General features: G+C 43.7%; 2 protein-coding genes across 7 annotated transcripts; one reads left to right on the top strand and one right to left on the bottom strand.

Annotated features, from left to right (window-relative positions):
* Positions 1-73,289: 73,289 nt before the first annotated feature.
* Positions 73,290-76,576, bottom strand: LOC146761695 (uncharacterized). Its single transcript, XM_085539354.1, has 2 exons — positions 76,198-76,576; positions 73,290-76,040 (listed from the first exon to the last, which is right to left on the bottom strand). Exons 1-2 carry the CDS (start codon positions 76,516-76,518, stop codon positions 75,891-75,893), a joined length of 471 nt encoding a protein of 156 aa, XP_085395480.1. The 5' UTR covers positions 76,519-76,576; the 3' UTR covers positions 73,290-75,890.
* ZHX2 (zinc fingers and homeoboxes 2) lies at positions 76,074-138,650 on the top strand. Of its 6 annotated transcripts, none has more exons than XM_085539353.1 (4): positions 76,074-76,207; positions 104,050-104,115; positions 129,305-131,953; positions 137,252-138,650. In XM_085539353.1, the coding sequence occupies exon 3, from the start codon at positions 129,460-129,462 to the stop codon at positions 131,947-131,949; it is 2,490 nt and encodes an 829-aa protein (XP_085395479.1). In that variant the 5' UTR covers positions 76,074-76,207; positions 104,050-104,115; positions 129,305-129,459; the 3' UTR covers positions 131,950-131,953; positions 137,252-138,650. The 6 variants fall into 6 exon arrangements, with proteins under 6 accessions (XP_085395479.1, XP_085395477.1, XP_085395475.1 ...); XM_085539351.1 differs by lacking the exon at positions 76,074-76,207 and adding an exon at positions 76,405-76,518; XM_085539349.1 differs by lacking the exon at positions 76,074-76,207 and adding an exon at positions 76,468-76,868.
* The last annotated feature ends 5,529 nt before the right edge of the window (positions 138,651-144,179 follow it).

Here is a 144,179-nt window from a genome sequence, read left to right as displayed (position 1 = left end):
CTCTGCTCTCATGAGAACTCACCTGGAGTATTTTGTCCAATTCTCAGACCTCCAACATAAGAAGGACATGCAGCTGTCATATAAGGTCTAGAGGAGGGCCACAAAGATGATTAGAGGGCTAGAGCATCTCCCCTACAGGGACAGGCAAAGAGTGCTTGTCTACCCTTGTAAAGAGTTGGCTCCCTTTCTGGAGTTTCTAGGCTCCCCTTTGGTACTGGAAGGCTGTTATGGGGTCATCCTGCAGTCTTCTCTCCTCCAGGTTGAGCAAGCCCAGCTCCCTCAGCCTATCTCTGTCGGGGAGGTGCTCCAGCCCTCTGATCATCTCTGTGGTCCTCCTCTGGACCCACTCTAATGGCTCCCTCTGCTTGGACTTGGAGCCCCAGACCCGGGTGCAGTACTCCATATGGGGCCTCAAGAAAGCAGAGAAGAGAAGGACAATCATTTCCTTCCCCTGCTGGCTGCTCCTTTTCTGATGCAGCCCAGGGTACAGTTGGCCTGGGCTGCAAGCTCACACTGCTGATTTGTGTTCTGCTTTTCATCCATTAGGACTCCCAAGTTCCTCTCCACAGGGCTGCTCTCACTGAGTTCTTCTCCCACTCTGTACTTGTATCTAAGATTGCCCCAGCTCAAGTGCAACACCTTGCACTTTATTTATCTATTTCTACTCCAAGTAGATCTCTTTAGTTCAGCTCTAGTTATTCTGGTTTTGGCCATGAACCAAGAGTCTCCCTCAAGTGGCTCTTTGTACTGTAATAAGAGCTGTGCTTGTATGCTGTTTGGAAGAAACATTTGAGGCTCACTTATTAAGGCTGAGTACGGTATTCAAGGTTAGGTAAGAAGCACTTTCACAGTCATCAGTTCAATAAAAAAGTAATTCATCTGTAATTGAAACAGCATCTAAATGCTTCTCCAGGCAGAGTACCCTCACAGAATATCCTGGGAATATCCTGGGAATAAAAGATGAAAAATACCCAGCACCTACTGTACTGTTTTTGACTGTTCTTCTCATCCTTCTCACCTGCTTGTTCTCATGCACCAGCCTTTGAATTTTCAGGGTGACACATGAGATAGGAAAAATGATTGGACTGGACCTGGAATTATAAGGAGAGGAATCAATGTCCAGGGCCAGGCAGAAATAGAGGAGTCATGTATGAGGCCAGACACAGCCTAAGATCATGTGAAATGTCCTTCTGGGTCCTCCTCTTTTAACACTCTGCTTGCACCAGCAGTAGTAGGGGATGCTGCTTAGGAAAGTCCTAGACACTTTCTGCAGGCCACTGGCCTTGTATCCTAACAAAGTCCAGCATTACTGGATTAGGGACAGTGTCACACACAACTCCATCTAGAGACACCTAGATTGGAAAATCCTTTAAGTTTGCCAAGACCAATCATCAACCAGACCCACTGAATTTCATCACTAAACCATGAGCTTTAGTGCCAAGTACATCTCTTACATATCTCCAGGGATAGGAACTCCATCAGTTCCCTGTCCAGTCCATTCGAATGTCTGAACACCTTATCCATGAATAAATTCTTCCTAATATCCAAACTAAACCTGCCCTGAACACAGCATGAAACCATTTTCTCACATCTTCACTCGTCATCTGAAAGTGACTCCTTGTTGCAACCTCCTTACAGGAAGTTGTGAAGGGTGATGAGCTCTCCCCTGAGTATCCTCTTCTGCAGACTGAACAATCCCAATTCCCTCAGCCTTTCCTCAGTCTTGTTTTTTCATCCCTTCACCAGCTTCATTGCTCTTCATTGCTCTTGCTCAAAAGAACTCGTCTAAGCCTTTTTTGTGTTTGCAGACACTACGTGCTCTCCTCAGCAAGCATGTTTCAGAAGTTCATCACACATCATTTACTAGTTCCTTCCTTATATTTGTTCCAAGTGGTAGATCAGAAGAATCACACACCAGAAACATTTATTTCTCTTCACTGACTCGGAAGGGCACTTGAACACATCATTGAGATGATTAAAGACAGTGAGTCAGAGTCCATTTCTTAAAGGGATTTATTAAGTTCGTGATTTCATAAGATAACATTTTTAATTGTTTCTCTTGTACTAGAAATTATAATTAAAAAACAAAATTGACATTCTTACATATGTATAAATAGATCTAACTAGGGAAACAAGGTTATATACAGATGAATTGATACTACATTGAGCTGTCTCTGCCATGCTAGTTCCACTTTTTTAGTCTGGCTGTGACCTCCTGCCTAACCTATAATGGTATAGGCCCATCCTGATGGTCCATCCCTAGCACTGCTCCAGCTACAGGGCAAGTCAGTCCATCTGGGTGAACATCCAAAGAGCTGTCTGGGCCTCAAAGTGATCTTTCTGCACTTAGAATAGTGGGAGCTCACTGCCAGAGCAAGGAGATGTGAGCGTAGATGCATCTCACCACAGAAGTGACCACACAGCAACACAACATCTGCGTCCAGGATGTTCCTAGGAGGCAATTGGCCACTTCTTCAGTAGGTAAAGTTCTCAAAGTATCTAAGCAATACACCCAGGTTTCTAGGGAATCTGTAGGGCTCACAGGCTCATGAACTGCAAAAGCAACAAGAATTGGTACATAGGAGGAGATAAATATGCTGCAGAATAGTATCCCAGACAACAGAAAGGTTGATGTAAATGAGCATCTAGAGTGAAGCAATCAGATTACTATTTTTCATGCAGTTTTGCTTCAACTAATTTGTTGCCTTCCTTTTATCCAAGTAGACTGCAGTCAGAGCTCTTTGGAAGAGGACCAGAAAGTTCATTTTGAGTGCCAGGAAATGAACCAACCAGTTCAAATGTTCATTTTTATAAACATTCCTGTTCATAGTGAGATCTACCTCTGAAATATCCAGCTGTCAGTCACATAGTTTGATCTGCCACATTCAATGCCCAAAGCCTAGTGCTAGATTTTGCTATGAATTGCAGATACTTTACTCTTGTCTGATGCATAAGAAAACTTAAAAGGAAAAGCAGTATATGGTGGCAGTGAGAGGTCACTTTTGTTGTGACTGGGTGCTCTACAAAGCCTTGAGTCCAGGTAGCCTGCATTTGGTGTGTGCTTTTGGAGTTCTGTTGTCACCAGTTCAAAGTATTTTCCCTGAAGTAGAGGGTACAAGGTACAAACACCTCAACACCAAACCATTATAGATGACATCAGGCCCTTATAGAGTCGCTGATTTCCCTGTCATTCACTGGAAGGCTGCATCAGCAATTATATCTGCAGAAATCATTAATAAGGAAGCAAATCTGAGCACTGCCTCCTCCTAACCCATGAGGGATGGTGTTGTAAGTGGGTGGAAGGTCCGTGGCATACATAATAAATGCACTCTTTAGAGTAGCTGCAGAGTGGGATTTACTTTCAGCCATTCAAGAGAAGTGCATCTCTGGAGACATTATTACCAGCTCTCAGGTCCAGGACATTGTCCCTCTGAAGCAATATATCTATCAGAAGAACAACACACTGCTTTTGTCCTTGACATGAGAGGTATTTAGGACCAACAGCCTAATTCTCCTTTGCTGCTGTTCTGGTTCACGGTGTCATTAGTATTTATGGGCTTATGGCATTGCAGCACACAGGTTTCCTAGGGAACATGATACTTGTAGCAACTTCCTCCCAATTTTATTACACCTCCGACCCAATAAACCTTACTCCCCTTTTTCTATCTGACATGTTTCTTCAAAAGGATGCTTGTGGGGATTTTTAAAGTCTTTCATGCCAATTCATAGCCCAGCTCTTGCCAATTTTCTGTCCATTTGCTTTTTAAACATAAGAAATCAGAGTAGGGCATTTGTCCTACACATTTTTCCTCTCTGCATTTCTATTATACCTTACATAAGATATTTGTTACTCATCCTTCTGGAAAATCAGGGACATTTGCAAAAATCAGTTGGAGCTACAAGAATCTGTGTCCAGAAGATTGTTAGCACATCATGACACTTCAATCCAAACCTGTGGTTCCCATCTACTAGTCCAGAAGCCTCAATTAAATATCCAGAGATTCTTGTATATTCTGTTTGCACAAGCCTCAGAGGACACGTGGGTGATCCAACATATAATATTTTCTCTACAAGCATTTGACTGCACTTCAGTTCCTCTTTTTGCATTTTGACTCCATAAATCTTATCTACTCCACTCCAAAATGGTTCTTGACACTTTTGCTTATTCTGAATAGCGCTTTCTCTCATCTAAATTAATGGCTTTGCTTGAGTAAGCTCAGTATGAAGTGAGAGAAGAGGGAGAAGATGCCTTCCAGCTTTTAAGCTTAGGCTTCAAATCAAATAAAAGCCATAAATACTGAAGATTTGAACTGTCCCACTTTTCTCCCTACCTCGCCTCAAAAAAAAAAGGCAGATTCCTACAGTCTGAAGAGGAGTTTCCCTTTAACCTCTTAATGGACTGTATCCTGAGGTCTGTCAGTAGCGTCACACACACATCTCCATTATCCACAACAAAAGATCAAGCAGAGAATGAGGGAGAGAATTGATTTCCTACAAAAGTCAATGTTATCTGGAGCACTGAAGTGGAGCAGGGCACTTTAGGATAAACGCTTAATGCTTTATCTGCTCACATAAATACTTTCAGATAAAATAAATTGGATTTAAATAACATCCTAGCTGTGACGCAGACTGACAAAGGTCGGGGAATGTCCAAGATAAGGCCATATCCTTTGCCCCAGGGAAAAAAAAAAAAGGGACACAGAGAAAAGACCCTGTCCATGTTAAGGCTGATCCATCAGCTTCATCTATGAGCTGTTCATTACCCTCTGAGCCCTGTGTCCAGATCTACAAGAACATGTGAAGGTAGGAGGAACATTTACCCTTGAAGAAACAAGTTACGAAAGACTCACATTTTGATTCAATAGCATTTTCCTGAAGATCAGTTCTGCCTTTGAAGTCAGTTACCTAGTTAACAGTTCAGCATAACCTAGCAGCTTCTTCAGAGAGGTCTGCTGGATGTAGACCTTACAAAGCATGCTCTCCATCTCTGTGTTTTGACAAAGGGATGGGCTCTTAATCTTTAAGTTTTATTCTGGCATCATTATTGCATTTCTCTGCCCTCTGCTTATTACACCAAGTTGTTTCTGTGTCAGTCCAGCTCCTGTTGGCAAACAGGAAACATACAGAGGGTATTGGCTGAAGGTTGTGAAATTCTGCAAGCCTTGATCTCACAGAACAAGAAAGGAAAGCTCAAAAGATGTAGTGGGTATAAATATCATTAAAAACATGAGTGTAAAGAGAAGTTTGATTACTCCAGAATGCTTTTACAAACAAATCCCAAGGTTGCAGACTGCCAGTGGTAGGATATGTTAGTTTGTACACAGTGGTATATGCACATTAAAATAATTCAGTAGCAACAGAGATCAGACTTAGATATGATCTTAAGCTGTTTTCGGTAGTTCCCACAGGTTGTTTCTGTCAATTCCTGGGGCAAAGACTGATTCAGAAGAATGCATGAGCACATGCTTAACTCTTAGCAGGTGTCTGGTCCTGTTGAAGTGTATATGACTAAATTGCTTTAATGAATTGGAACTTCAGTAGCTGTACAAAGTAAATGTGGAACACCAGTAAGTGAGCACTGTAGCAAACAAAGGCTGAAACTACCCAGACAACTTGTCAGACTTCTTGAAAAATATCATTAAAGGCATAAACTGTAACACTGCAAGATAAATGCTGTATTTCTATGACTACATCCTGATTCTGTCAAGATCAACATGAAAAATGGACATCGATAAAAACTAAAATTGCAATGAAGGCATTGAGATAAATAGTGATTGTATGGTATCTCAACACTGTGATTATTGACTCAAACTTACCACAATTTCACAGAATTAACAAAGGTTCCACTCAAATGATTTTAAACTAAATACATTCATGATTTGTCTTTTTACCAATGGGAAAGAATTAGGACAATTCACAAAGGTAACATTCCTTGTAAATGTTAATTTTTCCTGCAACAAGAAAATAAATAAAATCCTTGCATAACAAATGCATTATGGGCAGCCCAGGTTCTCATTGTTGGCATCCTAAGGTAATGACCATGAAGATACCAAAAGATATGGATGAAGTACAAATTTTAGATACTAGTCTAAATAATGTTAACACTCATGAATGTCAAGGGATCAGTTGACTAAAGGTTGCTGAAAAAAAGGCCTTCAGTCACACTGTTATTTACCAAAAGAGGAAAACTGAAAGGAGATAGACAAATTTATGGACAACAGATCCATGAAGTAGTACTAAAAGGTCCATCATCGCTGGAGAAGTCCTAGACTAGAATGGCCATTGTTATTAACAATACAGTGATTTTATGTTATCATTTGTGTCTATCACAGTTAATTAAGCTTAGCAAAATAATTCCATGATGTCTAAACCTCTGTCTCCAAAAGTCTACATTTTTCCTAGTAGTGAAAAAGACAGTAGTATGCATGCACACACCACGACATCTGAAATCTCATGAACTTTTCGACTTGTGGAGCCCCAGCAGAACCCCTGTAGTGATACACACCCTTTCCAAATTTCACACAGCTAGGCCATTTTCAATACGCATATCTTGTTTTGCCATTATCTTTTTCAGACCTCTCCAGTTTCAAGTCCACAGGCTTCCAGGTATCCACATGCTTCAGTTTGGAAAACAGACCTATAGCACATTTTCATTTGGCCTCTGCATTTTAGGAGAATGAGATTCAAAATCTGACCCACAGAATAAATTTCAGTCCAAAAGTAAACCATCTGAACTGAGACATCTGAATAAATTCCTAATCATGAGCTAATCATCTCACTGTTCACTAGAAATCTGGGAATCAATTCAGTTGCCTCAAAGTTGGGTTTTACTGTTTTTAGAGATGCCTATGTCTGGGTCCATGTCACCACTAGCTCAGAGTATGATCATCTTAGTAAAGATAGTCACTCTCCAGGTACCTGTCTCTTTCTATTTACCCAATGGACAACTGATACACAGCGAAAGACATCCTAATTTATTTTTGCACCTTCCTGCTTACTCGTTAGATTATAGACCAGTGGGGAAGAAACTTGACAAACCACAACAACAGTTTTTGTTTCTAGTCTGTTTTCAGCTGCAGAAATATTACCTTTGAAAAGCAAGAGTTTTCTGGCAAACAGAATGAATATTGCACACTATACTCCATCGCCCTTAAAACAGGCCATAGTTTCTGACAGTCTCTGTATCTGCTCCTTCGTGGCATTGTTCCATGGGAAGAGAAACAGAGTGAAGATTGATCTTGTGAGGCTCCAAATGCAAGAGTGTTTGTAGAAAAGGAGCAGTTGCTTATTATGACTTTCCTGATCTGACAAAGAAGAGCACATGGTCAGGACAAGAGAATTCTAGCCAGGCAATAAATATGGAGTGAAAAAACACATTAATACAGTCACTTACCACACACAATGTCACATAAATCATGTGGAATACCATTCTCTCAGGCTGAACTTTAACTGAGGGTGGCAAGTTTAACTTTCTAGTCATTAAGACTGTTTGCATGTCTAAGAGCCTGTTAAGAGCCGAGATGAGAAGTTGACCTCCTTTCTATACAGATCCCTGTGAAGGGCAGCAACAACCATATTTTTACCCAGTGCTGGGAAGAGGGTTTCAGACAGGATGGATACACATAAATGTAGAGTTCTCATTTGGATGCTATGCCTTTTTTTTTAGATTGCTTTCTTCCCATACAGTAATTTATGTAGGTTGAAAATAAGTATTTATTCTTTTTGTATATGGAAACATAGCAGCAAGACTCTGCAGACACTGCTTGTTTCTGCCCTTAGAAGGAAGTAAGAGCCAGTTGGGTTAGGAAAGCAAGAAAGATCCCCTTGCTGACGCTTGGTGCTTATTGCAGCCATAAAGGAGGAATGTGTACATTCAGATGTCTACTCTGCAATTTCATAGCATTATCCTCTGACTTGCCTTCTGATTATGGCTACAGTCAAAATCCTTATTCCTTCCACAGTTACAATTATTTTCTGTTTCAATTTCCCCATTCCCTTTTATTTATTTATTTATTTTTAAACAAGCGAGCCCTCCTGCACACTCTTTCTTAGTACAGAGAAAAGAGCTGTTGAAACCTCCTTTTTACTGATCACTCCAATGAAGCTGCATGCCTGCTCTGTAAAACACACCACTGGGGAGAATCAACACTTTCTGATGGGAGAAAGTACCCTTAAGAATAAAAACAAAAAGGTGTTCCTACTAGGGTCTATGAGCCATGAGTTCACTCTCACAGGTATATCTGTGATATACAGATAAAACGGAAGGTCCTAAAGCTTCTGCTTGTTCTAAAAGAATTAACCTTCCCTCCTTTGCAGCTAAGTCCTACCAGGCTACCAACACCATCTGCCACATCCAGTTTCACTTCTGACTTCTTGAAAGTGAGATTTGTCCCAGTTTGTTAAAAAAAAAAAAAAAAAAAAAAAAGCCACTTGGAATGAAAGAAGTTCTTTATTATATTCAGTGCAAGGATAAAACCCAGAGAAACTCTAGTACCATAAACAAGATAAGATTAAACTTGGTTTATTTACCCCAAGTTGAAGGGAAGAGGAGAGCAAAAGGAGCTCAAACACTTCATTCTGGCTTGCACCTCTCTGTATTCACTGTGAGACCTTATTTATACCTAATCTGAATTTCTGGTAAGCAAAAGAAACATACTGATAAAAGTACAAAAAGACACTCTCTAGCCTTTCCCATTCAGAATTGTGCAGCCTCTGCCTTCCACTGCTCTTCATCTCCAACCTGCATCCATGCAATTGCTATTCACATTTCAAAGTATAATCCTGCTCCTTTTCCACACAAGCAATGCTGTGGTGAATTATTATTCCACAAATAAATGAGATTTCCAGGAATATGTCATTAAAAAATCATAGTAACTATATTATGGTGCAAGCACAGTACCATGCTATTTACAGACAGACCATAATCCTCATTCAGAATCATTATGGTTTATCATATCAATAGAGCTTTTAAGCCCTGGAAATGGACAGACCACAATAGTTCCCCCAGAGCCAGCCTATAGTACCGCAGAAAGTAACTGTTACATGGGGACAGCTTTGGCCCACATATTCATAAATGCTGACTTAGGGTTGTTTTTTTTTCTTTGGTTGTTTTTTTTTGTTTGTTTGTTTGTTTGCTTTGTTATTATTATTATTATTATGAAAGGAAGTCATTGAAAAAATATATAAGTACCCTTGTGAAAGTATAACTGCTGTATTTCTATAAACATTACCTCACTGCACTAACCTACATAAAGGAATAATGGAATTTCAGCCTCAGAAAATCCAAGGGATATCTTCTTGTAGTTCTTTTGCATAGGTATCCAAATTACACCCAAACACAAACTGTGATTTAATCCCTTGCAAGTCAGAAGTTTGGGTGTCGGTTTTGATGCTTCTCAAAGTTTTGAGCAAAAATGTTATAAAGTGGTTTTGTTTTCTTTTTTTATTCTAAAGATATGACAGCAGCCTTAAATCAGCAAGGTAGAAGTGCTCCAACATTCAATCACTGTAGAAGTGCATTTGATGGCTTTAATGCTACGTACACTGTAAAAATCCAGTTGATCTGGTTGAAAGTGGTAAGTCATTGCTCTATTAAGATATGTGGAACGGTAAACTAATTGCACAGATCATAGATTTTAGTAATGACAATGACCTCTTACTGCCACAACTCAGCAAAAAGTAAACTATACTGATTTAGTTTGTGCTCAAAGCTACACATATATTCACATTTGCAAGCATGAGATCTTAGGGTTAAGATTCACCATTGTAATTATTCCCTTGGTAGCAAAGAGTTTAAGACTTCTGTTTTCCCTGGGAATGCCATAGTAGCATGTCTTTGACCACCTATGAAACAAACATTGAGTGTCACTCCACCCTAGCACTTCTAAGTTCCTGCTATCTCCTAGTTATTTTTCTACATTCTGGGTGTCTACCATCTCTGTGACTTTGTCGGGAGAATGTAATTTGGTGAGGGTCACTGGCAAGGCTTTGGTTTGCAAAGAAAATATCTGACTGCAGACAGTACCATGGATAAAGATTATAACATCCAGAAGAGTTAAGAGAATATGAAGTATTTGCTGTTTATTTCTCATGCACTTGTTTTAGGGTGCTTGAAGAAGCCAGCAATGCCCAGGTTTAAAACAAACCTAAAGAGAACCTTTCCCCTGGCACATAAGCACAACGTGGGATTTCTACCAGAGAATGCTGTATGAACTCCAGACATGAACCAATTTTCTCAAAATACCTCCACCAAAATTCCTGGAGATATCCGTGAGTGCTAAAAACCATCCTCGGCTTGGTGTTGGAAGCCCAAATTGCTGGCCATGAGAAGTGGGGAGGGTAAGCTATGGAAAAAATGATGTAAACAAGCAGTCAGTGATGTAGTTTTCTCTGCTGCAGCAGTTGCTTCAATAATCAAAGGGTGGTGGGAGAAGTGTGCTCCATTTTATTTTAAATCCTTTCGCTACCTGTGAACACTCAATTCTTTACACTCAAGCTATGGTTGGTAAGCAAAGGTAAAATTCCAGTTACTTTGTTTTTAAGTCTTTTAAGAGAATATTCTCTTTGCAGCTTTTGAAATCCATTAAAAAATTAAATTTATCTTCAGTAAAACAACTTTTTATACCAACACTGTAGTAAGCTTATTACTATTTGTGTATAATTTTCTTCCAAAGGTATTAGAAAGAAAATGTTCCTTTTTTAAGCTATTTTTACTAGAAGAGACACATTTTATTACGTTTATTAGGCTTATAACTTATAATTATCTATATGGAAAAGAGCCTGCCTTTGAGACACTTATTCATCGTGAATTTTTTTCTTCCCCAACATATATCTTGGTTCAGTAATGGTTTTCACACCAGTTAACTCACTGTCAGCATTCATTTTCATGCTTTCATTTGTTTAGTTATCATGTGCTTCCCATTTTTTGAAATATGATCAATGAGCAAAATGTATTACTTTCATAGTACAGCATACATCATCTGAACCGCAAAAATATAAAACTATCACTGGCCAAGATCTCAGACAGATTCTACAGCTAAACCAAAATCTCTGCTCTAGACAATACGAGGCTGTTGGAAACTTTCAACCCAGAATAAAACATCATTTAGATTCACATCTAATTATAACAACCTGGGCTTAAAACGCAAATGTAGTGTCTCTTCTGCACCTTCACTGTGCAGAGTCAATGGCAAAACTCTTACTGCCTCAAGCAGTAAGATCATCTCAATAGTGGAATTAACAAAGATAGTTAGGAAAAATAAATGTAAAAAGGAAGAAAGGAATGAATGAATCATGATTTATTTTCTTTTTTTGAGTGAAAGACAAAATTTCTGTGCCTGTTTTTGTTAAAGGAAAAACCTGCTTTCTGGATAGGAATGCTTAAATGAGTCTTACCCCTCAACACTCCGGAAAAAAAGTATTTCCAAATCCTTTTGATTTTTTTGCAGACTTTTAACACATAGGCACTTTTGTAGTTAATCCACAAATAGCAGCTATGTTAATAACATGCTGCTTTCTTTTTCCTTGTTTCCTTTGAGCTTTTGAAGATCCCCTTGGCATTTATTATCACTATACTTAAGTATAGACACTTAAAGTTCCCCAAAACAAGCTGTGTAGGTATAAGCATATTAACATGGATACCACCATGCTGACACTGATTTTGTTAGTCAGATTAGCTACACAGCTGCAGGGAAAGCAAAAGTACTTCTGGTCCCAGGCAAAGTCTCAGCTACACTTATTTGTGAATTCCTGGTGCCCACATTTATTTCAGTCCATAACCCCATGTTCAGGACGTAAGTTGATTGCTCCATTCTCTTTCCTAGTTTCTCAGTCTTTATGCTACATAACATAAGTAGATTTTACTCATTCTTCTAAGAAACCCACAGTGTATATGGAAAATACACATCATTTTCCAATATGAGAATGTCCCAGCACACAAGCCAAGAAATGTACATCTTGAAGCCTTAACGGATTAGATCTGTTTTGGCAGTTACTGTAAATACAAAGGAATTCCACAGAATTTATAACCACAGTGCAGTTTAACAAGCCTTCAGGTTAATATCATATTCCCTCCCTTCAGTTCAGACTGTGTGATCCTTTCAAGAGAGATGAATTATCTATAAAATTCTGTAGGAAAAAAAATTAAGATTATTCATGAACCACATGGTAAATATTGCCTTACTAACTATCTTTAGTGCAACTTCATTGCACCCAAGCATATACGTGCATTCCCACACATCCAAAGATACCTGGGAAAATACTTTCTCTTAAGTGAGAAAATTGCTTCATCACAAAATGTGCAGCGTGGGAAGAACAAGTCTCTATCCATGACCATGGTGTTCATCGTGCTGGAACACTGCTGAAAACTGAGCTGGAATGTTCGTAAGATATCAACAGAAACTACTTTATCATTTGAGATTTAAAAGCTTTCTTACCAATACATTGATTTTGCTAATAATTTTCACACACCGGATGCTGAGGTCAAGGAGAACCTATTTGACCTAAAAATCACAGTGATAAATTCTGGAAGACACGGGGGAAAGAAGAAGAGACTGTGCCTGCAAACACAACATGGAAAGTAGGTTGATTTCAGCAGAATAATAACCACAGCTGGCAGTATATCAGAGCTTTACTGCCCTGACTAGAGAAATTACCTCCCATTGAGAAAGGTGAACACCTGCTGAAGCCCTTTAAAGTTCCCCTCCTGTAAACCCACCACGCATTCAGTGCTACAGCAGTAATGGCACTGCAATAGTTTGAAATAAAAAATACAGCACGTGACAAAAGAATGAGGCCTAATGATAATCAGACCAGATTAGAGTCCAATATTCCACAGGGAAAATCCACTTTCACACATGCTATTGGAATAGGCAGTCATGTCAAGAGTGTGTTTGCAGCAAATTTTGAAGATGTCTATTATTTTCCCCAAGTACTGCAGTGTGGAGCTCCTCTAGCCCTGAGATGCCCAGTAATTATAACATTTTCTTTCCACGTTTTCTAGTTAGACTTTTTAAACGTTTCTTTTTGGCGTGGTGTTTTAATTCCAGCAGTGGTCTAATTTTGGGGGGGGAAAGATACTAAAGTACTCTTAGGTTAATTATATAATTAATTTCCTCTAGTACTAAAATCATCTTGGCATAGCAATGAGAATTGAAAATAAAGCTGATATTTAAGAATTACTGATGTCAAATTTCAGACACTCAGACGTTTTGGTCAGTAGCAAGATTATCACGTAGGGGCTCTGTTGTTAATGACATCTGAACAAAACCTTTAGACCAAGGCAGAGTTATTTGAGAAAGCACATTCTTTAGCATACATGCACTCAAGAAATTTGTTTTAAAGGAAAAATAATTTAAAATTAAAAATAGCTTTAGGATATTGAGTTCCTTTGCAATTTGCAAATATTGATAGATAGCCATATTGATTGAAGTTTGGTCAAAACAGTTTGGTAATATAATTATTCTCCTTTTTCCAGGTAAATTGCATATGGGAAAAAAGTAATTGAGAAAACTTCATATTGGAAGGAAAAGGGGGAATATGGCAAGTCAGGAAATTGCAAGCTTTCAAGTTGAAAGCACAGCTTTATTTTTGCCTTCTGGTGTCTACCTCTAATAAAATAGCTTAGATTTTAGATCTTTCTCTGTTAAACATTAACTGATGAAGAATGGAATTATAAGATTTTGTATACTGAACTTCTTGCTGATACAAAGATCACTGAGATTAGTAAAGCTTGTTAATTTACTTCTTAACTTACTACTTAGAATACTAACAGATGACAATAACCAGTTCTAATTCAACTTAAAAGATCAGAAAATGTGATTTTAAATTATTATTTTTTTTTAACTTGAATTAACCAATAATTTCCCCAGGATGACATTGATTCTTCTATTTAAATAAATGGACTTGCTTCATGTAAACAAAGGCTCTTGTGAGGCACTTCCTCAGTGAGATTTGACCAGATTTCATGAACAACTCTGATATGAATATCTATTTCCTCTTTGAGGAAAATATGAGAAAAATGTTATTAGAACACAAGATGTGTTTCAAAATTCACCTAATGTACCTCATTCAAATGCTCTGGGTGAGCCCTCCAGCCATTGGAACCTCAAAATTATACAGGCAATTTTGGGCCATAAGTTTCCCTTTAGACAGTGCTTTTAACTAAATCTCTTGAGTCTGCTGGCTCAAGATCTGTAAGAAAACTTCCTCTTCTGCATCATGCAGGTTATGCCTGTTTGTAGGAATGGAACAGCCTCAGCCTTCTCTCCTCTCTCTTTTCCTTCTCTTTCTGAGGTCAACCGTACTGCTCCCATTGGGTTCCCTTGGCCCCGGTCATTGATCACGCCTGTGATGTTGTGCAGCACCTCTGGAGGAAAAGGGGTTATGCAGAGGTTATCTGTGAAGGCAGATTATTTGGTGACTTCTTTTCAATCCTACTCACTATAGAAGAGGTTGGATTATCTGACGGCTGGGTCATCTACTGTGCCATAGGACTGATCCACACACTGGTGATGTTAAGGAGCTTTGATTTCCTATCTGATAGCAGTAGCCCTTGAAAATACTTTCATCCACCTCACTCTTAATTCACTCGTTATCTTGTGCCAGTGCTGCATCTTCATTGCTTGTACAGTGCCTGTCTTGAAACAGTGCCAGATTTGAAAACAGGGAGGGTAGAAACTGAGCCATGAGTGTTCAAGGGAGATGAGCAAAGGAAAAAAATCCCTGCTCCCCCAGATTCCTTTTTGGAGCAGATGAAATAACCAAAAGTTGGAGCAACAGTGAAGCAGGCAGTATTCTCTTGGTAAATCCCTACGTCCCCAGCACTGTGAGCTGTCATTATAAGGGAGTCAAATCTGCACTGAACCATGATAGCTCCCAAGGACCGTGTGAACAATTTGCATAGATTTTGAGATGCAGCATCTTCTAATTAAAGTGACCTTATTTAGCCTTCAGTCACTTTTGAAGTTCCCAGAGAAGAAGAAGTCTCCTCTCCGAGAGAAGCACTGCAGATACCATAACTAATGCGCCTCTAAAATAACGTTGTTTCTTCTCTCTTGTGATGACTGTGTTGGATGCCTGGTGGGGCCTCTGCAGCCTAGATTTCTAAAGAAAACTGAGTGTTTATCTTTGAGCCAAGTGAGGAGGGATCAATGCAGTTACTTTTTCAGTACTGCTGGTAAGGCATTTCAGCCATGGTGTAGATGCCTGAGTACATAGAAACAGGGTACCAGTCAGCATGCCCCATTCTCACCCTCAATGCCTGTCACCAGGAGCCTAAGGGATGCTTCATGCAGCTTTCATGTACACACAGAGACACACATACACATACATAGACAGACATACACACATACATGCACACCCCGCTGAGCTGTTTGTACAGGAGAACTCTCCCTCTGCATGCTCTCCACAGGGACCTCCTGCTACGCTGGAGCAGCCCATCACTGATCACCTCCATGCCTTGTCTGGAGGCCTCTCACCATCTGGACCACCTGTGAGAAAATGTTTTCTTAAAGAGGAGAAGATTAAGGAACGGGGATTTACACCTCAGTCCCCAAGGTAATTACCAGATGGCAAATGGCTTGTTTTCACTTGATGATTCAGAGCAACTGAACCAGGCCTACTGAAGCAGCTTGAATTTCACCTCCAACCAAGTTTGTTGCTTTACAACCCAAAGGGTTTGCTTCCTACTCTTCAGATAATGATTTTAAGGCAGAGCTCACATTCAAAGCAGAACACTGGTGCTGGGCGGGTGGACTGCTGCATGCTGCGACCCCAGTCCTACTGCTTCTCACACGGCGTTAACTCTTTGCTTGCCAATGATGCGTCTCACACAGAGCTTGTTGGTGGGGATCTGCTCATCTGAGAGATCAAAGAAAAAGTTGGCTATCTCTTCCAGAAGTTAGCAAAAAGACTGTAAAAATGAGGATTGCCATCAGTCTTTCATTTTAAACTTTATGCGCCAATAAGAACGATGAAATTGAAGTGGTTGCCTTTTGAGGAATTTAAGCTTTTCAAAAATAGCAGTAGAAGAAGCATTACTAATAGTGAGTATCAATGAAACAAGAAGTAACAGAACACATTCCATGAAAAATTGTAGCCAGTGCTTTATTTCCTCTTAAAAAAAAAGGAGTGAAACATCTAATTAAACCTAATATGAATGTTCTATTTAAGGCCTTCTTGTAAATGTAAGTCCCTTCCCCTAAATTAAAGTAACACGACATTCAACTGTCATCTTCCAAAATGCTAAGCCAACTAAACTACAGATTTTATGTCTAATTTGGCATTTATTCTGTTCCTAAATCTTCTGCTAACTTTCTGTATGTTAGCTGGAATATACAGTACAGTTTGTATGGTTTGTTATTGGTTTCTTTTCATTTCATAATGTCTATAGAAAGAGTTTTCTGAAATGAATAACAAATGCAAGCAATCACCAAAGAGAATGCCAAGTAGTACTGGGACCTTCTCTAGTTTTGCTTTACAGAGTTTCATTATGGGCCTGCTGTAGCAATTGCCATAGCAGTTTAGTCATTTGTCTTATGGCCTTTTCTCATTCACTGCCCTGCCTCATAGCTATGGGAAAAAAAAATAAAAAATAAAAGAGATTATATTCGAAGTTTCTTCCTTAACCCTGCCATGCAGGACTTATTTTCTCCCTTTGATGTATTTTGTTTCTATCGGTTTAGATGTTTCCGTTTATATCCTTTTGAATTCCAGGATTTCAGATTCCTTATTTCCATGTGCTGGAGGGGTCATATTACCCTATCTTCTGCCTTGGAAGCTTATTCCCAGATCAAGAGAAACATTTTCAGTTGAATTAAAATCTTGCCTTTTCAAAGTATTTTCAACTGCCAACTTCAAAGCACAGCTCTGCCTATGGAATGATGATTGATAATCAACTCTAAGGTTCTAAATTCAAAAATTAATGGAGAAAGACCATTTACTTTCTGCACTGACCCTGAAACAAGCTTTTCTTTTCATTATATGGTCAACCATAAACCAAAGCACTGAGAAAAAAAGCAAAGTTGTCTGTTAACTGGTGCCCAGATAAAAGTAACCTAAGGAGCTGGCAGCTTCAGAGTAGAGAGCTGGGTCAGTAGAGAGCTCTGCAGAGCACTATTCATTCCTCCCAGGGCATGGGACACATCATCCTCTTGAGATGTCTGCCAAACAAGGTTGTGCTAAGTACCTACCACTTAGGTGGTGACATTTACATGGGATGTGTCTCACTATATATGCAGTTGCATTGAAAATAATAGATTTTTATTATGCTGTGCCTTTTTACATTTTCCAGTCAAATGCAAGACTGGTGCTAATCAATACCTCTCCTGTTTCATTTACACCTTAAGTGGACATACGTGAAAGTAGAGTACGTGTTACAGTACAATACTTCAATATTACCCATCACAAGTTAAGTGGGCACCATACAACTGATTGTGTTGATATGCTGACCAGGTGTTGGTACTGATGGACTTCTACTTTAGGCACAAGTTTGATTACACTGAGTTTGTCAATGCATGTGAGAAAATCTGAGCAATAGAACCTGCTCCAAGTGTATCTGATGAAAAATGTGACACTGCATCTAGTTTCAGTTGGTATCATGTTGCACCGTGATTAGTGAAGTAAAAAAAAAAGGAGCTTGGTCCATGCTCTGTGGATTGCAACTGTCTACTTCTTAGGCATCAAAATCTACATTCATCCAATCTAAAACAATGGACAAACTATTTTTTGTCTTTACATACAGTAGCACAGCACAGTTTGCATCCATATGTCTACACTAGTATTTCACTTAAAAAAAAAAAAAAGAGAAATTAATCTGAAATCCCTTTTAGAAAGAGTTCCTGACCTATTCCTGAACCATGCTGGGACCCCATCTGGGAGAATATTCTCTGGCATGGGCCAATACCATGCTAACAAGGAAGCCAACAATTACACAATGTAGGCTATTGTAGGACAGTGCTCACCCTATGCTCGAGTCTTGTTTAGTTTAGTTACTGATAGCCAAAATAGCCAGAATATAAGGCAAGGATTTTCCCTGAAATTAAAGGCTGGAAAATTCAACTCAGCCTCTGCTGATAGACTACATTACTAGCAAGATCTTTAGCATACCCTAGCAACGGGCACTAGAAAGGCTGTTGAAACTCAGGAGTAACAGGAGCAGCACATGCTGGTTGGGAAAGAGCAAGCAGTGCTAAAACATATCTCTCCTTCCTGACTCTGCTTGCCCAGATCTGCCTAGTCCCAAGTTCAGTGAAGAAAAATCCCTCCACAGCATGTGCTCTGGGAAGACACACCAAGCTTGTCAGCCATCAAAGAGCATACTTCAGGCTCCTCACAGCCCAGACCAAGGAGTGAATTTTCTTTTTTTTCACTCCATTCTTGTCAAACAAATATGCCCTTGCATCTGCATAAAGTCCATGCAGGACACCATGGAGTTACATACTGTGATGTGGAAATGCTCCTAACATTGACTGATGCCAATGCAAGGTCACAGTCAAAATGAACCAGTGGAACAGAGTAACAGGCAATAGAAACCCTCCTAGCTTAGTAGATAAAGATACAAGATTTTATGCTTGGCAGCTGATGGGACAAAGTCAGGACTGGTAGATATGATGTTTATGTAGTGATAATGGAAATGATACACAGGACTTTCCCTTTGTTTTCATTCTTTTAAGGCAAAGGGTGGGACAGCAATGTCAAATACAGTTTTCATTGTTTCAACGCCTCTGGCAAGTCCCTGTTATTATACATGTGCTGCTTATTTAGGTGTGAAAAGTAATTCCCAAAGATGCACACTGTGAAAGAAACTGAAGTTTAGAAGGCAGCATCTTCTCTTGGCAATGGAAAACATCAGTGTTCATTCTGCATTTGAAGAAAGTTCTGTAATGAGCATTGTGCTTGCTAATGGCAAGCACTCTGGAGGTTTTCAAGAGCCAGGGATTACACCGATATCCAAAAAAATAATCACATGCCATATTTTTTGAAAAGAAAATTGACATGATAAACAGCAGGAGTAATTTATCTCCTCCTGTATGCATGGATGATTCTCCTTCTCCAGCTCAGAGGAAAGCTGAAATTCAGGATCTGGAATTAATCTTCTCCCTGCCCGAAATCTCTGCTGTTTGTGTATCAGTTCTTATTAGAAATCAGACCTTCATAACCAGCTTTTACCATGTTGCAACATTGTTCAATATTTTTATCTAATTTAGGCAACAATTATTTTAGACTGATTTATGCTATGACATCATCATCTATTCTCCTTAATAACTTTTGAATCCCTAAGTCAAATTGCACAGGAGTGAAGATGTCTCAAACCTTTACATTCCTACAGTATTTTGGAATAGACAGACTTGCCTATTGAAACCATCTTCTATGAAAAAGGCATCATTATAAGATCTGGCCAAAGACAACCTACTTCTACACATACTCTCAAAACAAATGTCCTTAAGGAAATGTGGCTACTCTCACCGTGCCACTGGTGGTATTGCTTTGTGGATAATGAAATCTAGGCAGGTATACATTAGAGGCAGATACCTAACTCAGCTTGGTGAGACAGTAATAAAGTGAATCAGATACTCAGCCTGCATGGCACATCCACGACAGCATAATTTGAAACTTGCTGTTAGAAAATCACAGAGATCAGTCTGAGATTTATATTACTGTGTCAGGTGACAATAACAGTTGATTGACTGAAGTGCTTAGAGCAGAAGAGCATGAGAGTTGCCTCTTCAGTAGCCCATAGAATAACAGAGGCTATGTCCTCCATCCTATGAACTACCTCTGACTAACCAGTCACCTTGTTAAAGAATCACCACTGGAGTTAGAACTCAGATTTCTTCACATGGTGGATGGGCAGGAAACTGCCTGAAATAAGACATGCCAGGACTATTACCTATGGCTCAAAGACAGCACTGCATTGTAAATAGCTCCACTGATCAGGTAGAGGGTTGCTGCTGACAGATGTGTTTAGTAGTAGTGTCTAAAGGTGGCAAAAATTCTCCACTTATGAGGACTTTGGGTAATGATTAATCTCCACTAAATGAAAATCAGGTTGCCTCAGGTGTTTAAGTGCTGCTGCATCTTATGGTCACTGGAGCTTTCTCAGACTGTGGAAATTCATTTCTGTTGATAGAATAAATTGTCAAAACAGTACTAAAAACCATGATTTTGATTACCATTGTAAATTCACTGTTCTAAAATAATCTTGCATTTCTGGAGTGAAATATCCACACACAAGACCATCAACAGGGCACAGCAGCCAAACAGCATTGCTGAAGTCAGAAGTTCAGAGCTCATTGCAGACTACTACTCAATACCACTGCCCCCAGCAAGAAATATTTCATGACTGAGGTACAAAAATCAAAGGCAAAGATGTATTTCAAGCTTTATTCCTGCAGCCATTAGTTACAGAACCTGACCAGTCTGGACCAATAATAGCCTAAAGGTCTTTGATAGGCTTTGACTTTAAACTTCATTATGAAATTCAGATTGCAAGGAGAGTCTTTGAATTTCCAGAGGATTAAATCCAGGAGGAACCTAGCTATATGCAATGTACTGAAAGCACTCTGTGTACACAGGGAAAGCTGAGCCCTGTGTATTTCTATTTGTGATGTAAAAATACAGTTCAGCATAAACACTAACATACAATTTACAGTGCAGTTTCTATGACCTGAGTTTCGGTTACCTGAAACATCTTTTATATTTCCCCCCCCAAAAAACAGGATCATTTTCTCTGCTGCCTATTAAGTAATCTGAAAGTATCTCATCTGTTTTTAAACAGATATATATCTGAATTCATATCAGCTCCTTTTAGAGATCAGATTTGTATGAAACGCACCACATCCTACTTATCATCAGTTCATATACTGAAAATGCAGGGCAAGTTAATGATGATAATGAATCTCAGGCAAGTTTTGTGTTTGCGCTTTCTTCTCCCCAGATGGCTCACCCAGCCCTAAACCTCGCAAATACATAATACCATTCCTTAGAGTAAACATTTTGTAACTCAATTTTCTTCCCCCAAGCAAGCAAGCAGATGAATGGCCTTGGTGGATTACTCTGTAACAGAAACACTCATAAGAGGTCTGTGATAAGCAAGCCAATGGAAATGGAGTAGTGCACTGTTTAAAATCATCTAAACATTTTCTCTTAACATGAAACATTTTAAAATGTGTAGCTCAGTGTTTGATGAAACACAGTACCCTGTTGTCTGTAGCCCAGTTCTAGCCCCTTCTTTAAATGTAATCTTTTATCAAAGTCACATATGTTTTCAATAAATTCACATGTGGATGCAGTTACACCAGGAAAACTGATTCACAAGTACTTTAGAGGCTCCTCTATCTTTCAGGCCCACCTAAGTTTCTTTCAATTTTTTAAAATATTTTTCTAGTAAGTGTACGGAGGGAAATAATCAGTTTTGCTTGCTTACAACACAGCCTCCCTCCTCTGAATCATAAGTACAGCATTGTTCAAAGGAACAGCTGGTACTAACTCTGAAAGTTTAAGTGTTCCCCTCCAAACAAAAAACTCTGTTGAGTCTGTTAGTCATCATCTCCCACAGGTATTGATTCAAGGCTACAGTTCTGCCTATTTCTACCATGTCTAAAAAGATTACTTCCAAGGTTTTTAGAAAGGAGCATTTTCATGCACAAGCAAACATACAACTGTTTCTTTCTTGTCTGCTAATCTACATGATTCTTGTAACTTTTTTATTTATTTATTTATTTATTTTAAACCGCAAGAAGGGCAATCATGCTTTAATAGCAGTAATGGAGCACTATGAAGTGGTTTCTGCAGCAATGGATTTGCAAAGATAGTTTTGCCCTCAGGAGCTTAAACTACATTAACACATAACTTTGCTGTAAATCCCACTCCGTTCTGCCAGCTTTTTCTACCAGGAAAGACAAATTCAGGGGTAGGGTCTTTTTAAAGTATATTTTCAGAACTGAACTCCTATTGCACCAGAGTTTCAAAGCAAGCTTAATACAGGTCACGTTCTCATTTCCAGGAATCTAATTTTATTGCTCCCTCCAAGCCATGCTAGATACAGGAGCTCTAAAAAGCACTTAAGCCACTTCAGGGACTGTGCTTAGATTGTGCAGTCAGCTGAACTCCTGCTAACAACAAAATAGGAAACTTCTAATTTCTTTCACTGTTTTTTAGGACATCTCCTTGGCAGCAAATGTTTGAATATAAGCAATTTGCCTTCACTAGTATCAGACCCTGTTTTCTCCTGGGCTGTGTAGATGTTTCCCAAGACTCCTTTCAAGCAAGCAAAGTAGTTTATGCATATCCCACATAACCATCCTATGTGGGATGGTGGTTTGATCCTAGACACCAAAGTAAACTATTTCCTCCAATTCAGTACAAGAACCTCCAACATTAGAAGAAGTCAGGGAGAAAGTGGGGATTCAGGCACTGGACTTCTGTGGCAAGAATATAATACGACCAACATCCTTAATCTGTAGCTAAAAAGCAAAAACTATAAGGATCAAGGAGTTTCAGGAAAAGATTTTGAGTTTCAATTACCCTGCTGCAGAGAATTTCCTAGAGAAAGTGGAAATAGAGTTACTGCTGGAAGATACAGGAAAGCTAGAGGTGCCCAGATCTTTTCAGTCAGAGATCTGTATTTGTAGACTCTATTTGGACTTGAAAAACAAGTATTCTTAAATTGCTGTCTGGCAATTTAAGACTATAAAATAACAGACAAATTGAGAGAGGTTGCAAAAGTTCATTTGCCACATGGTCTGTGGATCAGCCAGCCCTTTTCTTCTAGATGAGGAGACCTCTTTGTTGCTATGAGACCAAATGGCACACAACAAGGTATTTCATGCCATGGAGTGAGGACATGCACTGCCTGGCCATACTGTTGGGCAACTTATGGGTGTGGCAGCAAGATATCACTCAGCCCAACAGCTGGAGAAAGGTTATCTCTGAACACTGCTTTTTCCTGACTGACCTGCAGCCTGTGCAAAACCCATGTGTAGCTTCAAACACCATGCTGACCAGTGCAGAGGAATAAAGTGTGAATGTCCTTCCAAAGAAATGACTATCTGAACTCCACATCGTCCCCTCAGTGACTTGTCAGACTTGGGAATCATTGTAATTCAAGTCTGGATCATGGTGAGCATATAAGCATGGTGACTCTTAAGTGAAAGAAAATAGGTGTAAACCTTTAAAAGGCTGAACACCCTGAGACAGATCCAGGAAAATGTTTAAAAACATGTTTAAATTTTATTCATGTTGAATCAATGGGACAAAATATGTCATGTAAGTTAAAGCATGGACATCATAGCACAGTGTTTAGACCTTAGATGATCAGAATTTGCAAAGAAAGGCTTTTCTCATAAAGTTACAGATGTACAGAGTAAGAAACAGGAGAAGTACAGTATGGAATAAGCAGAATAAAAATCATAGAATCATAACACTGTAGAATCATGGAATTGAGTTGAATGGACTTTTGAAGGTCATCTAGTCCATCTCCACTGCAATGAGCAAGGACAGTACCTCCAGAATAAGATCAATGGACACATAAACTGCTCTGCTCCCACAAGGCTGGTGCCAAAGAGGGCTGTCAGCCCATCACCTTCACCAGAAGTTCGTGCTGCACAACAACTAGCCATGAACCCAGGAATTCAGCTTCCCAAAATTGCATGTAGAGAATGCAGATGCTTAGGACTCCTGGTCCTAAATGAGCCTAGCAATTACAGTAAATGTAAAATAACTTCAAACTAATATACTTGACAATATCACATCCTGTAATATAGTTCTGATTCTGTTGTCCAAGGATTTGCCTAAGAGAAAATAATAACATTTTAATATGTGTTTTTCTTAAAATATACCTACTCAAACTAGTCTGACTGAATCTGTCCTTAGTAGAGGATATTTGTATGAATAAATGGATGTAGAACTCTTTTACAAAATTAATCAGCAGACAACTTCCACTCCTTGGAGGAAAATTTTGTTGGACATTTTAGGGGCATTTATTCATCTGATCTTTTAAGAAAGACAGAGACAAAATCTCTCTGGATGCCCTCATCTGTGGTTGCACATAACCTATTTTCTCTTACTCCAAGAAAGTCCTACTCTGTTCAAAAGCAAAGGTTCTATACAATTATGTTTATGACATGAAATCCAGAAGTTAATGTTTCATTCTGCCTAGTACAATTGAAAAATAGTAAGTTAAATCTAACAGTAACCTTGAGATCTATTTGAAACCATCTACCCAGGTTGTCTTTCAAAAACCAGTGTCAGAATACAAATTTGTTTTACTTGAAATTTAAATGATTTATTATCAGTGAAGTTATTTAGTGCAGCACATCTTCACAATGTTTCCTTACAGCCATACTCAACCTACTAATTATTCCACAGTGTTCCAAGGGAATCAGAAATCTCATAGATGTAGATGGAGATTAAAAAAAAAGCAACAGCAGGGTTTCAGTGGAACTGCTGTGGTTTTATACTGAAATAACAAAGCAGAATCTGGTCTGGAGAACTAAATTCCCATGGAAATCTTCATGACAAATTCAGGAGGGGTATAGGTTACATGGTAAGTATAGGCTGATCAGAAATTGTAGAAGTGCTGAAGTAGTGGTAAGCAGGATCTTGGACTACTTTATCCCCCAGTGACTGCAAAAATAAAGGGGGTGGGGGATAATGAACATACTAAGGAACAGAGAGTAGAAACTGAAATGAGAAATGAAGAGAAAGCAAGTCATTCTGCTCTCTTGGCTGAATTCCCTCTTATTCTACAGATGAGGAGCTACTGACTTAGTTACAGAGACTCTTTCTCATTCCACACTACTCAGCAGTGATGGTGGTACATGAAGGGAAACTGCTGCCTAGCATGGAGTAAAAACAGTTTCACTGTCTTCATGTTCTGTTACTCTCCACATATTCGAAGCAATCAGAGGGTAGGACTTCTGACAGGGAATACAGATGCAAGAAAAAGATCATCCTTCATGGCAAAAAAATAAAGGTATCTTAAGTAAACCTTCATCAAGGGCAATACTTCCAAAAATGCATCAAAATGTGAGCATGTCTACTTGTAAAAGAAGATCAGAAAGACAGAAAACTGGAAGAATATTGTGTGGTCTCACCAGTAATTCATTTCTTAAGGGGAAAGTCGGGACAACTCCCCCTCCTTCCCTTCTTAGTCTCCACAATGTCCGGTTCTCTGGTTTAAAATTCAGTTCAGGACCTTCCCAGACAGGGAATATGATTTCCTCCCTCCATTATAGATTTCTCTGGTTTGCATTATCATTCAATAAATATATTGCAAAATGTTATTTGCCTCTGTTCACTGCTTTTGGGTTGTTGGAGTGATCTTAAAGGCATCACAAATTAAATTACCAGATTCCACTCTGAACACATCAGGGTACATTTGGGGAGAGAAAAATCAAGCAACACCACTGCATCTGGTGCTCAGTGTTTCTATGTTCCAGTAACACACTGTGCTAATACCCTTCTGGAAAAGCATCAGTGAGGAAGAATTTGCCCAATTAACTGTAATGACCAACTTTGTTCTCATAGTCTCGCAGTCAACATGATGCTTGAGGGATTTTAATGTATGCAGACATGTTTTTGATTAGGTGATCTTCATTTTTAGCAGGAACTTCCTAAGTCAGTCTTGGTAAATGATCAGAACCTGGAATGAAATCTAAGAACTGTATGTATTACTTGTGTACAAAATCAGTCCTGACTTTCAAGCAGGTATACTGCAAAAAAAATGGATAGGCTTATATAGGAATGGATTTTTCAGGTTAACCATACAAGCAAATAAAAGACTAATCAAGTATTGTCAGTAGGCACTCAGGAGCATCACTGGGGAATCTCAAACAGTGCAATGAATAAACCCATTCTATTGAGACACTTTGGATGTTGCATCATCTACTAAACAACCAAAAAAAAAAAGTGTCCTACCATAACGTTGCTTTTCTGGGTTTGTGTTTTCTCCACCATGCAGACATGCAGGGATGAGTCCCATGTGAACTCATGGAGATGCTCCAGACAGGGATGAAAGCAGCAAAAGTGCATGAGAGAAAACCTTTCCGTGCAAGAGATGACAGGGACAGAGTCAGGCAGCCACACCCTGAGGCTCTTTCACCCACATGCTGTTCATTGCTACACAGAGAACACCAGAGCCAAGACAGACAGCATCGCACAAAGGTGTCAAAATGGTCCTTCAGCCTGGAGGTCTCCCTGTGGACAGCATCTCTACAAAGATCTCTCTCCTTGAATCCGCTACACAGAGTTGTTGACTGATGTGTCCTCCTGACTGTAGAGCACAGAAACACAAATCAGAACCGTTCCATGGTTGACATGGCACCAGCAAACAACTAGCAGTGAAAACTGATGCAAATTCCTGGGTAGTAGAGCACAATCCAAAGCAAATAACCATCTGTGACCCTGAGGGGAACTCTACAATTTCACCCAATTTTCATACAACTCATCTCATCAGTGGTGTAGGAGAGGGAATCACAGCAACTGTTTTCTGCTGTGCTCCCATGTCAGCTTCTTCCCTTAGCAAAACATGGCAATACAAGGCCAAGCAGAACATGCATCACAGGGAGATCATTTCAGCAGACTGTTAACCACAGTACTGGCTTCAGAATTAGCATATCGAAGGGTTTCAATTGACAACTGCAAATACTAAATAAGATGATGTCTTCAGAACTGGCTGGAGCAGGAGGAAAATGCTCCAGAGAAAAAAATGGAAACGTCTAAGGGTGATAATTTATCCTCTGGTCTACAAAAAAAAGATGTTTTGGAAAAACCAAATGAACAAAAAAGCCATTTCAGCCAACAAAGTGAAGGTTTGCCAGAGATATCTCTCTGCCTGTTGATGTGGGGGCTTATTTCTGACAAGGCACACTGACACCGCTCAAAGGTTTTATTGAGGCCTGATGTTTATCCTCACATAGCACTGGGGTTCTTCTCCTAGAGCCAGCACCAAAAATATAAGCTGCATAAAATACAAAGAGGCTAGCAGGATTTTATTCTGCTATGTTCGGTTATATTTGATTATTTCTGAAAATTCATTCAAAATACAACTGATAAGATCTTCTATCTGTTTTATCTGATTGTTTTATTACAACACTCCAGCAATATTCCTCCATTGCTTCCCCATCAAATACAAGTTTTCCCTCCTTGCTTTGAAAGTCCTCTGAAACACAGTCCCATCTTTTTAATCCAATCTATTAATGTCAGTTCCAACTCTGTCTCCACCAATGGCAACAGCCCAGACACTCTCTTCTCCAGGAAGCTCTTTATAGCAGTGCTGTACTAACATTTAGATGAATGTTTAGATGTTCAGACCAACTAATGCTAAAGGCTCTACTTCTGTGCAAGGGCAGTAAAAAGTACTTCATGACCACACAACTACATATTTTTCTAAATCTTCCACCCTGACATCAACAAGCAGAAAAAATTTTCAATCAAAATGTACAATGCAACCCCCAGAGTCCTACACCATTATCCCTCCAGCATGTACCCAGCAGTTTTAAACCTGGTGAATGAATGTGTAGAGTCGCAGGAAAGAACTGCTGTTACAAGAAGTGAGAATTTTGTATATCCCATTAGACATATGTACATTGTGTTCAAGAAATGTTTGGATGTTGTGTTTGAGGGATATGATTTATCTGGGAAGTATTGGTGATGGTTGGACTGGATGATCTTCTAAGTCTTTTCCAACCTTGATAATTCTGTGATTCTGTGAAATGTACCAATCTGTGTCTCACACAGGACAGATAATCTGCTTGATTAAGCTAGACTAGAAAGCCTAGGTAGATGGTATTTCACAGCACCAGCACAAATGAACATGCTTGACAAAGGTCTTAATGCACCATCAAAGTACTTAGGATTATAGACTTAGAGGAGAAATCGTGTTGGAAGGGACCATAGCTGGTCTCAAATCCAGCATTTTGCTCAAAGCAGGGACAGCCATGAGACCAGACAAGGCTGCTCAGAGCTTAGGTCTTGAAAAAAACCTCTCAGGATGGAGATGGCACAACTTCTCTGGGCAACCTGCTCTCTTGTATAACTGTCCTCCCAGAGAAAATAATTTTCCCCTTTTCAAGTCAGAATCTTACTGTTTCCATTTCAGACTTAATATTACAAAATTATGCAGGGCTTCTCACTCACCTTTGCCTTCAGTACTTAAGAGCTACATATTTTGATACTACACCAGCAACTGTAGTACTGTCTTGGGGAACAACTAATTTACATTCAGAGACATTCTATAACCAAATATGGCATCTTGCATCTCAGTGTCCTTTACAGTAAAACAGACCCCCCATGCTCTTAAATATATATCACACAACCCTGCCTTAACTGGCGGTTTCGTCCTTGGTAAATTCTGGAATCTGTTTAACCACAAACAGAAAATACAGAAAAAAATAGTTTAGGAGAAGACATGGGAAGTACTGCAGGAATTTGGCTTGTCTTTCTATGGCGATGTTTCTCTGTGAAGATCCTTCGTCAGCACTTCTTTCAGAAAAGCCTTTGTTCTTCTGCAGCTGAAGACACCTAAATAGTAAAGCTCAGCAACTCACAAAGATTTTAGTCAGAACTTGGTTTCTCAGTCTGATCAAGAAGAAGAAAAAATGTTTTTAGTGACTGAAATCCAGATTTAGACACCTCATACAAAGTTTCTGCAATTCAGAAATGCCTTTTTCTCCATTTTTAGTTCTGTACACCATTACATATTACTTCACTAAACTCAACAGGCACTACCCAGCAAAGCAGGGCTGCTACCCACCAGCTCAAGGTGCCCAGGGCACCAACTTGGCCCTGAATGTCTCCAGGAATGGGGTATCCTTCTCTGGGCAAACAATTTGAGTGCCTTACCACCCTCTGAATAATTTCCACTTAATATCTAACCTAATTTTTTTATCTTTTAGTTTGAAGCCATTATCCCTTTTCTGATCACCATCTACCAAAGTAAAAAAATAAGTCTCTCTCTCTCCTGTTTATAAGCTCCCTCAAGTACTGGAAGGCTTCAGTAAGGACTCCTGGAGCCTTCTCTTCTCCAAGCTAAGCAAACCCAGTTCCCCCAGTCTTTCTTCATAAGAGAGATGTTCCAGCTCTCTGGCCATCTTCATGGCCCTCCTCTGGACATGATTCAACACTTTCATTGTGCAAGAACGATGAAGATCACAAATCTTCATCACTTCAAAAACACACACACCATAGACAGAACAACTTTTGTCAGAACAAACAAGTTTTAATCTGGTAATGACCCATCAGAAGCAATGATTGCTCTTTGTTCATCTGCACAACATGTTCAGATGCTTGCCTTGTAAACACAGTCTTGAAATGTTTGCTAAATTATTTGTCTCCACCTCTGCTAAAAGAGAAGAATAGAGACACCAAATGGTAAACAAGTCTCAAGCTCTGGTTCACCTCCACAATATATTTGAATTAGGAACATCAGATACGATGATGTATTTTTTTCTAGGATTGTTCAGTTGCATGGATTATAGTTCATATTTTCTGGAAGCTATTCAGCTGCAACTGAGCACTCTGTAAACAAGAACAGATGCTCTGTAACTAGTCAGTACCATTCTCTGCTACACCGAGCTAGTGTGCTACAAAGGAATATTAGTGCAGTGCTTTGGGTTGGGCTTTTTTGCCTTTTAATGGACAGTATATCATAATGAAGAAAAGTGAGCAAAAGAAAAGAATCAACAACAGCTTTCAGCATTGAGACAGTGAACTAGTCTGGTGACAGGATTTGCCTAGAGGCCCTGGATATTTTATTTTGACATTCCAGGTTAATTTCTGTTGTTGTTTTATCTGTCTTCAGTACGATTTGCAGCACTCACAAAATAACACAGTAACATCAGAGAGCTATCTTTCAGGAATTAACCTGGATTCCACACCAAACCCATCAACATCGCTACATCAGCTGTGGGTGAGAATCTTCACCCATTGCCTGGATGTCCCTGGCCAACCTTCAGAAGGATGAGCCATCATTTAAGACAACAGTAGAGGAAAATGCAAGTTCTCCCTCAACTCTTGTGCTTAGCAGATGAGACATACCTAGGCTACCTCAAAGAGTTTTGACCCTCCTGCCACCACTGAAACAGTGTGAAATGTTTGCAAAACTCTCTGCCAAAGTTCTCCAAATACCTAAAGGACAAATATCCACGAGACTGCTGTTGTAAATAGCCAGAAGGGGAAAAAAAAAAAACACAGTTATTTGGGGTTCTTCTCCACTGGTCAAAGCAAAACTGCAAACAGGTTTTTACGACATTAAGAAGACAGTGATAATAATAGATGGACAGTCTGAATCGAGCACAAAGAGGAAAGTGATATTTACTAACAGGATTTTACACCAGTTCAGCAGTGACCCTCAAGCAATCATTTTTCCTCTGACTGACTTCATGGAAGTCCTGAGCAGCTTTAGCTCCCCTGCCATCACAGGTTTGTGATCATGAGAACAACCTGCAAATAGCTGAATCCAGTGGCAAAGAGAGCGTAGAGTGCCAGCGCGGTGTTTTCCAAATCTTTGTTTTTCAAGGCAGATTTTCACAAGATAGAAATAGACCATTCAGAGTATGTAAACAGTTGATACTTCAGTTTAAAAACACTGAGGGTCTTACCTATCTCCTTAAGGTATTTTTTTCCCTCTTCTTTACTTGTTATTTACTGGTGTTTCACAAATAGAAGAGCTCCTTAGTGACAAAGTTAAATCTTGCCATTAGAAACACAGAATACAATTCAGTAGGCAAAAATCTAAGACTGTTAATACCCCATGAGTGAAAGTTTAGCCGTCAATTAAAGAAATACTTCCTTTCTTTTGAATGTTGGAGAGTAGAATTAATGCCACAACCCAATTGCTATGGTACAATGTAATAACAAAATTATGAAGCTGAGAAAATCCTAAAACTTATTTTGCTTGGCATCCAGCCTGACAGTTTTCAAAACTGTGCAATGCATAAGTATGTTTCCCATTAAAAAATTATTTTTAAGCTTCATTCATTCAAGATGCAGGAAGAGACAGTTCATTGGCTTATCCATTTCATCTGAACATCACTTGATTTTTTTGCTTGACTGAACTCACATTACAGTCTTCCTAAGTAGCTGCAAAGCCCATATACAAGTGATATCTCCATACTTGTAGCAGACAGCAATGAATTACAAATCTGTCAGGTCTCACACTCTGAACTTAGGACTCACACAGTCTCCCCTCTGCAGCTGGGCTTTCTTCTTGGACATTCCCTGTGCATCACAGCAAGGTGGCCCTGTCAATGAACTGCAGCTCCATTCCATCGAAAACAAATGGAGAGATTCCGGTCCAAATGAAAACATTTGAAGACAAAGTCATAGAATCATTAAGGCTGAAAAAGACCACTAAAATCATCTAGCCCCAAATCTTCAGGCACTACTCCAGAATGGCATTTGTCTCCTGTAGAACTGTTTTTTATAGATCCACCCAAATGTCTTGAGTACTCAAGAGCATCTCACAAGATCTGAAACTGAGCCTTTTACTTCACCTTGACTGAGTTCAAGGGTCAGACCTTTTCAGCTGCAGAAAGAAATCCAACTCTCAGCTAGCAGTGACTATTTTCCTCACAGTAAAATGAGTCATTATACCCAATAGGCAACATATATGCATAGTATATAAATTAAAAAAAAAAAAAATTAAAATTAAATTCAAATAGAAGATGGGCTTGTGCTATATGCTAGTCACATTCTGAGCTAGTTCAAAATTTAAAAGACTTCAAGATTAAGGGCTCTATGGGTCTTGGATGCTGATTCCCTGTCTTGGGAAGATGGCATCTTTTCAAAAACTACAAATCAGACTTAGGCTCATAATACTGCTAAAACTGTGGGAATATTGGAATAGAAGGATTGAGTCAGGACTGTATCCAAGTATTAGAAAAATATTTGAAATCAAATTCCTAAATAGAAAAGTCTGTTCAATGAGGTACATGGAAGAAGAGTAATCATAAATCATCTACTGTATTTGAAATAGTTCATTTTTCTCTTCTTATTTTTTCAAAAGTTGCTCAGTTTATCTCCATTTTAGATTCTGTGTGGTCCTATTGTGAACTGTGAGCAAAGCTGATTGTGATACTTGTACTGATACTAATGATTCTAGTGCATCCATTTATACTGTATCTTATTTTCATTGCCACACAGACCCCAACACTGATTAAACCAACCACAGAGAAGTTGTACAAGAATTAATTATCAAAGACTAACTGGGAAGCGGGTTATGGGGAGCAGGTGGGATCAGGGCAGGCTGAGACATCAGACCACAGATATGAGTAAGATCGTGCCTCATGAGGTGAACCAGGGCTATGCACATCCCTTGAATGTCCAAACAAAGCCATATGGAAAGGGAAGATCTCAGTGGAATCCGTGTCCAGGAGGGGTGGGACTGTGACCAAGCTGGAAACCAGCATCCTACTGCATCTGTGGGACAGGGACTGATGGCCCCAAGCTAGTTTGAAATGAAACCCCAAGGCCAAGGACAGAAGTGGAAGGACATGCCAAATGAGCCTGGTGAGGCACAGTATGGGCTGTTAGCACCCTTGTTTGTAAGTTCTTGTAGCCTTGAACTTCATAATCTTAATAATACATCAAGAGCCTCAGGTATGATTCAGCTAAAGAGTAAGACACAAGTTTAGGTTCCTGCAGGTATTCATCATATCAGGAGGTTCAGTTCCCATTGAAGTCACTGGAGATACAGATCTTATATCCTTTGGATCCTAAGGAATCTATTAAGATGCCCAGCCAGTACCCATAAAGTTCGCCTGAAGAATAAGACAGATGAATGCAGACAGGTTAAGACGCCTGAATGCAGGTGCAGGGTCTCAAATACCACCATCATCATCCAAGATCTAGATCTCAATTCAGCTGCTAAACACAAGGCTCGTGTGACAAGGAAGGTATCCTGTACATCTGAGACATCTCCAAGTGCTGATAGGTGTGACATAGGACCAATAGTGGACAAGCAGATGGAGGTGCAGAGCATTAGCAGGAAGTATTAGGTACCTCCCAGGAGCTGTGTATAGACACAAGAAAAAATGTCCTTATAACATGATCAGTGGAATAATTCAGTTCAGTGGGCAGTGAATGCCTAACTTAACTTGAGTGTATGTGTATCAGTTTTCATGGAGGGTAATGGTTGTTGGAACCCTTGCAAGCCAAAATGAGGAGACACCTGAGCTCAGGTGAACAAGCGAAACATTGCAGAAAGTGTTAAATGAAAGAAAAAAACTGCATGGCCCTTTCTGTTGATGGAGAGATGTTCTGTCATGGAGAAGAGTGGAAGTCAGAAGAGATTCAGTGTGCAGGAGGACGTGTTAAGATGGGTAGGAACAAAACACATCATGCTGGCTGAGGGGGACAAACTTCAGGGAATATCCAAAGCATTTTAGAGGTGGCAGCCAGAAAAATCCTGGAGCTGGTAGGAAGGCATTAAAGTTCTGGCAACAGACGTATAGATTGCTCTTTCTTCCTTTTCTACCACTCCCATGGATTTTACCCAATAAATCTTAGCGGGGGGTTACTGACTGCTCAGTACATAACCACAGTCATGAAGGGTGTTTTGGTGTCTTTCATTAACTCATTTAAGAGAGCAGTGCTCTCTGAGCATATTATACAACCGCAGAATGGTAGATGATGCTCACCAGCAGTTCTTTTTTTGTTTCCCTCCTGGTTTGGATTTATTTAGCTTAATTAATATTCAGCCTGAGGAACTCACTTTCCATTTAGTCAGATGAATGAAGCAGAATTCAGAGCAAAGAGTGCTTTCCACATGTAACCAATAGTCAGTTTTCAAATGTATACACCCTGCTACACCAGGTAGGACTCATGGATCAGTAATGGGAGAGTGAAATACTACCAGTTCTAAGCCCATTGCAAGTGCTGCATGGTCACAGGCCGCAAACTGTTCTTAGGAAAGAAGGATGTTCTAAGGAAAATCAGGGAACTCAACCTCAGTTTCTAGCTCTGCTGCACCATGGTGAGAAGTGTGTTATGGTTCCTCAGTTTTCTAGCACTTTGATTCATGTTCTCTTCACCTGCACATGACCATACGCTGAAGTGCACTGCCAAACTTGCTATATATTACATTTAACTGGTATAGCAAAAGAAGAGTCATGGGCACCCACAGTAAGGGGATTTCAGTGTACCACAAGGCTGGAGGCAGGGACGGTAATGACAGACTACTCATATCAAAAATGTTAGATATCAAATATTTTATTTTACCTAGAGTTGGAAAAGATCTTGATGACTCCAAGTGCCACAGCACCTAAGGATTAGGAAGCTGTCCCCAGCTGAGTGACTTGCATCATCAAAGCTGGGATCCGGACATCACTGGAGAGAATCAGCCATCCCAAAAGGCAATGTCTTTGCATTGCAAAAGGCAATGCAAAGTCTAGTTATCTGGAGATAGGCATCAGGAAATGCTAGCTCTATCTAAACAGAGCACCAGTGTCTTAGTCCTGATGCCTTGCCTGTTCTAGGGTCACCAACATGGATGCTATCAGAATCCATGGCACTGACTGGACCAGTCTTGCTTTTCTGACACCACTGGAAACACCAGAAAGTTCTCCCAGTATTATCTTCTACCCTTTTGTAGCCCATTGCCCAAGGACTAGGAAAAAACTATTTTAAGGTTTTTTTCCAAGCAGCAGAAAGACTTTAGGCCCAGTATCCTACCTCCTGGCAAGCAACCAGCCAATTCTGACACCAGCAGCAGGGCCACTTCTTCCTTCCATGAAAATCTTGGTTCAGCATCACATAGGAGCTCAGCACCTGGGCAAGAATCCAACCTTTCAGGGTGGTATTTGACTGCAATAAACATTAGGCCTCACTTTCTTTTTCTGAAATCCCTTGACTTGCTCCCTTCACACTTTCCAAATTCTGCAGCTAATGAGGCTGGGACCCTACAGACAATAGCCTCAGTCCCACATCATCTCGATTAACATTTTTCACCCTTTGCACTGCCTATAATGAAGATCCTGTGAAAGAAATAATATATGTTTGGATATAATCATTTTTCTGCTCACTCTCCCTATGCCAGAATGGATTAGTTCTCCTTTATTATGGATCCTTTGTCAACCAGCCCAGGGAACTATAGCTTTATTACTGTGAGCTGAAATGATTATGTCTATCTTAACAAGAGAAAACATGGCTTTAATTTTATAACAGATGATCTTGAGGACTTCAAGCTTGCTCTGTCGCTGCAGTTGGCCATAACAGTCAAACTGACTAGTTTTATTGCAAATTTAAATTACAAAAATCTCATTAAGTTCTGAGCATTCACTATGTAAGACACATGTATCACACAGCCTGTTCACATTTTTATGGTATAGGCTGCTTCCTTATACACACCTGGCTTTGCACAAGAGCTGAAGTGCCAGCCTGACCATGTGGAATGAAGGTTTCTGTATGACAGCACCCAGTGCTCGAGGTGAGGCCATGCAGCATAAAGTAGAGTGGGACAGTAGTTCCTCCCCTTGATCAGCCAGCAGTGCTGGGCCCCATGCACCCCAGTGTCCAGTTGACATTTTTGGCTGCCAAGGCATGCTGCTGACTCCTGACTCACATTCAACTTGCTCTCAAGCAGAACTCCCAGATCTCCTTTTAGTTGTGCTGTTTTGCTGGTGGTTATTCAGAATTCTCCAGGCCCACCTGGCTTCCAGATACCAGCGAGCTTCAAGCAGGAACATAGTGCAAAACAGAGTGTTTCTTGTCTAGGACCCACTCAAGTCCACATCACACGACTTACAGTCACTGATGGCTCCATCCCAAGGAGTGACAAAGCTGAGTGCCTGTTTCATCTTAATCAACTCCCACTGACTAGCTTTAACTACTTCTTATGAACTGGTCTTATAGCTCTCCAGTTGTATTTTTCCTGCCAAGATTGTTCATTTAAATGTTTTTCATTTAAGTGTCTCAGGAGCATAGTTCATATGACTCCATATAAATCTTGAAATTTACAGCTTGTCTAAGTTATACACAAGATGGTCAGGAAATTATGCCTAATGGATGACTGTCAGCAGCAGATTATGAGAGAAATGTACAGGACAGGTAACAATAAGGCAAGAGAGAAAAACAGAGATCTGTGGGAAAGCAAAAGGAGTAGTGTGTCCAGTCACAGGCTGGCATTTATACCAGCTTAATCACATCAACTGGTGGTGCTCTTCTTACAGCATTTTTCTATTGGCAAGAGCAATTGTTATTATGCTGATAACAGCCTAAAAATATTAGACTTTGCTACTGGAACTTAGGAAAACTGAACAAAGCAAAAAAAATACCTTTTTTATTGTTAGAGTCTACTTCTAAATCCAAAGTTGACTAAATCACCATCCCACCAGTATTCCCTCCACCAGCAGCTGTGTGAAAGTGCCTCCTTCCCACAGAGAGGTCCAGTGCTTAACTTCAGCCTGAGTTTGCTCATGAGTGAAGACAACATGGCAGGTGAAGATAGGCACAGCGGATCCATGCCTGATAAGCACATAAATGTGCTTAGGCTTTCCTCCCTCTCTTTCTCCCAGTCCCAGGGTCAGCACCTTTCTCTTTCATTGCGGTTTTCAACTGATTTAAGTTCTCTGTCTTACCCAGGCAGACAGTAAGGAGGTTTGGTTTTAATAATGTGGCTGACAGGCAGAACAGATCTCCGAAAACCTATTTCTGGCAGCTCTCGATGCCCTCCCCTTTTAACCCTGATAAGAGGTGAGTGTAAGAGAAGTTGCTGGGTTGCAAAGTTCTTGGTGTAGCATGAGATGAAAACTACCAGCAACGAAAGAGTGAGAAAGAAAGATATGAGCCTGGAAATTCAGAAAAGCAAATCAAGAGGGTCACAATAAACCATCAGGGAAAATGTTCAGTGCTTAAAATCCAGCTGCCTGCTCCTCTCCCATCACGCTTGCTTAGATGCCTGGTCACTAAACCCATCTACCTTGGAGTGCTTTGGTCCCAGCCTCCAGCAAAAATAACTGTTTCAAAGCAGGATCATATGCTGAAGGAAAACCCTTGGCAATCCTGCTGGACCAGGTCAGAGAGTCACAGATTTCTGCAGCCAAATTGGTCATGTAGCATGGACAGTGGTAAAGATTTGTTCCTCCATTAAGCACTTCTGAAACAAGAAGATGTCTCAGGTTCAGTTTCAGTTAAGCTTGTGGGAGCATATGGTTATGCCACAGTTACGTGTTTAGTTATTCCCACTTCTTAATATAGATTCTGTCTCTTCTTCCTCCAGTACTTGCTTCAGATTTGATCTTCCAGGCAGGACATTTATTCAGCTGACTTGGAGCTAAACAGCTGTGAATTGAAGTTAAAGTAGACTTTTTAAGTGTTGTGGAGAAAGTTTATGTGAGAGGAGGAAAGGTTTATCCTGTGTTTTTCCACTACAACACCCCAAAACCATCAGCTACCATCCTTTTGCCTTCAGCCCTTCTTTCTTTTGCTTTTCTTTTCAGAGGTCTAGGACTGAAGATCCAGGTCTCCCCCCCTCTACACTTTTAATGGGTTTTGAGCACTCAGTGAGGAGCAGCAGTTTTTTCCATCCTTTACCTGAAATGGAAACCATGCTCTGCCATCATATGGCAGGAAAAAAAAGCAGTGTCTATTCAGGGACACATCACAGAGAGGTCACTGCTAAAACTGACATAGAAACTGAAATATTCACTACTGACAAAAGACAACTGTCTGGCTAATGGTTAAAACTTTGTCTTTGGCTTGCAGCTTATTTAAGTTAATAAAGTCTGAGGTGCTCAAGTCTTGCAAACTTGTTCTGAAATAGGCACTCTAGGTCTTGGTTTGAAGTATCTACATATTTCTACCTCAGGCTCAAAGAAAGGTGAATCCAGTCCTTAGCATAAATATTAGGAGGGAGAAAACACTGCCTTTCATGCAGTGCTTATGTCCTTGACCCCCCGCACACATTTTCCTAGCTGTTAGAGTTTTATTTGCATTTGGGTCCCTCTAGTGGAAAAAGGAAGAAGCCCAAAAACAGCTGTAAACTTTGTGTGTGAATTGCTTTGTCTCAGAACTGCACAGTTTGCAACTGGTGGGATTTCTGTGCATTTGGATGTGCTGGGATGGAGCAGCACCACCATGTAGTAGTACAGACTGAGAGACAGTTCTGCAGTCTTAGGATCCTAGTGGACACCAGCTGAACATGGATTAGCAGTGCCTCCTTTTCAACCCAATAATGAGCCATATTAGCAAAAGCGAAGCCAGTGGGTCAGGGGAAGGAATTTTCCTCTCAATCCAGCAATAGTGCAGCCACTGTTTCTGCAAAATTGTGTCCAGTTTTGGGTTCCCAGACACAATGCAGACATTGACAGACTGTAGTGAGTCTCACACTACATCATAAGGGTGGTCAAGGATTAGAGCACATATTGTGGGAGGAAATACGAATGATCTGGGCTTGATCACCTTGAAGAAGAGACGGCTCAGGGGAGATCTTGCTGCCATCTACAACTATCTAATGGGAAGGCTTAGTGAAGATGAAGTCCATCTTTTCTCAGAGAGGAATGGTAAAAAGATGCAAGTGATATTATAAAAGTTACAAGGAAAAAGATTTCATCTTGAGCATGGTTTGGCACTGAAGAAAATACCCAGAGAGGGTGGGGAATCTTCAGCACCGAAGATGTATGAGACTTGACCAGAGGCCCAGAGCCACATGCTTTGATTTCCAAGCTGATTCCGATTTGAGCCAGGGGCAGGTCCAGATGAAATCCAAAGGTTCCAAGCAACACGAATTATTCAGTTTTACATCTCTCACCTATGATGTGAGATTCCTAGCTGGAATAATCCATCTAGACCCTGGTCTTGGTGAAGAGAACTTTGCAAAGTAGCAGCAGCTATTTGAGAAATTAGACAAAAAGACTGATCCAACATACGAAATCACATAGCAGAGCCAGCATCAGAAGAAAAACTGTCCATCTACATTCATCCCACTGAACCTCAGGTACCTGCAGTAGGAATATGACCATTAAGTCCTGACACGCACTGAGTCAGCTTCTACCTCCTTATCACTGAAGAAGGATGCTAAAACACTGGGATTAATATGACATATTCTCATCAGCAACTCAGAAGCTTTGGTGAACACTTCTTACATGCTTCAAATAAAGACATGCTAGTATCTGGAGATGACATGAGAGGACTTCAGTGGGTAGAAGAGGCAGTTAATTTTTCACATTTCAGAGTGAAGAAATGGTTAAGTTCATTTGAAAAACAAATTGCTAGCAAGCCTGTTTGCCACACTAATTGTTTCCATGTTTTTTGAGTTGTTATTTCTGGTTTTGTTGGTTGTTGCATTGTTTTTCTTTTTTTGCTAGTTGTTTCTTCATTCTTCTGGAGCTTTTTCTGACTACATGATGTTATTAGGAATTACAGGCTTGTTTTATTTTCACTGAAATGAATGAAGAACTCTCACTGATTTCTCTGCTGCCATACTGAGAATTTTATGGCCTGCTGCCAGCAGGCTTCCACAGCAGTCAGCCCAAAGGATTCAGCAAACCCTTCTCCAGATAAATGTGTTGGCTGTCCACACAGATGGCTGCATGGGTATTTCCTTTCTTAGACAAAGGCTGAGCTTTGTGCCATCCCCTCATCTCACATGTGACTGAATGCTCGCTATAAAACCTTTCAACAAACGTTCAGCCAGTCCCAGTGGAAAAGTTGCAGGTCCAAAGGTTAAAAGCTGGCAGAGCTGAGAGTTCAAAACAGCATTAAATGTGAAGGCCCAGGAACAAAACACTTAGAGGTACCTTTATACCAAGGGCTTCCTGATCTCCATAATTATCAATAGTAGAAATGCCAACCATGATAGGAGATTCAAAAGCTGATCAAAACAGAGGGACCAGCCTCCTCAGTAATGCCCTCACCCATGTGGATATCTGGGTTTCCATCAAGTGGGACTCAGGGAAGAGGGGAAAGCACTGGGAGAATGAAGGTAGGACTAAGCCTGCAGAAGCTTTCTAGAGCAGAAGTATAGAGCAGCTTCAGTGGACCTCTTCCATCCTTCTCTACCCTGACTCCTAGGGTGTGACAAAGGAAGAGGAAATCACCAAGATAAGAGAAATCTAAGAAAGAAAAGGAACAAAACACAGAAGTGGGCCATTAGGGAAATGGATGCTAGGCTTTGCTTAAGCAAATCTGTTGCAAATCACTTTCCTAGATAGAGATGCTGGTGCACCTTGAACACAGCTTCCCCATCCAAAGAATCTGGATTTAAATCTCATTTTGCCGTCTAAGAGGTTGCCATAAGGCTCTGATCCTTTCAGCTCCATGATAAGGGGTGGAGTGCAGCATACAGGCCTTGCTGGTAACCGTGTGTATCATTGGTATCGAATGCTTTTACAAGCTGCAGTTAAAAAGAGAGGCACAATTGCATGATGTCAGTATCTCTAATTTCTTGGCAGTTATACATCCATTGAGTCCATGTCCATGTAAGCTGTATGCCTTCATGCTTACCTCCTGCTTACAATTACATACTTCCCATCACTATGATAGCTTTACAGCCATCTGATCACTTACTCACAATACACAGCACCAGATACCAGCTGCCCTAGCCTCTACCTCATAGCCTTCTGCAGGCAAATTTCCCATTCCACTGCCAGCTCTATTGTTTGGAATTACACCCTGGGCTCGCAGCCCACAAGGACAGCTTTGCATCCTCACTGCAGAACCTTCACAGCCCACGGTTTTGCTGTCTGGAAGCATCAGTCCATTCCTCAACCTCTTCTGCCTGTCTCTGTGGGATCTCCTTGGTGGTTACTCCACTTTTGTCCAGAACAGTGAGTGATGCAGTGTGACCCAGCAGCCTCTGCTCCTCATAGGAGACTTCTCCTTCCATAGAATCACAGAGTACCCTGAGCTGGAAGGAACACATAAAGATCACCGAATCCAATTCCTGGATCCTGTATCATAATAGAGACCAAAGTTTGAGCCCAGAAGAGCTCAAATGGTTGAAAAAGTAGTAGTAATGTAAATCTGCTCAAAATTAATCCAGAATTTGTGCTTTCATCACATTTTACTACAATTCTTGGGGAAAAAAATTGTAGACATGTCACAGTGTTAAGATCACTCTACCATGAAGTTTTAGGTGCTTGCTCCCAATAGGAGAACTCAAGTTTCACATCAAAACATTTCTTAGAAAACTTTGATATCAGCAAAGAAATATTTTTCTCCAGAATTTGGCCTGCAATTGGCTGAAATTTTCTTCCAAAATTCACTGTACAAAGCAGCAGGAGAACTGATGGGTTTCAGTTGCAGGATTTTAAGCTTTGGGGAGATTCAAGTGAGGAAAAAATAGGTCTTATGGAGGAAACATGTTTGGCAATTCAGGCACTGCAATTGCTACCAGCTCCACCTATAACGTGTTCAAATTAATGTAGACCACGTTGTCTGTAGTAAAACGTAGATTAGAGAGCTCAAGTGTTTCCACTGTTATTTGCACTGATCCTTGCCATGATCCTCTTTATTCATCTATGAATAAAAACATCAAGCCTAAGCATTTCTGGCACTTCATATAAAACTTCCCTTTTCTCCCACATGTTAACATGGAGATTCGCAGGCAACCAGCCAAGCAGACCGAAGAAGCTAAATTCACTGTATAAATAATTCAGGATCAAAACCACTGGTGGTAAATCTGGAAAGTCACCATCTGACCTACCATATGTGGTTACTATGGAAATAACTTTCTCCTTTAGCTTAATGTACTCAGTAGTGGGAACCATTTCCCAATGATTCACATGAATCTCTGGCATGTGCTCCACTGCTAAGCACCAGAAGAAAGCTGCTTGTTGCAGTGATATTATAATACCTTGACAAGATTAGAGGGCTGGGAACTTCTACAACTGGCTCTGAGATATCCACAGATGAAGTTAAAATGCATGTCAGCAAATGCATATCAGAAGAGGGTTTGGCACCAAGTCTTGCTATATGGTCATGTCAAATATCCCCAAGATGCTTATAAACCTGTATCTTGCAATGAACAGGCACAGCTCACTTCCAACCCAGAGATGAGACTCACAGCCACCTGCCTGTGAGATGTGCTTTCATTTGAATCTCAAGGAATCATTTGTCAGTGAAAGATTAAGCACAGTTCAATGATTCAAGAACTCTGGACTTCTTACCTGTCCTTGCTACCACCACACTCTCTGAGGGAGTCATTTCACTTGTTAATACCTGTAAAATGAAAATGCTTACCTGCATATATCTGTGAATTCTTCTCAGTGTTTGAACAGTTCAGATGGACTGGTGACTGTAGCATCAGTCAGGAAGAAAATAAAACAATCTTAGGATTAGATTTTTGGAGGTATGGGATAAAGGGAAGAAGGGTCAGGTACTGGTGTCCTCAGGAGTGCTGGAATCCACCAGGCCTGGAGGGCCAGAGGGCAGATCTTTGTCCCTGGGTTGGCAGGTGGAAAGCAGAGACACTTCCAGAGAGTTCAGGTCTCAGCTCCTCCAGTCTCTCTCAACACAACATACAGTATTCCTAGTCTTTGATGGAATCCACAAGTCTGCAGTCAAAGAGTGCAAACCTGGAGAGTCCCTTGGCATTTGGCTCTTCAGTCATTCCTGACTCACGCTGACTCCTTGCTTCTCTCCACATCATTTCCTCTTTTCATCATGAAGCAAGAATGCAGAGTTTCAAACTGATACAAAGTCAAGCAAACAAAAAGCTTAAGGAAGATTCTTCATTGACAAATTTGGAACAACAGTGAGCTCAGCACTTTGGTGTGATTTAAGTTACAGTATTACTCCAGTCTGATTGTTTGCTATCTACAGACATGAGAAAGCCATCATTTGAGATAGCTGTCTCACACCAGTACCTACAAACACAATGGAGATCACATACACTCAGACATGATACAGATTGTGACATAAAGATGCTTTCATCATTTTGTTGATAAAATTTGACAGTATATGTAAAACTATCAATGGGACAGTGAAATGTAATTGTCATCCAGGTATGAGCATCCCACTGTTGAAGTATCACAAATTTCAGTGCCTCTGGCAGAGTTCATTAACGATCCACAGACCCAAGAAAGGGTTTTCAGCTTAGCTTCTCGGAGCACTGAAATGCTCAGCTGCACAGCTGCTGTACAGGCAAAACTCCAAATGATAAGTGTGAAACACACAGTGTGGCTCCCAGGAGAAAAATCGGTGGTGGAAATCCACAGTTTGTACACAGCAATGGACTAGGTGGGCTTACCCTACTGTGGACAGTGAACTCCAGATGAAAAGTTTCTGAGAGCTGTAACTCAGTCAAGGCTCTGTGCAGCCCTTGAAGGTCCTGATTCCTCTCTAATCCAATATCCTCTGTTCATATTTTATTTGTTCGGATACGTGAACTGTGTCCCAAATGGGGAGCAATACTGCCTTTTACATTTACTGGGAGACTTAAGCATTGTTCAAAATCTTTCACGTCCAGATGTGATGAAGTGTAGTGTTCTTGATTCCTGAATTCAAAGTCTCTTTCGTGAAGAGCTTAGTCATGACAGAGGTGAAAAAGCCTTCAAATGGACCAGTTCTACCACAGCTCTGCAACACAAAGACCATCAGCCTACATATTTATACCCTATTACCTGAAGAACTGTGCACCTTCCTAACTCAGGCAAATTGATCTTGATCATATCTGTTAAAACAATATCAACATACATCAAGAAGTAACAAAAAGCTCCTCATTGTAGATGTTAGCAACATGAAAAATCTTTTGATTTGGTCTCATCTCAGTGTTGCCCTTTCCCATGGTGCCACATGTAGTTCAGTTTCTTGGTTTTTTTTGGGCAGATGATGTGCCCACACCAGCATTTACTAAGTGACAGCAAAGACACCATATGCTACCAACACCTCTTGGGCACTGCTCTGGATATAACAGACAATGCAGAGCTCACCTAGTCCAGAAGGAGTGTTGAAGGCAGCAGACCATGGAAAGGGCTCTTTGTCTCCATCTTGACCTCCACCTCCATTCCTGAAGCAGGTGGGCTGCTCAGCTCACACAGAATAGCACAGGGTAAGGACAGCCCCAGGCTGCTGGCAGTACCCTGGGGATGATGTCCCCACACCTTCACATGTGGGGCAGCTGCAGGTGAGAAAGAGCTAAGAGCTACCTGCACCCTGTGCGACCATATCAGTCTGACCATTTGCATTAAATGATTGCATTCTGCAGTGGGTGGGGGACAGTACGCAGTTGGAGGCAAATTCCTGTCATAAGGTCTGCCACTTTCACATCTCTGTTCTGTTTGACTGCAAGGCACATGAGTTCTTTGTGAATTATGGAGTGGGATGGCACAGAACTTCCTGGGCCAGGCAATCTCTGTCAGAACTTTGGGTGCTACAGACCTATCAGGAAGGCAGATAGACCTCTTGTAAGAAAGTAATGACCCTGAAACCTTTCATTACCTGGCAATCACATATGATTAGGCTACATCTCCTTACCTTCTTCGCTTTCATGTGAGAACTACTCAGTTGTTTAATTCTGAAAATGATGGATGGTCTTTAAATGGGCAAAGAATCTCAATTTCCTCAGGTGCAATTAATATTACCTGGTCTAAGCAGACCTATGCTGCATATCTGAGAGCTCTGCACTTAATCCTCTCCTTTCCTCTAGCATACTAAGATTCAAAAGCCACTTCAGCAATGTAAGACACAGCTGAGCATTTTTGCACCATGATTTATGGCGTCCGAACTAAGTACTTTAGAAGAGGAAAATCCTGAACTCACAGCTGTTGATGGGTAATCAGTCTGTATGGTTGTGTCCAGCCATTTCTAAGGGGATGCACAAGAACTTGCATTACTAGGACAGCCTCACAAATAGTCCAGCAAAAGGTTATTTAGTTTTGTGTAAAAAAAAATTCAAGTTTCATCCAAAAACTTTCAAGTTTCATCTGCTTAGAAAAGAAATGTCTTTGGCCCTCAACCCAATTTGCAAATAAAAAATATCATGGCCTTTAGCTGTCAGGAACCAAAGAAATCATTGTTTCACTTTTGCATTGTTTTGTTTGTTTTTCAAGAAAAACAGGATTTTTCCACATCAGTTTCTATTTTGACAATGAAGTGATTTGTTTTAAAGCAGCGTTTCCAGAGGAATACTCCAACTGGTTTTAGCTGTCTGCATTTTTGTCCAATAAAGAAAATGTCAAGGCAAGAAGCAAGAACTGCAGAGCCACAAAGATGAGAGATCAAGAATGCATTTTATTTGGCTGATTCCAAAAACCTGTTCCTCAATAAACAGCAGTTCTTAGTTCACGTTAATCTACAGATCCCAAGTCACATTTCACAGAGAAGCCTTTGTCCTTGAAATAAAAAATCACTTCTTTCACTTGCTTTCCAGAAAAAGGATGTACATACACTTCACATGCAAAATTATTTCTAGCCACCCACACTTCAGTTAACTTCAGTAACCACATATTCCAATTTCCATAACCCATTTTCTTCCCTACTCTTTCTCCTCAGTGAACTGTCAAATCCTTCATTGCACTGCAACCTCCTTTTCCGTATAATTTCCTTTCAAGAAACTCATCTATTTTCAGGTGATATCAGATAAATAATCATTGCCAAAATTGATCACCGAAGCTGAAGTCTGAGCCTGCTACTTCTCCATTCCATATCGTCACATACACACACAAGCACAGACATGAAGAATATTAGAAAAACTCTGGCACTGAAGTAACTCAAAGGACTTACCATTTGGGATTTTACTTTCTCTTAAGGTTATGAACATTAACACTGTTAATAGTTGCATACTTTCCTCTCCCAGTTTCAGCCCACCCAAAGCACTGTGTCCACCAGAGTACTGACTGAGTTCAGCCAGGTGACTTAAGTCCCCACTTACCCATCTCCAAGACCCATGCTGGCTTCTGAATGCCATGTGAGGTACCCAGCACCAAACCCCACACATGGAGTGATGCAGGCTGAACATCATTTATCACACATAGGATCTCACTGAAAAGACACGGCATACTCTACAAGAAACTAAATTATTCATTTTCTTATTTAACTTTTCTATCTCCATTTTTCAATCTAAATGAAGTTGCTATAAAATCTCTAATCCACTGTAGCCATATACATCTATTCAGTGAATTACAGCATGGAATAGAAGGATAAGAATTTCCAGAAGCACAAATGGAAAGAAAGGGCCCAACCCTTGTGACAGCAGAACTCCATTTAAAGTAGGTTCCTGCTTTAACCTAAGTCTGCTACCGTTCCTTGCTCACCAGGTACTGTTTTGGTAAGCCCATCCCAGATCTGCCTGGACAATCAGTCTAAGGGTACACTTCTGGTAACAGCTGATTGGCAAGTTTTATTCACAGTGGTTTGTTTGTTTCTTTTTTTTGGGGGGGGGGGAGGGGGTGGGGGGGGGGAGAAGACCTGTTTTTGTCATAATTCATGCATTTTCAGAAATACAATAGCATCTGCCCTAGGAAAGAAATGAATGGCATATTGTGAAGATCACATACTCTATTTTCCCCTTTTTGAGCAGCAGTTTTGATTTTTCTTTCTCCTAAACTTTAAAAACAAAAATCAGTATCCAAAATTATAGAAGATGGAAATCAGGACCAAACATTTTGTCTCATTTATCTGCCTTCCTGGAATTTCACTTATTGGGAAAGGGCAGTCTTTTTCTTTCCAGTTGGGAATGGAAAATCGGACTTTCCTTGAAATAGAAGATCTGGTCCACACCCACACTATTTGCCATCAGATGTGCTTACAAGCACTAGGAAAGGATTTTCAAATAATCAAAACCATACCCAACTAGCCCAAAGCTTCATCAGTGCTGCACAGAGGAAATAGCACTGATACATGTGATGAGGCTGAATCCCACAGTGCAGCACACTGTCCCAAACAGTGGGTCTGCCCTGGCATCTTCCTTCATTAGAACACTCTCCCATTTAAAAAAAAAAAAAAAAGAAAGAAAGAAAGAAAGAAAAAAAAGAAAAGAAAAAAAAAAAAGATCAGAAAGTAATGCTTCACTTCCACAGGCATCAAAAAGTTGATCACATCTGATCACATCTTACAGAAGGAGATAACAGTGTTTGGAAAGGGTCAGACCTTTGAGGTTTGAATCAGAGCTCTGAAGAATCCCTCAGAGCAGAGTAGCTGGATCGTCTCCAGATCAGATCATTTCTCCTTTTATGTGACAGAACTCTGGCACGTTACAGAACGATTCACTTCCAAAATTCAGAAACCTGAAAGCGTAGTTACTACAGCAATCACAGAAACTTTTAAATTAGATGGCATCAAAGGTTGGATCCACATTACAGTTAAATTAATAGGTACAAATAGACTTTGGATCGAGCACCCAGTGCCAGACTCTGAGGTCTCAGTCTTCCCCTTACTCAGTCAGTCAGGGGTTGTCCTATTAGGGCACGCACCAGGAATTTTTTTCCACCCCCTAATAATTACAAGGAAGAGAGAAATTCTCCACTGTGACAAAATTAATGAGTACGCAGGGAACTGAGTGTTGTTACCACACCCAAAACAAATGAATCATGGGAGAACACTTTGAAGAACGTCATGTTTTACAAAATAAGATTCCCACATATTTTTTGAGGTGTTTCAGGAGAAGAAAAGCGCCCATGATGTCACCCAGGCCTGCCGTTTACTTCAGCTGGGACACACACCACCAACTATTCCCGGAGCGCTGATATAATTTTGGCTGTGTCACTCTTGCTATGTCAGCTGTGCTGCTGCAAAAGCAGCTCTCGTGTCATTCCAGCTGGGCTGTCACTGTCTTTCAAATTCCTCATCGTGTGTGACGCTACAAATGAACAAGTCAGGAAGGTACTCACTGTAAATAATATTTTACTTGTACATATGGGTAGAATCATAGTATCGGAGAGTGGCTTATGTCGGAAGGGACCTCCAAGGTCATCCAGTTCCAGCCCCCTGCCATGAGCAGGGCTGCCAACCACCAGACCACGCTGCCCACCAGCAGACCGTGCCGCCCATGGCCCCATCCATCCTGGCCTTTAACACCTCCAGGGATGGGGCAACCACAGCTGCTTTGAGCAGCTGTTCCAGTGCCTCACCACCCTCTGATAGGATTAATAAAGTTAGGATTGATTATGCTTCATGATGCTTTAATACTGTTAGCAGTTGTCACAGGACCCCATCTGGGGCTAACAAAATTAAATAACAGCCTGAGTTAGATGAGGTTTTGCAGACTGATGTTAGCCAAATGTGTAAGTGCTTGCCTGCTCCAGGTATCCACTGAATGGCTCCATGGATAAAGGCCTCCAAATAGATACTTTGCCTGAGAGAATGGCTTCTGTTCCTGCTGAACACTCCACTGCTTCAATTTGAATCAGGCCAAACAGGGCCTCTTGTCATGTAATGGACATAGAAATTCTCATATTTGCCAACTCCTTTAAGCAGCAGTTCTCCCCTGGTAGCTCCAGTAGATGGAGCAGCTCCTGTCCAAGCTCCACTCCCTAGGCTCCCGCTGCAGCAATTCACAGAATCATGGAATAATTAAGGCTGGAAAAGATCTCTAAGATCATCTAGTCCAACAATCAACCCATCACCACCATGCCCATTAACCACATCCCTCAGGACCACATCCACATGCTTCTTGAATACATCTAGGGACAGTGACCTCTCTGGACAGCTTGTTCCAGTGCCTCACCACTCTTTCTGAGAATAATTTTCTCTTAATATCCAGGCTGAATCTCCCCTGGTACAACTTATAGCCATTACCTCTTGTCCCATAAATGTTACCTGGAAGAAGAGGCTGACCCCCACCTTGCTACACCCTCCTTTCGGGGAGCTGTAGAAGCTCCCCTAGGCTTCCTCTTCTCAGGCTGTATTTCCCACAAACCATCTGACGTCATTTAGCTCTTCAGTGAGTGAAATGCAGCTGGGGTGCAAATCTTATAGAGGGGACCCCAAGACCCCATCACAGCAGCTCACTTTGAATCCTAACACTGATACAGGGCTCAGTGCAGCCAGCCAGGAAGTAAGCCAGGACCTGCAGTTCCATCTCCATGCCATGATTCAGGCACAGCCCTCGGGCCTGACCTTCAACTTCCTTAGACTCCAGAACATGGTTATTTAATGGCAGATTTTGAATTCCCATGCTTCCATTGAGCAAATCTTGGTGTCCACTTTCACAGCCCAAAGCAATACTATGTAATTCAAGTATGCTTTGCCTTTTTTTCTTCTTTTTTCCCCCTAAATAAATGAATTAGAGGGGCAAATCCAAGCTTGAACCAAGGCTAGAGTCACAGATGATGAAGTGAGGCAGGGTGTCCTGGTTGAAGGAGGAAGATCGGTCTTGGTCCTACAAGAATGTTATTGATATCAATGACTGCTAAGCTCAAGGAGGGAAGGCTTAGACTAGATGTCAGAGGGAAGTTCTTTACAAAGAGAGCGGTGAGGTGCTGGCAGAAGCTCAGAGAGGCTGTGGATGCTCCATCTCTGGAGGTGTTCAAGACCAGGTTGGATGCAGCCCTGGGCAACCTGGTCAAGTAGCACATCTGGAGGTTGGTGTCCTGGCCTGTGGCAGGGGGGTTGGAAGTTGATGATCCTTAGGCTCCCTTCCAACCCAAGCTATTCTATGACTCTATGATTCTGTGATGGTTGAATCCTTCTGCAGTCAGGGATTTCTCTGCTATTACACTGGAAGGACAGTGGCTTTTACTCTGGATAATTTTGAGAATATCTTCCTTGTCCTAGAATTTAGCAGGTGAAAACTCATGTGCTTGTGAAGACTTGCAGAAGGTCTCTTGAGGTCACAAACAGTCCCACTAATGTAACCTGCTTTTGAATTCATCCTGGATGAAGATCTTGACTTTTGTTCTTTACAAATACTTAAGGAAGTTCTTTCATAGGAGTAAATCAGAGCATCTCACTGTTTCCTGAGGAGGATTAGTAAGATCACCCCTTTTTTAATCATTCTAAGATTTTAGGGCAAGGAAAATTATTGTAAATGAGACAGAGAGAGATCCATCATCCCTTCAGCACTGAGCATGTTTCTCTGTACACTGTAATTTTAGCTTTGGAAATTCCAGCAATGTCAATCAGAGCAAACTGAGAGTCCCAAAGAATAATGAAATGAAATGAAATGAAATGAAATGAAATGAAATGAAATGAAATGAAATGAAATACACATTGCTGCATCTAGCACAACTTAGGAATGATTTAAACACTAACATGGAATTTTTACAAAACCCCGAGGAAGTTTTATATTCTGTAGAGTCAGCAAACCAGGACTAACCGTCCCTCCCTCCCTCTGCAGAAATTCATTAAGAACTATAAACACCTACAGTAAACCCAAGGCTTGTGAATACTTCTTTAAATGCATGTGCTGGAGGATTCTTGATATAAATCCCAGGGTACACTCTGTATTATTATATTTTATTATACTACTTAAATAAGCTTTAAAATATATACCAAGGAGTAGGTAAACTGACTTCCATAGTAGCTGTAATACAGTAACAAGAGTCTACAGGAGGGAAAACCTTTGTTGGAAAAGGGTCTTACATTGTTGTATGTTTCAATTATTAAAATTGAAATTTTAATAATAATAATAACTAAAATATTATTTTAAATATTTTAATATTATTTAAATATTATTTTAAAATATATTATTATAATTATTTTAGCTTCCATTTTATGTGTTGGATGAAAAACTACTCTCTGAAAATGATTCACTGAGTTTCTAGGAGTTTTAAGAAAAAAATCTAGGCTCTTTTATAGAGATGGATAGCTGAAATAATAGCCACCTCCAACCTAAACATGACCTCCATTTCTCCTCATCACTGCTGCAGCCCATTGAATATGCCTGGAGATACCCACATCCAGGTGGGATGCCTGTGGTGATGCTATATCCTCAGAGGCAGGAAAGTCCACAGGCAAAGTTCAGACCATGAGGTCAATGCATTTTCAGTCTCAGGACATGATTGCTGCCAGCTCCCTGTCTGCTCAGTGTTAATTGATGACACTGAACTCAGTGGATATGCTCACTTATTCAGTTACATTCTGCTTATTCACAGCTCCATTAAATACCGCATGCTTAGATCCTTATTTTGGAAGCCAAAAAAATATCACCAAGATGGTGTAATGATTGCCTAAGTGTAAGACAAAGGAGAAACTGGTACAAAAAGAAGAATTAGAGAAGTGCACTGTACTGCTAGTAAAAGCTGAACACTGTAAAAAATCAAGAAACTGTGAACTACTGGGCATAAAATGAAAGGCAATATAATATTTAAGTCACTTATTGAGTCAAATTGAGGCTGTGATGGGACTTAGACTGTATTGGCATTCATTGGTCTACCGGTCTGAGGGCTCCTGCAGCACAGCATACCCCATTTCAAAGAAATATCACAGCATAAATACCCTCATGCAGACTGCACAGAGATGCTCTTCCAGAGAGGTTTTAGGAACCCACCAGGCACCAGACTGAAACAGAAGCAATCCTGCCTACAAGGACTCCCAGCTAATCTTGATCTGACTTATTTGTGGCAATTCCCCAGTAGAGGCATCTCCATGATCTCCTGGAGCAGCCCACTTCTCCCAGTAGAGCATCCCACCCACACCAGCGGCACTGTGAAGATGTTGAGTATTAATGCCAGCATCTATTTATTTAGCAGGTTTGTTGAGAACAGAGAATAAGAGTTAATTTACTAACTTGATCTGTTGCTTCCATCTCACTGGTGCTTGTTGCATCAGAGTGCCTTTCTCATAGGAGCCAAGTGGGTGTTTCTCTCCTAACCCATAGAGTATCCCAAAGTACCCAGACGATCATTCAACTCCATGCAAAGTGCTGTGAACCAAACACAAATGGTCTGGGGCTTTGAGATCTGTTCTATGCCAATCAAAGAGATGAACACAGTACAGGCCTGCATGGAAGTTACATATTTATGCTAACCTATTATTGTCACACATAAAGGAGTGTAGTGGGCTGGCCAGAAATTTTCCTTGAGTTGCTGTCCTGGATCAGAGTAGAAATCGATATATCTCACACCCTTGTTATTTTGTTTGTTTGGCTGTTGTTGTTATTGGTTTTTTTGGGGGGTTTTTTTGGTGTGTTTTTTTTTTTTTTTTTTTTGGTAACCCAACAAGTACCATGTGTATCAGAAGAAAGCTTTTCAAATATCACACAATACAGTACAGATCACAATATAGTGCAGTTACAGATACAGATTGAGCTAAGCCCTGCATTAGATTTCAGTGTTAAATCTAATCTTTAGAGACTGGTTTATCCCAAAAGAGCAAGATAAACTGCAAAATCTTAGAGCAAAAATAAGTGTTTAAGTAGCTTTAAACTAATTTAGAAATAAATTTGGTGGTGATGGACACAGGCAGCATTAGCAGGAGATAGGTGAGCTCCATCTGTCTCATCTTAGATCCTGATCCAAAGGAAAGTTTGCATTCCTAACTGGCCTGGATGTAAGGAAATCTTTGTTAAATCAATGGGATCTCAGAATCCTAATAGAAGCCAGGCACACCTCTTCTAGCTTTCTTCCCTCTACACCAGCTCAACAGTCTTGCATCCAACTTCAGCCAGACTTGGATGAATCCTGATCTCCTGCTCCGGAAAATATTTGCATTTGACTGACAGATGTACTAATCCATTGCAGTCAGGCAAGTTTCAATTCTGTATGATCACAGAATCACAGAACGGCTGAGGCTAGGGGGGACCTCTGGGGTTTATCTGGTCCAACATTCTGCTTAAGCAGGGTTACACTGGGTATAGTCCATCCTCTTGGCTGAGACCCCTTACAAGTAACAAATATGTTAGCTATTTGTGTATATCTTTGTATGGAAGAGCTTCCAATGTATCCTAAGAGGAAATCTATGTTGTTGCTGCAATATGGTTAATTCCAGATCTTCATCTTAGAAAGGGCAAATAATCAAAGAGTAGCAATTCCAAGTTCTCTTGTGAGTAGCCACAAGAGAATGACTGCAGCCATCTGTCCTGTGAAATAGGTATGTCAGAAATGCCATGTCATATTGAGCTTCACTAGCAAGCAATTTCCCGAATAAGATCCATGATGACATCTCATTTATAGATGTCCCTGAATGCTAACCAATGTTAAAGATTGGAAATTAGAGATACATAAGTTTTGGGGTGAAACTCAGTTCCAGATTCAGAGGGAGAAGCTTAGGCATCCACATGTGTACTAGGAATGTAGATTCACATTGCAGTCATTTTCAGGACTTGGTTTTGTTGGACAAATATAATTGTCTAATGATGTTTGATATGTTCTGGGAGATCCAAAAGATCCACACAGAGCTGGATAATACGGCACTGGACCAAGATAAGCTTAGTTCTTCCCTGAGCAGCGTCAGAGATCAAGAGTGATCTCCTGAACAGATATCCTAAAGCACCTTGGGCCATGCTGCTACTGACTTAGTCATCTAACGCAGGCATTTAGTGCCTGCAATGTCTGTGGAGTGCTCCAGTGGAGCAATGTCTGGGTCCAGCTATGGCTCCAGGAAGGTCTCTTTGAGGTCCTATACCTCATCTGCCAGCCCCACACAGTTATGTCAAATGCACTACAGCATCTCAAATGGCACTCGGTGTGTCAGAAGGGGCACAGCTGATATCCCTTAATAGTTAATGGAGAGAATGTAGTTCACGTTATTTAGACAGCTTCTTTGTCATTACATGAATCATATTATGGATGCGACTATTGCTATTCAGTGAGCATGCAGAGACTCCAAATGCTGAACACAGATAATGGTGTTACTGTTACAGACACCTTCATCTGATGAGGTGAGAAACGCCCCAAGGAAGATAGTTCCTCATGTTACAGGGTTTTTCCTGGAGGATGTTATTCCTCCTGTATCAAACAAAAAACAAAAACACCAAAAAGTCATTTTAGCCTGGCTGATGTACACTTTAATATCCTTAATCATAAGAAAGTTGTAAATAACTTTTGTTCAGCAGGATGCATTCCCGTCGGTAAAGAATACAACATCCCATTTCAGAAATGGAAGTCTTCATATTTTTCATAAAATCTGAATTCACTAAATTAAATTACAAGCAAAGGCGAAAGAGTCGAAGTTATTTGATACAATAAACTGCAGAAATAGATTAAGGGATGAACATAAATAGAATTATGTGCTTCTCTGCAGCATTTACCAATGAATATTCTATCCAATCAAAGTGAATATATGCTTGGTAGAATCAAGGAAAAATTGATGGGATGGATAATTATTGAATGGAACAGGTAGTGACGTCTCATCACTAAGGTCATCAAAATGGGCATTCCAAAGTTGAATGAAAGCCTGTAAATGAATAATTTAGGACATTTTAAAATGTGATATTCCAGGAAGGCAAGCTACCACAGGTACCTAACACACATTGCAAGACCCAAGTGGGAAGTGTTCCAAGAGGAGCAGCGAATCAGTCATTAAGAGTATCACAAAAGAAGCTCACACTTTCCATTATTTACTTATGTCAGTTTGATGTGGGCCTCTGTATACTGAGAATGTTTGAGTTTATGTAATCCTGGGAGATGAGAGATAACCACTGAGAAGGAAGGCTGGTTAACCATTGTTTAAGTTTAATGTTAGTTTTACAGAGCAGAAATACAACAAAAAATAGAGATTTGTTTTTAATTTCTAATCAAGGAAGATGCAGACACTCTTTTTGCACCAGATTAGGCCAAATTTTATATCTGATTACAATCAACAAGTTTGACTCCTACATAGAATATGAGAGTAGCAAAAGGTTTCTTAATATATGCAAACTCTCTGCTTTATGTCATTTTCCTATAGCAAAAGCAGATGAATTTTGTCCCTGCTAGCACATGAGAGAGACATCACAGGAATCAAGAAATTTTGTAATGTCTGGTTGTTATTTTTGGTTTCAGGTGGGCTTTATACTTACTGGAGAACCCCAAAGTCTGATAAATATCAAGTATCTACCCTTGAGTTGTGTTAAAATATTAGGCAGAGAGAGAGATTTTAAATCACTTCAACAAGCTCTATCAGGAATTCTGCCTAAGATTCCAAGCAGCAAATGCACAACCAGTTGCCACAGTTCAGCTGAGGGGCAGTTTCCAGGATGTGACTGATTCCATTAGCTGAAAAGTAATAGGACCCTGCTGAAAAGAGCACTGTGATTATGGTGGACACCATCTGAGTAAGAACAGGCAGTCATAAAAACTCATGTTCTGGTAGCAGTAAGAAGGCACTGTATAGCTTCAATTTTATCAGCAAATTGGCTTCCTTAGGACAAAGTATCTAGAGACAGCTTGAAATTATGCCTTTGAAAGGGAAAAGTAACTTTAGAGTCATAGAATCATAGGATCATAGAATCATAGGGTGACCTGGGTTGAAAAGGACTAGATGATCATCTAGTTTCAGCTTCTCCACCCCCTCCCCATATGCAAGGCCACCAAACACTAAACCAGGAGCCTTAGATATGTATTATGAAGACAGGGACAATTAAACACTGTTCTTGCCTTGTTCACACCTGCAAAGTGCTCACAGAAATACACTTCAGTGTTTCTTAAGTGAAATGCCTCCCCATGCACATTAAAGCACAGACTTCTCCTGTGGCTGCTACAAGAGCGGAGAGTAAAGAAAGCCTCCAATGATCAAGAAACCTTACACTGCATACACCTGGCTGTTCTGATTTGCTCTTCCCTGCTTTGCTCCTCAAACAGGAGCACAAAGGGAGGCAGAATTGTATATGCAGAGCACCATTCAAAACTGCACAGTCTGCCCTGATTGTTTTGTAGATCTACAAGGTTTAAGGTTTCGGGTAGCGATAAAAACACAGCTGATCCAACCTGCAGTGTTGCAGAAGAGCAATTGCAGAATTGCTATTCCTGCAATTGTGATAGCTCTTCATCCCTGCATTCTGTGATAGCTCTTGCTTTCTTTTTATGGTTTAAATTTTATGGTTTAAATTAAAAAAGAAAAAAGAAAAAGAAAAAGAAAAAGAAAAAAAAGAGGGAAAGAGAGATCAGCAAAGTACAGATAGTGGAGCGTAGTGAATGCTCTATTCTTAATCTCCCCAATGTGTTTGAGAAAGTAAACGAAAGCCAAGTAAAGGGAATGGTACACAAAGGACCATATTTTCTAAGTGCAGCTCTTAAGATGTCACCCATTACAAGTCCCATGCACATTAGAGCCATTTGTGTCACATTTGCACTTGCAGATTGAAGGCCTCTTGTGCAATAACTGTATGTTTTACACCAGTAGAGCATTGACACCTCAGGCCAAAGTGGTCCTTTGAAACAGAGGCAGCTCTGCAGAAGTAGATCCCACTGTTTACCAAACATGTTCCTCTTGATGTGTTTGAGATGCTTTTCCATGCATTAAAAAAGCAATTCATGCATACACAGTACAAGACGGGCTACAGTGGGGAGGTGGGGAAAAGTAGGACCACAGTCCTAATGCAAAACTCTTGCTGCTGCTTCACAAGTTGTTGCAAATGAATTACCACCATTTACCACATAGGATATTACAGTAAAATTGTTCTGATTTCAGGAACCTTTGGTACATCAGGCTGCAATTCAAGTCATTGCATGGGTGGCTGAGCCACCTCTGCAAAAGTGGAGAAGGAACCTTTGTGAATATTTGAAAACAAAGCAGGACACAGAAGTGCAACTGCCAGGTTGGCCCTATCCCAAAATGCCACGGGGAAACATCTTCCTGCACAAATGCACATTTCAAATGCTGGAAATGACTGAGGGGAAAAAAAATAAATAAAAAAATCTGAGATTCATACTGACACAAACAAGAGAAAATAAATAACAACTATGAACAGAGTTGCCAGGTCTGTACATACCCCATATGGCAAAAGGCATAGCCTGTCTGAATTACAGGAATGAGTGCCCAGAATATGGATGATTTTAGTAGAAAACTCAGAATACAGAAAGAATAATCTTGGCCATATTTTGCCCATTAAGCTCCATGAAGTGCTTTGGGATACGGAAATGAGTGAGAGAATCCCTGGCCAGATTCCACTTTGGCTTCTATCTAATGCAGCCAACTTCACAGATAATTCTTGTACACCCCTCGCTCCAACAGAGCATTAACTAAATAACTTTAAGTACATAATTATCCCCCCTCCATTTAGGTATTTAACACACACTCAAGTTTTGCTGGAGCAGAGCCCCTAGCAAGTAAGAGTAAGCATGGATACAGCAGTAGCCAACAAAACAAATACCTAACTTTCTGCCACGGAGTCTCTTCAGGTGAAGTACTCTTGTCCTTGGTGGGCAAGAGTGGAATTTACTCAGACTTTGCCAGCCTCTCAGTCACAGCAATGGGATCCAGTTCACCCAATAGCAGATCCTCTGAGTGCAGGAGCTGACATCTTATCATCATCTTAAATTCCCTTTGTAAGAATCTGAGAGAAAAAATGTGCCCTTTAACTGTTTGTCATATGATGTCTTTAGAGGTCTACCTGGTGGAGGGCAGAATACATCCTATAACCTATTGAGTAGTAGAGTACTCAGTTAAGTATATTGATACCAATCTGGGATATACATGACCTTAAGGGAATTAATCTTCTTATCTACTTGCAGAAGGCAGAGGTTTTTCTCCCAGACTTTTTCTGGGGAAGTGAGACCCAGAAATGAGGGTCAGTGGGAAACCTTGACCTGACCCAGCAAAACTGTGGCTGTCTCACCACTTTCTGGGGAACAAGGAGAGCAAAAATCCCTACTTCTCATCAAAAGTTGATCTGAAAATCAACAGAAGGCAGCAAGTTGTCTCCTGAATGGGTACTAATCCTTCTTCTGGATGTGCAAAGCAAATGCTCCATGAGATGGCTGCCAGATGACAGCAATGCCTGGGAGCTATCTATCTCCACCCCCTTGGACTGCCCATCCAGAACTGAGGTGGAAACATTATCTCCTCTCTCCTCCTTCCCCTGCCCTTGGCCCAAAGAATGCTTTTTCCAGTTCTATCTGACAGGGAAATGAGAAGTGATGTCAGTGTGTGCCACAGTTCTGCTTTTCAGAGTCCAAATCCTGAGTAGATGGGATAACCCTGTGTATATAACTTACATGGGAGATGAGAAGGACAACCCAGAGGCACTGAGTTACTGATGGTGATATGTGTCACTCTTAAGGACACCCACAACCCAAACAGCCCCTGAGAGAAGACAGCAAACCATTCACAGCCCCATTAACTGGAGGGGAACCAGCCCAGCTCAGTGCCGGTGTCCTGGAAGAGGATGCAAAAATCAGCCAAGAAAAGAAGTGTTCACCCATTATTTTCCTATATCACAGAGACTACCTTTGTGATCATCAGGGCTGCAGGCTGAAGATGGGTGAGCCAAATGAGCTTGGGTGGCAAATTGGTTGAAGGAGGTACCCCCGTGAGAAGCACCTGACAGTTCTAACTAGATCTTATCTTTAGTGCTGGCGGTACTGTGATTGCAGTTCACCAGAGTTCCTGCTTTGAGGTGAGTTTATCTCCTCTGACTCTTATGCTGTTTATTTTCTATCAAAGTTGTTTTATTCTCAGCTGGTTTAAATTACTTAGAGGTTCTATCTCAGGAGCAAATTAGGTGCCCCATGGCACAGCAGTGATGTTCCCATTGTAAAAGCTGCAGTGCAACTGTCTAAGGCAGAGAGCCCCACTGCTCTCCTTATTTTTATGGCTGGAGAGCTGAGGTCCATACAGATAAGCTAGCCAGTGTCCTGTGTGACATCTGTAGCAGGAGCAGGGATACAGCTCATTCATCTTGAGCATTATCCTCACAGCATCCTTAAGCAAGGACTGCCACTCATTTGTTTTTTATCTACCTTGCAAGATCTGCAGTGTCTGGTGAAAGAGATGAATCTCCAAGTGCTAGCTGCAATACTAAATTGGGATGCATTGCAGGTATGGTGCTTTATTCGAGAGTGGATGTGGCTATGCTGTGTCCAACAAAATCTCTCTCAGCTTGCTTGTAAGATCCTTTGTCAAGCCATGCTGGGTTTGGATGAGACCTAGGTCAGAGGCTATGGAGATGCTGTCCATGACGTCTCTGTAGCTCATGTAGGGAAGAAGCCAACTGTGTTTTCCACAGAATTCACTCCTCATCCCAAGTAGTTGTGAACAGAGGTGATGAAATGCTTCTGGAAAGTGAGCACTCTTCTGATGACTTCCAGCTTCCTCCCCGGTGAGCAGAGAGGCCCTTATCAAACATCAAGACCACAGGTGAACAGCTGCCATGAGAGGAAACCGCACAAGTTATGAGGTTTGTTTTTAATTCTTTCCCCAAACTCAGCTCCATATGTTGCTACATTTTTCCAGCCTCTGCAGAATGATTCATGTGGCATGTTGCCTAACATTGCACAAAGTGTGCCCATACGAGGTCTCACCAGTGCGTGGGAAGAGCTCTGCATAAGGCCAGTCCTACCTCTCCAAGGACAGGCAGGACTTGCGCTGCTGCCCATACTACTACTGCTGCCCTTGCTCCAGTTAAACATGGAGACCGTGCACAGCCTGGGTATTTCTCAGCATGCAGAGTCTCAGGACAAAACCTGCCTGAAGTTCCTGTCCTTTCTGCAGTGCTGTTTCTGCTGTTGCCTCTAGCTGAGGGAAGGCACTGTAAATCCAGGAGCTAACTCTGTCCTCTTGGCCGTAAATATCTTGCAGATAATCTTCTAGTATCTTCAGCCAAGCACCCTACGTGATGTTCCCACCTAGACCTTTGTCTGAGATTTGAAGAGCAACAGAATACAAACAGTATCTTCTATCTGGAAACATAATTGCAAACTCTCCATTGATTTTGTGCCAAGAAAAGATGCACCGTAAAACTCAAGCAGGCTATTAATGAGAAAGACATTAGCAATAAAACCCATATAACTCTGCATATAAAGATGAGTGATCATTATGAGAGCAGGAGACAGAGATGCAAATGTTACGTGTTGTTTACTTGAGGTGGTTTTGCTAATATTTGGAGCTCTACTGTAGTAATTCTTCACATGAAAACAACAAGGCTCTGCTGCACAATTGGACCATCTTGGATGTCATATGTCCTTATTCACAGAACACAAGTCATTTCTGAAGGGAATATTTGGGACTCAGTTGCTCTGGACTGGGCTCAATTGTTTTTGCAGCAGCATGACATGAGTGTATGTTAAAGGTATGTCAGCTCCAAGGGATGCAAATAAACTTCGTAAATTGGATCCACACTGACACCACATCCTTAGGGGTTGGAGAGTGAGCATTACAAAGCTGGCTAAAATTGTACTGAAGTTAAAATGTGCCTGATGCAGTAAAAGTCTGCATCTGGCGGTGAGATGTCTGACACAGAGACAAGGTGGACAAGGAAAGGGCAGAGGAAAGCGTACACCTTGACTTCCATGAGGCCTTTAATGTAGTCTCCCATGGCGCTCTTATCATCAGATTGGTGCAATGAGGGCTGGATAAGAGGATGATAAAATGGATGGAAAACTGTCTGTGGTGGTGTCCCTCAGGGACCAGCCCTGGGACCAGAACTGCTTCATGTCTCCTCTAATAACCAGCAGGATGGGACTTGAATCTGCAGGCTTGAAGATACCAAATCAGGGAGTGGATGAGACACTGGAGGGCAGGCTGCTGTTCTGTGGGACCTGGAGAGGTTGGAAAATGGAGTGGCCAACTCTGGGACTTGCAGGTGAATGGCTCTTCCTCAGATTGTGGGTTCTCACTTGATCCCCAAAGATGCTGTGAACAAACAACCCTCACCCAAAATCTTAGCTGTCTCATGTGTCAAAGCCCTTCCCATCCAAGCACAACATTGCTGATCTTACATCCAGGGCTTTGAGAGTCTGAATATCTTTGAATATCTCAAACTGAGCCTCTTGGCCTGAGTCCCTTTGGTTTCAATTAGCAGGTTCAAGAAGAAATAGTCAAATAAAGTCTATCAATTAATTACTAATTAATTTTAAAAAGAAAGATTTTCCCCCAGAATGCAACCCTCAAATAAGGGTGAATTTCTGTTCTACGTGGGTTGGCAACCCTGAACCTGACTATTTTCTTCCTCACCCTTTGAGTACAAGTTTGCATGAAAATGGCAGCTTCTAACCCACATTCTATCAGTGATAGTGAAGTTTCCCACACCATACCCAAGTGTGAGAGATCATCTCCTGCTAAGAATATGGGGGAGCTGGGGTACAAAACCAGGACTAGGAGGGGAGAAGGCAAAGTCACCCTCTTTACCCTCCCCAAAACACAACATTCATTTTTCTTCCACAGTGCTGAGTTCTCAAATAAACTACTTGTTTAAGGCAACAAGCTGAGGCATTTACAGTGATGCCATTCATAACACAACAGTTAAGCATCTGTTGCTTTTTATAGTATAATCTTTATTCTAGACTAAGGGAAAAAGAAAAAATCTCTAAGCAAATTTGGGTGAAGAGCTCTGACCCCAGAGCCCAGAGGCAGCAGATCCCTCTTTCTACTAACTCAGATTTGTCCTCACCACACCACACATTGTTTGCACAACCATTTGTAATTTTGAGAGTCCTGTAAGGCAGTCAGACACAAAGGAAGCCCTCACTACATGTCAGTTTTTCTTCCTCACTTTAGACAATTTAGGCCACATGCTAATGGACACATTGAGGCAACAGCCTCCAGTCTAATCCAAGGTTTTCCAAACTTTCTGGACTATCTGGCAGTCAGGCTGCTTCATTTACTCCAATCTATAGCTTGTACTGCCATGGACCTTTCTTATCTCAGCTTTCAATAGGAAGTGGTACAAACTGCTGTGGTTCTGCAGGTTAAAGATGGACCCAGGTACAGTCTAATAACTAGGTGCTATAAACTAAACTCTGTGGAAATCCATAACCCTCAAAAGCCCCACATGTCTGTCATGATCTCCTGCCCACTGTACATGAAGAAGCTCTGGGCAGGTAATAGTTGTAAGAGCCACCCAACACATTGCTCAATTAGTCTGTGTCAATAATTAGGGGCTGAAGTTCAGTGACCTTAAAGATCCTTTCCAATCTAAGCCATTCTATGACTCTAAGCAAAGAACTATCAGAGATCTCCAACAAGTGCCCTCACCAGACACACCATGTAATCCAGAACATCAGCTATCAAGATCTGCTTTGATAACAGTTTAGTAAATGTCCATAACTCATCACTTCTCCTAACAAGCAGGACCTGTGTAGCTCCCAGCTCCAAGGCAAAGTGGCACAGCAGTTCCAGATGCTGGCAGTCCAGGACAGAACCTGGCTTGTCTACAGTCTGTACTTTATAGAGAAGAAATTCAGGTTGCAAAAGGCTAAGTGTAATTTGCCCCCTAAAAATATGGAGCAAGGTTATTTTCTAAATGCATTTCTCCAAGGTCCTTATCTTCACTGCCGAGCTGCAAAGGAAGCTGCAAAACCACTAGCATGGAACAGCTCTATCCCCCTTTACCACCACCACAGCAACATGTCCATAAAAAGAGTGTTATCATTTAGTAAGCAGTTTTTCCTTAACCAATTAAAAACACCTTTTGGCAAGATCTATCTACAAAACCAGATATTTTTAACTGCTTCCTGGAGAGAGATGCTCAAGCTATAATGTGACCCGAAGTTTTACAGAAGTTTAAACAACAAAAGCATCCACTGCCCAACATCAAGCAGCAAAAGACAGCCGGGTTGGCCATTGCCTCAGGCCAAAGTTTCCCCTTTGGCAGCAGAGCAGCTCAGACAATACTATGGGAAAGACACACTGAAAAGTTCAAGACAAAGTTCAGCTATTTTGGAGTTGTTAATGTTAAAAAAAATAGCACTGTAATATAGGAAAAATTCCAGGAGACTTTCTCACATGCATTCATCACTCAAAAAAGCTGCTTATTCAAACTTTCCATCCTGTTTATAATTATAACAGCACCTTGGAACCCCAATAAGGAGAGCCAGGCTGCAGCGGGCACGTTGCACGCGTATGATAAAGAAGACAGTCTGTTCTCTGCGTGTTGACAATGAAGCAGATAACAGAAATAAATAGAACAGTTTCAGAAGGACAAGCAGCAAGGAAAGCGTCTGGCAAAATTATAATACCTTGAGTAAGCTGCGAACACACGGAGATTGCTTTCTAACTGGTATTCTTTCAAAATGCAAACTGTACTGCTTGTCTTCAAGTGGACAGAACAGTATCACCAAATCCTTCAGTACATTCAGCACAAGCCTGACAGCTACCGATTAGCCCAGCCATTAACTGAACAGCTCAGGGAAATAAAAACAGCCAGAGCATCACGATCCTCAGCACTGCCATGCTGATTAATGTCGTTCCGTAAATTACCACTGGGCCACCTGCACCAGTCTGCTTCCCTGCTGTTTAAAGTTTCTTTGCCGTGTTTCAGTTCCAATAGAAAAGTCTTCCAATAATGATTTTAGAATTTTAAGAAATAAATCTTCTTTCTTCAGAAAGGTGCGGGAGGCCCTTCTAGCTTACAAGTAACAGGGAAGTGAAGCAGGTCTGGAGAACAGGGGCCACTTTTATTCCATTTGCTGCACTTAGATGAGGCTTGCATTCACATTCAGAGGTCAACAGAAGCTCTGTGATGGGTCCCACTGTGCATAACTTCATAAAGCACTGGTGTCTAGAGATGTTTTAAAACATCTGTGTTACTGAGTCCTGGGCTCACTTTGTCAATACAGATATTCATATCCACATATAAAGCCTTGCGCACAAGTTCTCTAGCTCATGAACAGTAGTTATAAAGACATGACACCAAAATGCACTTGCACTTTCAACAGAAGCAGGTAAAATAAGAAAGAAGGGAGAAAAGATGAGGAAGAAAGCCATGTTTCTCTATTTCATTATGTAGAACTGCTGAAAACAGAAGTAAACAAAGCTGAAAGGAATCAGAAACACGGAACTCCTAAAGTTGGAAAAGACCACTAAGATCACCTAGTCCAGCCATTAACCCTTAATCACAACCATGCCCTCATAAGACCCATGGAATCACTACGATTGGAAAAGACTGCTAAGATCTGAGTCTATTCCAGAAGGAAAGATTTCTCAGGAAAGACAAAGGGTAGTCAGACCAGTAGGAGGGAGTAGTAGATGTGCAGCCCTAAGAACCTGGGCACACCTCCTTAACATCCACCCATGACAGGTCAGAATGGTGGCACCCAGTAAGCTGTTAGCCATGTCCTGAGAAGTCCTCACAGGCACCAGCTGAGCTCTGGAGCAGATTGCCCAGAGAGGTTGTGGATGCCCCAGCCCTGGAGACATTCAAGGCCAGGCTGGATGTGGCTCTGGGCAGCCTGGTTTGGTGGCCAGAGACCCTGCAAATAGCAGGGAGGTTGAAACTCAATGATCTTTGTGGTCCTTTTCAACCCAGGCCATTCTGTGATTCTATGATTCTGTGACTCTGTGAGTGTCTGAGAACCAGATCCTAGAGAATCCCAGAAGCATGGAGCACAGAATCTCCCTTACTGCTCTTAATACTCACTCTTTTCTATCCTGTAAATATATCCAGAGATGCTAGAAAAATTGCTCAGAGCCTCTCACCACTCCAAGTCCCACCAGATCAGCGTAGCATGCTTCAATACTTCTCCATTAAGGTGGTAGATGCAGTACTACAAGCTTGGATCATCACAACAAACCCAAGAAACACAGGAGAAGCAAGTGCTGTTAGGAGTCTTTGGATTAGCATCCATTTCACAGGGAACTGGCAGCTCCAGCTGCTTTCTAAGAAACACCATATAGATTTTAATGTGTTTCTTTTCTGTGAGCGTGTTGAGCACCTCTCGTCACCATATGGATGCAGAAGAGTCTTTTGTCCTTTTAAAGTTCTGGAAGGAAAATGGAAAACTAAATCAAAAGATATAAATCAGATCTTGGTTAGAAAAGATATTCTTCAGTACAAAAAAATAGTAGAAGAACTATCATTGTAGAGAAGCTGGTCACTAGGAAAGAGCCTCCAACCTTCCCCTCAGCTTCCGAAACCTGAGCAGCAGGGAATGCACCAAGCCAAAGAGCCCCTTCTGAACCCACCACAGCAAGGAGGAACCAAGAACTGTGGTTTCAAGGGAACATCTTTTGTGATTATGTCAGCTGTTTTCACTAGTTTTGAAAGCCCTTTTCAATATACTATATTGGGGATTATTGGAAGGAGCATTAAGATTAAACAGAGCACACAAGGTTCTCTGCTCGTACGCTTTCTCCTTGGGACAATATAAATAAGATCACACACTTATGATCTGAATGCACTTTGAATCACCACTTTACTCCCAGAGCCAGATAACAGGCCATACCACTGCACAAATATTTGTCTTTACCCAGTTATCAAAAGCGAAGTCATTAATGCTTGGTGCATTTCTTGTGCCTCTCTCCTGGTGTCCGGGCTTTTACAGGCAATACTGACAGCACATGGCAGACCTGCAATATGGCACCAATGCTTCCCCTGCACTTTACCCCAATGCCAGGTGGTGCCTTGGCAGAGAGGGAACATCCTGTAGGTGTAGATCCTATTAAAATTCAGGCAGGCACAGTCAAATCACGTTGCACTATGGTACTTTATACAGAGAATGCAAATCTCCCATGAAATATATGCTTTTTTATGTGATTTCTCGGTGCGTAAATTCAGAGTACAGACAGTGCTGTTGGAGAATTAGCCCCTAGAACAAGACAGCCAATGAGATATTTAGCATTTTGCTCCACTGAGACCAGGATTTCAGGCAAACTGCTTATGAAAGTGGTAGACTAGAAGATAGTAAAAACATAAAACGAAAATGAAATAAGTGCCACCTGGATAGTCCAAGCCCTGCCTGTTCACTAGTAGTCAGAGAAGGTTGCAGCTCCTGTGTTCTCTCCAGTAATTATTACACAAAATTTCACTGCAAGCTCGCTTTCTATGTTTCAACTCTCTGAGGCTTAGCTGATATTCAGGAGCATCTTCTTGGCCTAGAGGATTCAGTGCTGCACTTGCAGTGCTTTCCCTCTCCATGCTGTGCCAAATGTGGAACATCGATGATCTCAGCCCAGCCTATGTCTTGTGTCCATCCACCAGCAGGTGGGACAGCACCACTGTGCCTCCACGAAGCCCCTCAGCTTTGATTTCAGCTACTGCTTCTGGAGCTTCTCATGAAACAAGTATCTCTGCTTGTGAGGTCTGCTGAAGCTATGGATGAGGGTGGACTGACTCCATTAGGCATCTGTTTTTCAATGCAATCACACTGTTCTGAAATCACTTGTCTCTACTGACGATGCATTAGCGTTCTGCTATCCACTTCAGAGGAAGCACTGCACCAGAGAAGCAGATGAGGCAGTCCAGCACCCCATCCTTAATTTTTTCTCATTTTCAACGCACATAAACATTCCCATCATCATCCCAATAAGGAGCATGTGAGGAGACAGCAGCTCCACAGAAGCAGCTCTGGTGAGGCTTGATTGTCCCAAGCTGCAAAAGAAACCATTAGCCAGAAACTCCACCTGGTCATAGAATCATAGAATCATAGAATCATAGAATCATAGAATCATAGAATCAGACAATCAGACAATCAGACAATCAGACAATCATAGAATCACAGAATCAGACAATCATAGAATCACTGAATCATAGAATGGCTTGGGTTGAAGGGACCTCAGGGATCATCAAACTCCAAACCCCCTGCTGCAGGTAGGGCACTAACCTCCACATTTAATACTAGACCAGGCTGCCCAGGGCCCCATCCAACCTGACCTTGAACACCTCCAGGGATGGGGTATCCACAGCCTCTCTGGGCAGCCTGTTCCAGTACCTCACCACTCTCATAGTAAATAACTTCCCCCTGACATCCAAATTAAATCTTCCCTCCTTCAGCTTAAAACCGTTTCCCATTGTCCTGCTGTTATCTGCCCTTTCAAAGAGTTGACACCTCTCCTGTTTATAGACTCCCTTCAGGTACAGAAAGGCTGTAATAAGGTCACCCCAGAGTTTCTCTTTTGCAGGTCCTCAAAAAGGTGTATTGTGGCAACAGGTACAAGAACTATCTGACTGCAATGCCTCCTGTAATGTGATATGCACCCGTTTTATATCCACCAACAGAGATGCCCACTCCAAAGCAGCACTGCTCCCTTTTTGGATCCATAGGGCATCCCCACCTTTAGGGCTGCTGGTGGAGCAGCCACCAGACAGATGTACCAACAAATGGTGCTGGCAGGCAGGTACTGTGCTCAGTCCAGCCTTACAAACATACAACTCCATCTGGCTCTTCCCATGAATAAATGTTAATCCTTGTCTTTGAAGAGATTTCTTTTACACCTGTAACAAGGTAGTTGGTGTTTTCTAGGTACCCAATGAAGAAAAGGAAACTCTTCAACTCAGGCAGGAGACTCTGGTGTGTGGTACCTCTGGGAAGTGGTGGGTTAACACTGTAGGACTCTTCTGCATGTGATTTAATATGGTATTTGTTCTTAGTTGCAGTGTGTGAATCTTTAATTACACATATACAACATTAAAGGCAAATTAGTATAGTCAAAATTCATTTTCTTTCCAGAGCCAGTCAAAAATAACCAAAGAGGTAGTAATTTGTTTTTACCACGCAGCAGGTGGTATTATATCCCTCATTAAATTATGCAGATATGATTAATATTAATCTACATTTTACCACTATCCGTCAAATTCAGTATCCATCACAACATCCTTAGCACAGCACTTGTTTTGAAATGCATTTCATCAAAGTGTTGAGACATAAGTTAAAGTGGTCTCTCTGGACACAGGGAGACCCTTGTCTCCCAAGACAATATAGCATTTGGGAAATCATTAGCAAAGCATACGCTAATTTTTTACCCTACTGCTGACTTCCAAAAGCTGTTACAAATAAATTCAAGGGGCTGAAAGAGAGGGATCCTTTATCTTTTTCTTTTTAATACTGAAAAGATTAGATGGTTTATACAGTTCATAGCCAGCGAAATCATAGAATCACAGAATCATAGAAAAGCTTAGTTTGGAAGAGACCGTAAAAATTATTTAGTTTCAAATCCCCTGCAACAGGCAAGGCTGCCCACCACCACTCAGGCTGCCCAGGGCCCCCATCCAGCCGAGCCTTGAGCACCTCTGGGGATGGGGCACCCACAGCTTCTCTGGGAAGCCTGTGCTGTGCCTCAGTGACCTCTGAGTAAATTATTTCTTCCCAAAATCTAACATAAATCTTCACTCCTTTAGATTAACGCCATTCCTCCTTGTCCTTTCACTAACTGGAGTGTGCAAAAAAGTCTTCTTTCAGCTTGTAAGCTCTCTTCCAGTACTGAACGGCCACAATGAGGTCTCCCTGAAGTCTTCTCCAAGCTAAACAAGCACAACTCCTTCAATCTTTCTTCATAGGAGAGGTGCTCCAGCCTTCTGATCTTTGTGACCCCTCTCCAACAGCTCTGCATCTTTCTTGTACTGGGAGCCCCAGGCCTGAACACCGTACTCCAGATGGGACCTCACGAGGTCAGAATAGAAGGGGACAATCTCCTCCCTCTCCCTGCTGGCCACCTCTCTTTTGGTGCAGCTCAGGATACAGTTGGCTTTCAGGGCTGCAAACACACATTCACATCCTTACAAAGGTGTGTGCTTTTACAAATCACACTCCTGGTGTGTGCCCTCCCACTGCCTTAACCAGGCTTCTCCCTGGGTCACCCCCACGCATCACAGCTCCCAGATCCCATCCTGCCTGCTCAGCTCTGGATACAAAACCACTGTTGGCAGCAGGATGCTAAATATAATTTGCATGTTGTAATGTAAATGCTCCCAGAGGTTGAAGCAACAGATTTTGCATACAGTATCATTTTTTTTTCCCCAGACACACTCTGGGTGCAGGAAAATCAGTATTTTACAGGCAGCACTTGAGCTGAGCTTAACCACCCCTGTGGAAAAATGTCACCATAAATCTGACACTGAACCAGGGTGACATTTAAGGTGGCCACTGTGACAAAATATTTTGCACTGAGAGAGCTGCTTTTCTGGGTTTTATCAAGATCAGAAAAGCTTTTCTCTTTAGTTGAAGTAAATACACGCAGCCTAGCCTGTAATTTAGCTCGTTCTCCAGCAGCTCACTTTTCAACTCTCCAGAACCTCCTGGAGATATTACTAGCACGGCCTTTCAGCAAAACAAACTCCTGGAGCTTCCCCAGCTCACAAGGAGAATCTGTGTGCTGAGACCCAAGGGCAGAACACGTACCTGCTGGCTCAACTGCTGGCTGAGCCGCAGTGGCATAGAAGCTCCGGTTTATTTGTGTGAGCACCGCAGTGCTGCTTCTGTATTTCTGACAGCAATACAAGCACACAAAAGCAGGAAAATCCCTGCTGCCATTGCTAAGATGCAGGCCGCTCAGACATGTCTGCTGCAACATGTGGTGCGCTGGACTGGGGCAGCAGAGATGAACAATGGTCATGGAGCAAAGCCAGTAGGTTTATGCTCAGGAGATCTGGCTGTGTCACAGGTTCCTTGCATGGTGCTGGCAAAACTCAATATTGGTGATTATGAGCTCTTACCCAGTGCCAAAGGCACCGGAGAGTTTCATCTCCATAGGGGGTGATGGTGTGGGTTTGCTGTAGTGCTTCCCAAATGAATCTTTTATGCATCTTGAGACCCTGGTCAGAGCTACAGAAGTATTCTTATTTTTGAACACGTACAGCCAAAGACCAATAAACTAATTACATTCCTCTTCATAAAAGAGAAGATATCAATCTTCTTATATTAAATCTGTCCAGAGTAAACAAACTTCTCTCCTCCTGCTGTTAAAACACGTTGCCATAAGTGTATAATGTAACATCTGACCCGTTTCTCTTGCATCTTCCTAGATTAGGGTCAGTCCATTTGCACTTCAATAGTTCCAGGGCTGTACTGCAGTGTCTGGGGCTGAAGCACAGCTCAGCTGTAAAAACTTGCTGGAGGCTGTGAAGCAGCATAAAGAGGCAGGGACAGGGAGTATTTTTAAAGCCAGTTTTGGAAAGAGAAAATCACTTTGTTTGATTCCTTTTTTTTTTTTTTTCACCACCTTTTTCTGGTTGTGAGACTGAAAATTTGTGGAGATCTTTGAGGTCAGCCCTTCCAAATGGCTGACAGGTAAAGCTGCAGCGAGCATTTGTGCGCAGACAGGTAAAGCAAGCCCAAATGACCTGACTGATAATGCATGTGGGCTGTATGGATGATATACGTATGAAAAGGGATAGCAGAGGAACAGATGTGCCAGGACTTTCGGCTTTGTGCACCAGCTCCACTGTAAGGGATAGGGGAACTAATAGCAGCCAAAGGCTGTGTACTCTGATATCTCCATGCTGATTCTGGCACCACAGCCCCAGTGGGGTCCCCTGGACATTAACAGTATATAGAAATATCACAGAGAATGAAGTGTGCGCAGAGAAGAAGTGTGTGATTTCACCTGGATCTTCTCCCCTTCTTTCCCAGAAATCCTCTCCTGTCATGCTCAGCTCTGTTACCACATATCATTCAATAGGCACATATTGTTTAAGTCCTAAGAGACAGCCCCGTATCCATTTGGCAAGGAATAAAAGAGCCAACTCAGGCTGCCTATTCACCTTCCAGATCTGCAGAGACGCGGCACATGGTGTCACCAAGCTGCCTGCATTCCTGGATTGGCAAATATCCCCATTAGTTCTGTTTGTACTGTTGGTCTGAATGTGCTACAGTCTAGGAGACAGATAAAGGCACAACCTGAAAATCAGTACTATAGACAAACATCCAAGTGGCCTCAGTGAATTACCTAAACATGCAAATAGCTTTCTAGAAAAGCAAACTCAGTTTGATGGTTAAAATCTGCTCCCAAATCCACAGGAATCACCAAAAGACAAGAAAACAAAATCCTCTGCTTTGAAGCAGGGGCTCCGATCCAGCTCTTTGGTTAATTAAGAATGGATAATGCTGTCATGACACCTGCGGGGCAGCCTTTGGTCACTAATCCCCTCCAGTTGTCCACAAAGAGTTGCGACAGTTGTCGCCCTCTGCACCAGGCTCAGTGGGAGGCAAGGGATGAATGCTCTGGCATGCAGAACCGCTGCCCCAGCCCCTTTATCTGCTGGATGGGGCAGGGGCAAAGCTGTGGGGTGTAGAGGTGAAGCACGCATTGCCAGTGGCCATGTGGTACCCAGCTCCTAGCAGGAAATAGGGAGTTTGGTCCCCAGCACTTTTAATCTATGGGTACATAGGAAAAATATATATATATTAAAAAAGAAGGGAAAAAGTCATTAAAATATTCCCAGGGATTGAGCTAGTGTAATAAAATGACTGCTCAATGAAAATGTCTATAAGGAGAAAAAGGTTTGGCATTCAGGCTGATGATGCCCCAGCCTAGCACTGGAGTCCGGAGCAAGTCCTGGGGAAGGCTCTCACCTCTCTGCTCCAGGACAAATCCCACTGTCTCGAAGCACAGAGACCACCTGGGTTGATGCAGGAGCTGCTTTTGTTCCTCCTCCAGAGCAGCCCGGACTGCCTGGTCCTGCAGTGAGGTCATAACTCAGGGCTGATCGCATCACAGCGCATTGCCATGGCAATGCCTGAGCTGTCACAAAAGGATGAGTGTGATGATTTCACAGCAGATGGGCTGTGAGGGAGGAAGCCCTCATTTAAATTTTAAAAATTGCTTTGGTAATTAGCAAGAGCAATTGGAAAGGAAAAAAAAAAATGTTTTAAAAAAAACAAAAAACAAGGAAAAATCCCTGAAACTGGCACTCTCAGCAAAGGGTAATGAATTCTGCAGGAAGAGGAGGGAAGCAGGGCTTGCGCTCCCACTGCCCAGCTGCAGGGTCCCCCCATCCCAGCACATCTCACAATCTGCTCTGCTCAGCCGCTCATCCAGCCAGCCCTGAAGTAGGGAAGGCAGCGGGCAGGTGGGGATGCTGCGGGGACAGGGCTGCATTGTGACACCAAGTGCCCAGGGGAGGGGAGATGCAACCCTCTGACTTCACCAGCCTTTAGCAAGGAGCTGGATGGGGCCCTCCAGGACCCTTGGTAATGCAGCACATGAGGAGCATGAATGTACTCCTGTCCTTGTGATATGAGGAACAGCTGGAGTCCCTAGCTGTGCTCAGCCCGGAGAAGGGAGCTGAGGAAGAGGCCTGATGGCGGCTGCAGCTCCTCACAGGGAGCGGAGGGGCAGCGCTGAGCTCTGCTCTGTGTGACGGCGACACGGCCCGAGGGAATGGCATGGAGCTGTGCCAGGGGAGGGGAGGGTGGGGGTCAGGGAAAGGGGATGCACCACAGGGCGGTGGGCATGGAACGGGCTGCACAGGGCAGTGGGCACAGCTCTTAGCTGCCAGGGTTCAAAGAGCAGCTGGATAGTGCTCTCAGACATAGGGACCATTTTGGGGTGGTCCTGTGTGGAGCCAGGAGTCGGACTCAGTGATGTCCTTCCAACTCAGGACATTCTGAGCTCAGCAGCTCCCAGCAGGATAAAATCTCTCCTCTGCCTGCAGCAGCATCTCAAAGACCTTGGACTGAGTCCTATTCATCGAGCAGAGCAGACTCCAGGGAAGCAAGTTCTTCATTCATCTGGTGACTAACTGTTGATCTTCCAAAGAATGAGCCAGATGGTTCCCATGAGAAGTGATCAGCTCTTCTAGAGTCTATGAACCAGAAAATGACAGAGTCTGGGTACCTCTTGCCAGGACCTGTCTGAAGCTGATGTGATGAGTGCAGGTGCACCTGGGGGATTCCCTCCACCTCAGCTCGTCAGACCCACAAACTGAAGGTACTGCTTCCCCCGGCTTAATGGCATCACAGAACATAAGGTCAGCCCTGCTGATTGGATTCAGACCTCGGCAGTGCTTTGCACTTCTGCAAATTCCTTTCAGCGTCTCATTCTGCAGACAGCGCATCTGATCAGTGCTCTCTGCCTCAACTTAAATTTGAAGGGAAAGCAAGGGGATTGACAGAGTGCTTTAGGAGAGGGGAAAGTGTGTTCTTGGTAGTTGTTTTGATGGGGTAAAATTACTTATATAGGTTGGGAAGGGAGAGGCAAATATAGTTGGCTAAAGAGCTGTGTTTCTCCACACCGGTCTGCACACTGTGCATTGACCAGCAGCCAATGCTGCTTCCTGCCATGGCACTGGGATCAAGGTCTCCACAAGAGAGGGGAAAAAATAGCAGTATTTATCTGCTGACCTCTTTTAAAATTGCTCTTACCTTAATTTCTGCTGTGGGCCATATTGAAAGCTGGCTTTCAATGCATAATGACAAACAACTGAGAGCCATGGCACTGCCGTACCGGTGTGGGGGTCGAAGCAAGGTGGGATGCAGTTAGAAGCAAGGTGCACACTAAGTAGTTGCAGCTTGGTTGTTTCTGCAAGGCAGCAGCTCAGCCTTCAACCCAAGGCCTCCCCTGGAGGAGCAAACACATCCCAAAGCTCCCAGCTACCCGCCCTGCTGCTGCATCCCATACAAAAACCAACCCCCCAGTGCCACACAGTTCCAGGCAGCACACACATGAGCAGCACACAGCCATAGTCAGCAGAAAATGACTCTCCGGCTCTTTTATTTATATGCCTGTGTTTTGGCTTCTGAAGGATGCACGTCTCCTTCGAGGATACACACGGAGTCTCCCCAGAGCACAGATCTGAGCTGTAGCTCAGGGAAAGGGAATGAGATCTGCTGTGCTGACTCAGCCTCGGCTGCACAGGAATAAACAGTCGGAAAGGAACCATTAATTCGATAAGACTGAAACATATGTGATAATGCATATGTCAGACACTCATCTCCTCACCGTAAATAATATACAGATACATTGCAGCACACAGTTCATTGTCTCTGACCAACGTATTACTTCAAAGGGAAGTTTACAACTTTATTTGAGGTCTTTACAGAGCAGATGTCACCTTAAATCTAAAGAAAGTGGACAGAGGAAATGGAGAGAGCATTAGATTTAAAGCAAACCAGTGTTCTGCCTATGTTTTCCTGGGAGGCTGTGTGAACACTCACCGTGCCCTGTGATCGGTGTGGCCTCCATAGTGCTATGCACTGAAAAGAGAGGCCTTCAGGAAAAAACAAATGCAAACTTCCTTTTTGCATTTTCTGTATAAGCAATTTCCATTTCCTGATGATACCCAGCATTGTTTTAATAGGAGGTTTCCAGAGATCGGTTACACAAAGAATATGTTACATGGTGTGTAAGTGAGGAGGGGATGCAGCAGTAGGGGTTGGGCTCTGCTCCTCATCGCCAGTGACACATCACACAGGAATGGCCCAAAGATGCACCAGGGGAGGGTAAGACTGGACATCAAGAACAATTTCTGTACCATGAGGGTAGACAGACACTGAAATGGGACTCTGAGAAGTGGCTGATGCCTCATGGCTGCCAGTGGCAAGAGGAATTTGGACTATGCCCCCCTTAATTAAGAAGTCAGGCAATTGGACTCAATGATATTTGAAGGTCCTATCCAGTGAACTATTCTGTTATTCTCTCCTATTCCATTCTGTTATTCTATTCCATTCTGTTCCATTCCACTCTATGTCTGACAGAGGGGCAGAAGTCGGCGATAACCGGCCAACTATCATTTCCTAAAGCACAGCATCAGGGCTGAGGTGCCACATGAGTTGTTGATCTCATTGCTCAACATTCAAACAGAGGAGGAATTTGATGACTGAGACCAAGCTCCATTTTGCAGGGCATAGGAAAACACAAAGTCACAGAGAATCATAGAACTGTTTGAGTTGGAAGGGACTCTTAGAGGCCATCTAGTCCAACCCCCCTGCAATGAGCAGGGACACCTACAGGTCGATCAGGTTGCTCACAATGTTCCAGCCTGACCTTGAATGTTTCCAGGGACCCGTTACCTCTCCTGGTAACAGGTTGCAGTGCCTCACCAGCCTTATCATAAAAAAAATAAAACCAAAAACTTTTTCCTTATATCTGATCTAAACCTCCTGTTTTAGTTTGAAACCATTTCCCCTTGTCCCATCGACACAGACCCTACTAAAGAGTCCGTCCCGTTCTTTCTTAAAGCACCTCTTTAGATGCTGAAAGGAGAACTGGGCACCCTTTGCTTTATCTCCACGATCTCTGCAGTTCCTCTGAGCGTTACCATTGAGTACACAATGGCCAATAAGTAGCTCTTCGCTTTTTTATTGCGGGTGGCAATAGGAACTGTCACAGTTTTAAAGCCCGTGTCCTCCTCGCTTCAAACCTGCGCTCCGTTTGAATGACTTCATACGACATCAACCATATCGTGGGGAAGGCAGAGGAGTCTGCGAAGGGGCCCTGCCCAGCGCAGACCGCTTGAGCGCAATGGTGGGCCCCAAAGGAGGCTCCGGGCTCCCACCCACGGCCCCGCTTTGCACTTGAAAGCACCAACGACAGCACCGCCTGATGGGCCAAAGGGCTTTTTGAGCTCGGCAAGGCAGAAAAGAAAAGCTAAAGAGGCCTTAAAGTAAGTGTGGATTAGAACGACTGCAAGGAGAGACTTTTCCACCATCGATCTGGCCAGTCAAGAATCCTTCACATGAACAGATGTAACGGTCATTAAAACACTTTGGCTTTTTCTTGTCCAGATCTTATGAAATTGAGATCGTAGAAAACCAAAACGTTCACCTTTCAGGGCAGAAGGGGTTGCTAACATAGATAGGCTTTCTTTTTTTCCTTTCCTTCCATAAGGCAGCTGAACAGCTCTTGAAGAGTTAAAAGACTCGGCGGTGTTTATAAGAAAGTGGAAATTCCATTTAAAAACAGAAAAGAAAAAAAAAAGAGAAGGAAAAAGAAAAAATCTCACGGGAAAACCCTGAACTCAGAGAGCATCAGCGGAGCTCCGGCGCTTATCGCCGGGGTTCCCGCATCCCTCCCACCCGCAGCCGGGCGCTCGGAGCCGGCCCGGGCTGCAGGAGGACACGGAGCAGCGCCCCATCCCGCCAGCAAACGCTGCACAGACCGCGCTCCGTCCGGCACTCGGATACACGTCGGCTCCGATAGGGGTATCCCTGCGAAGAGATCTCTCTGCCATTGCCTGGACACATCTACTTTCTGTTTGGCCGCGGGAACTTGGAGCTCCTCCGACGCTGTCGCGCACCGCCATGGGACGCGGGCACGGCTGAGCCCTGGGAGCCGAACCGATCCCATCAGGGATTCCCGGGATGGATGTGACCCGAGGTTCCGCCTCGCACGCAGCGCGCCCGGAGCTCCGCGGTGCTCCGCGGTCCCGTTACCCAGAGCCGGCTGGTACCCAGCAGCGAGATGCGGCCGGTGAATGACTTCTTCTCGTTAATCCGCTGAAGTAAAAAACAGAGGATAGCCCCGCTGCCGTCCGCTACACCTCCTCGATGAGAGTTTAACGACAGTTTTAAATGGGGGATAGGATTCCCGCGATGCAGCAGAGCGGCACCGCTTGGAAACACGCAGCACCTCCCGCAAAGCCCCGAAGCCCACCTCGCTCCGGGTGCGTCCCAAAGCTCCGGGGACACCGAGAGTGGCCGCGCGGCTCTGCCCCGGAGCGCCGGCGATGCCGAGCGGCCAGCGGCGGAGCCCACGCACGGAGCACGGAGCGGAGGGGGGTTGCGGGGAGGCTGGGGGGGGGGTTGTGGGGGGGTGGGAAATCCTCTTGGCGGCCCCGGAGGAGGCGCTCCCGGGGGCGGGGGGGGGGGGGGAACGCACAGCAGCGCTCCCAACTTTCCGCCGTGCCGAGAGACCCCGGCGGCCGCGCCGGCGGTGGTATCGTATGCAAATACGCAGGCTGACGTCAGAGATCATGTGGGTTTTGGCGTAGATCCCCGCCGATCGAGGGCTCCTTTTTTTTTTTTTCCTTTTTTTTTTTCCTTTTTTTTTTTTTTTTTTTTTTGGCCTCTTTATTTTTTTTTTTTTTCCTTTAATTTTTCTTTTTTTTTTCCCCTTAATTCCGCTCCGGGGTCGGGGCGGTACGTACGTCCGCGCGTGGCGGCTGCCCGCGGGGCCGGCGCGGCGGGGGCGGGGGGCGCGGGGTCCCGCGGGCGCGGGGCTCTGCCGCGGCGGCGCGGAGCGGAGCGACGCGGATCGGAAACGGGGGGGAGCGCGGAGCCGCGCCGCTCCGCCTGGGACACGCGGTGCCGCCGCCCTGAGCGCAGGTAGGAAACTTCCCAGGCGGGGTTCCCCCCACCCCACCCCCCCTCCGCCCTCCTCCCTGCCCACGCGCGCCGCCGCCCCGGTCGCTCGCACCCAACTTTTCCTCCCGGTTAAAGCGCTCCGCTTCTGGGACGCCGCTGGGGCTGCGGGGCGAGGGGGGGGGGGTTACCGAGAGGTGGGAGCCGGGAGTGGGGGGGGTCGGAATGGGTTTTTTACGTTTTGTCTCGCCGCAGCGCCGTGCCCCCCGCGCAGCCTTTCTCCGCGCTGCCCCGCGGATCGCAAGTTCGGGGAGAGGGGGGACGGCGGCAGGAGGAGGCGGGGGGGGAGGGGGGAGAAAAAAACATGTCTACGTTTGTCTATGTCGACATCAGCAACACAAAATATGGCGTCCGCTTTCGACAGGGCGTTACGTAGAGGCGAGTAGAGCGAATTTGTCGGGGCGGTGTGTAAAAACGGAGCCGGCGGCTTCCAGAGAGGGGGAACAACAGCCGGAAAAAAATGAGAAAGGCGCCTGGGGGGGCTGCGGGTGTCGGGCAGTGGGGTCCAGGGGCCGCCCCGCTCTCCGCGGCCGGAGTTGGCCGGGACTGTCGTGCCGTGATTCCGTGCGGTTTTATTACCCCCGCACCCTCCCCCCAACCCCCTCCGTCTCCACCGTCTTTGCGCCGCGCGGAGCTCTCCGACCGCGGCTGCCGGGGGGCAGCGGGGAGCAGAGGCGGCAGCGCCGAGCCGCCCGCCCCGCTGCGATCGCGAAAGTCTCTCGCTTGTGCCCCTTAACATCGGGATCGGGAGATTTCGGGAAGCTCGGCCTTGGGCATGTCGCGTCCACTTATTTATTTGTTTGTTTTTGGAGGGGGTGTCCTTCCTTTTGGTTTCAGTTGTTTTCCAAAACCGTGGTGCAACCGTCTCCTTATTTTCTTTTCTTCCCTCTCTCTGTTCCTCTGGGATGAAGGTACAAGCACAAAGCTCCAGTTTTGTCCCCTCTTTGCTGGGAATAAAACTTGGAAGCTCAGTCAGGATGCATGAAGAGCTCCACCTGCCCGGCTCTGGGCTCCTGCTGCCCTTCTCTTTTACTTTGTGCTCAAGAATCCCTCAAGTTGGGGGTATCACCCTAGTTTTTGCCACTTCCTGGGGTTCATCGGGCACCTCTCCAATGGAGCATCCCCATCCCCATGAGCAGGTGCTCCTTTCAAGCTCATGGCTTTCCTCTGCAAAAGGGAATCTAGAAAAAGATTCTGGGGTCAGAGTGCAGAAAGGGACAAAGCATCCAAAGGTGGGACGGTGTTGGAGTGCAGTGGAGCTCTGCCTGGAGCCATCCTACAGCTCAGCCGGGGCTGTCAGCCGGGCAGGCACTGTATTTCCCACTTGAGTTTTATGTCCCGTCCCAGTCGAGCATCGGTTTGAAGAGTTTTGGCTTATCTTTTAGAGGAGAAATGACAGGAACTCCAGCAAAGTCCCTTTCCAAACTCGGCCTGAGAACTAAGATGTCAAGTGCCTCTGTAACAATGTTTTACAACCTATGATTGTAAATCACTGTTGCTCATCATCTGGCTCACCTACAGAGAGTTCTGTTTGTTATAAAACTCCGGGTTAAGCTTTGGGCAGCGGTTGTTCCCAGGCTGGCGATAGTGCGGGTGGGAGCAGTGGGGGCCCGGCTGTCCTCAGCAGAAACCCGGTTGGAAGTGGCATTGCCAGAGCGTGCCTGGGTACCCAGTGGGATGTTGGGAGCAGCCCGGCAGAAGAGGGACTCTGTTGTTTAAGAGGTATCTGTGACCCAAGTTCTTTGCCTCTGTGACACATTTCTATCCCGGTGAAGCTTTTCTCATGTAGATGTGGCTTCAGTCAGTAGGAAGAGGTCAGCAGCCCTTTGAAATGCAGAATTGCAAATGGACCTCCGGACTGGTTCGAGCCAGCTAAGGGCCAGTAGGTTGCGAGAGCATCAATGCTAAGAAGCCCATGCATTTCTAAAGTCATTGGCCAGTCCCTGCTTTGCTACGGTGTGTCTGCTGCAGAGATGCAGGGCCGCGAGCTCTCGGTGTCTGTCCGTTCCTCTGCTACCTGCGGTGAGCTCAGTCCCGGAACGTGCACAGCCCGCAGCACTCAGCCCAAAGTCCATGTGATTACTCACCTCCATAAAATGACGTTTCTCCTGCCTGGACTCCACGAGAAGTTCTGCTGTCTGAGTTGTCCTCAGCTGTGGGTGTATGGGAGCAGGGCTCTCCTTTGGCCACTCTGTCTGCAAGTCCTACAGATCTGATTTTCTCTCCTCCTTGCTGCAAGCTGTGATTTCCAGTGTCTGTAGAAGCAATAACCCATTGCAGGAGACAGCCCGGGTTGGCAGTGTCACACTATGATTCTTTCTCTTTGACAGGATTTTAATGTGTTTCTAGTGAAAGCCCCAAAATAGAGAGCTGATGTTAACCCAGCAAGTTTAGCTCACCCTCATACAAAACGAAGCACTGATGCCAGGCATGACAGTGTTTGCATGTGTGACATCCTCTGTTCTTACTCCTTTCCCTCTGCTCTAACCAGGATCACCCTCAGAGATCGTGCTTGCAGGCTGCTGTGGTTGGGATCTTGTGACCCATATTTCTGTGCGTCCACTTAAGAAATGAAAACAGCCACTGAGAATAAATAAAAGTAGCGTTTTGATTATAATTTGGTTAGAAATGGACATGGTCTCAAGTGAATTTCCTGAGATTTTAGCATGGCTGTCATGTGGCAGCAGAGCTGCATTTACTTTTTATGTGCAGAGTGTAATTTTAGTTTAACTTTCTAGTATAACCATGATCCAGAGAGAGCGGCCTTTCCCTGGAAGTGACTGTGAAGCTGGTGCTGTGGCATCACAGCATCACAGAATTGCAAGGTTTGGAAGGGACTTCTAGAGGTCATTGTATTCAACCTTCTTATTAAAGCAGGTCACACAGGTAGGCATCTAGATGGGTCTTGAATATCTCCATAGAAGGAGACTCCACAACCTCTCTGGGCAACCTGTTCCAGTTCTTCATTACCTTTACTGTAAATAAGATCTTCGAATCTCTGTTACTGCTTTTCCAAGTAGGTACTAAACAAAATAAGGCATTAAAGGCTTTAGCTTACATCCATTAAAATAATTCCTGATCTTCTAACAAGGTGTGTGTGTGTGCACTGTGTCGGCTGAAACTCACATGTGTGGTGTTGCTGTATGTAGGTCTGGAGTTTACTAAAAGTGCCAGCTTTGTGTTGTCAGAGGTCAGCAGCTGGTTTTAGATTCTTATTTAGGAGCTGCAAAAGCTGTTGGTTTCCAGAACATTGAAAGTACTTTGAACACACAGTGGTGCTTGTTGGTGCGGAGCCCCAGATGGGATGACATGAACTAGGCCCTTGCAAGGTAAATGAGTTCAGATCCTCAAATGAGTTCAGTTCCAGCATTGTTGTCCTCAGATAGGTCAGGAATTGCCATTCCACCCCCCTCTCCAAGATTGTCATGGCTTTACACATCATGAGGTTGGCTTGGTTTGGTGTTTTGGTTTGTTTTGTGATTAAGAAAAGAAACCCTGTTGTTTCGAGAAGCACTGTGGTTCCTCAGTCAGGACGGTTCACTCAGCAAGCTGTTCTCTGGCACTGAGAGATCCCCCAGAATGACTCTGAAACAAAACCTGAAGTCTCTGACTGCAGAAGTTGTCACTTTACGTACACCAGCACCACAAGCATGTTTGTGCACTGGGAGACCCGGTCTGACAGGAGGACGTGTGGTTTCTGGATGAGATGTGTGAACAGGACAGGACCTGTGGAAAGTCCTCCTGGGGGCCCTTGGAGAATTTGTACATATGTATGTATGAGGCACTGAGGACCATGGCTTAGCAAGCATAGTTGTGATGGGTTGATATTTGTGGTCTTTTCCAACCTTAGTGATTCTATGATGCTATGAGCATTTCAGTGGTCAGAATTCCACAGCCATACCAAAAACGTGCACCTTGTGTGAATTCACTGATGATGGGTTTGTCCACCCAGATCCCTTCATGGTTTTGATGAGCTGCATCAGCAAAAGTGCTGGTGGGACTTGACCTGTGTGTGCTGTGTGTTTGGCACTGCAGAAACCACTGAGGCTATATGTATTGTTAAGTTTATTGATGTATCTTTATCTATGTATTTATATGTATACATGTAAAATGTTTAGCATTTCAATGATGTGATTTATGATGTGGTCCCATCTGGCATCAATGGCAAGAAGAACTAACTTTATATCAACAGAGGGAGATGAGTTTGGAACTCCTCCAGTGCCCAGATTTGCCCATTGTGGGCCTGAAATCTCAGTTTTCCTTCCCCTTTTTTCTCCCAGTCTTTCTCTCCTGACCTTACTTCTCCTCTTAAATACCAGATGCTTTTTAAACTTGAAACCTCAAGTTACCTGTAGATTTTGGCATCTCTTCTGTTGTTGTTAATTGTCTCTTGTTTCCACAATTCTCTAGTAAGTGCTTGCTGTGTATTTGACTTGCTGGAGGGAGAAAAAAGAGATTTTCTTGCATGTTCTACGTCAGTGGCCATAACCCTTCAAGTTCAGGATTGTTTCACCTCTCATGCAGTCTGATGCATGGAGGAGGAAGCTGGAAATCTGATGGGTATCTCTTAAGCAGAGCTGAATAGGAAAAAAAAATGATTCCTTTATTTTTACATAGGATCTTGCTGTGATTTTTCTACCTAAGTATCACGCTGATGAAGCAGGTTCTGAACTGAAGGCACTGTTCACAGGGGCTCAGTAAAACACCAGTATTTCTGGAGAGGCCTTGTGCCCCATCTCGGTGCCTCCAACCCATGTGTTCCCTTTTCTCACTCTCCCAAGTTCTGGAGATTATTTTTTTTTGTATCTCTCAACCTAATTTCATGCTTATTAGTTTCAGTTACTTTCTGTTATGCTTCATTCAGACAACAAAAGTGGGAAAATACTCATTCTGTTAAAAGAACGCCCCCCTCCCCCCCCCCAAAAAAAAAAAAACAAAAAGCAAAAAACAAAACAAAAAACAAAAACCAGCGAACTATTCACAGGAAAAAAATCCAAGTGTAACCAGCTCAAAGCAGTGAAGGGTTTTTGGGTTTGGGGCTCTCGGCCAGGAATGGTGGGCAGAAGAATTGAGGAGTGGCATCTCCAAGGTTTGCTGCCTTGCTGGGGAGCGCTGCTGATTTGCTCTCACATGAAATAAAGGAAATTCCTGATGGTTGCAGACTGAAGTGTTTTTGACAAGATGCCTTCCCCATCCCTCTTTCTGCCTCCCACCTCCAAAGCAAATATGTTTTGTTGGTTTTTTTTTGGTTTTTTTTTTCCAGTATCCTCTTCAGCACAAACTGTCAGGAATCGCAGGGAGTTTTTTCCCATCTTTTGTCTCCTCAAAAAGTGCTGTATTTAAATGATATGCTCAGAGCACACTGCTGATGAGGGCTCTGGTGCCTGTTGTCCTCCACGCTGTGTTAGTTTCCTTGAGAACTGGGGAAGCTCAGCCCAAGGCAGTGACACCGTCCTTTGTCCTGCATCCCTTCTCTTGTCCCTGCCAGGCATTCCTGTGGCATTTCCTGCAGCCACACTGCCGATGTCATTTGTCATTACTGTCACACGGCACGGCTTTTCTTGGGGAAGTCTGTGGTGACAAGACGCTGGAAGAGCATCATGTGGGGTTTCTGTGCCAGAGATGGTATCTGGTTGGGCTGCTGGGTGCTGGGCTGCTGCTCCCTGGGGACCTGTGGGATTGTGTTCAGCCGGCAGGAGTCAATTAGCGTGATGTGGAATCACAGAATGGCTTGGATTGGAAGGGACATCAAAGCCCACCCAGTTCCATCCCCCTGCCTTGTGCTGTTTGCCAGCTCAGGCTGCCGACGGCCCCATCCAACCTGGCCTTGAATGTCTTCAGGGATGGGGGATTGACTCACAGCTCACAGAGCAGCCTGTGCCAGTGCCTCACATCCCTTACAGTGAAAAATTTCCTTCTAACCAAATTTCCCCCTTTTAATTTAAAATGATTCCCCCTTGTCCTGTAACTATCAGACCATGTGAAAAAAGTCAATCTCTTTCCTGCTTGTAAGCTTCCTTCAAGTACTGGATAAGCAGTATGTTTGGAGGGAACTGCTTTCTTCGACCACCCTTACAGAACATCTTTTTGTTCGGAGTTAGGGCATCCTTGTAGTTTTGCTGTCACTCAGAACAGTTTGTGCCTTTCTTGTCTGCGGATCTGCCAGCATCTCATCTGTGCACTTGTAGTTAAATTAGGGGTTAGGGGTGGGTTGAGAAATACTGCTTAAGGCAAACACAAGTTTGAAAATCCACAGTTAAGCAGATACAAGATAAATAAATAAATAAAAGCTTAGCTCTCTGAAGTGTTTTGCTTTCAAGCCTAAATGTTCTTGAGGTGCCTTCAATTCTGCTCATGTCGTATTATCCAGTATCCCAGTGCTTAGCTCTACGTACCTTATTTTCATGCTTTCCTACAGTGGGAAACCACCTCTGGGGAGGCAGCAGGGCTGTCTGAAGCCCAGTGGGAGACTGGGCTATGCTGGCTGTGACTGCTGCTCCAGGGTCTGTGCCCCTTGGTGCCACGCGCCTGCAGAGCCAGTGAGCCCCCGGCGCACGTCTGAGCCAGAGAGCAATGTCACAAGGCATTATTTATGCTGAGCAGAGCATGCATTAGCTCCAGCCCCCTCTCTTCTGACTTAGAAGATCAGAGCACTGAGTTTCTGAGTTTAAACTTTATCTCCCGAAATCTGAATTTGTTTTCTTTTACTCCATTCTTGCTCCTTTGTAAATGGATGCTCTTCACTCTGTAAGGCACTCAAGAGCCCCAAAGGGTGCTCAAGTATGGGAGCTCTCAGCCAGATTCAACAGCTCCGGCTTCCAACCAAGCTGAGTACACATTGCTCAAAAATCTCCAGGGGATGGGCACACATATACACACACATGTAAGCCGCAAACCTTTATAATTCCACATAGCAAAAAATGGTCACAGCATCATTCAGTGAATGGTCTGTTCAGTGGCTTTCTGTTTCTGTGCTGGGGAAGCCATGGCAAGGAAAAGCCTTTTTGCAGGGGGTGGTAGGGTGCTGGTACAGGCTGCCCAGAGTAGCTGTGATTGAGTGACGGGCCTGCTCGGTAACATGCTATTAAATATGAAGCACACCACTGAAAGTATGCGAGTTGCATTGCAAGGAAGGCACTGGATGTTTGATCCTAGTAGTGCTGCCTCCAAAAACTGGTGTTATTGCAGTAAAGGCCTGTGACACTTCATAGCAAAGGATTTGGGGCTGTTTGCAGAGTGCTGTACTTGCAGAGGTAGCTGGGAGTGAATGGGGATGGGAATAGTATCCATCTCTGCCACCTGTCTGACTTTTTGGATGCTTTGTGCACAGTGGTGCAAGGTGTAGTTTACTGTGTTTCACAAAGGATGTATTTGCACAGGAAACCACTGCACGCTGGACTGTTAAATTCTGTGTACATTTAAATTTCTTTTCAGACACAGTGGTGAGGCACTGAAACAGGCCACCCAAAGGAGTGATGGAGTCATCATCCCAACAGGCGTTTAGGAATCATGGAGATGTGCCTCTGAGGGTTGTGGTTTGGTAGGCATGGCGGGGGTGAGTTGTTGGGTTGATGGTTGTACTAGGTGATCTTACAGGTCTTTTTCAGCCTTAACAGTTCTGTGATTCTGTAGCCAAGGGTTGCAGTTTGATCATCTGTTTCCCTTTGCTGCCTTGAACCCAGCACATCCTTCTCTGTTGCCTCTCCCTGGTGCAGCCTAACTGGAGGATACTTAATTGCCTCCCTTTCATGCATGGCAGAAGAAAGGATTGTTATCTGCTATGGTTTATTAACGGTTCCTTACAATCCATGGATACCCATCTTAAAGCATTGCTCACCTTTTTTGTGTCTGCTTGGCTTGGCTTGCATGGCAGCTCGTTGAATGTCTGGCTGGTCCTCGGGTGATCCTTGTGCCTGTTGGGTGTTTTGAAATCAGTTTAAAAATACTCAAAAAGTTGGGATCAGCAAATTTTAACCCACACTTCTTACTGAAATTTCACACTACTACTTGTAGAGGAGGGAAAATATCAATAATCACGTTACTTTCTTTTTTAATGAAAGGGACGACTAAGATAGGAAGCTGAGGAAGTAACATTCGCAATTGAGTATATCTTTTCAGTCATTAACCTTTTCTGACTTGTCAGCGGTTTTAAAATACCCGCTCTTGAATTATGTAAAACATCTGGTATGAGGGTGAGGGAAAGCCCAATGCACATCTGGGTTTGGCAGGATTCTTCATTCATGAAGTTTCATCCTTAAAATGATTTAAACAGTTCAAGGCGTTGAAGTCTTTAAATCAAGGTTTATGATGGCTCTAAGGTGCTCTCCAGTTGAATCATGAAGTAAAGTTGCTTGCTATGGACTTTAAAAGGAAACACTGAACATTTATTGCTAGTTATTTACTTTTTATTATGTGTACACAGCAGTATTTTTTTCAAAGTGTGTTTGGTAAGTGACAGCTTTTAATCTAGTTACAGAATGAAATAATTGCTTCAAATTGGATGTAGTAAACCCTTATTTTACAGGTCTTCATACAGGGATGATCTGTTGAGGCCACCCTTGATCTGCATTGAAATTAATTGGGCAGAGTCTTGTCTGAGGGCAAGCAAAGACAAGGACCAGTTTGCTTACAAACTAGCAACCGTTGTGCCAAGAGGTTCTCATCCAGAAGCAAACATCTGAGGCGAAATCTGGATGTGAGGACAGAGAATTCTTTTGTCTCTCCAACCAGTACCTGCAGATAGCTTGGGCATTTAAAGGAAGGGCCCTACGCTGCAGTTGTACTTGACTTCAACACTGTTTAGCAACTCTGTTCTGAAGGGCAGTATGAAGATTATGACTTTGAAATTAAGCTTTCTTTTTCCATATTTTTTCTTCCCAATAATTGCAAGGCTGCTGATGGCCCAAAGTGCAATCTGCACGCTTTTCTAAGGCAGAGATTGCTTACAAACCCCTCAGTATGTGCTGGCTAGTAGTGGGTTTGTGTTGTCCTCAACCCCCTCAGGATCATCAAAGAGCATCCTCCCTACAGATCCTTGCTGCTTTTTGCAGACCTCTAGCAGTTGGTCGCTCAGCAGGAAAAGCTTCATGTATGAGAATCCAGCTCTGATTCTCAGGCTGTGGGAACAGCAGACCAATGAAGACCACTTTCTGGTGGGTTTGACTCTTGAGGTTGAATTCCTTTGTCCTGTTCCCTACATGGCTTTGCTCACCAGGACCTGTCCTTTCACCATTGGAGCTGCACACATACACCTGTATATACACATTGCATGTTTCTATCTGGATACTATGCTGAGTGGTCCAGTTGATACACTGGAAGGAAGGAAAGCCATCCAGAGGGACCTGGACAGGCTGAAGAAGTAGGCCCATGAGAACCTAATGAGGTTCAACAAGGCCAAATGCAGGATGCTGCACTTGGATCAGGGCAATCCCAGGTATTTATACAAACTGGGGGAAGATCTCCTTGAGAGCAGCCCTGCAGAGAAGGACTGTGGGGGTCCTGGTGGACAAGAAGCTGGACATGAGCCAGCAGTGTGTGCTTGCAGCTCGGAAGGCCAACTGTGTTTTGGGCTGCATTAAAAGAGGAGCAGCCAGCAGGGAGAGGGAGGTGATTGTCCCCCTCTACTCAGCTCTGATGAGACCCCATCTGCAGTACTGATTCCAAGCCTGAGGCCCCCAGTACAGGAAGGACATGGAGCTCTTGGAGTGGGTCCAGAGAAGGGCCACGAAGATGATCACAGGGCTGGAGCAACTTTCTTATGAGGAAAGGTTGAGGGAACTGGGATTGTTTAGCTTGGAGAAGAGAAGGTTCGGCTTCTCTTCTCCAGAGGCTGAAGACAGGTTTAGGTTGTATATTAGGAGGAAGTTTTTCACAGAGGGTGGTGACAGTGGAACAGGTTGCCCGAGGAGGTTGTGGATGGCTAGGCTGGATGTGGCTCTGGGCAGCTTGGTCTGGTGGTTGGCAACCTTGCACATAACAGGGAGATTGAAACTAGGTGATCACTGTGGTCCTTTTCAACCCAGGTCATTCTGTGATTCTGTGACATGCTTTTGGGACGCTGTGCATATGTTCCATTTCCTCACCCCAGTACAGTACTGGGACAGCAGTGCAGCTCCTCTGCAACAGCCTCCAACTCTGAGGCCTGCACCGGGGTATGGCCTGCAGAGGGGCTGGGTGCAGCTGTATGAGGGGCTTTCCACCCATCTCCACGGTCCTGTCCTGTTGGGGAGGATCTGATAAAAGGATCAAGCTGATCCTTCACATTATCACACTGTAGTGAGTGGGCAAACACTGCTGTTCTCATCTTGCCTGTACCTCTGAGATCACCAGCAGCTGTTTCATTAACTATTAATGGCCTGCTCATTAATGCTGTAAAAGCCTACGACCAATCTTGCAAATTTTCTGGACTCTTCCCCTGAAATATTTATGACTTGCTCCCTATGCAAAAGGGCAGGAGCAACAGCAGTGAACATGCCTCCAAGTTTTGTTGAGCATTATTAAAGAGCTCATGAATATGAAGAAGTTGGCTGCTTCTCTCTTTTTTTTAGCTTTCTGAGCTCACGCTGTGTCTGGCTGCAATGGCATAAGCTGCCTGTAGCACACACTTGCTGCAGTGCTGCTAGTTCAGTTGCTCCCTTGGTGCCCATAACTCCAGGCACCACAGCTGCTTCATAGTCAGGCTGACCCACTCTAGTGTCTGCTCTTAAGAGTTTTGTCTGCTCTGCTTGTGATCTGTGGGTCCTGTAGTGCTTTTTGCATAGTGCCTTACAAAATCCAAGGTGTGAAAATTCCCTCCTGAAGAGGTTATGTTACTTTTGCTTAATAGATGGGGAAACTGAGGCACAAACATTGAACAGTTTGTAACCAAGCAATGGGAAGCTAGCAGAGGATGGAATGGTTTTGCCAAAACCATCTTGGTATTTTTGATTAAAATCTGATTAGTGTGAAAGAGGGAGGATTCAGGCCAGGGAATATTAGCAGTTTTTCTGTGTGCTTGGAGGAATTCTCTTGCAGGCAACCTGAACTTGGTGTCAAGTGACCTTCTATCTCCTACTTTTTCCCACTGCTTTTTTTTGCTCAGGTTTAATGTGATGTGGATCTATCAGGAAACTGAGATCCCAATGCCATACCCCCAGCAAGCACTGAGTCCCTTTGCAACCACTCCGAGTGGAGGTGCCTTTATCACCCTTTCTGTTCTTGAGCTTGGAGCCTGATCTGCTAATTCAACTCAAAAGCCACAAACTGTGTTAAGCCTGGCTTAGGGAATCTGTAAGTCTCACAGAGGTGCAGACTGGGAAAGCTTCAGTCCTGGAACCACTGACTATGAACTTGACTCATTGCGGGTAGAGGATTAGATACTATGTGTCTGAATGTTGTGTTCATGGCGAGATTGAATGGGGCCCTAGGCAACCTGATCTAGTGTCCGATTTAGTGATCAGCAACTCTGGCAGGGGGATTTGGACTGAATGATCTTTGAGGTCCCTTCCAACCCAAGCCACTCTGATTCTGTGGTTCTGTGGTTCAATGGAAGGGTGGTGAAACAGAGATAGGAGCTCCATGAAGCTCCTGGAAGCTGACAGTCCCATGAGGCTCCCCAAGCCTCCTCAGTAAGTGCTGCTCTCAGTCATTCCCATCTCATGCCAGACAAGGCTTCTACGTGATCAGACAGACGAGCACTGAACAGTGCTTTCCTTGTGAAAGTGTCAGTTGTTCTGACTTCACTGGTACCAAGGAGCAGCAGGAAAGTTATCTTATTTGGATTCTGGAGATAAAGTGGTCTTCCTGTCACATCTACCAGCAGTAAGGAGCCTGTCCACTAAATCTCAACTGCATTCAGCTGGTGGTGCACCAGACAGATTAGAATCTATATTTCTTTCCCACAGATGTCTGCAGAGCAAACAGTGGTGTAAATAAATGTGAAAGGCTTTTCTTTCTTTCTTTCTTTCTTTCTTTTTTTTTTTTTCTTCTTTTTCTTTCTCCTTTATTTTTTTGTTAAAAGATAGATAGGCTTTAAACAGAACAAGTATGTCTTGTGGACTGGCTTTACCATAAGCTGTTTTCTGAAGTGTAATTTCAGAAGTGAGAACTAGTCTGTACACAGAGTTTAATGTCTTTTCCACATGCAGCTGCCCTCTAAAGTAAAAAGCCTCTGGTGTGTTTGGAAGATGGAGAGTGTATCAGGAACAAGCAGCCTGTAGTGCTCTGCAAGCTTCTGTACTTGCAGGTAGCACTGGAGTGGTGCGAAGTGGCAAAACAGATCCATGTCAGAAGTACTGCCTGGTAGAAGATGTTTATTATTATCTCTTACAGAGTACAATATGTTACCCGCGTCTTATCAAAGTAGGTTGGTTGCTTTCCTGAAGCTGTTACTTTTAGATGATGAAGCAAAGTTGAAATGGGTGCAGGACAGAACTTTAAAATCATACCCTTCAGTAAAGTCATGTTCAAGAGTTTAGCTTGACACCTTACTTTTATACTGCAAGGATAAATTAAGGAGTCTGCTTGGGTAGCCTGGCCGTAAGTATAGCTCGGTGGCACAATGTAGTTGTATCATGCTCTGTATGGGACTCCACCATCACACTGTTCTCACTTACCAAGGGCATGAAGCTCCTCGTATAAGTTTGGACAGCCTTTCCTTTACTTCTTCCATGGCAATTAGGAGGAGTCAGCCCAAAACAGACTTCTCCTCCTCTCTCAGTTTAGGACTGAATCACAGGTGAAGGATGTTGCAAAATCCTGAGCAGAGGGAAGCCCAATATAGTTCAAAACACTGGGGACAGCAACCTATCAGAAGCATCAATGATCACGTATCGATGTGAGAAAACACAACATTTGCAGTAAGTAGAAACTTAACATCCTACAAAAGAACTGGAAGAAGAAGAAGAAGGTTTCTTTGGAGAAACATCAGCTTTTGGTTCTTGGTGTTGTAACTTGAAGAGCTGCCCGCAGCCAGAGAATTTCCAGATGCATCTCCTGCATGTTGCTGAGCTACGTGGGACACGTACAAGGAAATGTGCATCTGTTTGCACTCTTTGGCAGATTCCTGATTTCCGCACTTCTAGGCTGAAGACTGGACCTTGCTTTGCAGGATGCTGAAACTCATTAGTCATTTTTTTTCCCATGTTTTCAAATCATGGTTTCTGAAATGTTAAGTCAGGGATGAAGTTATCCTACACTATTTTAATCATCCTTTGAAAAGGAAAGAGTAGATGTTATATGAGTTATAACCATTGAGTTATATGGTTTAGTGGTATGGTGGTGGTTGATGGTTGGACTAGATGATCTTGGTGGTCTTTCCAATCCCTGTGATTCTGTGAAAAGGTTGGTTTCTTGTATTTTTCACTGATGTTCTTTGCTTCTAGTGCTTGCCTTAGCTTCAGGAGTGCAAATTCACCTTGCTTGCACTGTGCTCATGTGGTTGTATTTCCTCTGCACAGCTGAGGAATGTGCAAGACACATTATAGTTTCACCTGGGTACCAGGTCCTCTCCCCAAACAGCACTAAGCTAGAGCTTGCCTATCAGTGAGGTCTATCCTATTTGGCTTTTTGGTAAATCCTTTTATTTCACACCACTGGCACCTCTAACTTGCTTTATCTGGCAGTCCCTTCTATGAATGGTGAAGCTCTTTGAGGAGAGTCACAAGGGCTGAATTTTGTATTTTGTAAAACAAAAGTTGTGATGCGTGCTGGAGAGTTAGACTGCATCTCGGTTTTTTCTGAAAATAGCTTGGGGTTATGCCATGCCTACACTGCAGACTTCTGCCAGCAAGGCTGTACTGGCCAAAAGCACAAAGAGGTGTGATTCCTGAGTGACACATGCATGCTGGCACGGCCCCAAGGAAAGGTTTGCTTAGCTGGGAAAAACCACCCTTCCTCAGTCCTATGGGGTTGTTCTGCTGTGCTTTTGTAGAGGGTGGGCTTTCTGCATTGGCTTCATCTACCAGTTAGTACTTTGCCAGTATGACGGGGATATTCAGCTGCTGCTGAGATGCTTCTTGTGTCGTGATGTTCTTAGTACCTATAATTTTTAAAGGTGTGCTTTCAAATTCTCCTCCAGAACAAAGAGGTGAAAGCACAGTTTAATGTTGCATGTCCTCTTCTGTCAGCTCTCTTTGTGGAGCTGGTTTTGATGTCTCTGCTCTCTGGGATAGGGCACAGCAGCTGTTATTCTGTCTGAGTGTGATTTAGTACTGGATAATGTTGCAAGATCCAAAAATAAAAAGAAGCAAAACGTGTGGACAGAGGAAACAAAGTACCATTTTACCTCTTGGATAGAGCATCTTCTTTCCTCTGCCCCCTAGTTCTGAAAGTCCATTGAGTTTCTATTCAAGTAGTTTGGTGTCTCAGTACACTATAGGAGGCCCTGATTTCCACCTGGTCCCTAAGGATGTGCCAGCTGAGTGCCACGGGCAGCTAAGGTGATGCCAGATTTGCAAGCCTCTTATTAATCTGTTTGTACATTTGGAGTTATCTATTACCTTTAGCAAAGCTGGTCGAATAACTCAATCTTTTGGCATTACCCAGTTAAGACTCAGATCACAGTTTATTGAGATTTGATTGTCCAGAGGAAAACATCAAGATCACCAACTTGGCCTTTGTGGGGAATGTGGACTCTGACTTGAAATAAGTATGTGGCAAGGCTATGATTTTGGCTTATTTTTCTCACATAGTAAGAAAGAGAACTGTGTCATCTTTGTATCAGTCTTTCCTCCCCATCCAGTGAAAACAGTCATTTATTCTTCTTGTAAAGTGGGCCCCAAAATGATTTTACTAAAGTAAGATCCAGCCCAAATGCAAAGGTGCTGTGGAGGAGCTGAGCCTGAAGCACTGAAATGTGGCTGCTGTACCACATATATGCCACTGCTGAACTGGGACACCTCACTTCCCAGGGTGTGAAGCACTCATATTTAGCTTGTCTCCATAGATCACAGGGCATGGGACCTCAGTGCAATGTGCTTAATCACATCTAATTTCCCCATTCCTCCTTTTCCATACTTCCTGCTGCCAGGAACTCATCCTTACTGGAGAGATTCATACCAACATCCCAATGCTTAAAAACAATATTCACTATTTTTACCTGTTTATATATATATATATATATATATATATATATATATATATATATGTTAATCCAAACACTAAACACTAAAGATGAAGTTGATGAGCAAAGCATTTAAATGAATATGCAGTCATTATAACTGATATCAAGGCACAGGAATGCAAACAAGCCAGTGTGTGGCTTGATGCTTTTAGCTCCTGACCCTTTGTCTTGTTTTTAATTTTAAGCACAGGAAGGGGCCAATATATGACCATATGCTTACAAAATACTGGTTGCAAATGCCTTCCAAACATTGTTGTCCTAGTAATGATATGTCATGTACGTGTCACATTTTATCATGTCGTGAACATATTCATGGGACAACAAACATTATGTTTTCTTGTCCTATTCTTTGCTATCAGTAACATAGGTTTTTATTATTATTATTATTATTTGTTTTATGGAGAATTTCTGAATAAACTGGAAATGTTGTTTATTTGAGTGTGTTCAGTACTGGTGGAAAATTCATACCCTGGGCAATTCATGAATATATTGTAAGGAAAGTGTTAAGCAAGTGCTTAAGCATCATTGCTGTTGCTCAAGTTAAGTGTGTAGTTATGCCTTAGGAACTATTGCCTCTTTCCAAACATTGGTCTTAATGCACATTCTGAAAGAAGGAGAATTGATCTCTGCCTGCAAGGTTGTAAAGATGGAAGTGTTCCTTGAGAGGAGCAACAATCAGCCAGAGCTGATGCGGGTATTACCATGAAAGTTATCTTGGCTGTACCTTTTCATTCTCCAAAGATAAGATCCTTTCAGCATGATCTGAAGATTCCTTCATTTCCAAAAAGCAGAAAAATTTCTCCCCTTGTGATTTGTTTTCCCTTATTTCTCTTGTCGTGTAATTGCCTTCACATGCTTTTAACAAGGTTTTGAAGCTAACACCGCTTTGAGGCAGTGATATCTAGGCCAAAGAGGTTCACACCTTTCTGGTGCGAGCGAGTTCTTGTGATTTTTGGGGAGGGAGGTCTTGTGATCAGGACACAGAGGAGCAGGCAGTTGAGGCTCCAGGTCCAGATTCGATCTCTGTGGCTTCCCTCCTGTGAGCCTTTGGCAAACGCAAGAATAATGCGAACTACATATAACAATCTTAAAAATAGATCTCCCTTGGGGAGAGTGTGGATTAATTAACATTTCAGAGGCACTTTGAGCTCCTTTGATAGGTGTTGCCGTAATGCAAAAGGGTTTTTTTTTTTCTTCTTGCTAGACGTAGGCTGTCTAAAGGACAGATTTTAATGATGTTGGTTTACCTCCTAAGAGCTCCTTTTTAAACAGGGGACAGTTTAACTTCTTACGTATGTACCAATATGAGGTTTTACTTCCAATGTAAACCAAATAGCAAAACAGAATTCATAGTGCCTTGACCAGGACTGGATCTGGTAACTTCACATCACAGAGGCACATGCTGATAATTTGCTAGTAGCCTCAGGGCTCTGATAGCAATTTACCAGATGATATACTGAGCCTTATTTGCATCTGTATTTACTTAAATGCTTTAATTAAGATTATATGCACCAAACTAAGATAGATCAGAAGCACTGCCTGGTATTTGTTGGCATTCCATGACAATAAAGCCCTACCTTGGTTGCTGCTTGTAGACAGTATAACTTGACAGGGCTTGGAGAGATCTTAATCTTCCAGCACCACATTCTGCCTTTATTTTAGTACCAGAGGTGATTTGAGCATCTTGAAGCTAGAGATGAAATTTGGTCCATGGATGCTTTAGGTTTCAGGGAATGCTATGTAGTCATGATTTATTTTCTTGCAATCCATACATGCTTTGTCACACATGTAAAATGTGAAACCCCTCTGAGGACAGTAGGTAAACGTTTCAAATATAACTTCCACCAAGAATGAAATGTCTGAGCAGGGTGTTACAGACCCTTGTAATGCTAAGGGCTCAACATAAAGAGATTTCTGGGGCCTGGTCATTTCAGTGGGATATGTGTGAGTTTGTGGCAGAGTTAGGATCAAGGCAGTAGAGACACTGAGGGTTTTGCTTTATCCCCTGCATTTAATCTGGAAGATGCTAGCATGTAAGTACAAATAAAGTCTGAGTTGCATCTAATCTGAGCATTTTGCACTTGCATCAACAAAGGTTGCAATGGGGACTCACCCTGATCCCTGTTGCTGCTTCTCCATAGTTATTGGGAAGTCATCACAGAGTGTCACAAGGAGACAATTTCTGAGGCAAACTTGTACTCTGCCAGGTACTTCCAAACCACCATTTCCTGCACTGAGGTGCCGTGTATAAACCTGAGCACAATATTTGCCTGTAGTTGTCTAGAGTTCGGTTTAAGAGTCTGCCCAAGTTCCATGGGTACCTATACCTGTCACTGACTCATTTGCCCAACAACTCTGTCAAAGACAACCACCCCATGTATGGTGACTTGCTATGGAACAGGTAGCCAAAAGCTGCTCATTGAAGTCCATGTGGAAGACTACAAGCATAAAAAGCATTGTGGTAGTTTTAAAGTTGCCTGAATATTTAAATACAGAGGACATAGGCAGGCAGAAAAGGGTTTGGGGTGTATGAGGTGGTGAGGAGTGGCCAGGCCTGTGGCTCACAGAGCTGGGAGCTGGAGTTTTGTGAGAATGTGGCCAGGCATTACTTTGTGCTGCTGGGACATGGGGACTTTAATGGAGACGTGGGTGTGATAAAACTAAATTTCCAGTCAGCCTTGCTCTACCTCATCTGTGATAAGGAGATCAGAGTATTTCCCACATTGGATCTACTGAGGTGGTGGGTCACTGATAATTGACAGGAAAGTGATGGAGGCAGCTGAGGTAGAGCAGTCCTGCACATCCCCATGGAGGTGATGGAGAGGAGGGACAGGTCTGTGTTGGTCACTCATCTTGCACCGGGCCAAAAGGAGCTGATGGAAGAGCAGCAGACTGGGGAGGTTTCTTTTGAAGCCGCATTTTCTCTCCAGTTTTAAAACTCACCACTAATGCTTTGAGCTTTCCCAGTGCTGTGAGCTGGTCTTTAATCAGCTGGCCTTGTCACAACCTGTATGTATTTTAAGAATCGTGCCAACTGTTACTGCTGCAGGGATACATGGAGATTTGGTGGAGAGAAGCCTGGCCTAGTTTTTACGGCACAGCTAGGAAGATGTTTTCATTTCCCTGTTTAATGTGATTCTCCCCAGCCTAATTTTTCAAGGTGTTTTCTTCGAAAGATTGCAAAGCTCCAAGCAATCAATTAATAACAGCAGAAGGCAGAAGTCTGGATATAATACAGCAACAATTCTGCAATTAGCAGTGTATTAGAAACTGCACTTCAGCTTTGAGTGTAGCATGACTTGATGGGGAGCAGAAAGGTGGCTGGTCTGGGATGATGGAGAGGTTAAGGCTGGAAATTAGGAAAGATTTCTTCTCAGAATTGGTGGTGAGGCATTGGAACAGGCTGCTTAGGGAGCTTATGGAGTCACCAACCCTGAGGTGTTCAAGAAAAGGGCAAACGTGGAACTTAGGGACATGGTCTGGAGCAGTCAACGGCTTGGGTTGGTGGTTGGTTTAGAAGATCTTAGTGGTCTTTCCAATCTCAGCGATTCTATGATTCCATGATTCATCTCAGCCCCTTGAGCCCATTTTCGAGAGACAAGCAGGATTTGGGGAAGCATCTCCTTGTGCTGAGCAGGAGCTGCATCCATCGATCTCCTCATATTGCAGTGGGTAATGATGACCTTGTGATGCCTGGAGTAAAAGCAGATGGAGCTGCCAGCAAAGTGCTGGAGAATGGAGAACACACAGCTTAGCAGGAAGGCACGAGGGAGAGGGGAGCACCATCCCAGTGTTGGGGTTTAGTCATTCAGGTATCCAAAATCATTTTTCTGCTGGGTTGGGAGTGCTGATGGCATCACACAGATGCTGTAGAGGAAACTGACTCATTTTTCCATCTCAGCTCTCAAGATGGGAAAAATGGAATGTAAGTATGCAGCTCTGACAGAGCTTAGGGATCCATTCTGGTGATCCTACAAGCTGGTCTCCCAGGGCCAGGAAGGAGATGCTTAGCTGAGTCAGATCCTTCTCCGCCTCTGAGTCAGAAGCACTCATGCAAATGGTCCCACTTGCCACATGCCTGGTTCCCTGCAAAACCAAGTCTTGCCAGAATGTGAGTCTAGCTTCCAGCAGAAGTAAGCTTGCTAATCAGGCTCCTGGGCAATGCTTAGTTATTCCCAGTTATTCCCACCACCATCAAAATGTGTAAAAAGTAGCTCAGAATTAAAAGGACTGCATGCTGGAAAAGCACTTGTGAGTCAGTCAGTTCATTAGTTTTGTTTTCACCAGGAGTTAATTAGACTTCCCAAGTACTTTTTTTTTCAGCTGTCATCTGGAGTTGCAAGCAGTCTTTTAAGTTGCTACTGCTACAGACTGTCACCTGTTGGTAGGCTCTGTCTTAGAAGTACCCCTTCTCCATTTACCAACTGTGTGTGCAGATGGAGGTGATAAGAAATATCTCATCCTAAAACAAAATCCAGCCTTTCATCACCTGAGGCCAGCTCTTATTTGTTATTTCTGTTACAGAGCACCTTAAGACAGGCATTAGGGTTGATGAGACAACATAAAGCAAAGCTGGAAGCTGTGCCAGAGAGGTCATAACCATGGAACAAGACTTGTCAGCTGGCAGAGAAACAGGGAGATACATTAATGATAAAACGTGTGAGTGCTTTTCATGTGCTTGCGTCACATTAGCATTCCTATACACTGTGAGCTGTCTCATGCATGTAACAGCGAGGTTTAAATGTGCCCAGTAAAGAAAGATGAGGTATTGTGAAATGGTATTTAATGAATTTAGAAATCAATCTAGATGCTCTTTCAGTGTTAGTTAGACTTTATTTTATCTACCAACAGAACTAGTCCTTGGCTCGGGAGAGTGTTTGACTTAAGGTCTGATCTTCTCTTTTTCTTCTTTTTGAACAAAAAATAAAATAAAAAATAAAAACCTTAGCTTAAAAAAAAAAAGAAAAAGAAAGAAATGGTATTTGCAGAATCAATAGAAAAGCTGACCCAGATAAAAGTGTGCAGAAATTGGTTCCATGCCCTAGAACTTTTCCTGCATGCTTTTTGATGCGGTGTATCTGATCTTTCAAAAAGAAGGAGACATACAGTGATCTCCACAGCTTTGAAGAATTGTTCTGGAGGAATAACAAGGAGCACTGGAGAAAGGGTGTGCATAAAGGGGTGTGCATGTGTGGCATGTGTGCTCCTTTTCCCCCTTGTTAAATATATATTATGAGGAGGAGGAAATTAATGTCATATTGCAGGTTATTTTGAAAGATAGAGTAAATGTTGTATGAACTACCTTTTTATCTGATTTCTAAATGGTGAAAGTGTGTTTCTTCTCAACAGCTATTCACAGTAGGATGTGAATTGAGCTCTATTTTCCTTCGTTTAGGACTTCTCCTCCTGGAGTGTGTATCAGAGATGCATTTAAGCAGTACGTGGATTTGCTCTCAGAAATGTAATTGTGCCCTGGATCCCAAATCAGGTAGAATGCTGGAAAAAGCATCTGCTGCTGCAGACTTTTCTTCAAGACAAGCCCCCAAATCTTAATTTACATGCAGCATTTAGATCAATGGGAAATAGCAAAAGGTCCTGTCTGAATATATGTATAGAAGCTTCAGTGTCTGAGCCTGTACTCTCTTGGCTTCCAAAAATATCAGAGGGTGTTTGGTTATGTGGGACCTGGAGGTGTAACGAATCCACGTTCAATACAGTCGTGAGGGTGATGAATGGGTAGGACAGACTGGTTGGGCTGCAGGATAGGCAGAAAGTTTTGTTCCATCTCTTTGTGTTCTCTGCCTTTAAATAAATAAATAAATAAAATGTAAGATGTAGCTGGAGGGAAAGGATGGGACCCAAATTACTGATTCCTAACAGAATATGCTGATACAGTGCCCAGGCTGTGCTGGGTATCCTCAGGACAAAGAGCAACAGCCACAAAAGTGACAGGCTCATGGGTTTGTCCTACAAACCTTCTAGTCCTAGGGACAAGCAAAGCCATCAGAGCCTTGGGGTGCCTGGGGAGCCACACCAGGACAGGGATCTCTGCCACAAGAGGTTGCCAGCCCTGCTCTGTGTGGTAATCATGGAAAACATCAGTTTTGCCCTTGGGTGCTGTTTTTCAGTGCTCGATATGTGCAGACCTTCGCCTTTTACAGCATTTCTGCAAGACATTGACACCTGAGCAGTGGTTGCTGAAGCAGATGCTTCAGCTCCAGCATCCCTGATGTCAATACGGAGATGCTCTTTCTGAAAATAAAAAGACTTACCAGCACCTACTGGTGCTAATTTTCCACAGTAGCTGAGAAACAAATACAGTTACTTGAACGGAGTGAAGTGATTTCTTGCTTTATATTTACACCCTATGCTCATTTTGTTTCTCATACCACTTTTGCACTGACGGCTGCTGTGTTTGGCAGGGATTTGCAAATGCATTGATACTTGCAGCCAAAAGAAGGAATGGTCTAAACAGCCGGATGAGGGAAACCCCTTCCTCTCATATTTATTTTTACAGCAGCAAAATGTAACTGCTGGCTGCCCTCAATTGGTCTTTTTTTTCCCTTTTTTTTTTTTTTAAGTTGTTTTTCTTCTCTTTTCAGCCTGGGAGTTGAGGGAAACAAAGGAGGAATGAATTAAGAGCAGGAGAAAGACCACTGTATGGCTGAATGTCATTTGGTGAGGAAATCAGGCTGAAACTGGAGAGACCAGGCCAAACCCAACAACAGTACTGGGAGGCTTTAAATTGTGTCATTCTGACGCTGAGTCTAAGTGGTAAAAACGGCTAGTGATGTTTCTGGCTGCTGTCTAACTCAAATAGGTTTGTACCCATATGGAGAGATGCTCATTGACTGCTGTTTGCATCATTTGGCATATGCTCCTGGAAGATCCCAACTGTAGGGAATCTCGATTGGTAACCCTTGTCCTTTCCAAGCTGGCACATGCATTTAAATTGTGATGGCTGGTGTGGATTTAGGATGCTTTTTGCATTCTGTTCACTGCTGTTATCTTTCTCTGCTGATCTTTTCCTTTTTATCATTGCCATTGTTTTGAGCTTAGAAATTTGTGGGGAGAAGGAAGGAGTGTGTGATACTTGTCTGCATCCCCAGTGTATAACAGCCTCTGTGTCTCCCTGGCAAACTTGTATGATGACACCTGCATGGATCTGAACACCAAGTCTGGGCATCACTTGGAGCTGAAAACTAGGTGGTACATAGGTTGCTCTAAATGTCTCCTATTTATTTCCATGGAAACTACAACAGATACAAAGAGCACAATAGCACTATATGATAGAGCAAATTCTTAACTACAAGACACTCCTTTTCTACATAGTCACCATGATTTTTGCCAGCAATGAACAGGAGTTGGCATGCTACAGCCCTAAAGATATGCACCACAGGGGGTGACCACTTTTTCACAGCTGCTGTGTCAGCATCATAGATAGGAAAACGTTGTCCATGTTGCCCATCTTTCATTCACCCTTTCCTAACCTAGAAGGCAGTGCACGTGACTTTACCTGCTGAGGGCTAAATACCAGAGTTTTTCTTTGTTGGAGAATTCACACTGCCAGTCCTAGGATGGCTGTTTTGACTCCAGCTTGTAGGGGTGACACCACATCTTATCTCCAGTAATGATGTGATCCAGGAAACTATCACCTTCCCCTTGGATTGGTTCAATAGATCCTGACAAACTTGCATACAGGGTTCTTTCTGCTCCAGTATGAGCCTTTGGTACCTCATCTCATAGGTAACTATTTAGGCAAGGGATAGGAATAATGTGAATTCACCCTTCAAGAAAACACTTGGATTTGTTGAGGGAAACTAGGAACAGTTAATAGAGTAGAGTAGAGTAGAGTAGAATAGAATAGAATAGAATAGAATAGAATAGAATAGAATAGAATAGAACGGAAAGTAGTATATCTTTCTCTTGTGCTAACATCCACAGCTAAGTAAGGTGTTGAAAAGTAAATATAGTTGACTTTGAGCAGTGCTTTCCCATTCTCTTTCATTTTGGTTCTATAGCTTGGTTCTCGATGAGCCATATCACAGGGAGGGGAAGTGTGGAAAGGCTGTACAGCCTGAGTGGAGAAGCAACATGGATCTGTGCTCATGTCATGCTGCCAGGGTGGAGAGGATGGTCCCTCGCAGGAGCTGCCTGCCATGCCCATCTATGCCAGAAGCTGCAGCAGCCTTCTCTCTCCCAGTCCAGCCTTTCCTGCCTTCCTCTGTACAATCATAGAATCATTAAGGTTAGAAAATATCACTAAGATCATCTGATCCAACCACTGACCCATCACTAGCACACCCATCACACCTGGGAGGCTGTGAAGCCACTGCCATCCATCTCCTCATCCATCTCAGTGCTGGAGAAGGGCAGCTGAGTGCCCTTCAGGACATGGATGAGGTCTCAGGATGAAGAGGTGCAGGGGCATCCAGGCATCATTGGGTGTTCCCAGTCACACGATGTGGCATCCAGTGCACGTGCTCGGAGGCCTCAGGGCAATGTTCCCTATTTTAATAGCTTGTCCAGTGCATATACAGGTATTTGATGGAAACTCTGGACTTCTCTTGCAGGTGTGTTAAGGGATGATTTTAATTAGACCTTTTTAATGATTTTAATGATTTTAATTAGACCTTGCACTGAACCTTCCAGCTGTGCGTTCATTATTTGCATTGCAAACAGAGGAACTGTGAAGTGGTTTCGCTTAGCCCAGGGTAGGACTTCGACATTGCCAGAAGTACCATCCATGTATTCTCCCTGTGTATGTACTTAGCTATTCTTGCATTATTTAAGCACGGGTCATACATATGAGAACACATATGCTTTATAAAAGTGTGTTGGAGTGAAGGATCTTCATGAATGCATTCTTTCCTTCTGCTGAGGGCCACCAGTTTTCGGTAAATACCCAAAGTGGAGCAGCTACAACACATAGCAGTGCCTTGATAGACACAAGGGTGCTCAGGACCCACCAGGATAATGAAAATCCCCATTATCCTGAGACAGCTTCCAGGAAAGCTCGTGTCTGCTAATCTTGCCATAATAACAGTCTGTGATCTCCAGGCTGTAAACCACCCTTTTCCTACACAGCTGTGAATATTTAATTTGATAGAAGGCATTTCTGTTCTAGTGCTCAAAGTAAATTCAGCTCAACTAAGGTGGTAATTTTTATCATGGTAGTTTTGGGGGAAATACAGATATAAGCTAGACTGAAAACTTAATAAATGCCTCTTGGGATACAGACAGCAGGGGCTGAGGAGCTGATTTGTGTATTTGTTGTCCCGTGGCCTTTATGTCTTGTATATCAGGCAAGGCATGGCCAGGCAAGCTTAGATGGTCAGATGGAGGATTGAGAATCCAACCTATTTCATCTCCCTTAGCCAGAGCATTTTGGGACTACCCAAATCTGGGCAATGAAGCAGCCCATTGTGGGAGCGTGGTGATGGGTCACCAAAGCCTCACAGGGCTGCTGGCAGCTGGCAGGGGGTTGGTGTGAGAGGTGCTCTGAGACAGTGTTTTGGGTAGGCAGGCTGTGGGGTTAAACTCCCAAATCGACATCTTTCAGGAAAACAGGTCGAGGAGCAGTTTGGCTTTTATTTCATTTTATTTTGACTCCAGCACAGCTGGGGAAAGCAAGTGCTTTCAGGACTCCCAACTCCATTTCTCCTTGTAAAATGTTCCTTTGCAAAATTGATTATTTCCTTAGGTTGAGAGAGTCTCAGAGGAACTTGACTGTCGAGCTGCTAAACAGTACAACTATTTCTCTTTCATGCCCTAAGAGCAGCTCCAGATTTACATTTTAGCTCGCTAAAGTTATTTCAACAGTTTTTTGGAAGAAATCTTGTTGTGAACAGTGAAAAATAATCCCGTTTTCAGGTGCTTAGAGCGGTGATGTTTGGAACCTGCCGGTGTTTGTGAAATACTTTTAGGAGTCATTTTGTTTATTTCTAGGCTTTTTTAGTTTAGTTTTGCTTTTTTTTTTTGCTACTGCTTTCTGGCAAGCATCCCACATGACCATGAAGGGCTCAGGGTGGTGCTTGGGTTGTGTTGATCCATTTGCTGCCCAAGAAGGATTGCTCAGGTTGAACAAAGCTGAGCAAGACCCAGTTTCTTTGTATTAATAATCACCCACCGGTTGCAAAAACAGAAATAAAACCAAAAAGACTTCTCTGTGTGAAATGTGTTTGTGACTCCTTTTGCTGTAGTACATCTCCCAGCACCAGGAGACTGTGAGATCTGAAATATGTATATATGCATATATATGTGTATATGTATATTCCCAACTTGTTTCTGAGCTGCTGTGTTAAATCATGTTTTCATAGCAGCAAAGGGTAGAATTTCTTACCATGCATTCTGAAGAGGATTGCATTGTATGAGCACAACAGCGAGGGGCTGGATTTAGTCACTCTGGAGATTTCTTCCTTCTTTATGTTTCCTAAAGCTGGGAACCTCACAGAAACTGCACCAGTTGGGTCTCTAGGAAAAGCACCAACAACTGGAAGGCTCATTATACAGTCCTAAGAAACGATGACACTGTATGTAATGTATTTATTTTAATTAACTGTCTAACCAGAAAGGAATGGCAGGGCTCCTTAGCACTGTAGGTATTTGGTTGGTGGCTAAAAGCATTTTATTTTAGAGGTGGTCTGAGGCCTCTTAGCAAGGCAGAGTCACTTATATGTTGGACGCAGCGCTGAAAAGGCAGACTTCAGAGAGTGGATTCTGTATAAAATCACTGAACTGATCCCATTAAGTACTGAAACTGCTTGGCACCAGGACTATAGCACAAGATGGGAGAATGGGAGATTCTGTCCCAAAATCCCAGTGCCAGACAGTTTCCACCCCTTCAGCAGGTTGAGGTGTTCTCTCCATTACAATGCAGTGAAACCATCATTTAGCCTCACTTTGAGATGGAGCAAAATGGGAAGCAGTTTCCCATTTATCTGTGAATAAACATGCAGCTTTTTTCTCTTCTAGGCTCTTAAAAAGCATTTTTGGTTTTGTAGCTCCTGGCTACTTGAGTAGCTCTGATACTCTTTCAGGAAATCTAGTTCTATCTTGTATCTGGAAGCTGTGTCTGGAACTGGCTGCCCAGGGAGGTGGCAGAGTCACTGTCCCTGGAGGTGTTGAAGAAACATGGCACTGAGGGACGTGGTTTATGGGCATGCTGGGAATGAGTTGATGGTTGGACTGGATGATCTTAGGCATCTTTTCCAACCTTAATGATTCTGTGATTCCTTTGAAAAGAGCCTCAGACTCCCTGGCCTGCTGGAAAGGAGCACAAGACTTCAGGTTATGTCTCTGACTTGCTGTCAAGTTTCCCAGCCAGCCTTCCCATATCCAGATAGCACAGTGTGTGTGTAGTTTCAAATTCAAATTATTTAGCTTTAGCTGTGTTCTGGGCACTGCCAAACAATCGATAAGCTTCTGTCTCACCAGGGGGGAGCTTGACTGGATGTATTGCTTTCACTCAGATCACCCTGTGACCACTCTTTTTCCTTCACATATCATCAGTGTTTATTCCCTCACCCTCAGGCAGGGCATTTCTCAGACCTTTCCCTCCCGTCTGCAGGAAAAAAAGAAAAAAAGGGGAAAAAAATAGAAAAACAAGGAAAACCAATGTTAACTTTAAGACCCAGCCGGTGAGTCCTTTGATGGAGGAGAAGGGCAGTGGGCCAGAAGTGTTCTGTTGAGGCTTCCAGTAGCCAGAGCCAGTTCTGGTATGTGTCTGCTGCAGCGGATGTTTGTGGGTATTTCCAGAACAACAGCAGCCATATCTCAGGACATCCCTATGTGAGCACTCCCCGCTGTCTGCTTGGCCTTGGAAATGTGGATTTGCTTTTTCCCAAGGTATGCAGCACTCCGTCCTGGAGCACATCTGTGTGGTCCTGTCAGCAGTCATGGAAGAGGCATTGCTGCAGTTCCCATCAGTCAGCATTCTCGGGTGCTGTCAAATAAACTCAGTTGCAGCAGAGTAGGATGGTTGCTGTTTTGCTGTTCTTCTCCCCAATTCTCCTGGACTTACACAGCTTTCCCTCTCTTTCATAGGTGTCTGAAGTTCTGCTCACCTTCAAAAGTACTGCTGAATCCCCAGGATGTAAGAAATGCAGTGCAGTGAGTAGATGTTTTAATTCTATTTTCCTTTTAAGTGGGAAACCTGAGCTTGCTCGAACAGAAGGAAGAATAAAATGGCAATTTTTTTAGAAGACACTTTTAGAACTGCTTACAGCAAGTAAGTCCAGTACTTTGGAACCAGTTGTGTGTCTCTGGCACCTCTTTGCAACCCACAAAATAAAGTCGGCATTGTATTACCACATAGGCTGAGTAATTATCTCGTTGCAGATATGAACCACATGAATGCATTTAACTTTGAATATGGTCAATAGAATGGACCATTAGCACCGTCTGAAGCTTGTTTGTTGTTTTCAAGCCCTACCAGACATTAAAAGACAAAAAACATTAATGGAGACTTGAGGCAAGGAATTCCTCAGGAAGAAAGCGTGTGTGTTCTGAAAGGGGAGAAAAACATGGATTTACTACAAAGTTGTTTTTGAGTGCGTGTGGGTGCATACAGAAACCCAGCCCTATCATCAGCACAGAAAACAACCCAAGATTTGGCTCCTGTCTGATCTGATTGAGGAACTTCAGAGGTACTTTGACACCATGTGAGACATCTGCATGCTTGGCTCCATTCCTTGCTTCAAAGCAGCTCAGACAGTATCTTGTGTGTGTGTGTGTATGTATATATACAGAACTTACATAGTGTATATATATGTGTGTGTGTATATGTTGTATATGTATACTATGCATACATATATGAACACTATATATAACTATACATAGCTATGTAGTTATGTATAAAGCTAAACAGGTATCTAGTTATATATAGAAGCAATGACCACACTAGGAGTTTTCCTTTTGCAGTGCCAGAATTCACTGCTTTCCATATACTTTCCTATCAGAGCACTTGTAAAGGGGTTGGGGTTTTTTGAGGCTTTTAAAATCAGCCCAAGTCCAATTCTGTTTTTACCCTCTTCTGTTGGTGGTAGAAATCTATGGTTACTTGAAAATCAGCAGAATTTTTTTTCCATTTTTATTTTGGTGGCATAAAGCCTGTTTTCTGTTACACCAACACAAATCTATTTGGGCTACAGCAGAATAAAACCCCAAATTGAAATCAGCCTGAAAAAAGAAAGGGCTTTGTTATGTTAACAGGAATGAAATGGAGTCCATCAGCGTTCAGAAAAAAAAGACGTGGTAAAAATTGCTAAATAAATAACTGGCAGGCATTCAGAAATGGGTAAGCAAAAACCCTGCAATAGGGAATCCTGTTTTCTGCCTTTTGTGATGGATTCCAGCAATGAGTCCAGTTATTACTGGCAGAAAAGTGGCATGAAATCATGATGGTGTTTGGGGTTTGTCCTCAGTAAGTTCCATCGTCTAGTCTCCCTTTGAATCAAAAGTATTTTCTCCTTCCTTGGTGCTCAAGCTGCCGCAGGAGAGCTGCTAATCAAGCTGTGGGTTTATTATTTGTCAGTCATTTACAAAGCATCGCTCAGAGGGACTCTGGCCTCATTCTCTGCACTGTGCTGGCTGCAGAGAGATGGGATGGGTAGAGACTGAGTTAGAAAGATACATTCAGCAGAAAGGTGCTGTGTAGCACATCGTGTCTCTCAAAGTGTAACCGTACATTAGGAATGCTGTTCAGGCAACGTTTGCTCTCAGATGTTTCATTCTCTGTTAAGTAGGCAGTGTTGAAATTTGGCCTCTGCTCTGCAAGCATCTCTGAAGTCCTGACGAATATGTGTTCTAATGCACCCGCATGGTGCTCACTGCTGCAAGAGGAGCAAATGGGGACCTGCTTGTTCTGTGTTCAAGCACTTCAAAGACAGAGTGCTGGTGCCACGCAAATGCTGTCTGTGTTGTTAAGTCAAAGCAAAGCAGTGATGCAGGATATCTGATATATCATGGCTGTGTTAAGAGGGTGAGAGATAAAGCAGAATTGCTTGGAAGCTGCCCAGGTAACACATGTAATCTCAGATGGCTCTGAAGTTATTGCAGTGAGATGCAGTCATTGTTCAGCAGAGAAAGGAGACAGTAAATTCCCATTTTCCTGTCTTCTCATGCTCTGGCTTGTGAAAGGCTGTTTGACCAAAGCCAAGAGGAACTGGGCAGCGGGAGATGGCTGCAGCATGGCAATGCCAACAGAGAAACAAAAGAGTGGAGGAGAAACCAGAGGTAGAAGAGCTCATCTCCTTTATCTCTGCTCTCTGGTGTTGTCCTGCAAAATGCTTTGGGCATTCAGCCTGGAAAGGTACACTGGCGAGAGAAAGAAGGCTGCTTTGCTTTTCTGCTTTCCTTCATCCACCCCCAGTTATCTCCTGTCACTCAGAGTGTGACCTGCCTGCTGGAGAGAGTTTATGTCATGAGGCAGCTCTCAAAGACTGTCCCTCTGCACTGGCTATAAGGAAGAAGTATTTTACAATAAGGGCAGTGAAGCACTGGAACAGAGGTATTGGATGCTCCATCCCTGGAGATATTCAAGGTCAGGCTGGACAGGGCTCTGAGCAACCTGATCTAGCTGTAGGTGTCCTTGTTCATTGCAGGAGAGTTGGCCTAAATGACGTTTAAAGGTCTCTTCCAACTCAGATCATTCTGTGATTCTATGAGGGGGACACATCACAGCAGAGTGGCATCTGTTCCACACTGGGATGCTGTGCAGGGAACAAGGAGTTACCAGCACAGGTTGCAGCATTGGGCTGGTGAGACATGGCAGGTCTGGCCAGGGAGTGTGGAAGGCGAAGAAGCACATTTTGTGGATTGGAAAAGATTGGAAAAAGTCACTTGGAAAAATGAACTGTTTTCTGATGGAACTTCTGGACGTGTGCTGTGAAGGAGCAGGAAGCCTTTCTCTGCCACATATGATTTGTATTGGTTTTGAGGGCTGCAGGTTTGTTTTTTGTTATTTGGAGTTTGAGCGGTGAATTTACAAACACTTTTTACTAAAGCAAAGCAAAGCTTTGCCAGCAGTGTGTGGCAGCACCCTGTGCAGGGTTTTAACTCTGGATGATGCCCTCAGCCCCCAGCCAGGAGAGGGTGAGGAGATTTCCTCCATGTAACATCAGATCCACGTTCACCCCGCAGCCAGAGGCAGCTTTTCCCCAGTGCTCAGCACATCCCAGGCTTTGCTAATGCCAGAGCTACTCCAGCTTTCCATCAGCCCCAGCGCAGCCATCCCCCCAAGGACCTGGCTTGGGAGGAATGAGGAAAAGAGAAGAAAGCAGGTTTTGTTCCATTCTTCCTATTTCTGGTTGTGTCTCTTCTTCCTTTTCCATTAAGCATGATGTCACAAATGACATCAGTCCAATAACTGCTTGCGGTTGTCATAGTCACAGTCTGTGACACCCAAACAAAGCAGCAGGAAACCAATGCTGGCGTACAAATGCTGTAATATTCATCACATTCCCTTTGATTAATAACTGTGCGATTAGGTATTTTTTTTTCCATTAGAAAAAGATGAGCAGAGGGGAGGCTAAACGAACAAAATGAAGCTGTTGGGGAGGGGAATGTTGTCCCTGTCTCCATCTGAGCCATGCAGCCACACTTCTGCCTCTGTTTCCACTTCCTTATGTAAGAGTTGCCTGGGTCCTTGATGATTCGGCTCCACACACTGGGCCTGGCAGTAGGGAAGCACCTGCTCTAGGGCAGGCCACAGCAATTTTAAGAACCCTTCACTTAGAAGACACACGCAGGCTGTCCTGGGGAGCTGTGGTTGCCCCATCCGTGCAGGTGCTCAGGACCAGGTTGGCTGGGACCCTGGGTTGCCAGGTCTGGTAGGGTGCAAGCAGCCTATGGCAGGGGTTGGTGCTGGGTTGGCTTTGAAGTCCCTTCCAACCCAAGCCATTCTGCGATAAGACTCAGTGATATTGTATGAAATAGATAGGAAGCTGCACTGGAGCTCGTGGCTCCCATGCTTGGCTGGGATCAGGAGCTGGCCTTGCTGAACCTGGGGCAGAGTCCAGCAGCAAGCACTGCCCCAATGGGGGGCCACAGGGCCTGGCAGGGGGGGTGCTCATGATATAATAGCTGGAGGTTGATTAATATGCTGTGAGTCAGAAACACCGGGGTGTTTTAGCTTTCTCCAGTTGCTATGGCAACGTTATTTTAACAAATAGCTTTTTAATATTTAATTAAAACTCAGCTTTTGGCGAGCCGGAGTAAAAACTATTACAAACACTACTACAAAGGGTTAGCAATGAAGTGTATTCAGAGCCACAGGTTTTGGTGGCTTTTTCTTCTTCCCCCCCCAGCCCCTCCTCCCCCAAACTGTCAGCTTCCCAAAGGAGAAAACTGAATAAATCACTGTAATTCATTAGTTGTGAGAAACGTATGCGTGTTCCCAAGACACAAAGCAAATGTAATGCAAATCTGCAGTTACACTTGACAACTGAAGGTTGTCGCTTCTTTAATGCCTAACACCAAGCTGCTCTGTGGGGACGGGGTTTGGTAGCGTTTCTTAAATGCTGCTTTGTTGCCGGACTTCCTCGCTCTACCGTTGCCTGCCGGATGAGCTCATGCCCATTTTGTTCGCTGCCTGTTCTTCCATGCGAGGTTGGATGCTTTTCCCTCGCCAGCTTGTGGAGGAGGCTGGTGCTGGGGCCGGTCCCTGGACTGGTTCCTGGTCTTTTTTTAGGTGAGCTCCTCTGCTCCCCGGTGCTGTGCAGACACAAATGAACAGAGAACTCAGTCTCAAGAGAAAAATAAATATTGAACAGTTCTCTTTGTAAATACCTGTTATTTATAGAATGGTCGCGGGTTCGGTGAGTGGGGTTGCTTCTTATGCAGGCATGCTGCCTTCAGGGATTCGGTGAATACTTAATGTCATTTGTGGTATAATAATGAAATAAATGTGTCGCTCCCGTGGGATTCCCTCCCGGCCCCTATTTTCTCTGATTAACTCCAGTATTGCACACTTTGTCTCCATTTGCATCGCATCACTTAATCTTGTAGTGAAACGGCATTTGGAAAATAACACCTTTGTTTCCTGGAGGGAGGGGAAAGCTGTTCAGTGTTTTGACAGACACAGAAGAGTCTGAAACTACAGGTAGTGCATCACATATCTCCGTCGTGCCTCACCAGGTCCCTGGCGCTGGTACTCTCCCAGAAGGCTGGGATAGGGTTGAGCAGCACAGCACTGAGACGTAAAGCTTTCCTTCCTATTTATGCTGAAGTCATGCTGTATAGCAACACCAATTTCAGTGATAATATTGTTGATGATATTGAACCCTGTGTCGTGCTGCTAACTCTCAACACCTCTGTACTGCACATAGTGCATTAGGCAGTTCTTTAAAGCATTCTTCTGCATTCCCATGTTTGTGTACATGGGATCCCTCTGTTTAATCCTCTCTGATAGCTGGTGGCTGTCTCAGGGAGCCCAGACATGATCTAGGGGTGCAGTGGGAGTTGTGATTCCATTGATGTGTCATGTGGACTCTTCCTAAAAAAGCTGAAATATGATTTGCAAGGGGAAATAAAAGCTCTGCTGCAAACATAGACTGCAGTAGGAGAGCTCAACTGCTTGGTCCCTGGTGCAACCTCAGCAGCTTGGCCTCCTCATGTGGGTGAACTGCAATGCAAGGTGCTATATGGGCTTCAACTCACAGTAAGTAAGGCAGCAAAAAGGTCCAAGCTGGCGCAAAGGACACATCTCCCCAGTGCTCAGAGCCATTGCAGTGACAGGGATACCCAAAGCAAAGCGAGACCAAATGCCTGTTAGCGATTTAGGATCCACGCACACACTTGGTATCACAAGTCCAGTAATATGGCCCCAATCCCCATCCCAGTAATCTTTAAGGTCCCCTCCAGCCTAAGACATTCTGTGATTCTGTAAGGGCTGTTTTTATATTAAACACATTATAAACCTGAGCATCCCACAGTTCTAGGGTAATGTGTAGCGCTGCCTATTGCAGCCCTAAGTTGTGCTCGGGTGTGCTACTGTAGAAACTGTGCTGCTTCCCTTACTAAGAGAAGCTCCAAAAGCAATGAAGTGTGCATTTTCTGTGTGTCATGAGGATGGCTGAGTATCTCCTTCCAGCCACGTCTGGCTGAGTAATTGTGTCACTCGGATGAACTACTGACTGTGACGAGAGGCTTGGGCGAGTGCTGAGGTGGTGGGGAGGCTGTGAGGAAGAAGATGTGGTACAAAGCCACCAGAGCCTGGGCTTGCAAAGGTGGGAAAGGGTCTGGAGGGCAAGGACTGAAGAGCAGCTGAGGTTGCTGGGTTTGTGCAGCCCAGAGCAGAGATGAGGGGAGGCCTGATGGCGGCTGCAGCTCCTGACAGGGAGCGGAGGGGCAGCTCTGAGCTCTGCTCTGTGTGACAGCGACAGGACCCAAGGGAACGGCATGGAGCTGTGCCAGGGGAGGGAAGGTGGGGGTCAGGGACAGGGGCTGCACAGGGCAGTGGGCACAGCCCTGAGCTGCTGGGGCTCAGGGGGCATCTGGACAGTGCTCTCAAATACAGGGTCCATTTTGGGGTGGTCCTGTGTGGAGCCAGGAGCTGGACTCAGTGATCCCTTTGGGTATCCTCCAACTCAGGATGTTCTTTTCTGTGTTCTTGCTGTATGTCAGAGGGTTAGAGGTGCAGGATTACTGTGTACCTGTTGTAAGCACATGGTGACGGTGATGTACGTCTCCCTTCCAGTGGAGAACAGCTCCAATGAGACCAACCAGCCAAAAATAAATCCAAGATGGACTCATTGCCACCCTGCAGCAGCAGTGTAGCACGGTCTGGGTTGCAGCAGGGGCTTTGTGTGGCTGGGGTTTCCCTTAGCTCCCTCCTATATGAGGTCTCTGCCAGGGCTCATCACCTCCTCCTGAAGCTGCCGCTTTGTGCCATGGCTGCATTTGCAGATCCCCTTCTGCTCGGCTGCACTCAGCATGCTGCACAGCTTCTGGACAACCCAGCTGCCCTCCTGTCCTGCTTGTGTGTGATTTTATTGCTTTCTCAACCCAGTGCATTTAATGGCAAATCTTCAGAGCAAATTAAAAAATCCAGTAAGTTTAGCTGGTGAAGCACACCTGTGAATTGCAGTCGTTGTGTTCCTGATTCTGACATCACCCTTCTGCAACAAAATCTCCCAACCCATGCATTGCTGTGCTCATCAAGTCTCTGGGCAGCAGTAGAACTGAAAATGACGCTTCTCCTTCTGAAAGCCCCACTGTGCTCCAGTTTGCATCAGCAGTACTGTGCTCAGGTGTAGTGTCCTATTTTGTGTCCACCTAATACACATACCTTCAGATGCAGTGATGGTGACTCAGTGGGATCCAATTGTGCTTTCCTTTTCAGATGTCACCTCACGTATTTGAGCAAAGGAGCCTGATGTCCTGTTTGCCTCAGTGAGGGCGAAGGCAGTGTGGGTGGGACGCCTGCACATGTGTTGGAGTTGTAGTGGGCACCACTTGCTCTGTGCTCTCTGTGGGGCAGAAGTACCCTCAGCTCTTTGCCTTCATTGGGCTGAAGGGACTGAACAAAACATATCTGACTGAATGAGTGGAAATTTGTTAGGTTTAACCTTCCAGCAGATTTGCCTGCGAGGCAAATCACAGACAGTAACACTTGGTGCTGCTTGTTGTTCCTGAGCCACCAATTGTAAAGCATCTAGCTTAATGCTCTAAATTACTATTTTTATCATAGTATAAATGGTTAGTAGAGCATCTTGAGAAGTCTGTGTTGACTCATGGGGACAGCAATATTTAGCACATATTTAGCACACCATTTTTTCTTTTCTTTTTTTTTTTTTTCCTTTTTACCTTCGAAGCAGTTTACAGCTGGTAATCCTTCTAACTCCGCTTCGAGGAAGGAAACAGCGTAAACTCTTTGGGGCAGGGATTGATGCTTGTTTGTTTTTGTAGCACTCAAGCTGGAATTGAAGAAAAACTGCTGGTCTGGGAAAACAGTCTCACTATAAAAATCCTACATCATATCATACAGAGAAGTCATTCCACAAGAATAGCTCCAAAATGCTGGAGAAGGTATTGGGATTGGGATACTCCCAGTGCTAACAGTTAAATGGTATTCTGTCTTTCTCAAATTTATGAAAGGCAGTTTTATCTGTCTCGTGAGGTTTTCTTTTGTTGTTTAAAGTTCCATAAATCTACATGGGAGATCTTAAAATTGGATGAGGGCTGTGTGACTAACTGAGGCATTTCTGAGTTAAGTTGTAACATGAAGCGTAAGAAAATAGAGGCTCTCTTGGCTGGTTGCATTAGAAGGATATATTTGAACCAGTGTGTTGCATGTCATTAAACATATGGTGAATCACATCTGACACACATGCCAAGAAGAGTCTGAGATAATGGGACCAAAATGTCATTCAATAACAGTGTTCACATAACGGAGTAATTTCCTGGAATATAATCTACAGGGATTGTGAAATTCAATTTGAAAAGAAGAAAAAAATGCATCCTATCTTGCCCTTTGCAAAGTAAAGCCATCAGAAATTGTTAACTCCTTATTTGTTCCTGCTGCAATTTATGACTTCCTAGAATCAATTTGATTAAATGCATTTGCACGTAGTTGTGTTTTGTGTGCAGTTGAGTGTACAGCAAATCTGTGCCAGCACAGTGATGCTCTCTGGGGATCTTATGCACCTTAAGAGAAAGTATAGTCTCGTCTCATTATTGCTAACTTATCCTAAGCCTGCATAAAGTAAACTGAAGAGATTACTGAAGTTGTAGTGTAGGGTTTTCTGAAAGCCAGACTCCAGATCTGCTCAGTCTGTGCCTAACCTGTGCTTCAGACCTTGACTTCTGCTCCTTGCAAACATTCTTTAGCATCATTGGTGTTAGTCAGATGGCTAATTTATTAGAAACTTATTGGCTCCAGTTTGTTTGCACAGACCTTATTGAATTAGATTGGAAAAGCACTGTGGAACGTCAAAGAAAAGCAGAATGTGGATTCATGGTCTTTCCTTTTTTGTAGACCTTTTAAAATAGGATGCTTAGGATGTCTTTCCATCTATGTGTAGATGCAAATCGCTGTTGAAAATGAAGCAAAGTGTTTTATGAACACTGCCTTGGCCAAAGTGTTGAGCCTTGGGAGCAGAGGTGGGCATGGGCAGAAGCGAGGGCATATGGTAGCTCCTGCTCTGGGTTCAGGTGGAAAGCAGGGTGCAGGTTAGTTATTCTCCTGTTCCCTCCTGTCCAGGACTTTTGAAGCCCCCTTGTCACTGCCTCTTCCTTTCTGTTCTCATTTCCCCTGACCAACTCTAAAAAAGCCGAGGTGCAACCCAACACCTGCTGTTTTCATCATTACCCAAAAATCACCCTTTTTTCCCCACTGGAAGACCCTCCGCTATCATCCGTGCAGTGATATGTATGCACACACGCATACACAATATACTTTCAACTCCACAAAGATCAAATTTGTATTGAAATCATATATGTAACATCATCAAAGCTTCAGTTTAAGCAGGCCAGATGGAAATGCCCTGCTGACCTACTGCCCATTAGAAAAACATATCTGCAGCTAGTTGTCAACGGGCTGCTTTCTTTTCCTTTCTTTCCTTTTCTTATCATTTCTCTGCTTTCTCTTCATAAGAACTTCAGTGCCACATTAAAGAGATTACAGGTACTTTTCATCTTTATCTATTTTTCTCCAGTTTTACTTCTTCCCAGCAAGCCTCAGGGATTTTTCTTGGGGTTTTCTTGGGTGTTTTCTTTTATTATTATTTTTTTTTCCAGTTATTATTATCCTATTTTAAAGTCACTGATTTATAGCTCTCCTACTTCCTGAGTAAAACTGACCCTCTATTGAACATCTTCAGACAGCCCTTCTTTTGAATCACATGGGATTGGAAGCAGAGGGCTGGGTTCAGAGATGCTTCTTTCCTTGCACTGTTTACTCTCTACAAAAACAGTGATGGTGTGCTATTACTATATAGTTTCATATACATCAAGCATGTGTGCACCCACATGTTGAAACAGTATTGTCCAAGGAGGAAAGGCTTATATTTCACTTACACCGTCTTGATTTCTTACTTCAGAACTGGTAAAAATCTCACATCACTCTTTTGCTCTCTTGCCCTCCTAGTATGCTTTTGGTAGGTTTCTGCTATGTGTGATTTTGTTTTTTATGCGAGCATCAGACAGTGCCTTGATTCCGCTGAACCATAGGGGCTAAGATCCCATCTCAGGCTCCTGTACATGGGTTAAATGTATGGGGGTAAAGGGACTTGGTGGATGGCACTCCTGGGACATGGGCAGCAAAGGACATCTTTTGTAACCCCACAGCTTGGGCCATGATGTTGTTCAGCTTTTGAAGCAATGAGAAGGTATCTTTGGACAGTCTGGAAAGGGGCATTTTTCTGTCCTTGCCATATGATACCAGCACTACATTGTCCAGTCTTCAAAGGAAGAAACTTGAAATGCCACAGTGGCTGTCCTTCATCCTTCCTAAATAATGAATCCAGCAACATTCATTTGCCTTGGTGGAATCTGTGTTGGTCCAAAGAGACTGACCTCAGCAGTTAGGCTACTTTATTCTATAAAAGGAGTAAAATCTGTCCTATCCTTGTTTTGAAAGAATAAGATCTAGAACTAAAAACAAGGGATGAGAAGAACACAGAGAGCCCTTTGTTCTTTCATCTTTCTAGACCTAATGTTAAAACACTTAATTCACTCATTCATCGGGTCATATTGGGCGTGATTACCTCACAAGGTAGAAGGACCCTTCCTCCCCAGAGACTCAGTAGCATTGCTGAAGGCCACACAGAGCAGGAGCTATGTGAGTAGTTTCTCCTGTTCCTTCTGACCAAGCTGCCTAAATCCCTTCATGTTTTGGTGGGGATGAAGAAGGCAAAAGACATCAGAAAGGAATCAGGTGATAGGATGGCTTGGGTTGAAAGGGTCTTTAATGACCACCTCGTTCCCACAGCTGATGGCAGGGACTTCTTTCACCAGACCAGGTTGCTCAAGGACAAATCCAGCCTGGTCTTGAACACTTCCAATGATGGGGCATCCACAGCTTCTCTGGGCAACCTGTTCCAGTGACACTTCCATGAAAAAACAAAAAAAAGAAATTGTGAATACGAATTTTGATTGAGATAATGCTTTGAACACTCCTTGGAGATGTGGTTTCAAATCTTTGTTGGACTCAACCTTAATCACTGGACTATTGCTTCTTCTCTTCTCACCTTATTTGGATTTTGGGGTTGGGTGATTTCAGATAACAGCCTCAGCTCTTGCCTTTTTTTTCAGCTGTGGAACATAGTATTCCCTAAACTTCAGAAACTGTTGTGCAACTAAACTTTCACATAAAGCCTCAGCAGAAATAACTCTAGATAGCTCCAGCCTGAAATCCGAGCACTTAGGGCAGTGTCTTGCAGGTGATAAGATGGAGAGGGAATGCTGATGGGAGGGATGAAAAAGTTGGCTTGAGTGCCAGCTTTGGATCCTGAGTAGTTACACAAAGGATTTGGCTTGATAGCTAGATTGAAGAATGTCCTAAGATGAGATGTGCCTGGAGGTGTCAGCAACTGCAAATGTCTCAGGGTGCTGAATTCCTAAAGTATTCATTAAAGGGCGAGGGAGAGGGGGCTGTGTCAGTGGAAGACTTGTAGTTGTGAAGACAAGCTTGAAAGCACAGCATGTGTTCAGTGGGTTCTGAAGCCACAGCAGGTCGGTGCTAGTAGTGCATCATCCAGTGGTGCCTTAGGAGACACCAAAGGAGATGGTCTGTGTCCTCAGGCTGGAGACATCGCACGTCTTATGGTATACGTGGTCCAGTTTCCTTAATTGTGCTTCCTCTTGCTGCTGCAAAGGTAGTTTTCCATTCTGTTTGGGAAACCAAATACATGGACTGTGTTTTACAAAGCAAGCAGATAACCAACCTGCAAATGACCAAGTGGGTGTTCGATGGTTTGAGCTGAGGTTCCTTCCCTACATGTCCTGGCGGTGGGATTGCCAGGCTGGCCTCAACCACTAGAAATTTTTTTGCATGCACTTTCCGCATCCTGATTTGTTTTGCAGTGAGGTCCATGCAGAAATGCACACTTGGAGCTGATGAGTTGCCATGACAAGAACTGCCACACTGCACCAATCTCAGAGCAGGGTTTTTGTTGGTTATTTTTTTTAAGGAGAGAAGTTTTCACAAACATCATAAAACTGAGAGATGAACTCAATAAGCACAAGCAGGTCACAAAATCAGTGGCTTTTGATATCGTGCAGTTAAGGCTCTTTTTATTCTCCTTCATCCCCTGGAAGGAACACACGTGTTTTGGCAAACACATCCCGAACATCAGCGTCTCGCTGAGCGTCGGTGACTGGTTGGTTGGAGCCTATTTTCAGCTCACAGGAAAGGAGGGAGGAGTGTCTGCTGAAATCACTGGAAATGAGTGCATGTTCTGGTTGCTTTGCTGCAGACCTGCTTCTGGCCATTTTCCTGCTTTTCACGCTCCATGGCCCTGGTAGGCAGCACTGTGGATTGGTAACATGCTGTGTCAGATGAGATGTGAGTCTGAACTTCTTGCAGAACTTTGCTGTTAGCCTGCATGGGCTGAATGGAGATTATTGCAGTGCCAGCACCATGCAATAACGCTCAAGTTTGGGGTTCTTATGGAATGAGCATTTCATGAGCTGTTGCTGAATGCTTTCCATGATGGTTGTGCTCAGGGTTTTGCAGGGTTTCTGTCTCCATTCGGCTGCAGAGGCAAAAGAGCTGCCCAAATCAGAGGTTTTCTTGGAAACAGTGAGACTTAGCACTTCTCTCACACCATTCCTCTGAAGACAGGGCCAGAGCCTGCGCCTGACATGGGGCGAGGGTATGGGTTAATGCTTTCCTTCTGACTTCAATTTGGCCTTATTTGAAAATTTTAGCAAGACAATCCATGAGTAAGGCAAGCACAGGTGAGCTTTGGGGGTTAAAGCGAGAAGTAGAGGTAGGGTTGGTTTGGAAAGAAGCTTGAAATGTACAAAAAGAGAAGAAAACTGAACTAATGAGGCTTATGGGATGTTACAGACACAAGCTCAGGTTGCTTTCCTTCTGATGATGCATTGAGCAGCAGGATTGCCTTCCGAGTCGGTTCCTGGTTTTGTGCTTCTGCCTTCCTGTGGCTTCTTTGCGTTACATTCTGCTGTCATCTTTTCGGAGAACTGTGGTTAGATTTTCTTGCTTTTGGGGACAATTGATTACGTGTAAGAAACGACTCAAAAATAAATTCTTCAGATACTTTTTAGTGGGGCGGAATTGCTCAACAGGAGATTTCTGACATGCCAAAAGGCAACATGAAATAATCAATTGACCTTGTAAGAGGCGACTGAGACGCACTCCCCCAGGGAGATGTTTTTCATGTGTATAAACCAGCCTTGATTTTTTTTCAATCGAGATCCCTCCTACTCACCAGAAACAGGAGAAGAAACCCAGTTGAAAAGAAAAAATAAAAGGATTTAGACAAATATTCCTCAGTAAGATGTCGCCGTAGCGAGCGGTTCCCTTCTTCTGCTCTTCTGCATTTCTGAAGTATTGCTCAAGAACCATTGTTACAATTTGTTCATCTGGACGTGATATGAAGCAGCCCAAGGGGGATCCAGGGAGACAGAAAGGCCAGTACTTGTAATGAATCCGTGCAGGAAACAGTGAGTACATGAAATTAAAGCGTGTTGGAGGAGACAGGAGGAGGTAATTGTCGAGTATGCTCCTTCATGCTTAAGGTGTCCTGATGGCAAATGTTTACACTGGTTAGGAAGAAATGAATGGGAGGTTTTGCCAATTCTTTCTTCTTGTTGTCATTGACAGTTTATTCCTTGGCACAGTAATAATCTGTCTGGGTGAAACATTGTCCCTCTGTGGTTTGGGAGTCCAAGGGGTGTTCCAGGCAGATGCCAAAGCATCTGAACTTTGGCTGTTCCAAATCAGAGTTGGGTTTGGAAACAGGGACTGGTTTGTTCTGAATCCTGTGATGTTTGAAATGGGAAATGGAAGAAACAAAGCGTGTCCTTCTCTGTGGCTCTCTCTGTGGCAGAAGTCTGTGAAGGTGTGGGTTATGCTATGCTAGTCTGATCCTATTTCCAAGTGTGTCTCTTGACTGTGTTTGGTACATGATCAGGTCTTTTGGAACTTCATTTCTTTCCAGAGATGCTTTTCACTCTCTTTTTCAAAAAGAAGCGCTGTTTCTTTTGAACTGATTTTAAATAATTTGTGAGTGATCCAGCAATCATCTCTTCTTTGTATTTCACAGTGAAATGAAAACGCAGGGAAACTCCCATGCTGCCAAATCCCACTCCTTCCCAGCGGCATCATCTCAGGCTGTGCTCACCCTCCCCTGCCCCACATTGGCATCTTTTCCTGGAGCTCCCATCCTCTACCCTGGGACACTTCTTGCTCTCACTACTTACAGGGCTGCATTCTGAGCCCTGCTGCACTGGCACACACACACACATGGGCTGCCAGATTTCATGCAAGTGGAGAAATGTGACTCAGAGGAATTATGTTAGGTCAATTTAAATGCCATGCTCCTGGCCTCTGGAGGACAAGAATGTACCTGGAAATCAGAGAGTCTTACTCAGGTGGTTTTGCAGCAGCCTGGTAGCAAAAGTCCTGTGAAGAAGAAACTGAGGGCAGAGCTCTGGCGCTCACAGATCTATCGTGTGCTGCTCATCACGTTGGAGTCTGTAGAATTCATGCCCCAAAAAAGCAGTGCCTGACTCCCCTCTGTCCCCTCCGTTCTTCAGCACTGCCATGGGGAGCAGGAGGTGACACTGCAGTGGGGGGAGAGCTTCTGACCCAGCCATGGAAACCCAGCAGTGTGTGACAAGGGGGAAGGATTGCATTGTGCACCCAGGGCCTGGTGTGAACAAAGGTCCTTTGTGGCCCTGCCAAGTGCTCCCAACAGCAAAGCATTGCAGTGTGCAGAGGGCAGTGGCTCTGCCCTGTGACAGATCAGAGCAGCAAAGGGGTACAGGCAGGCCCATTCCCCATCAGTAAGCAAGGATTTGAAAGGCTTTTAACTCTATGCTTGGCTTCCCTTTGAAGAGTTGTACGTATAATCTGTGATTATCTTCAAGAAAGTAAATATTCATCTTTAATACAAGGTTATTAGTTGCATATTAGCATATTAGTTGGATGACAAGTTAGAACAGTGGTACAGAGCAAGAATGTGTTACTTCATGAATAACTTAAGATCCAAACAACTATTAATTTCAGGCTCTAGATGGAGTAGACACTGGGAGCATCAGTGATGCTTTAGCTAGCTTCTGATGATAGGCAGTGTTTAGTGGCTTTTCGTTATGTATTACATGCCCTAAACCCCAGTAAAATGGGGGATATATTTTTGTGGCCTGCTATGGAGAGGATGCATGTAAATGTTTGCAAGTCTTCTATTTTGTGACTCTTTACCTATTCTGCTGAAGGTGTTGTAGGTCCTCTGCCTATATCATACTGACCATAGGATTATACTAAAGCAAATACTAAGGTAAAGCGTTTTATATAGTATGAGTTTTGGGGGATAATTGGATATGTGTTGAAAACAAAGTGCTTAGATAAAAATGGAAGCCAGTAAGGTGGAAATGATGTGCAGAAGTGGTCTAAATGGGAATTGCAGGAGATGAAGAACAGAGGCGTAATAAAACAACTTCAGCAAGACAGCAGGTATAATAAAACAACTTATGCAGACATGGTGTGTGATAATGGTGATGGAAAACAGTGGCCGAGCATCTTATACAGTTACTCCTTCAGTTGTTTACCTCAGAGCTGACCAAGGAACTGACTAAAGGATAATGTGATGCACAGTAAGAATACTGAGTTTGTATTACCAATAGCAGGAGAAAGGCTGTCCTTGACTGAAAGGTGTCAAGGAGGGCATGGGTCAGCTTCAGAATTTTCAGGGCTTCCAGAACCATCAAGAGAGAGCAAGTATACTGAATGAGATGTTGCCGTGAGAAGGTCTTTGTCACATGGAATGGTACCCTGTAATATTGGATTTTTCCAGAATTTGGCCAAAAATGAAAAAGGAAAAATGAGAGCTGTAACATTCAAGCAAAGGAAGACCAGGAGGAACTGTTGCAGCCTGGTTAGCTGTGTGTTTTTGCAGCTGCAGAACTTCCTCTAAGCTTTCAGCCTGTGTTAGGACTGAGGGAGGTTTGGCGCCATCAGAAGCAGAGGGCTTCTCTGCAGCCTGCATGCAGAGCCGGCTGTGTCTGCTGTTGGGCCTGATGAGTGGTTTCTAAGGGAAGGCAGATAGGTCAGGCCTTTGATTTTCAGACATTTGCTTCCTGCCATGAGCCTGCTGGGGTGTGAGAGTTGGAGTTGGTTTGTGACTTTGGTACTCATTTACTGGGACCTAAACTAAGAGTCCCAGTCCCTTTTGCATAGGCTCTTAAATAACTTGCGAGTCATGAGAATGACCTGAATTTACAGAAGGATGGGCCAGTAGCCTGGTGCACAGACATCTTTGGTACAATTTCCAGCCCTGCTTACTTCCCATGTGGTCCTGGGTAGGGCATGATTTTTTGCACTCTCTCTACCCCATCGCATTTGACAGCATCAAGCAGTAAATTGTCAGCCACAACGTCTGCATGCCTTAATTGCCCATCTGAGCAATGGGATAATGGTGCTGTCTTAATTCACAGCCCTGGTGTGAGGATTCTGCCTCAGCAACTGTAAGGCCAACAGACAGTGGGCCAATGGATCCTCTGAACACTGTAGGGGGGTTGGAACTACATGATCCTTGAGGTCCCTTCCAACCCAGGTCATTCTGTGATTCTGTGTGATTCTGTGATAAACTATGCAAGGCAGACTCCTGCATGAGGGACAGAACCTAGGAATGCTGCCTGATGATGAATGATTCCTTTTTGAGAAGAAAAGCCTCCAAAAGAGGAACTACATTTTATCATGGTGTGAGGTGAATCCTCTCTTGAAACGATTGATCCTTTAAACAGGTAGAGCACTAGGAAACACTAGGAAAACTGACTCTTCATCTGCTTAAAGTTGTTGCTCTCTGAAAGTGTTTGTAGCATCAGGTTTGTCTGACATCCTCTGGCTTCATCTGGAGGATGCTGAGTGTCCAGGTTCTGTGAAAACCTGGCTGGTAGTTTTTGGGCTGGTTGAAATTCCTGCTTCTGGAAATCTCAAGGTGCAACATTTCTGTTCATCACTGTGCAAGTCTGCGTTGTGTGTTGTACCTCAAACCCCACGATAGCTTGTGACACTGTAATTCAGGACTTTCCAGGTGGATGGTGAATATTTTTAGGTGTTACAATTATAAGCAAGGCCTAATGTTATAAAATGGGAAACTGTTCTGGAGCCTTTTGTGGTAGTGCCAACGTTCAGACTGCAGTGTCAGTCTGAAAGGCGTGAAGTGATAGACGCTGAGTTCAACAGAGCACAGGCAACTGGAAGTGGAAATGGGAGCAGGAGGGAAGAGTGGCACAGTGCAGGGGGCAAGGTTAGAGTCATTCCGTGGGAGGGCAATGTTACATCATTCTGTTTGTAGCATTTTCTCCTCTGATCTCCTCATCTGGGAACGTGAAGATACACAGAGAAGCCCTTGGGGGTGGAGAAAAGGGAAGAGGTGCAGTGAGTCACCAGCGTTATTAATCACAAACCATCTGCGTTTTTCTACCACATCTTGAATGAGTCAAAGGGGGAGGTGTGCAGCTACAGACATGCAGGTTACTAATGTTGTGTGTTCCTCGTTGAGCTCCTTCCTCTCTTCTGGGAACTCCGTAGATGCCTTCAGTGCTGCTGCTGTGTTGGATGAGGCTGATCCAAGGGATGCTCCACGTGTCGGACAAATAGTGTTGGCCAAACATCCAGTAAGTTGGCATCTGTCATTCAGACTCAGCACCCTGCTACCCAGACTTCCCATTTCTCTCTCTCCCTCAAACATAAATCTAAACGCAGCTGAGAAATGGTCACCACCCGTCTCCTGCCCTCAGCCCACATTCCTTCCCTTCTGTCAGGTCCTCCAGGCACTTTTCCCTTTTGTGCTGTGATGTGTGCTGCCTTGTGCCAGAAGTGGGATTTAGGGACTGCTTTTTGATAAATTAAAACTTTCTTTTTAATAACATTGGGTCTCATTTCTCTTCTGAAGTCTTACAAGAGGAATACCCAGTATGCACATGTGATTTTTGTTTCCCCTTTGCAATTCACTGGCAAAAGTGTTTGTGAGTGCCTTAGTTTTACTTGAAAAATGTGGTGCTTGGCTGGGTATTGTGATTCCCAGGGTAGGAGTAATTGCTGGAGGAGACGAGCAGTGTGAGAAGTCCCGAAGCAGGAAAACTTCTGTGTTGTCCCTTAAGTTCTGCAAGTTTGTAAAGAAACTAAATGCCTTGATTCTGTAGTAGCCTGTTTTCTTCCTGCTCTGTAGACATTTAACTGATGTTGTCCCTGTAATAACTAACTGTTAAGTCTAAACAGAAAGAAAGCATAATAATATATGAAATCTATAATAATATATACAATAATTAACTGCCTAAGTAGAAGGAGGACCAGACATTACTGTAGAGGTTTAATCTGCACAAATGGGAAATGGTTTCTAGAAGTTGCCACTTTTAGCCCCATAAGGAATCCTTTGCTTAATGCATAACTCAAAATAACAATAAGAAATTACCTGAATATTCAAGTGAAATAATCTGGTTTTAGTGTGTAAAATCAAATGTGGCTACCTGTGGATTTTGGCCACGTAGCTGAAGGTGCTGTGTACAGATAATTTTTGTTCTGTGTTTGTGAATTTCTTGTCCTGCCACCACATGGTGCTGGGTAAAACTCAATATGAAAAATTACTTAAATCCAGTGACTTTAATCCACTCCAATGAGGAGGATTCAGGGAGCTGCACAGACAAGTAATTAAACTAATTAGAATGAATGTTTTTATAGTGTCTCTGTTTCTCCCTTAAGAAATCTGTTGCTTTTTATTTCTCTCTGATGAACATGCAAGTACCCACCCTCCAAGCAGACACGTTGCTGATGAGAGGAGACAATTTTGACACAGTGCATTACTGATCTCTGGAACTTACTGCCTCTGGAAACCACTGATGGAGTGTGTTGGAAAGAGGCTTTACCCCTGGGTTGGTATAGAACAACTGCGCTTGTATCCAGTGGCATTCATGATTCGTGCATCTCATTGCTGGGAAGAGGCCACTTGACATTTTTCCCTCCCCAGGAAGAAAGCAAGGCCACAGAATCACACTCACTGGCACCTTCTGAGTTTTGAGCCTGGGCAGCTGAAGGCACTACAGGGATTTTAGGTCCTTTCTTGTCATGTGCGGAAAGAACGTTGGTTTTCATTGGGTGATTCCAGTGGATAGCACCAGCAGAGCCATATGTCCAGTAGGACCCTAAAACCTCTTGCGGAAGCACAAACTATGAAGGAAAATGGCTTTCCCCAGGCTATGCTGAGTTCATCCATCAGTGGGAGATTTGGCCTTTGTGTGCCAGTCATGGTTACCACGTGCCTTGTTTGGTCTTCAAGCTGTAGGCAGCCAACTTATATTCCAGAAGAGGAAGCAATGGTCAGGAAGTGAAGAATTCTGGCTGTGTTCCTCATCTCCACCACATGCACAGGACACGACCTCAGGCCCACTGGGCTTTCCCCATCCCATCAGCACTGGAGGGTGATATCTCCTAGGGGCAAAACCTGTCTCTTAAATGTGACAAGCAAATGTTGCTGCAATATAAATATTGAACCAGATGGTGCTTTTCATTCTGGGTAGGTTGTTCTTATCACTTTGTAGAAAGCAAAAATGCTAAAATCAGGCCTAGTCCATGCTCAGCTTACCCATTTCTTAGATGGGATTGGCCACATCCATGCATACAACCAACAGCACAGAAAACCCACAATTTTTGCTATTTCTTTGGCTTTGCAACAGAGTGAAAGTGAGCATTTTTGTTCAGCAAATGTACTGTGAGCAGTATACTGTGAAATATGTCTAGAGCAGGGTGCTGGCTAACACAGCTTCATCTAGGAAAGCTTACTGAGGCTTTCTCCAGGACACCTGTGTTTTCCAGAATACGTTTGTCCACATCTTTCCTCTGCACAAATAGAAGCTGAGATGTAAATGCAAGAAGGCAGTATTTGTGTGAACTGGCTTTGGCACGCTGTTCTCCAGGCTTTTCTCTTATTGTTAGCACCTTTTGAGGCATTTCATCCCACCCACAGTCTTACAGTGTTTTGTGTGTAGTGTTTTATGCTTGCATTTGTCAGAGCCTCTTGGTGGCCGTGCTGCAGGCATGGATTCCCCCAAGCTGGGCATGCATCATGTTTGCATCTGCCCCGCTTCGTGGAGGTATTGGCACCCAGTTTCACAAGTTGTGTTGACGTGAGTCAGAAGTCCTGGAGGCACTTTGCTTTGCTTTTCACCTGTGAAATGAAAGAAAAATCATAAATTGCTTCTCCCATGTAGGCAGAAGTTCATGGCCATCGCACACAATGCCACTGTTTGTGGCACTTGCTATATATATCTACATGGTTATTTTCTAATTAGAAATGTCTACAGCAGCTCACAAGAACTGAAAATATGTAGTGTTTTCAAATCTATTGTTCATGTCTCAAAAATGATTGTTGTGGCAATCTGTAAACAAAACCCATTGGCTGTGTTTTATTCAGCTTATAAAGAGCAGAAAAAGAGTTAGAGCTCTTGGCTGCTCTCACTTAAATGATGTTCAAAAGCTCAGCTCCGCAGTTCACAAAACCTTCCTTTTTTTCTGTTGTTTCCCATTTTGGAATCTTTACAGCCCTGATCCATCACACAGAAATTATTTGTCCTGGTTTGCTTCTGCTTATTCTCCTGCATGTAATTAAGCAATGTTTTAAAGTGTATTGTCAAAGTGGAGACCAACAGCATTTTTGCTGCGCTAGCTGATATGCTTTTTGATAGTGCTGCAGCAGCTGCATGCTGAAAACAGTTGTAAAGCAGGAAAAACATCACCCGAGGCATGTTCCTCCTTGCACCATGAAATAATCTCTCATCTCTCATCCTTGCATTTGTAGGAGATCAATATTACTGCAATGTTAAGGATTATGAGTTTGGTCTCTGTGATAGGGAGCAGAAGAGGAGCTCTACTGTACCATGCACCTTCCCACCCCAGCAGCTTCCATGAGAGTGGAGTAAAAGGCCAAAAGGGGTTATGGGGCTGTCCTTCCTTCTCTGAGCCAAACCATAAGCGTGACATTGGTTGTAGTTGACTGGTTTTTGATTTGCTGCTTGGTAAGGCAGGGTAGTATTCCAAAACATGGGGACTTGTGTCCTGAGTCCTAGCTGGAAAGGACTTGGTGGAAAACCACAAGCATTGTAACAGTTTTTTACTAACAAAACAAAAACCAAAACCACAGTATACCTGCCAACAGCAGGTCACATTGGGGTTTTATTTTTGACAGCTCTGAACGGAGGAATGCACTGAGACCGTTAGAGCTTTACCAAAGTGAAAGTTCTTTCACCACCCAAACTTTCTTCACTTGAAAAACCCATAGAGGCAGAAGATACCTTTCTCTGCTGGAAGGTGGCATTGCTACCCAAACAGACATTTTTCCAGTGACAGGCAGACCTGAAAACATGGCTTATTTTCCCTGCATGGTGCTCTGCAGTTTCCCAGTCTGGGAGCCAAGCAAGCAGCAAGAGGATCTGGCATTGCTCTGCTCATGCACCACGTCACCACTGAGTTGCCTCTTTGTTCTTCTGCCTGATGCTCAGGAGCCCTCTGAGTTGGGCTTTGAAAGATCAGAGGGCTGTGGCTGGGTTCGTTTGTTAGCTCTTGGAAATTAAACAAAGCCAGGCTGGGGCCTCTCTCATAACTGTACTTTTTGAGCAGAGATGCTGAAAAGAATACATTGCTTTTGACCTACGTGCTCCCATCGTGATTGCTTTGCAGAAGCAAAGCAAACTGAAAGCTCCTGTTGCTGCAGACGGTCTCTGTGGTTTGCTTTGGAGCTGGTTCTCAGAGGCAGCTGTCTGCTTGGAGGCGAGTGCTTTTGGTTTTAACCTGGCTGCCTGTTGCTGCTTCGTGCATCTGCTCATTTAAAAACAAAAATTCAAATTTAAAACAATAAAATGAAAATTATTTTTTGTGGTCTCTTTTCCCCCATTCAGCATGGCAAACACCACAGAAGATAAGGCATAGCAGCTGCAAGGGCAAGGGCTGCTTTTCTCTGTTCCCAAAACTGAGGTCACTTGCCTTGATTCAACCCATGAATTTAGTGACAGAGTTTGCCAGGATAAGTCTGTCCCTGGTGCAGCCCCATTCATTGAGCACTGGGTGTGGATATTGTCCCTTGGAGCATGGTGAACATGGGCTAGGTGGTGAAGTGTCACTTTGTGTTCCTACCTTGACATGGTGCTTGCTAAGCTTTGGTTGTTGCTGAGGGGTACCTTGTGTCTCCCAACAAATGCTGGGAGTCACTGCTAACTGGAGGACCAGCTACCAGTGAGTACAACCCAATGGTTTGTGCAATCATTGTGTGTTTACCTTTCCCATCTCTCAGAGCTGTGGTATGGCTGGTCTGTGTTTTTTGTTAGAACTGACCAGGAGATCCAGAGCAACTTCACATGGACTTATCCCAAGTGAGACACTCACCGAGGTCCTCAAGGGACAGCTTGGAGGTCTCAATAAACTCCTCGCTCAGATAGTTGCTGGGCCTCACTTTCCTCCCCCTCCTTAGGGAAGCTCCTTGCATTGAGGCTGAAGGACAAAGGGGATCTTACTGGTTGTGGTCTCTTCATGTTTCCCTTTTGAAAACAAGCACATCTCGAGTTGGAACTCATTTGTTTTGGTCTTGACTTCCAAAACTATCTGCTATGGTGGATAAGGATTACTTTGTGGCAGAAAAACTGGTGTGCAGAGTTAGCAAAGCAGTTAGAAATATAGAAAATCACTGTGTCATAAAAGAGAAACAGCTTGTAAAAATTTCTATTCAAACTGTCACAGACTGGATTTTTCTCCCACCCACCATTGTATATATGCTTTGGAGAGAGCTTGGCCTTTGCTTAGTGTCAGAGAATCCTTGCCTGAGGTTGATCCTCATGCCCTGATGCGAGGTGGGAGTTTGGCACAGCTACCTGACATGGCACAACTTGCTGAGCTTCCAGAAAGTCAACATATTCAACATTTTTAAGAAATATTTGATTCATCCAAAGCAGGTGGATGATCTTGTAGGTCTTCCAACCTTGGTGATTCTGTGATTCTGTAACCTAGATAGTTCTTTTTCTCCACTCTTCTTCTCCCATCCCATTCCCTTATCTTTTTGTTCTTAGCCCTTTCTTACTTCTTTTTTTTTTTTTTTTTTTTTGTTGGGAGGGGGGAGGGGGGTAGGAAGGGGGTGATAGTGAAATATAAATAAGCCTCACTCTGTCTTTGATGCCTTTTGACTTTCTTCCTTTCGCTGATGTTGCCACATGAATTTTGCAGAAGGTCACACATCAGAAAAGGAGCAGACCATTAAGTGAAGCAGCACGGCCTGGGTGGAAGAGAAGCAAAGGAGCATCAGGGAGCTGTGTTCCATTCTCCTCCCATCACCCTTTTCCAGGATGAAATTACACTTCCCTTCCCTTGTCTACAAACATCAACATCACAAATGCAGTGGGATCTGCAGGGCAGAAGGGAGTGACCCCATTACCTGCACCTTGTTTTCAGCAGCAGCCTGGCTTAGGCAGCTGATTCTGCAGCCTTCTCTCACCTTTTGACCCATTTCAGCCAGATCTGATACAAGGGAAGAAGCATCAGAAATAATCAAGTTCTGCACACTTCATTAAAAATCATAGAATCATAGAAAAAAATGAGTGGGTGGGAAGAGGGGTGTTCAGACAGTTGCGTGTTTGTGTTTCTGATCCCATCTGCAGTGGGACACAGCAAGCCGTAGAGCTCAGACAAAATACTTGGTGGGTGGGAGGATGATTGTGCAGGGAAATAGGGGGGAATTTTGAAGGAATATGTGGAAATAACAGAATATTCAGAGTAATCCGGTTTAAAGGTCAGTCAGCACAAATCTGCAAAAAACTGGGCATCACTTGTTCCATTGTACATCTACTTGCTTATTATTAAAAGGGATTTTTTTTCTTTAATTTATTTTTTTTAAAGAGAGAGATGGCAGAAACCCAAAACATGGGTTGATCGTAGGTGCTGATGCTTTGGGTAACGATGATGACAATCTGTAAGCCCCCACATCCCATCCCTTGGAAGGCAAACAATGATTTTCCCATCAGACCTGGAAGTGTTACATATCCAAGCCTGTCTGGTCAGGAAGAGTAGCAAAGTAGAGTCAAGGAATCATTAGATAAGGTATCCTGTCAAATAGGAGAGTTATATCAATTTATTTTTTTGCATGATGAGACTGTTATAGCTATTAAATTACACTCCATCCACTCAATCCTGATGAGCATGGGTAGATCGTAACAGAGACAACATAGTTTTTCTTCCTTCGTGGTTATACTGACTGATATTGACTTCATATCCTTTTAAATGCATGTGTTTTGATGGAATTGTTGCATTTGGGAACTCCAAAACTACTTTGCTGTGTGAATCATGCTTTAAAAATGGATTAAAGTGTTTAATTCTATAGGCATTCAAGGGCACAGATCGGGACTCAATGGAAATGTCAGTAGGGTCACAGGAAGGGACCCCATTTAAAAGGGATCTGAGGACATCTTGGACCTTTGCTAACTGTCTGTCAGTCAATATACAGTGAAAAGTGGTGTACTGAGGAAACTTTCATTCCAGAAGAGACTTGATAGGCCTCCACTGATCTGCTCTAATCAAGACACAGACCTCTGAAAATGTTAATTTGCATCAACTCCTTTCTCTGCCTTTACTTTTACGAGCAAGGCAAGCCCCATAGCTTTATTTAGAAATCACCCATCATTAGTAACCACAATCATTTACTAGACATATTTACAAGGTAAGTGACAGTGGGAAGTAATTAAGTTTAATAATCATACTCAATTTCAAATCTGCATGCTTCAAAATAATAATTAATAGAAACTACAGCTTCTATAAAAAGGTACAGTATTTATAGCAGCGTCTGCTTTCTTTTCCAGCTAAATGCATTGACTCTCATGGAGATTAAAACCTCCTGTCTTTTCAGCTTCCCCCACTTGTTTCAAAGCCATTTTCTACCTGTGGCACACTTCATAGTGAATTGTCCGCTGCTTTTATTCTGTGTGGACAGATTTTTCCTCTTAAGTTGATGGGGAGAGTACCAAGAGGAAGAGCTCATTGTTGTCCAAAATGGTATTGTAAATGCACCTATCTTGAGTGGTGGCTTTCTGCAAAAGCCATGTTTTATAGATCAGTGCCTAATGGGTGTGCTTTGTTTCACAGGTGTCTCGCAGCCAATGTGAGCTGATGGTCACAGCTGGGGCAGAAATCCTTAATTAAACAAAACAAGAGTCAAGCCAACGAAGAAGGTTGGAGCTGTTCACAAGATCTTTCCAGTTTATTGCTCAGCCTGTCAAAGAAGTCATTTTGCAGGTGCCATGGCTAGCAAAAGAAAGTCAACAACACCCTGTATGGTGCGAACCTCTGAAGTGGTGGAGCAGGAAGTTCCGGAGGGTGCAGAAACTGCTAAAGAGAAGGGGCCTGACACACCACAGCAGGATGCTAAAAAAACTTGGCCTTCAGAAAGCTCAGTGAAAGAGTGCGAAGTGGTTGAGGCTAAGCCCCCTGCTGAAAGTCAGTCTAAGAAACCTCAGGGTGGTTATGAGTGTAAATACTGCCCTTACTCTACACAAAACTTAAATGAGTTTACAGAGCATGTTGACACTCAGCATCCAAATGTCATTCTCAACCCCCTGTATGTCTGTGCTGAATGCAACTTCACAACCAAAAAATATGATTCTTTATCAGACCACAATACAAAGTACCACCCAGGAGAGAGTAACTTTAAACTGAAATTAATTAAACGCAATAACCAGACTGTTTTAGAGCAGTCCATTGAGACCACCACTAATGATGTCACTGTCACGAGCAGTGGGCTGGAAAATGCAGAGTGCGAGGATTCACTTCATGGGGGAATTAGTGTGAGTAAAACGCCAATGATGAAATTGGGAAAGCCTAAAGGGGAAACCAAGAAGGGTCCCAAAAAGCCAGAAGAGGGAATTACGGAAAACCACGTGGATGGTTCTCTCCCCCGCATCATAACTGAAGCCACTGAAGCTATTGCGTGTATAAACGGAGACCTTCTCCAGGATGTGTTAGCTCATGTTATGCCCTCTGTACAGCTACCACCAAATATTAACCTTGTACCCAAGGTCCCGGTACCTCTGAACAGTACCAAATACAACTCTGCACTGGACACTAATGCAACCATGATCAACTCCTTTAACAAATTTCCTTACCCCACACAAGCAGAATTGTCGTGGTTGACAGCAGCATCAAAGCATCCTGAAGAACAGATCCGAATCTGGTTTGCTACGCAACGTTTGAAGCATGGTATCAGCTGGTCACCTGAAGAAGTGGAAGAGGCGAGAAAGAAGATGTTCAATGGTACTATCCAGGCAGTCCCCCAAACCATCACCGTCCTGCCAGCTCCTTTGACAACTGCAAAAATTCCCCCTCCTATCATCCAGACAGCTTTACCTTGTCAGATACTGGGCCAGACTGGTCTGGTTTTAACTCCTGTTTCAAATGGGTCAGCAGTTTCCTGTTCACCAATCACACTTGCTGTTGCCCCAAACCAGGGACAAAAGAGGACAATACAGACCCTGTCAAACGTCCCGGAGGCCAAGCGACCTCATGTAGTTCAGGTGCCTGAGAGTCCTGCCAAACTGACTGCTGTACCATTAACACCTACCAGCGACCGGAAAAAAACAAAGGAGCAGATAGCAGAGCTGAGGGCCAGTTTCATAGCAAGCCAGTTTCCCGATGATGCAGAAGTCTACCGGCTGATAGAGGCAACGGGGCTCTCCAGGAGCGAGATCAAGAAGTGGTTCAGTGACCACAGGTACAGAAGTCAGCGGGGCATTGTGCAAGTGGCTGGTGATGCTTTAGGGAAGGATCCAGTAGCACCTTCACTGGGCCGACACAGCCGCTCGTTCCACCCATATACAGATTTTGCACCGCAGAGGTTCAAAGAGAAAAGCCAAGAGCAGCTTAGGGCCCTTGAGGAGAGTTTCCTACGATGTTCTTTTCCGACCCAGGGAGAACTGGACAGGCTTCGAGTGGAAACAAAACTGAGCAGGAGAGAGATTGATTCCTGGTTCTCCGAGAGGAGAAAGATAAGGGACAGCATGGAGCAAGCTGTCTTGGACTCAATGGGATCGTACCGAAAAATTAAGGAACAAGGAACTCCCAATGGTGCAATAAACCAAGCAGAACTAATGAACAGCTCCCAGCTCTCTGGTGCTTTATCAGGATCCTCTGCCACACTTAAGAAAACCCAGGAGCAAATTCATCTACTGAAAAGTACATTTGCAAGAACCCAGTGGCCAACACCACAAGAGTATGACCAGCTAGCATCCCAGACTGGGCTCACAAGAACTGAAATCGTTCGCTGGTTCAAGGAAAACCGGTCTTCACTAAGATCGGGGTTGCTTAAATGGGTTGATCAGTACCAGCAGCAGTATGCTGATGGCCATAACGAGCAGAATCAGAAAAAGGGATCAAAACTCACTGAGAGTCCAAAGAATGGTAATGAGTCATCTCGGCAGCATTACCAGGAGCACAAAAAGCTGAATGAAGAGAACGCGGGGAAACTGGTGGTGAGACCAAAAAGAGACTGTGAACCACTGAAAGACTCTTTGCTGGGGAATCAAGCAGAGGGTACGGACATGTTGGAGTGCAACAGCCACGATGGACGTGAGGAGAATGAGGAGCCAGTGGAGGTCAGCTGGGTGGAGGTGACGGTGGGCGAGGATGACGCCGCATCAGACTGCATGGGCATGTGGAGCCAGGCAGCACCTGAGGGCCAGGCAGAGCTGACAGACTCTGACTCTGAAAGTATATCTGGAGACAATGCCCACGTATAGACAGGTAATGCTCGGGGTGCCCTGCTTCCCAGAGCTGACCTCACTCTGGGGCGCTTCCAGTGTCCCATAGCCCCATTTCACTGTGTATCCCTGAGCTGGATCCTGGCACCTGCTAGGTGCCTGAACACAAATGATGGCCGTCCTGTAAATGGAAGCAGCTGCTTGATAGGCAGGGGTTAGCGCTGTTTGCCTGGTTTCTTCTCTCCTTGTAGGTCAAATCCCATTTGAGAGTAATATTTTGTTTTTTGCATCAATCGATTAACTCCTGAAATGTCTGCCTTTAAATGCAACTTCTGCTGAGGTTGATGTAAAACATACCAGTGGAGCCGTGCAGAGGCTGACTTGGTGACACTAGTTCCTAACTGTCCTCTTGCTAAGGGGTTGTTGATCTCCCATGAACAGAGGCCATGCCTGGCTTTGCACCCCTTCTCTCCATCCTTTGACACAGAATAAAAGCTGTCTGGGGGAAGGGCCTGAGCCAGAGATGTTTCTGTATGCAACAGCAAGCAAAAAAAATGCTGTAGGGCCTGAAGTGGCTCATGCAAATGTGCTGTTTTCCTCTTGCAGGTGAGAAATACCTCAAGCCTGCTTTGTTCTGCTTGCTTACTCTATAGATGCTTAGGAAATGCCCCAGACTAAGCAGTGTGGGTGTTTTAGCAGCTTTTCTTTGCAGGATCCTGAATTTAAAAGGAAGCTGAGGGGCCAGTTTTTTAGGAGGGGAGTGTTAGATGATATTTCAGTGTGAAAGGATGTGTTGTTCGGAGACCTGAAGTCTGTTTCTCTATGCAGTTAGACAGGTATAAACTGGAGCAAGTGCCATCAGCACTCCTTGATGGCGTGTTGACCTGAGCTCACCAACCTTCAGTGTTTTGTTCATGTATGAGGATGTACAGGATCAGAGCTCGTCTCTCCCAGGCTGGGGTCTCCTTAATCTAGGACATACCCGACAGAAAGCACAGCACTGACAATTAAAGAATGCATCTTTCAGAAAAAAATCAGCAGTCCCCTGATGTCTAACAAGTACAAGGCACTTCAATATTTGTTTTTAAAACTTTTCCAAAGGTAATACAGTAGCCAGGACTGGTAGAGGTCCCCACACTTGCACTAAGGCCATTTGCTATTGAAGAGCTAGTGCTGAGACTGAGCCACTCCGTGCTGCAGGAGTGCAGATTTTCTTAGCAGTCTGCACTGGCTACATAGAGCTGGGGGCACCTTTTGTTGCTGTGCTGGTGCTGCAGAGGTATGTGGGGAGACAATGAGGCCCTGGAGTGTGTCCAGAGAAGGGTAGCAAAGCTGTGGAGGGTCTGGAGCACAAATCTTATGGGGAGCAGCTGAGGGAACAGACTTGAAATGGTGGGCCCTGGTGAACCTAATGAGGTTCAACACAGCGAATTGCAAGGTTTTGCACTTGGGCCAGAGGAATCCCAGACATCAATATAGACTGGAAGGAGTAGTCCTTGAGAGCAGCCCTGCAGAGAAGGACCTGTGGGTCCTGATAGATTTGAAACTTAACATGAGCCAGCAGAGTGCTCTTGCAGCTCAGAAAGCAAAAGGTATCCTGGGCTCCATCAGGAGACGGGTGGCCAGCAGGGCCAGGGAGGTGTCCCTCTCTGCTCTTGTGAGGCCCCATCTGGAGTACTGTGTCCAGGTGTGGAGCCCCCAGTACAAAAAAGACAGAGAGCTGTTGGAGAGGGTCCAGAGGAGGGCTGCAAGGATGATCAGGGGGCTGGAGCACCTCCCCTACGAAGGTAGGCTGAGGGAGCTGGGCTTGTTCAGCCTGGAGAAAAGAAGGCTGTGGGGTGACCTCATTGCAGCCTTTCAGTACCTGAAGGGAGCCTATAAACAGGAGGGGAGTAAACTCTTTGAAAGGGTGGATAACAGCAGGACAAGGGGAAATGGTCTTAAGTTGAAGGAGGGAAGATTTAGGCTGGATGTCAGGGGAAAGTTGTTTACTATGAGAGTGGTGAGGTGGTGGAACAGGCTGCTCAGAGAGGTTGTGGATGCCCCGTCCCTGGAGGTGTTCAGGACCAGGTTGGATGGGGCCCTGGGTAACCTGGTCTAGTAAATGGGGAGGTTGGTGGCCCTGCCTGGCAGGGGTGTTGGAGATTCATGATCTTTGAGGTCTCTGCCAACCCAAGCCATTCTGTGATTCTGTGAACTGGGATTGTTCAGTCATAGAAGAGGGGGCTCAGGGGAGACATTGCTCTCTACAACTCCGTGAAAGGAGGTTGTGGTGAGGTGGGAGTTGGCCTCTTTCCTCAGGTAACAGCGAGAGGATGAAAGGCAATGACCTCAGGTTGTGCCACAAGAGGTTCAGGTTGGATGTTAGGAAAAATTTCTTCTCAGAAGTGTGGTGAGGCAATGGAAAAGGCTGCCCAGGGAGGTGGTGGAGTCACTGTCCATGGAGGCCAAGAAATGTGGAGATGTTACCATGAGAAATAATGTTTAATGGGTAACACTGCTGGTAGGTGGATGTTTAGATTAGATGGTCTTAGAGGCCTTTTTCAGCCTCAATGATTTATGATTTTATAGCAGTGGAGGGGACCTAGGACTGCTTTCTCACAAAGCTCTCATGCTGCACCCTGGTGCTGACCATGACGCTCTACAGCTGGAGGGGAGGCCATCTGAGTTGTACTTTAACAGGAGCTTTGCAATAAACTTTCACTGGTTTATTCTTTTGCTGAGGAGCTTTCAAAGGGCTGTAAAATGCAGCTGCTGAGAAGTGATGCACCAGAGCAGGGTTTTCACTATATGGGCCACTCAGAAAGTTCAGACAACTATTTTGCAGGATGGAGGCCCAAAGCCTTTCTCTCTTCTGTTCTGCTTTACCCTCCCAGCACATCTCAGCCCAGAATTGTTGACACCTGCTTTCTGGTACCCATATGGGACCAGCCATGGTGACATGTCAGATGGGAGCTCTATGCTCTGCGTTGATGGAAACAATGAAAAATCCACCTGCTTTTTCTTTCAGAATAGATGTTTACTCTCAGTTTAGTGAAGGCCATCTACTGTCTTGCTTAATTTTTAACTAAAACTTGGGAGTTGAACTAACGGGTCATTATCTTAGGTGACACCCAGAGTATGGCCGAAAGACCAAGAGGCTTGAAGATTAGATTGTTCCTGCTTGTTCCTACATATAAGTGTGATTATTCTTCACATCACAACCCTCAGCACCTTGGAGGAGTAATGTTACCATCCTGACTGCAGGCAGGAGGCACTGCAGAGTCTGAACTGCTGACAGGGGGATTTCTCCTCCTCTTGATCCTTGCACAGCCACGATGTGAAACTTCCACTGCTGAACTTTACATTTTGCTGAGATGTTCCTTTGATATTAACGTTGTTGTTATGTTCTCAGCCTGGCATGCACTCTTTAAAGTGAACATTTTTCTGCATTCAGTTTCCATACTTCTGTTGTAGCATGAATTCATGCACAGCTTCTGCAAAACCTGAACTGCTGCAGAACTTTTCAGGTCCCTTTTTGTTTTCCCATGTAGTTCTAGAAGCTATTAGGGTGTATTTGCATTACAGCCTTAACGCACCTCGTACCATAGAAAATGGTTTCTTCTAAAGTGATGTGTGCTCAGTAGTTGCTGCTTCTGTTGCAGCTGGTGGGAGACTTCCATAGCCACCTGACCTCAGTGGAGCAGAACTCACACATGGCTCTGAAATCTGATTGACAGGTTGATGAAATCTCTGTTGTGCTTAGAACTGTGGAATCTTTCAGGTTTGAACAGACTGTTAAAATCATCCAGTCTAACCGTCAGCCCATCACCACCATGCCCACTGAACCATGTCTCTCATTGCCATATCTCCATGCTTCTTGAAGCCTCTAGGGACAGTTCTGCCTGCTTGAATCTTTTGCAAAAGTCACATGAAATCCATGGAGCAAGATCAGGTGTCCTGAACACTAGCCCCGTTTCAGTAAGGTGCCTTCTTGATGCTGAGTTGCTGCAGCAAGTTGCTTTGAAGCCACCACTACAAATGCTCCTGGTACTACATAATGAAGTCTCATATCCCCTGTGTGCCAGTAGAGTGCTTTACTTCACATCCATAAGTGGAGAGATTCCTGCCTTCTGACATCATGGGGCAAAATCAGCTCTCTTCTCACCATTTGTGCAAGCCAGATGAACAGAAACAGTGCTCTCAGTCATACGGTCTGATTTTTAGGTGGTGCTGTGTGGAGCCAGTAGTTGGATTCAGTGATCCTTGTGGGTCCCTTCCATCTTGGGATAGTCTATGATTCTATGCTTTTTGTCCCTGCTGCATCATGCTGATGAGCATCAGTGCATCTGGGTTCTGCTGGTGTCCTCAGTTCTTTCCACCAGTAGCTGATGTCAGTTGTAGGTGGCTTTGTACATTCCTCACTGAGATGGTTAAGAGCCACCAGCACTGGAGTTTCTGTTCAAGTAAGTTCCCATTTTTCTTGTGGTTCAATGTTCTATCCATAACCATGACTGCAGTGCCTGCTGCCCAGATTGGGCATCCTGAAGACACTGTGGGTCTTCCCAGTGGTTTGTGCAGATCTGAAGCTGACTCGCCATTTTCCCAGAAAGCAGTAAGCCACATTGGAGACACAGGCTGAACAGCAATGAAGAACTCCAGAGGGAGGAGCAAAACCAAAGCAACCATTAAACATTCTCAGTTTTTAAGAAGGTGCAGGAGGTTGTCTGAGAAAAGGCTGCAGGGACAGGGAGGATTTTGCTTGTTCTGTTGGTGTAGATCCCTGCCGTTCTCTTGGGTGGGCTGCTTTGCTCTTGGAGTTGTGGACGCCTGACAGAGCCCTCTGCTTCTATGGGAGGTAACAGAGAAGCCTTCATAAAAGGTGTGAAATAAGGGTTATGGTGAGCATGGGTGCAGAGGAGCAACCCTGTGCTGCTGCATGCAGCTTCAGCACTGGTGCTTACACTTCTTGCACTCTCACACTTGGCTCAGTGGGGGAAACCATGCTGAAAGTCATCCCTGATGGAGAGGCTTTGCCTTGTGTCCATGTCTGCTCCATCAGTGTGAGGCTCTGCCCAAGGGGTTTGTAGCAGCAAGGGATCAGCAAGAGGCAAAGCTGGGCCGTGTGTCCCCATCAGCAGTCTGCAGGGGGTATCATCAGGATGCGCATACCACAGAACCAACCAGGCATCCTCCTGCAGCATCAGGCTATGACAGGGATCAGCTTCTGGTGTGGTTCCTACCAAATGCAGTGCTACTGTGTGCATCCTCAGGAGTGAAAGTTGGATGCTGTGGTAGCTGACAGCTCGAGTATTTGTTCAGAACGTCTTTTAAAGTAATACATTTCTTTAATCTTTTGCAGGGATATTCATCAGCTGCACTGTCCTGACAATGAAGGGGAAATTCTGTCTGAAAACAGAACATCTATTTTCCTGCCTGGGGTCAGACGGCGCGTTGCGACTCCACATCTCAAATCGTGCTTGCGGAGGCACAGCGAGAAATCCTCTGGTGGAACGTCGTCGTGGGGTTGTTCGTAGTGCCAAAGTCCTACTACTGCATTGAGAAAGAAAAGAGAGAAAAAAATGGGTCCTTGTATATAGGTTACTCCTCAGCTTTTTTCCCACCCACTTTCCTGCCCAGTCTCTTCCTGTACTGGAACAGATTTGTACAATGTGGAAATTTTGTTAACTTTTTAATAGGTGCAAGTTATTCTTGCATACAATGCCATGGGAAAATGTTAGGGTTGGTTTGGGGGAGGGAAGTGTGTTTTGTGGGGAGGAGGGAGAGGAGATCTTTTTTGAATCACTGAATCCCATTATGGCTGATGCTGGCAGGGGCCTCAGGGGTCCATACGACCCACCCCAAGCTCCAGCAGGGACACCCAGAGCAGGGGGCCCATGGCTGCATCCAGGCAGCTCTTGGAACCCTCCATGGAGGAGAGCCCACAGCCTCTCTGAAAGCTTTGAAGAAAGTTTTGCAATCTTTTTGGAATCTCTTTGGTGCCAATCAACATCCGATCCCGGGTTCCCACCCCACAGCCGTTTACATTTCAGCCCACACAATGCGCTATGGGTTATGGGGAGGGGAGGGTCGGTCTGGTTCAGTTGGGGACTTGGGGTTGGTTTTTTTTTTTCCTGTTTTGACTTATTTTTTTTTGTTTTATGGCCATTTGCTACTGAAGTATTTAAATCTCTGCTTTCCTGTGCTCCTCTGAAGCGCGCCTTCTCCAGCTCCCGTGCTCCACTCCTCACAAAGTGGGCCAGGCCGCGGCTCTCCAACGATCTCGCTGGAACACATTTTTTCTGTTGGTTCGTTTGTTTTTAGCACTTTTTGTTTGAACATGTAGAGGGCCTGGGGTGACAAAACGATGATGCTTCATAACCTGAACTTATTTGCCTTTCCTTGGCTGGCACAGAGATGGACGATGGAAACAAACGTCCATTCTCCGGCTCTAGAAGCTGTAGCACACAAGTGACATTTCTGATTAACCCTTGCCACTAAATGGTTAGATCAGTTCTAGGTCCCCGAGTGCACTTGTTTTCAAGTACTGCTAGTTTTCCTTTGTGCAGGTGTCTGTGCGTGCAGCTCTGAGGAGGAGCAGCGGTGGGTGCAGGAGCGCGAGCTGGCTGCGTTGCCAGGCCCTACCACTGTTTCAGCACACTGCGCAAGTACAACGCTAGGGAGTTTGAATAAATCCTACTTTTCTAACTTGTTGCTCATTTGTTGTAACTCAATAAAACAAAGGCTAGGCATTTTGGTAACCTTTTTCTTGTCTCCTTTATTCTTAATTGAAAACAAACAGCCTCTTCCTGTGCTGCGTTGCAAATGGGAGCTTGATGGCTTCAGAGCTGTGATTTGGGTTTGTGGTGATCGACAAACACCAGCCAGATGAAAATGAATGGTTCAACCCCCTGCAGAGAGTTGGTTTCCTGGCATCAGATGGTTGTTTCCCAAATGAAAGTGCCTGGGAATGGGGAACCAAACCTCTGTCCCATGCTTGGGGTATTTGCAGGGTTTGGTAGCGGCATCTGTGGTGCCAGCAGCTGGAGGTACCGCACCAGGGCACAGGGCTGTGCCAGGAGTGTCCCTTACCCCTGCGAGTGCTGCAGCAGCAAAGCAGCTGAAATTGAAGGTAAGAAAAGAGACCCATTGCTCCAGCAGCACCTGTGTCCTTTTGGTGAGTGCGTACCTGGGCTGTGTCATTGACCGCAGCAGCACATGAGGCAGCCCGGGGCATCTGCTGTCTACGTATAGCTGGATTTCCCCCACAGCATCATATGTCCCAGCATGGGCTGTTGGGTGGATAGATGCGAGTGTCAGGTGGCAAAGGAGAAAATGCCTCTGACGCCTTTCCTCTGGGGCTGCAAGTTGTAACAGAAACTAATTGCCACTTCTGCTTGCTTTGCTTACATGAAAGGATGCTAATATTTTAATTGCCCTTGTGCACAGTTTTGAACAGCCACTTGGCAGCTTAATATTCCAGTTTGCGTCTCTCCTGGCTAATGTGCGTGTAAGGATGTGTGTCTGGAGTGCTGACCTACTTTGTTTAACCAGCAGTGCTCTGTGCATCTCAGGAGCTCTCAGCAGAACAAGACCCACCTGGGCTTTCTGTGTTAGCACAGCACCAGACACAGGGCTTGGGGCAGGGACCAGGGCCCTGGAAGATCACTGCAATTCAACCAGAACAACAGTGGCAGCCCTGGAAACTGCTATTGTAGAGATAACAAAGTCAGAGCTCTCCTGGAGCAAACAAACTTTGCTTGCAAAAGAGTACAGCTTTGCCAGCCTCAATTGGAAGCAGATGGGTTTGTATGAGCAGGTCATGGATGGGACCAAGACTTCAAATGCTCATCACAGAAAGCCAATCCTGATTCCTCTTTAGGAACATCCCAGTGCCACAGAAGGACTGCTTTCAAGTGGATGCCTGAACAAGTTTGCAAAACAGGCACCACAAGCAGGCTTCATTATAATTAGGAACACCACAGCGACTGCATTTCCAGGAGAGGGCAAGGCACAATCAGGGCGCTGTTTGTGCTCCACAGTGACCGGGGATGTCCTTGGGCACAGAATTTCATTGCCATGGATGGAAGCAGGCTGCTGATGCTGGATTTCCCTGCGCACAGCTCTGCCTCCCCTCTGCATGGCCTGTCTAAGGCAGGCATTTATGCAATGCTATATTATTTTTAATGATGTTGCTTGTAAAAAACAAACAAACAAACAAACAACAAAACACTCAGAAGACAGGAATGAGCTGAACAAAGTAATCATTGCTTTCCTGGTGTAGTCTCCTTGTACACTGAGATGATGCTGTTCTTTCTTTACATGCATACACAACTTTCCTGCCTGCTCAATAACACACTTTGAACAGGCTGCCCAGAAAGGGGGTGGATTCCCATCCCTGGAAACATCCAAGATCAGGCTGGATGGACTCTGAGCACCCTGATCTAGCTGTAGGTGTCCCTGTTCATTGCAAGGGAGCTGGACCAGATGGCCTTCAAAGGCCCTTCCAACTCAAATAATTCTATCAAAGATGCCATCAAAGAATTATCAAAGATTCTATGGTGATTGGGAACAAGCCACCACTTGCTTCCTACTGCCATTATTCAGGCCTTGCTTTGAAAATAGGTTTTTCTATAGCTGATGTGACTGCAACACAAGACTCCACCATGGCTGAAGAGCCATCAATAAACACCACAGAATCCCTGGAAATTCACTAGTACTCAGCCTTGCCATATAGAGGAACATGCTGTTGCTACCAGTTGCTCATAATTTGACCAAATTTCAATGTATTTTTCTAGAGGTGATGAAAAGCAGCACTGGCACAACCATTTCCCTTCTGCAGTAATTCCCCTGCAGGGCACCAGAGCTTTCCAAGATCAATGCCACTAGGAATTTCTCTTGCAGGCCAAATTGGTTAGCCTGATTTTTTGGAAGTGGTTGAGAGGTTTTTTGGCTGAAGGTTTCCATGTGTTTAAAGGGAACGAAACAAACACCTGATCTGGGCACCAGGCAGGAAAATTCCCATCTTAGAGTTACAAGCAGCAGGTTTCCTGCCGGAGGACATGTGCTGTGAGTATCCCCTCCACAATGACACAGAAAAACACCCAGCACAGAAATCACCAATTTTAAACTTTGCCCAGGATTGTGGCACTAATTTGATTCCAAATGCTGATAGATTGGACTGTGTGGTTTTTGATGTTCCATCCAGGAAGGGATGATGTGAACACCTCTTGCCTGCCATCAGCTGAGGGCTGCTCTTGGCTGGTCACCAACACTCAGCTGCCACGTGCTGATTTTCCCAACCGCAGTAGGGCTGCAACGTGCCACCAAGCATCTCTGCCCCAGCAATCACTTGTGACACATTTTCGTTGCACACGTCATGAAGGAGCGCTTGGGAAATAACAGTCCCATCTGCTATCCTCAGAGTTGAGAATTTCAGAGGGAGGAAAGTTTCAGGGCAGAAACGTCAGCATTTCAATAAAATCCCACTTTTTAGCTGAGCCATTGCAGGGGCACAATTTCTAACCTCAAATCCCTGGTGTGAACCTTTAGAAGTATCACCTAAACCAACTGGCAAGGGAGGCTGCATGCAGCAGCAGCACTACAGATGCAGGGATCACCCCCAGAACAGGAGCTCAGTACCTTCCAGACCACTGCAGGTTCTGAATGATTATGATCGTAACAGTAATTACATGCTGACAATTCAGAATTTAGAGAAATACACAGGTAAAGCAGCAACCAAGATAAATGGTTTTATTTTTATTTTATATATTATTATATTATTTTTATTTTATATTATATTATTTTGCACTGAATTTGAATAAGTAGCATTCAAGACTTCCACCACTGCAACTTTGCCCATCATCTTCCAGTAGCCCTGGCTAATGTTCAGTAGCAAAAACACACTCTTAAATGGGAAAGAACTATAAAGGCACACACGGTGTTGTAGCACAAGGCAGTGTGGTATCCACGTAGCAAGGGAAGTGTATGGAAAGGAAGCTTTTTGTTCTCCAAAACAGACAGAGGTGGAAGACCACTGGAATCAATGAAATAAAGAACTTCCACGGTCATTTGATCAGTAATTAATGGAAATGAGGTCTATGGGTCTCAAACACCAATCTGTAAATGCTCACTGTCAGCAAATTGGCTTGGGCAAAGTAAGCAGGATAGCCATGAAACTTCTCTGTACCCCAAATGTTCCTCTTCATACTTTTTTAAAAATTACTATTATTTTGTAGAAGCCATCTTACACTCTTATCCAATTCTTGCTGCCCTGCATTCCTTGCTCTTTCTCACAAAGTCCTTTCCAAGAGGCAATGATACGAAGGATGTCACAGACATCCAGCTCTACTCCCAAGAACATCTACCTCCATTTGGGTCAGCTGTAGCTTCAATTCATGATCCACGCCAACTGCTGCACCGCCTTATGGGTCACGTTGACTCCTCAGGCCCACCTCTCCCAAATTCATCTCAAGGTAAGAAGATACTGATGAGGAAGCTGGCTCTGAAATACCAAGGATCTGTGCCACAACCTGGAATTACCACTAAACTGAATCAGCTGATACCACAACACTTGTAGAGTGGACACTTTGGTTTGGTTGCAACTTGGGTTGGAAAGGACCTTACAGATTCCAACCCCCTGTCATAGGCAGAGCTGCCCCCCACCAGATCAGGCTGCCCAGGGCCTAATCCAACCTGGCCTTGAATACCTCCAGGGATGAGGCACCCACACAACCCCTCCAGGCAGCCTGAGCTGGTGCCTCACCATCCTCTAAGTAAAAAATCTTCCCTGTCATCTTAAGAAAGAGGTCTCTGATGGTTCTGGAGCCATGACGGAGAAAACCAAGCTCCAAGCCTGTTCTCTAGCCCAGCTATGAACTGAACCACAGCTGGGCAAACAGCCAGAAACACGGGCATCCAGGCTGAGGGCCTGTAGGTTTGAGAACCATGCTGGTGCCAGAGCCCAGGTGACCAGAGCAGCACCAGGAGCACAAGCCAGTCTGGACCCAGGCATCTCACCAGCAGTGTGCTCCAAGGCTCCCTCTTAGGGATTTTAACAAAAGGAATTTTAATCTTTTTTTGTTGTTGTTTGAATGCCAGTGTTTGAATGAGGGAGATGGAAATTTTAACACGAAGCCACACACTGAAGGTCACGGAAAGGCGATGCAGACATTGTCTTCAGTAACGCTAAAAGGAAGACCAGCCCTGCTGTGTCAGAGCAGAAAAAGAAAAAAGGGCAAAAAAAAAAATAATACTTCTTTTGATTGGAAAGAAAGTTTCTCCATGGCCGGTTGTGGTGCAACATTGCACAACGGAGAGTGCTGTGGCTGGGAGCAAGGAGAATTAATTACTTTGCTTTCTGAAGCATGTGCAGCTCTGCTGTGCTGTGCCAGCTCCAGGAACGATAAGCACTCACCCAGAGAGCACAGGGATTTTTTTCTCTGGTGTGAGCTTTGCCTGTTGAAATGACAGCAGGCTGCTGAGCCTTTGCTTTGTTTTCTTCTTGCTTCGCCTAAGTGTGAACCTGGGGAGCACGCCCTCTTTCCAGATGCACAGAGATGAATTCTGTGCTGTCTAGGGGAAGGGGAATCGGACCGAGCACCTCCGATTGCTGGGAAGTGCCCACAGTACTGACTGTCATCAAAATGGCAGATGACAGCATCTCATCACAGACAAGGTTGTGATGAACACAGATCCGTCTCCAGCCCACTAAGTCTCTGTGGATTTTGCTTTCAAGGGCATTCCAGCATCCAAACAAAGCCGAGGCACGTCTCTCCCAAAGCAAGCAGGCAGTGGGGCGGCAGCACAGAAGGATGGCTCCAATGCTTTGTCCTCAGCTGCACAGCAGCAAGTCACATTGCAGAATGGGCTTACTGCTGACATGCCTGGCCTTTCAGGGGCTTGAATTGTTTTCTCAATATTCCTGCTCCCCTGACTTGTTTAGGATGAGTGTTTTTTATATGTATACAAGTGGTCTGGGAGCTGAGTTCATACAAGTTGCTGAAGCTTTCCCCCCTCTGCTCACAAATAACTTCCAGGTGTCCCTTGGCAGGAGAGAACTGGTCTCACTCAGCAGAAGCACCACCCACCAATTCAGGATAACCGCAGATGCTGCCGCACTGACCTCCAGCAAGCAGAAATCACACCGTGTTTTAATCTTCACGGTGGTGTTGACACCCCTTTGAAGAAGAGCGATTCCCACCTCTCCCCAAGTCACTGCTCATGGCCATCTGCAGCCGCCGTGTGCCAGAACTGTAACTTCTCGCTCTCTTCCTCTCCGTTTTTTGACA

Source organism: Coturnix japonica, chromosome 2 (genome assembly GCF_054131305.1).
Source record: "Coturnix japonica strain WE chromosome 2, WE-NBRP24, whole genome shotgun sequence".
Lineage (NCBI taxonomy): Eukaryota > Metazoa > Chordata > Aves > Galliformes > Phasianidae > Coturnix > Coturnix japonica.
Note: the sequence above shows the minus strand (reverse complement) of the source record. Positions and strands in the feature narration are given on the sequence as shown.

Excerpts from the sequence above, each read along its gene's own strand:
- ZHX2 (XM_085539353.1), top strand. The coding sequence starts at position 129,460 with ATGGCTAGCAAAAGAAAGTCAACAACACCCTGTATGGTGCGAACCTCT.
- LOC146761695 (XM_085539354.1), bottom strand. The coding sequence starts at position 76,518 with ATGATCTCTGACGTCAGCCTGCGTATTTGCATACGATACCACCGCCGG. Across the intron at positions 76,041-76,197 it reads TGGGACGCACCCGGAGCGAG|CGGATTAACGAGAAGAAGTC; the intron begins GTGGGCTTCGGG and ends TTTTTACTTCAG.